The sequence below is a fragment of the Sorex fumeus genome, unplaced genomic scaffold (genome assembly GCF_029834395.1).
Source record: "Sorex fumeus unplaced genomic scaffold, SorFum_2.1 ptg000265l, whole genome shotgun sequence".
Taxonomy (NCBI): Eukaryota; Metazoa; Chordata; class Mammalia; order Eulipotyphla; family Soricidae; genus Sorex; species Sorex fumeus.
Window position 1 is genome coordinate 25,106,452 of NW_026606322.1, and position 144,179 is coordinate 25,250,630.

A 144,179-nucleotide genomic window follows, 5' to 3' on the forward strand; every position below is an offset into this window, starting at 1 on the left:
TGAGCTATTAGAGGGGGGACTAGTCATGAAAGGGGCCACTACAACTATAGAGGAAAAGTGGACATTCTGGACAAGGGCTGGGAGGTAAAGTTAAATACCTGACGCCCTATAAGCAATGTTATTGTTAAACACAGTGCCTAAAAAGAAGAAAAACAATACCTTCCATAGAGGCAGGCTATGAAAAACTGGGGACATTGGTGGAGGGGAATGAACACTGTTACTGCAGGAACTGGTGCTTGAAAATTGAACAACTGAAACTCGATCATGAATAACCTGGTAATTCAGCGATTCAATTAGGAAAAAAAAAAGTTGGTGGAGAGCAAAAGGAGGTGAGACTTGAGCAAGTTATTGAAGATATGAAACCTATACATTGGAATTTCTATTTGGGGTAGTGCAAAACAGTCATGCTAGTGGGAGAGTGGGTGGATCACAGAGCAGGGCAGTGTCTGGGAGCCCCAGAGAGAGCCAAGTGGGTTGGGGCGTGGCAGGGCTGGGGGGAAGATAAGGAGGTCGCCAAGACGTAAATACATAAAACAAAGCTGTAAGCTGATGGGAACTCTGGAGTTTCGTATTCCTACCAGCTCAATTCAAGACTCGCTGAACAATCAGCTTCCCTAACTAGAGCAGATGGTGAGCCCTGGGACCCAGTTCTAGCCTGGAGAATCAGAAGCCTCAATATTCCTGTCTTCCACTTAGACTGATTTCTGTTGTCTGCCTTTAACCACAATGAACCCAAATTCGTCCCACAGGAAATCTGGCCAAGGTGGAGATAGGAAAATCAGAGACACCCAATTGATCTCTTTAGCTGGGAGCTCTTCCCTGATACACCTTGACTAGTCCTCCCAAGCCCAGGGTTTCCGGGAGCACGCGGGGCCCACAACCAAAGAAGCTAATAGCCACCGGGCTTTTAAGCAGCGACAACGTGGCGGTAACTAGTTTACGAGAGGCCAGGATCCCGCCAATGAATGCGAGTGTTTGGGACTACGCCCCGCCCACCACCGCCGCCAGCCAATAACCTTCACTACTCCTCGGCCACTCCCTTCCATTCTTAAGACCGCTCGGGTCGCTTCCTCTAGGAGCATCCTAGCGGCTTAAACCCGTAAGACACCGCTGCTCCCCGATCCGCTCTACCGGAGGCCACTCTGCCTTTTTTTTCCTAGAAGGCAGAAGACACGACCTCGGCTACCACCGCAAGCTTAAGACCCCGCTCTCACCCACGAGAAGTTAGTTTAAAAAAAAAAAAACCAGCGGGCGAAAGAAAAAAAAGAGAAAGGACTCTCCCAGACGCCCACCTCCCGCCCACGTTCTTTGACCCGGAAGTGGTTGTCCGCTTCCTCCTTTCCCTCAGCGGTTGGGAAGGCGGAGAAGGACGGCCCGGTCTGGCCCAGCATGCCCTGGGCTTCCGGTGACCTCTGGCCCTTTTCTGTCGTCCGCTTTCGCTGCCTGGCGTGCTCGCTCCCTCGCTCGCAGCCTCCTCTCCTCGCCTTCCTCCCGTCCTCCCTTCCTCCCTCCCGTCTTCCTTCCTCACGCGGCCCGGTGACTGTGGCGACCCTCGGAGAGGCGGCGGCGGCGGAGGACGCTCGTCATGGCCGCCTCTAAACCCATGGAGGCGGCGGTGGTGGCGGCGGCCGTGGCGGCGCCGGGGTCGGCGGGGAGCGGGGTGGGCGGCGGCAGCGCGACGGCGGCGGGCCCGAGCGCGGGGGGCCTGCCGCGATGGCAGCTGGCGCTGGCGGTCGGGGCGCCCCTGCTGCTGGGCGCCGGGGCCATGTACCTGTGGAGCCGGCCGCGGCGGCGCCGGGAGGCGGGGGGCCGCGGCGACTGCGGCAGCCTGAAGCGCAACAGCGAGCGGAAGACCCCGGAGGGCCGAGCCAGCCCGGCGCCGGGCAGCGGACACCCCGAAGGCCCCGGTGCGCACCTGGAAATGGTGAGCGGCAGCCCCGGGCCGTGCCGGGGGCAGGGGACTCCCCATCGGACGGCGGGCGCCGAGCGGCGGCGGCACATGGCCGTAGGGAGGGAGACTTCGGAGGTGGCCGCCCCGGGTCGCCACTTCGCGACGTTCTTTGACAGTTTCCCCCTGTTTTCAGAGAAAGCTTTGCATCTCCGTGACACAGCAGTTAATCCTTGGCGTTTGTGGGGACGCGGGGTGATGCTGCACCGCGCGCATGTGTGTGCCTGTGTGTATGTGTGGTGACGGGAGCGTCATTTGTCAATTGCATCGTTGTGTTTAATTGAAGGAAGCTACATTCCAGCAATGAGGAGGCTGCAATAACGGGAATTGCCTTGATCTTTTCAAGGCCTCCACCGTCACCAGCGATAGCTTGGAATAACGTGCCACTCCCCTTGGCTGACGATTTTTTTTTGGGGGGGGGGCAGGGGAGGCAAAATAGAGTGCCCCTCGGTTGATTGATGAAATAGTGTTCATTGATGTGATATTTCCCCCCTTCGTTCCCTCTCCCCTCGCCTCCAGTCTTTGGGAGCATTTAAATGTTTTTGTTTGTTTGTTTGTTTCCCCTCCAAATCTGACTTGGAAATGTTGCTCGTCCTGGTCTGACATCAGTAATGGGGATTCTTCGACGTCTGGTCGGATTTAGTGTATTGATTGGATCTGATCGTGCGCTGCTTGTTAAATTCTTGGGGTGCCTGGCAGCAATGTAGAGCTTGTTGGCCAGGCAGCGTTCAGCAATGCCACGATGGAGTGAGGTGGAGGATTTTATATGCTTTTTGTCATTGTGCACTGGTAATTCTAGAGGAAGTCTAGATTCGAAAAACCTTTTTTGTCTTATACCTCCCAGTTACATTCCTTGGGCAGTTCTTTCTCAGTTAAGGATACTCAGATCGAAGGCAGTGTTCTCGAGTGCAGTTTGGGTGTGCAAATGAATTAATCTAGATTAATGCATACAGTATGTCAAGCCTTCCGCCTAAGCCAGGAGAGAGCCAGATAGCTTTTCTAATGGGTGAGTATTGTCTTTTTAATTTTCAGTTCAGAAAAGATATGTTATAGTGAGACATCCTGGTTTATATTGGGCCCTGCAGCATAGCTATCTTGGAAAAGCCTTTGTATCCCTAACCTTAGCATCATCCCAGTAGAACAAGTATACTAAAATACTAGATCTCATATTTCTTAAAACTCTGAAAATCGGTGTTTCAGAGAGCCACTAATGATAGTGGCAATCAGAGCTATTTGATTAGTCATCGCTTAACTTATGTCATTTTCATATATCTGAATTCCTTATTTTCTTTGTTGATCACAAAAAATAGATTAATTAAAAAAATAGCTCTCGATTGTAGTTTGCATGTATAATCTTTGTTATTACTATAATCACCAGAGCTACTGATAGTTTCTGTAAATGAAACTAAGCTTTGACATTTCAGTGCAGCTTCAAATGCTATCCTTCTCACCCATTTGCAACTCGATGGGACTTTTATGTGTTAGGGTTCTTAAATCCCTTTTTCAGTTTTCCAGCATGATGTTTGTCAACACTGATTTTTCTTAATTTCATAGTGTTTTGTAGTTTTATTAGAACAGTGTTTCATTCATGGCATGAACTTCCAAGATTAAATTATTTAGGTAATTTGAACAGTTATTTTTGATCCAAAATAGAATTTAGGAAAGCACTTGCATACACTGTTACTTGCCTTGTAGAATTTGTATTTTAACTGATAGGGTGAGGTTTTTTTGTTCTCTCTGATAATCTAATAACTCTTAAGGATAGAGGTAAGTGTAACTGACCACTAATTGCAGCTTGCTTTTTATCCAGTTGGAGAAATTGTCTATATTTTGAATAGCACCTTTAAATTGGAGAACTCAGTAGATTTTATAATTGAGGTTAATTTGTTTTAGTGGATAGAAAACTAGCAGAATCCTGAGGTTCAGGTTCTTTTTCCACCTGAGCAGTAACTAATTTTTAAGGGAATGAGAGGATGGACAAATACTGTTGATTCAGAATAAGCAAACTAAATGAAAAGCAAGTTCTTTTTTTGTCTGTTAGCTTGTTTGTTTTAATGTAAAAATGAACTAATATATTGGGTGTTTGAAATTTATGTACTGTGCAGACTGCATTTGGTTACCTTTTTTGTTGGGATAGCAAACATTTATAAAATGAGCAAAACTTGAAATTTTGTTTAATGCAAATTTTATAATTTCCCTAAAGAAAGGCATCTAGTTGCAGTTGATAGTATTAGAGATTAAATCCTGTTCCATTTGTGCCATTATAAAATCATATATCTACCATGTTAGATCATTTTGTTTCAGTAAATTTATTGTTCTTTTATTCTCTTTCTCTCTCTTTCTCTCTGTCTCTGTTTTCCGCCTTCTCCTCTCCCTCTCTCCCTCATTGATCCCAGTTCAGTAAATTTAAACTTGGAAGAGTTGATTTTCAAAGTAACAGTTGATTGAAGATTCCATCAATTTTATCTACCTGTAGGACTTCTGTTTCTGCTCTGAATTGTCTATCTTGAGGCTACCACATTCAGCAGCATTGATGTCTTGTTTACACAAATGTAGATACTGATTGGTCTTTAAAAAAAAAACAAACCAGCTTGTTATTTTAGGAGGAATCTGGGCCGCCTTGCTCAAGGCAAACGCTCAAGGCAAACACCCTTCTGCTGTGCTATCGCTAGCTACCCGCAAGCTACCCGCCTGCACAGCAAAGCCTAGCTACCTGCAAGCTACCCGCCTGCACAGCAAAGCCTGGCAAAACTACCTGTGACGTATTAGATATGCCAACACAGTAACAAGAAGTCTCACAATGGAAGACAGTACTGGGCCCGCTTGAGCAAATAGAAGAACAATGGGAGGACAGTGCTAGTTATTTTAGGACTGGAGAGAAGGCTCTTGAGTTTTGTGCACCCATCCTAAGTTAGATCCCCAGCATCCTAGGTGGTCCGCTGATCACACCAGGAGTAATTCCCTGAGTGCAGAGCCAGAAGTAACCCCTGAACACTGCCAGGTGTGACCCTAAAACTAAGGGGGGAAAAGTAGTTTTGGGCTGAGAGATAATACAGGAGGTTAAGGAGCTTGCCTTGCATGTGGGCAACCCTGGTATGAACCCCGGCATCATATATGTGCCCCCTCTTTGGATTTTTTTTTTAACCCTCTGACTAAACAATGGAAATGGGGAAGTGTACCTAAACCTTTTATAAAGGGATCAAAGATTGTGTTACTTGCTGTTGTCAGCTTATGCTTAAAAAGAAGTAACTTTATTCTCTTAAATGATCTGTTTCTGCTATTTTTCAAAAAACAGAGTTGGGGTCAGAATGTGGCTTTAAAGAAGTGATGTTTGCATGTGGGAGTCCCAGGTTGAATCCCAGCACCTCTTGTCTCCTGAGCACTATCAGGATCAGCGTCTCTAAAAGTAGATTCCCTAGCACTGCCAGGTTTGCCCCGGTCACAATAATTATAATCACCGATGACATTAAATGTTCTGTAAATAACCTTTAGAATTCTCTTTATGCTTGACATTTTGTATTGTCTCAAAATTACACTTTTTGTGTCGTTTTCAGATACCATATTCTGGGGGTGGTAGGGCAGTTTGCCTTGCATGCTGCTGTCCTGGATTCGATTCCTGGCTTCCCATATGGTACCCTGAGCATTGCCGGGTGTGACCCAAAAAAGCCTGAAGAACAAAAAAAATAAGATATCCGTGCTAAACTTCTTAATATCTTCCCTTGCTGATTCATTCAGGCCCTTTTCTCTGCCTCTTCCTTTTAATGACCTTCAAGCATTCTTACATTCCATAACATTACTGGAGTCTTGCTTTTCCTGAGGAAGTTGTACTTTATGCTTACATAGTAATGATTATTCTCAAAATTCATATCTTTAGCCAGATCTCTCAAGAAGCCCAGATTTAAAGGAAATCTTTGCTTTATTGCTCCCATGTATTTTACACCCAGATTCCTCCATCCTGAGAATAACCTTGTCAATTAATGTGCATTCACATAAGTTTTCCAAACCAGAAATTTTGATGTCACCCCTAACTTTTTGCTCCAGTTTGGGGGGGAGGGGAGCCAGAAAATCCTGTATTTTAAATATCTGAGTACTGTATTATATTATTTCATGATTAAATAACTGCTGCTCTTTTCCCCCTCAATCTATTATTTTTGTAAATTGTTTTTGATCCACACCCAGTGATGCTCAAGGGTTACTCCTGGCTCTGTACTGCTGGCGAGTTCGGGGGACCATATGAGATGCCAGGGATTGAATCCAGGTCAGTCTTACCTGCAGTCCTTTTTCTCCGGCCCCTCTTTACTACTAGTTTCACACCTTTAGATGTTCTGTAAACACTGCCCAGTACACGTAACATTTCATCCTTCTCTATATCCGTTATTTCAATCTTGAAATCCTACCAAAGCGTCTCACTCTACTTTTACATGAAATGGAACTTTTTATTCTGTAGCATTTGCACTTGGTACTAGCGTGCCTGTTGTCTACCCTATTGTCCTTAAATTTGTGAAAGCTGAACTATCTGTCTTGTATTCCCAGTTTAACCAGTGAAGTATCATTCTTGGATAACTGTTGTTTAATAACATTGCATTATAACATTTTATAAATCATTGAAAATGTGTTTATTAAGTCCATCTCTAAAAGTCCAATTCCAAGGGCTGGAGTGGTACTACAGGAACTAAGGCATTTGCCTTGCATGCAAGTCAATCCCAGTTTGAATCCTTGGCACCATATGATTTTCTGAGCATGGAGCCAGGAGGAGCTCCTGAGCATTGCCCAAAGACCTAAATGATAAAATAGAAGTCCAATATTTTTTTTGTTTGGGAGCCACACCCAGCATTGTTCAGGGCTTTTTTGTGACTGAGCTAAGAGATCAACTCCTCCAGGATTCCTCAAGGGGCTTGGGACCATCTGGGGGTACTGGGGATAAGGACTTTATTCCAAATTTTCTTCCTGATTTGATTCCTAGAAAAGTAACAGTTGCTCAATGGGTAAGATTGTTTCTTTTGCAGTGTTTCAAAGTTGATTGCTACTTCTGACAAAATCGGATTCAGGTTTATGATGCTTAAATTTGATAAAAATAAAACAGCTATTTAAGAGAAACAGCAACCCACCTCATGTGTATTTTAACTGATGTAAGTTACCTTTGATGGTGTCATTTTATTTCCTCACACGTAGATTAATAAAACTGATTTTAGCACATCCCACCCTATGACTGACTATATGTAACTATCAGATGCTATTTTATAAAACGTGCCAAGAAAATCATATCATTGGGAGTTTTGTGTGTGTGTGTGTAGATTCATTTTCAGTCTTTGTTAATACATTTTTGTTTTTGTGCTAGCCAATTTTTCACCTTTTGAAGTTTTTTTTGACCACTTATTTTCAATTTAGAAAAATAATATTTAACCTTCACAGACTGTCTTACACTGTGTGTGTGTGTCTGACTGCTCAAGGATTATGTGATTTGAAGGATCCAACCCCAAACCTTGGTTGGTGGCAAGTACCTAACCCACTGTACTATCTCTCCAGAGCCCTTTTGAATTTTATTTTTGACTGGATTATATGTTAATCTGAGCAAAATAACAAGTTAGATCTTTTGGGGCTGGCGATAGCATAGCAGGTAGGGCATTTGCCTTGCATGAGGCCCACCTGGGTTCGATTCCCAGCATCCCATATGGTTCCCTGAGCTACCACCGCCAGGAGTAATTCCTGAGGGCAGAGCCAGGAGTAACCACTGTGCATCACCAGGTGTGACCCAAAACGCCCAAAACAAAACAAAACTTTGATCTTTAAACATAACTTATTTTTCAGAGTAGATTTGCCTCTGCAGTAGTTGGGGGAGGGTAAGTTTCCTAGATTATACCACTTGTTGAGAAGTTTTAGTACAGTGTTGGTTGATGACAGGCATACATATTTTTCATTGTTCCCTTTTAGATTTACCTGAGTTAATGTTTCTAATCTTTGTGTGTTATCTACATTGTTATTCAGATTATTTTGTACCCATGTATGTATGTATGTATTTGTGTGTATGTATGTATTTGTATGTACTTGATACTTTTTAAATAAGTGTTTGGTTATTAGGTAGTTTACTAATCACCCAGTGTAAATTTTCTTGATGTTCAGCAGTTTTTAGTATTTTAAACAACAAAAGATTTTCTGAGATGCCAGTTTACTTATTTCTTGCATTTCCTATAGTGTTCTGGATAAAGAAAGAATGTCTTAGTGTACAGTGGAATTATACCAAATGCGTTTTTAACTCAAGTGTGAATTCAGTTACACTTTGTAAAAACAAAAAGATCCATTGTGTGCCAGGGATATAGTTTAGTGTCAGACTGTTCTCCTTACATGTATGAGACTGTGATTTCCATCCTGCCACCAGAACAACAGGAAAATCGTAGTTGTGCATTATTTTATTTCCTTTGTTCCAAGATTTAAGTTCGTTTATGATTCTAATGATGAAAGACTCATTCTTCTGAAACCTGAATGATAAATACGTAGCATGTAAGTAAAGTAGGTAGTATGGAGTCAGATTACCTTAAACAAGTTTTATTTTATTTTTTTTTATCCTTGAGTCTTCTTTGTTTTATATGTAAGAGGGATACAAATCTCCAGTTTAGTGCTGCTCTTCTAAAGAGTTTTCAGAATTAGTTTTGTCAGTGACCACTTCATGTATTAATTTCAGGCTTCCCTGTAGGATTTCACTCCAAATTTTACTGACTTAATATTGCAGAGTTACACAGTCATGGAGTTTATTCTGCTGTATTAGTATATCTATTATGGAGAAATAAAACTAATTCAGGTTTGGTGGGGAAAGCTATGTTTTCTAGGAGATTATGTTTTCTTCGACATAGTAGGCAGAATAGTCTTTATTTAAAAATAAATTCATCTGGACTTTCCAGTATTCACAAAGTTTATATTTACGTCCATGTATTGCTCTTGGAAATCGAATCCATAGTCCTAATCTTTTTCATACTCTTTTCTTAGGCCAGGGCAGTAGTTTGGCAGTTGAATACTTGCCTTGAATATGTAAGGCTCTGGTTTCAATTCCTGCCAATCTAAAAAATACACAAAAATCTTTGCTTTCAGGAAGAGATTTTTTTTTTCTTCTTAAACTGTGTTTCCATCTAGATGCCAGAGTGATAGTCATGAAGTAATTCTGAGTTGTGGGCAGTGGCAGTGGGAAGTTATTAGAAAATTTTGAGGAAATGGCCTTGAGTTGGCCATTTGTTATAAATAGCTTTAAGATCAGAAACTAATTGTTTCAAAGATATGTGGGAGAAAGATGGTTTTTATAGATTTTTTAGTATAAATTATTATGATATATTCAAACCTTGACAAAGACTACAAAATCAGAAAATGATGTCCAAATGGCTGTGTTCTTTTTAATCTTCTCAGCAGCTTTTAGATAGATTTGCAAATAGACCATTATAAAAGATACATTTCAGACTGTTCCCATTATGTTTTAAATCTATAAACCTTCATTTCTTATTTGTAAAAGATGCTTTCAGAAACTGTTTTAGGACCGATTTTCCAACTTTAATTCTTAAAGTGTTAATTTAAGTAGGTAGACTTGATGGGGTGGGGAAGGTTACAAAAGCAGTACAAAGAATTCCTATAAGATGGAACTGAAATCACTTCCATTTTAAGGATTGGTAGTTATTTTCAATTAAAACCTTTTTGTTCGGACTGGAGAGATAGATAGTACAGCAGGTCAGGCTCTTGCCTTGCATATAGCTGACCCAGGTCCCATCCCTGGCATTCCATATGGTTCCCTGAGCATTGCCAGGAATAACTCCTGAGGCTCACCAAATAAAATAAACTTTTTTTCTTATGTATTTGTATAAGTTATGTCCCTTTCTCAAAACTTGTGAAGATGGAGTTTAATTGCTGATGCAGCAAAATGGTGGCGTTGACGTGATAAGCTGACGTTATGGTTAACCAACTTTTGTGATGAATTTCATCTATGGTTAAATAATTAGGTGTTCTTTATTGTGATAAATGTTATTTTTTTTTCTCTGCATTTTTACTAAGGAAGCGAAACAGTTGCACAGAAAGTTAAAGGATGGAAGATAGGGAGCAGGTAATATAGTTGAGATCATACTGTCTACAAATATAGTTTGGCCACCTTCTATAGTGGCAGTGAAGTTGCAACAAATTTCTTTTTTTTTTTCCCAGTTTGAATTGCCTTATGTAAATAAACCCAGTGTCATTTAGTGCATCATTTTCCTACAGTATTATAAGAAAAGGAAATTAGGAAACTTAATCTTAGCTTTTGGAGATTAAGAATTGTCATAATTTCATTAAATTAAACTGAATAAAACTTAACTAAATGGAGGAAACTAGATAATAAATTAACTGACAACTTTGGATGTAATTTCCCATATTTCTAGGAGAGGAATCTATGATTCTTTTCACCTATCTGACTTAACTATTATTCTTTAGTATAATTAAGCCTAAACACCTAGCAGGAAAGAGTTCATTGCCAGTTTAGAAATGGTACTGAAACAAGCTCATATTTGGCCCCCCAAATTCTTTTTACTAAAGCTGCTAATTTTTAGTAAAAAAAAAGTATAAATAGATTATTGGTACTCTTTATAATCAAACATACTTGTCATGTGTATTGACTATGCCACATTATTTTCTGTCTGAATTTCCTAGTGTCTTAGGATGTATATTTGCCTAATATCTACAAGTCAGAAGTTGCAAACTTTTTACAAAAACCTTGGTGGTAATGGTGTTCTGTTGGCAGATTATATACCTTTTATAACTGAAATTACTTCCTGTTATCCATAGAAGGCTTTTGAATATAATGTTGGCTGGTACTTTTTAGTGTGCCTATTCTGACGTTCATTTCTGACCGTTTTTTGTGTGTATGAGGGTCCCCAACCATAACTGGGGAACCACTTTCAGCTCTCTGCTTGGGGTCACTCACTCCTGGCTGCTGGGAGAAAGGGGGAACATGTAGTGCCAGGGATCTTGCATACAAAGAATACACTCACCCAGTTGAAGCTATCTTTCTGATACCTCTGACCCCAGACTTTTGGATTGTGTCTTGTAGGTGGCATCACGATCATGATCATGATCATCCTGTTGTTTGTTGATTGCCTTGAGCAGGCATCAGTAACGTCTCCTTCGTCCTAGCCCTAGATTTTAAAAAGTGCCATATTCAAGGCTCTTTCAGGGTTAGGAGAATGAGACCCATCATTGTTGCTGGTATTTGGCATATTGGTTACCCCACGGGGAGTTTGCCAGACTCTACCTGTGGGCAGGTTACATTTGGTAGCCTGCCAGGTTGTCTAGTAAGAATGAGATAATAAGATATTGCACGCCGCAGGTGCGGCCGTGTGCTTCCGGGAGCTGGGTTTTATAGTCTCTGGGTCTTTGCTGTTGATGGGATTACACTGGCTCCAGGGGGCCATTTGGTGGGTGTGACCCCTGCCTTCTGCAAAATGGAGGATCTGGGTGGAGGATGCTCAGCCCCAATCCGAGCAGGCTTGGAGATCCCAGCCCCGGGACCCGCATGCCTTTGTTCCTTTGCCAGTACCTTCATGCATGTGGAGAGTGGTCTCAACATGGTTGTAGGTAGCATGTAGGGTTTTATTTGGAGGTGTGGGATGGGAGAGCACACCTGACTTGCTCAGGCTTATTCCTGACACCGTGCTCAGGTATCACTCCTGGTGGACTTGGGAGACCATAATGGGTGCCGGGATCAAATCTGGGTCTGCAGTGTGCAAGTCTAGCACCTTGCCCTTTGTACTAACCCTGTGGCTCCAACATGTAGTTATTTTTTATTTGGGCACTGGTTTACAGTACAATTAATGGTAGGGTTTCTTTGATAAATCATTCCTGCACCGCACCATACCCTCCACAAGTGTCAGCTACCATCTACCATTGATAATTGTAAGACCACTCGCTTCTACATCCAGGTTTCTACTGAAGACAAGTTCTGAGTTTCTGTTGCCTTTGTTATTCCCCTACTATGTTACTTTCCCATGTGTGAAAGAGCATTTCATTGCCTCTCTTGGCTAATTTTACTTGAACTCTAAATTCATGTGTGTAGCAGCAAACTTTGATACTACTGACATTTTGGATCTCATTCTTTTTCTTGGATGAACTCCTACATTATAGAATATTAATCGCATCCTGTTCTCTACCTATTAAATAAACCCGCTTTCCGGTTTCATTAATCAAAAATGTCTAGACATTATCAACGTAGCCTAGAGCAGGGCTTCCAAACTTTTCCACTTGAGACTTCCCCCCATTTTTCAGTTTAGTTTTTGGGCCATCCTCAGCTAACTCCGTGTTTTGGGGTTGCTCCTGGAGTAGTACTTGAGGGGAACCATGTAGTTTTGGGGATTGAGCTGGACCTCCGGAGCATGCAAAACTTGCACTCTGACCCTTTGAACTATCTCCTCAGCCTTGCTCAAGAAAGTTTTATGTGACCCTGGTATAAAGGTTTACAAATAAAAAGATTTACTTAATCATTAATAATTTATTTTAAAAACAAATTTTATTTTAAAGTTAAACCATATTGTATGGGGATGCAAAACCACAGTTAAGAAAGTGGTCCATGGGTAGGGCTCATGCTTTTTACACAGCCAATCCAACCAGAGGTTTGATATCTGGTATTCTATACGGTCTCTTGAGTACCACCTTAAGTAGTGCTTAACACAGAGCCAGGACTAACCCCTGAGTACTGCCAGGTGCGCGCCCCTCTTTCCAGAAAGGTAGACCTTAGAGGGTAAAAATATTCCAAATTGATAGCTGTTATATTATTCCTATTAGGTTGGCAAAAACGAAAGACTGCTGTTTTTGTTGCTAGAGAAATGGTCGCAAAGTGGTACTCGAGCAGTATTTCTAAGCCTTTCCCGACCAGGGTGCCCTTGCACCCTTGTTTCCTTTCTGTGCTCCCTGTCCTACGGTTGGTTTCCTAATCTTATGCCATGACCACCTCGTTTATGTGATTCTTTTTTTTTTAATCTGTGAATCCACTTTGGAATATCACGCCATTGAGAAACATTAATTTTTAAAGCCTTTTGGGGAAATTTCTGAGTATGTTTTAAGTTGAAAGTCTATAAGCATTTTTGTTAACAGCCTGTTGTCCTCCTTTTTTTCTTTGCCTCTTTGACTGTGACCTGCATCTTCCTGAGTTTTGGTGTTTAATAATTATTTCCTCTTATTTCAGAACTCTCTTGATAGAGCCCAAGCAGCCAAGAACAAAGGCAACAAATACTTTAAAGCAGGAAAGTATGAACAAGCTATTCAGTGCTACACTGAAGCTATCAGCTTATGTCCTACAGAGAAGAATGTTGACCTTTCTACATTTTATCAAAACAGAGCTGCTGCTTTTGAACAATTGGTATGTATACTAAGTTGTTTTTTTCTGTTCTTTTTTGTCTTTCCAATTCATGCCATCAGTCAAGTACATGTAACAAATATTTTGAAGTTACTTTTTTCAATAATATATTTTTCTTTAATTATATTTTTCCCTTTAATTATATATAATTGTTTTCTTCTTTGGGGGTCAGAGGGAGTAGGCCTTCCAAAGTTGTGTCCAGGAGAGCTGAGGTCACCTCCTGACAATTCTCACCCTGGGTTTAATGCAAGGACCTGAGGATGTGTTGCTGCTAAGGTCCTGGAGTGCCAGGGGATTATCCAGACTATTCTGGTGGTGTTTTGGGGACCTTCAGAGCTATAGCTGGAGATCCTTGTGGGGGATCTTGTGCCAGAGATCAAATGAGGATTGGCTACTAGTCAGGCATGTGCCTTAACCCCTGTACTAGCTCTGTGGCCATTAATTATATAACTTTAAAGAATAAATTTTAGTTGTTTTGGGGGCTACACCTGGTGGTGCTCAGGAGACCACCTGGGATGCTGGGGATTGAACCTGGGTCAGCCACTTGTAAGGCAAGAGCTGTACCCACTGTACTGTCTCTTAGCTTAACAATTTAGTGTTTTTGGTTTTTAGCAAAATCCAATTTAAATTTCACAAAACTATTAGAGAAAATTAAAGTTTTTTGTCATTGCAACATCCTCAGCAATTTAAAGCTATCTAACTTTTTGTCTCAATAGAGTAACTGGAGCTGGGGTGGGTTTATAATCTTAATATAAAGGTAAAGGTAAAGGCCCTCCCGTTGATCGTCGATTTGCTCGAGCGGGCCCAGTAACGTCTCCATTGGAGACTTTGTTGTTACTGTGTTTGGCATATCGAATACTCTCGGTAGCTTGCCGGGCTCTCCGAGAGGGGCGGAGGAATCGAACTCGGGTCGGCCATGTTGGCCGCGTGTAAGGCGAACGCCCTACCCGCTGTGCTATCGCTCCAGCCCTTCTTAATATGTGGCTTTCTTTTCTGGGGGAGAGAAATCCTCCCAAAGTTGTGCTCAGGAAGCCTGAGGTTCCCTTCCCTGCAGTTCTCACCCTGGGTTCAGTGCAAGAAGAACCTGATGAGTATGTGGAGCTGCTCGGGTTTGAGTTCCATACTACATACTGTTGGTGACTTTTTCTTGGTTTCACCATATTTTATACAGCTTTCCATAGCACATGCAGATCTGTTTCATTCTTTCTAAAGGATGTATGTGGTAGCTTACATATGTTTGTATAGAAACATCTCCCTGTTGAACATTTGGATTGCTTCCTATTTTTCCTGTTGTGTTCAGTGTTGCAACAAATTTTTGTATTTTTTGACATAAGTTTTAGAGGATAAAATTCTAGAATAAATTTCTAGAAATGAGAATACAAAGAAATAGCATCAGTGCCTACTCCCAATGATAATGTGAGCATGCTTGTAATAATACAGTCTCATTGACTGTATTATTAGTTTCAATTTTTGCTACTCTAGAAGTAGAAAGATATTGTCTTACTGATTTAATTTGCACTGTTTGAGATCTTAATCTTTTTCTCTGCTAATTGGGCAGGCAGTTCAGCATTTTTGGGTTCAAATTTTATTTCTTATATTTATATGGAAGGTTAATATGGTAGGGATTTGCTTTACAGAAGTGAACTATATTATTATTAGAACTTAAGGGTAGCTCAACTGAACTTTGATTTTATGGCATTTTGATAGTTATGACAGTCTGAAGAAACTGAAAATGAGGTTTCTGTGTAAAGCAGTGGTAAAAAGAGTACTATAAAATAGTAGGTGTGTATGTAGTTGCTCAGAGGCAGGTAAAAGCTCTGTGTGGTTAAAGGATCCTGGAAGGCGGCGGAGGGATAAAAGTGGAGATGACATATGCCATATCAGTCAAAATCTGCAATAGTAAGAAGTTTGAATTTGGTTCTGAGTGTAATAGAAAATATTTAAGTGTTTTAAGTAGGGCAGGACCACTGTCACTGTCCTCCCATTGTTCATCGATTTGCTCGAGCGGGCCCAGTAATGTCTCCATTGTGACAATTGTTACTGTGTTTGGCATATCGAATACGTCACGGATAGCTTGCCAGCTTTGCCGGGTGGGCGAGATACTCTTCGGTAGCTTGCCGGGCTCTCGGAAAGGGGCGGAGGATTCGAACTCAGGTCGGCCATGTTGGCCGCTTGCAAAGCAGATGCCTTACCCGCTGTGCTATCGCTCTAGCCTGTAGGGCAGGATACCATCTGAAATTAATCTCACTGCTTTATCAATAGTACATTGAAAGGAGACAAGATTCAGGTAGCAGAACCTGGTAAGGAAGCTGTAGTTACTTAGGTGAGGTATGAAGCTGAGGACCAAAAGAACTTGTTATTTTACTGGATGTGAGGAAGTTAAAGACAAGCATTAACTTCAATTATAGTGAATAATGTTAGGAGTTTAACAGCTCGGTAGACATTTGAATTAAGAAGTATCTTTTTTTAGGCTCGGAATGTGGCTCACTAGTAAACCATATGGGGGTGTGTGTGTGTGTGTGAGAGAGAGACAGACTTGCGTTCAATCCCCAGCACCACAAATAAACAAAGTAAGACAAAATGAAAGGGGCAAGAAATACCATCTAATGCCAGGATAAAGAGTGTGATCACCAAGAGGGAGAAATGAAATGGTGGAACTCAGTGAAGGAAATTGAGAAGGACCAGCCATTGAAGTCAGTGGAAATACAGTTTAGCACTTTGCTAGCAAAGCAAAAAAAGAATTTGAGAAAGGGGAGTGTAGGGACTTAGTGAATCAGTGAAGAGTGTTTTAAAATGGCAAATAGTAGATTAAGTGTTTTATGCTCATGTGAATGACTAAGTAGAAAAGAGATTGATGAGGGAGTGAAAAAGCTAACAATGAATTGCTTGAAATAGAAAAGCTTAGGTTCACATCACAAGTGGAGGGTTGGTCCAACTTTTGGGGGGGTGGGGAGTCACACCTTGCATTGTGTTTCTGCACTCAGTAATCAATTGTGGCAGTGCTCCGGGTACCATTTGGGATACCAGGATCGAACCCAGGTCGTGCAAGGCAAAAGCCCTACACTCTGTACTATTACTCGGGCCCTGGCCTGTATTGTTATATAAACTATGTTAAATTAGCTTCCTCGTGTTCAACAGAAAGGAAGACGGAGATGATATAAGCACATTGGTACAGGTAGGTTTGGAAATTTGAAGGTAGAAATGTGATTTAAGTATGTTCTTTGTTTTTTATATAAACCTTTATATAATGTATTATGGATATTATTTTGGGAATATTTGTTCTATTGTGGGATTTTTAATGCTTTGTCAAATTTGGAAAAATTATTTCTTGATGAACAAGTTTACTTTGATATTTTCTTCATACTTTCAATTACAGCAAAAATGGAAAGAGGTCGCACAAGATTGTACAAAGGCTGTTGAACTTAATCCCAAATATGTGAAAGCACTCTTTAGACGTGCAAAAGCCCATGAGAAGCTAGACAATAAGAAGGAATGTTTAGAAGGTGAGGGTATTTTTTATTTATGAAAATTACTAAAGACTTTGTAGTTATTGGTAAACTTTTACCTGTGAACAGAGGGGTCCGTTGTATTATGCCCCAATTGAGAGTGTCTTTTATTGTAAGTTAAAATTACTGGTACTCAATGCTGTTTCTTCTTAGTGATGGAATCAAATTAGTACTACGATTTATACCATATGTTTAAATTTGACAACTGAGCATCAGTTTATAATCTGAGTAGGAAATCAGAAAAGAGGTTTTAGTAAGTGAAAATATTTCTAAGATCCTATATGTTTCCAGTTATTATAACTTGGAGGTGAATTTGTTTTGTTGTGGGGCTATACCTTGAGTGCTCAGGGTTGGCTCTTGGCTTTGTGCTCAGGGATTAGCACAAGTCAGCCACATGAAAGGCAAGTACCTTACCCACTTTTTGAACTTTCTGCTTGTGGTGAAATTTTTTATAGGGGCCAATCTTGGCAGTACTTGGTTGCGAGCTTGACGTTTCAGGCTCAGATCTGGTACTAGGCTGCCATGTAGTGCCAGAGATAGAATTCAGGACTTCTTCACATGTGCTAGTCATGTGCTCCATTCTGAGATTGCTCTTGGCATTTGTAAACATTTTATACACAGTTAGAAATTAGAAATAATACCCCATCAGCAATTGGTACAAAGCATCGAGTAAATTTGCTATTCTCAATAAAAATAAATATAAATACTCTGTACCTTGTAATTTGCCAATCTATTGCCAAAGCTTAATTACACAATGGACCATTGACTTAATGCACATTTTTCTAGGTGATGTGAAGCTAAACCAAAGTATAATTTCTTCCATCTAAAAATTCTTTCTACTATGTATTTAAATCTTTAAAGCATCAATAATCAGAACATTTATGATTTTTATTTTCTTTTTCTTTTTTTTTTTTGCTTTTTGAGTCACACCTGGTGATGCACAGGGGTTACTCCTGATTCTGAACCCAGGAATCACTCCTGGCGGTGCTCAGGGGACCATATGGGGTGCTGGGAATCAAACCCGGGTCAGCCGCGTGCAAGGCAAACGCCCTACCCACTGTGTTATCACTCCAGCCCCTTTATTTTTATTTTATTTTATTTTTTTATGGTATTTTAAAGACAAATGCTGTTTAAGTCTCAGTTACCAAGGGATAGTGAGTGGTTTGCGGGGGAGAGGGAGAGTTTCTGGTTTTGTGCCACACCCAATAGTGCTTGGGTGGGGGGGCTATTCTGAATATATTGGTTGGGGATCTTGTGGTGCCAGGAATAAATCACTGTATGCAAAAAGAGAACCCCAAAGAGGCTACCAGATATATGCAAAGCATTTACTCCAGCCTTTTGAGTTATTTCCCTCCCCCAGGATAGTGTTTTAGAGAACATTAGAAAAATTAAGGTTTTTCTGATAGCACCTTAGTGTTGTGGTGGGAAAAAAGAATGTTGCTCCAGAAAAAAAAGAATTGAGTTATGTGCCAGACCTTGTAATTCCTTAACATGACATTTTTGTAGAGAGAAGTTATTAGATAGGGATAATGGAATTAAGAAAAAAAACATAGTAGCCAGATTATCAGGAATTTAACAGCATTTTGACTTGGAGAAATAATGATTTGAATTGTGAGAAACAGTTCAGACAGTTCAGAAAGACAGAACTATTTGAGTGCTTTGTATGAAAGGTTGAGAGGTTAAGGAAACACTAATCGCTACAATTTCACATCACTGTATCTTGAACTGTGGTGTAGCATGGTGAAATGGTGTTCTCTTGGGACCTTTTTTGTTTCTGTATTTTGGGGGGTTAAACACAGTGGTGCCCTGTGGCTACTCCTACTCTTAACTCTTGGTGCTTGGGACCATGTGATGTGGGGAATTGAACTTGGCCATCGGCCATCTAAACTTGAACTATCTTCCCTTACTGTTTTTAGGGGGGTGGGGAGGTGTTTGTTAGGGGGCCACGCCAAACAGTGCTCAGGATTTACTTCTGGCTCTGTGCTTAGGTATCAAACCTCTGTTGACTATGTACAAGGGAGATATTTGACCCACTGTGCTATCTCTTGAGCCCCTGATTTTAAAATAATGAGAACTTAGTAGCAACTTGGTTTAGAGACAACCAGTGACACTGAAGCCTGTTTAAGGAGAAAGGGAAAAAGAACAGGCATCAGGGAGCTACATGGTGGTTATTTGACCAATAGTTGTTGGCCAGAAAAGAGTATTCTTGTATGCCTAGTTTTATTTTCTTCATATAGAATGAATGGTGAGACACATTAACAAAAAATGCAGTATGGTACCTTTCACTTCACACATAAGAAAAGTGGATCGTGAAAAGTATGGTGACTTTCTTGAGTTTGGACATAGAGTATGAAAACCTACATGGTAAAAATAAGTCATCAGTTTGGCTTTCTGTAGTAACATTATGCCCATTTGGTGCTCCTATGTCTTTGCAGTAATTCTATTTTGTTTATTTCATTATTTCTAGATGTCACTGCTGTGTGTATATTAGAAGGGTTCCAAAATCAACAAAGTATGCTGTTAGCTGATAAAGTTCTTAAACTTCTTGGGAAAGAAAAAGCCAAAGAAAAATACAAGGTAAATGAATCTGAGTCGGATACTCAGGGGGTTCATTGTATATCCTGAAGGTCATTTCTAACTTAAACTTGCAATTTCTCCAGCCCCGGGAATCTTAAACTTGAAGTTGATGGAAATGATAATGCTAAAATCTCGTCTCACTTTCTTACACTCTTTTGTAGCTTATAAGAATGGAGACTCTGGCCAAAATGTAACTCATTTATAGAGTGTGTGTCTGTTTGTCTGAGACTCTTTGGTCTGTGACAAAGTATACATATGCACATCCAATATTGTACCAGGAAAATACTAGAAGAATTACTATATAAAAGATTGCCAGTTGCATGCCTTGTGAGCCAAATCATTATCTACTTGTTTTTAATGAATTTTTTTTTTACTGTAACAGCCATTTAAACATAGCTTTTGATTGTATTTAAGCTACAGCAACAGAATTGAATGGTTGTTGCATATACTGTATGACCTGCATAGTCTAAAATATTTATGATCTGGCCTTTAAAAATAATTGGTTTAGACTTTTATATCCATCTTAACTGTTTTTATGTGGGGGCCACACCTTGTAGTTCCAGACTAGTCTGGCATGTTCTTAGATTCATTTCATGAGATGCTAGGGAATACATGTGATATTAAGTATTAAACTAGACCTTTCATATTTTCACTTGGCATGTTTATAGCCCTTTGAGCCATTTCCCTGAACCTCTTTAAATTTTTGATAGCTTTGTATGATAAATGTTTGTTTGGGGGCCACATCTGGCAATATCTTCTCACTCCTGGCTCTGTTCAGGAGTTAGTCCTGGCAGTGCTCAGTAGACCACATGGGAAGCTGGGGATCAAACTCGGGTCAGTCATATGTAAGGCAAGCACCCTACTCGCTGTATTGTCTCTCTGGCCTGAGATAAATGATCAGTTTTATTGTCATTTTATTTTGTACCTTTGATAAAGTCTTTAAATTATTTCTTATGCCAGAGAGAAGTAGCATTCTTGCATGCATTTGACCTAGCACCACATATGATACCCCAAGCCCCACTAGGTGTGATCTGGTTCACAGAGCCTAGAGTAAACCCAGAGCATAGCCTAGAGCGGCCCAGGCTCCTCAGCCCCCCCAAAAAAAGCCTCAGACAGTTTTTCTAAACCTCTTTCTAGTTTTGTGGCCCCGTTTCTGACCTTGTTTCCTTCCTATGACTCCTCCAGGTTGGCCTCCTATTCTCATGCCATGACCCCTCACTTAGGCAAATTTCATTTTGTGACATATCTTGGGAGACCATCTGGACCATATAACTCCCAGTTGAGAAAACTGCACTAAAAGATAAAAGACATTTTGTGAGATCTTATCTTTTAGTAAGTGCATTTAAATACCTATTTTAGCCTTATCCTGAAGTGGTAAATTATTATCACTATTATTTTCCTACTCATTGTGTTCAGTGAGGTGTTGAAATAAGGCATATTTATTACTGGATGAGTGGCTAATTTAAAATACTTATTTGTGCAATTCTAAATTGAAAAATTCAATCTCTCCCAGAGCACAAAAATAAGAGATTTTCCCTTCTATTACTTTTTTCAGTCTTTGTGCCACTTGTCCATACTAAATTAATTTACTTAAAAAGACAGATTCCTGGAGAGAATGTATAGTGTGTAAGGTGTTTTCCTTGCATGCAGATACACGTCCTTCAATCCCTGACACCCTGTATGTTCCCTGAGGACTGCCAGGAACCATCCCTGAGTGCAGAGCCAGAATTAATTCCTGAACATAGCCAGGTGTGGCCCAAACAATGAAAAGATAAAAGATCTGAAATTAGGTGATATGGCACACTTGCCTGTGTGAGACCCTGAGTCCAGTTCCTGGCACTTAAACTCTCCCTGAGCACTGAGCCAAAAGTAACCCCTAAGCAGTGTGGTCCCAACCCCCCCCCCCCCCCATTTTTTAAACCTATATTTTGAATGCCTGTTTCCTGTGTCATTTCCTCTACCTTTGAAAGGATATCATCTTTCTTTTTTTTTTTTTTTTTTTTTTTTGCTTTTTGGGTCACACCTAGCAATGCACAGGGGTCCCTCCTGGCTCTGCGCTCAGGAATTACCCCTGGCGGTGCTCAGGGGACCATATGAGATGCTGGGAATCGAACCCCGTTTGGCCACGTGCAAGGCAAACGCCCTACCCGCTGTGCTATTGCTCCAGCCCCAGAAAGGACATCATCTTAATTGTGTTTTCAGGAGAAACAGAATGCTCCTATAATAGTGCATGCCAAGAATAATAAAAACAAGGAAACATTGTTTCCTTTTTGGTTTTGTTTGGGGGGGTGTTTTTTGGTTTTTGGGCACACTCAGCTGTGCTCTGGGTTAACTCTTGGCTTTGTGCTCAGGGATCACTCTTGGAGGGCTCAGGAGACCATACCAGGGATTGTGCCCAGGTTGGTTGCATTCAAGGCAAGTCACTGACCACTGTACTGTCTCTCCAGCCCCCTTTTGACTTTCAACATTTATTGTAATGAGGACCCTCAGATGTAGTGCAGTCAGAATATGGTTGAGAAAACGCTTGTGTAAGAAATGATCTTGAGGGGCCAGAGCGATAGTGCAGCAGATAGGGTGTTTGCCTTGCATGCAGCCGCTCTGAGTTCGATATTCAGTATTCCATATGGTTCCCGAGTATTGCCAGGTATGACCCAAAATGCAAAAAAAAAAAACCCAGAAAGGATCTTGAGTGGTAAAATTGAGATGTTGATCTTCCAGGACAGAGACCAGAAGTAAGGAGACTATTGAATCCCTGCGGCTGTTTCCTTCCTCTGTTCCAGATTTCACCTTCTTTATAATTTCAGTAGGAGTTCTAGTTTTGCATCTTTGGAGAGGGGAAGTACTCTCATTTTTAAACCCGCTTTGAGCAACTAAATTGATCCCTTTACCATTTATTTCCACTGTGACTTGTTTTGTAGCTTAATATTCTTCAGTTGCTTGAAAATTAGATTGCAGTTTTAATAGTTTCTCAGTGTTCTACAAATATACCTATTTCTTTTGATTACTGTTTCCTCATTGTGATATAAACATGATTAAATTTCAGAATCGTGAACCTCTGATGCCATCTCCACAGTTTATCAAATCATACTTCAGTTCCTTCACAGATGATATAATTTCTCAGCCCATGCTTAAAGGAGAGAAGTCTGATGAAGATAAAGATAAGGAAGGGGAGGCTTTAGAAGTAAAAGAAAAGTAAGTGTGTCGAGCATAGCATTAACCTAATGTCTTAGGTATCTTGGGTTGTGTGTTTTTGTTGCTAGAGTGTAGAAATAGAATGCTAAATTCTTTAGAAATTCTATCCATAAAAATAGAAACTTACCTTAAAGTAAAGTACCTTAAAAGTCATAATGACTTATTTGCGTGTGTCTGTTACACTCCAAGAGTTTCTTCTGGTGATTTAAGGTTTTACTGCCAGCAGTTTGCTGTTTTTTTCAGCCTTACATGATATTCTCAGGAGGATTCCAAAATGATGCAACTTGTTGGCTGTCTTAGAAGAGGGGAACTAACCTAAAAATTAGTATGCAACTCAACACCTTAATGTTTCATGTAGGGAAGTATACAATTTATAAACTGACTAAAGTACCAAGTGAGTGATTTTCTTCTTGAGACCTTCTTGTGTTTTTACCTGTAGTGAACAGAAACCAAAACAGAGAAGGATGTATTTGTAGCTGGACATAGTTATATGATGTAAATAAGCCATCTAACCAATCGATGTCAGTATTTGTGCTACAGTTAAGGCTAGCTCTTCTCTAATAGAAGGTATAATATACCAGCATGACTTAATTACCAACATGAGCATCAGCTCAGCTGGTTGAGCTATCTATAAATAAAGCTCAGCATGACAGTTTCCAGTTTTGGTTCATTTGTTTTGATCCATATCCACCTGACTTTGCTTAGGGCTTACTCCAAGTTCTGTGTTCAGGAATTACTCCTAGCAGTACTCAGGAAACCATATGTGGCCACAGGAATTGAACCTGGGTTGACTTCCAAACAAGACAAACTCCTAAGCTACTGTACTCTCTAACTCTGATGTGCCAGTAATTTCCTCTTTTCTTGAACCAGGATACTTCAATGAAGTTAATACCATTCTAAATGCTATATTGAGAAGGAATAGGTTATATCTCTCAGCAGGACACTAACTAGAATTGGATCTTAGTCTTTGAATTCTATTTTACTCTGAGTGCTAGTATCATTTTTTTAATAAGCTAGCTATCTACAGGGTTATTCTAAGGGTTAGAGATGTTTGTAAATATATAGCACTTAAATTCTCTTATAAGATCCATTATTTCCAGTCTGATTCAGTAGTTACCTTAGCCCTTAGCCTGTTCACCTAAGGAACAAAACTAGAGTATAGGGACCATTGGACGGTTACTAGGTGCTAGAGACACAGTACAGCAGGTAAGGCACTTGCCTTACATACGGCTGACATAGGAGTAAGCCCTGAGCACTGCCAGGTGTGGCCCCCAAAACTAAAAAAAGTAATTTGTAAATTAACAGAGTTTGAGATTTGGACACAAGAAAATTTAATCATTTGCAATTTTTTTCTGTTTAGAATATGCTAAAAAAATGTTCTTTTCAATGCTTTATAAAGAATTCTTTAAAAAATTTTTTCAGTTTACTATATCTTTTCGATGAAGTATCCCCAATAAAAGTGATAATCTTTGGATAATAGTGATAATGTGTTGTTTTCATCTTAAGTAGGGAAGAATAGTTTTGGTTTTGTTTTGGGCACGCCCGACTATGCTCAGGACTTGCTCCTGTCTCTGCGCTCAGGGACTCCTAGAAGGGTCAGGACACCATATATTGTGTCAGGATTGAACCTTGGTCAGGGATTAAATTTCCTCGATTGGCCATGTGCAAGGCAAGCACCTTATCCACTCTATTACCACTCTAGCACCCAGGGAGATTCTTGACTGAACAGCCCTCCTTAAATATGCTGTTCGGCATTTCTACCTGTTTATTCCAGGTCTGTCCTTCTATGTAAAGCAGCACTTCTGCATCAGAACCTTTCCTTCACATAGTTGGCTCTTCGCTCAGAGATCACTCCTGACAGGCTAAGTGGGGATCAAACCCAGATTCAGTAGCTTGCAAGACAAGCAGTCTCCCTGTTATACTAGCAGTCTGGCTTCCCACAGTGACCTTTAAAGGTGCATCTCAGATCACACCTTTACTCTTGGCATCAGGGGTCCTAAACTCAGTTATTTCCCTTTTCTTTGTTCTTTGTGTTTGTTGTAAAATAACTTAAATGCCATCATATGCTGTATTGATAGGAAACTGAACAGGATAGCATCCTTGCCCATGTTGTAAAATTTGTCTGTCATTTTCTCAGTGTTTCACATATCTAAATGTCAAAGCTTGACAGTAACTTTGTCATTTACTTTTTAAAACATGTTTTTCCAGGCATCATGAAAATTCCCTAATGTACAAAAATTCCTAATTTGGGGTCAGACATGGTATGTACAGTGGGAAGATGCTTTTGCTTTGCACATACCTGACCCACTTTTGATGCTTGACACCCCAAAGGTTCCCTCAAGCATTGCCAGGCGATCCTTGAACAGAGTTAGGAGGAAACCTTGAGCACAGCCAGGTGTGGCCCAAAAAACCCAAAAAGATAAAAGAAACAGCCCAATTTACACTCTACTCCTCTCTTGCTGCATCCTGACTTATAATTTGTTAAAGGGGATAGTTTAACTCAGTTGTACTAAATGTGGCAAGTTAGCATTTAATTTTTTTCTTAGTAATTTCCTGTGTTTGTTTTTATTTTCAGTTCTGGATATTTAAAGGCCAAACAGTACATGGACGAGGAAAACTACGATAAAATTATAAGTGAATGTTCGAAAGAGATAGATACTCAAGGCAAATATATGGCAGAAGCATTACTACTAAGAGCCACCTTCTACCTGCTTATTGGCAATGCTAATGCAGCCAAACCAGATTTAGATAAGGTCATCAGCTTGAAAGAAGCTAATGTGAAGGTACATTAAAAAAATGTGTGTGTGCATGCATGTGAAAAAAAAGGATATAATGAAGCTTCTGTATATATTCCCAATTTTTATGCATATTTACATGCCAAAATTACCAGTCTCTTAAATGCTGTTTTTGTCTTATAAGGAACTATATTTTGCAGTGTTGAGTGATACTGTGAAAATGAAATACAAATATTTAGTTATACTTCTCTTTAGTAATGAATTATAGTATCTGTTCACTTCAGGTTGTGCAAAGATCTGAATATTCTAAAAACAGGTAACAGATATATTTTCAAAGAGTTAGCTTTATGGTAATGCGAATTAATATGTAAGTTGTTGGCGGGGGGGCTGTGGTTTGTTTAACTGAATCAGAATAAAATGCAGTAATTTTGAACCATTCCTCATTTGGGTCCATAGCTTCGAGCCAATGCACTCATCAAGAGAGGCAGCATGTACATGCAGCAGCAGCAGCCCGTGCTGTCTACTCAGGATTTTAACATGGCTGCTGACATTGACCCTCAGAATGCAGATGTTTACCACCACCGAGGACAGGTGAATCTATTGTCTTTGTTTTGGGGGCATGTGTGGCAGTGCTCAGGGCTTAAACTTGGTTCTGACTCAGGGATCACTACTGATGGGACTCAGGAGACCATATGGGGTGACATGGATTGAACCTGCATCAAGGCAAATTCTCTACCTGCTATACCTATCTCTCTAGGCCCAGTAAATCTATTTTACTACCAAACCTTTGATTTTTGGATTGAGGGATTTGGTGCTTCTCCACCTCACCCCTTACTTCCCGATGTCTTAAAAGTTTTCTTTTATCACTTCTTAGAGCTGTAAACAAATTACTGTGATAGTTAAAATTTGAGTTAGTATTTCTTCAGCCACATCTTGATTATTTGCCCTTAGAATCCTGGTGTTTACCTGTTTAAAAAAAAAAAAAGGAAGGCTATAAATGTTAGCTAGAGAGTTCAGATTTGTCTTTTTTTTTTTTTTAGGTGTTTGGGGTTGATAGATTTTCAGTGAGTAAAACATTAAAAATATTTAGTGAGCATTTTGAGTTAATGTTAAAATGACATGTGGACTTTTTACTATAAGGAATATTATCCTGGACTATGCAGACAACACCAGAAACCCCAGTTTTGAATAAATTTTTAGACATATGTATATGTATTGTAATATGTCCTGCACTGTCCTCCCATTGTTCATCGATTTGCTCGAGCGGGTACAGTAATGTCTCCATTGTGAGACTTGTTACTGTGTTTGGCATATCAACTACGTCACGGGGAGCTTCCCAGGCTTTGCCATGCAGGCAAGATACTCTCGATAGCTTGCCGGGCTCTCTGAGAGGGGTGGAGGAATCGAACCCAAATCGGCAGGGTTGGCCACGTGCAAGGCAAACGCCCTATCCACTATGCTATCACTCCAGTCCATATCCTAATATATATTTAATAATAGTTGGAGCTAGATATACAGTACCAGGTGTAAGGCCTTGGATGGTACCATACCCTAGTTAAAACCCCATCCCTGCATATGGTACTTTGAACACTGCCAGAATGACCCGTTAGCAGCCCGGTTAGCACCTGAGCACCACCAGGTGTGGCCCCAAAATGTACTTGTGTGTGTGTGCGCACGCGCCAAAACGTGTGTATGAGAAAAAAGTCGATTTTAGATTTATTAGAGGAGAACATGGTTTTGTACTCTGCTTGCTTACCAGGGCTCTTGAAATGCATGATGGAAGGCAGTGCAGGCTCTTTTTGTGCCATTACCCAGCAGTGCTGGGGGTTACTCTTGCAATGCTCAGGGGACATCAAAGCATGCACATAGCCTATTGAGCTCTCTCTTCAGCCTGAAGTTCATTGTAAAATTTTATCTCTAAAGGGTAGTGCTGAGAAAACATAATACTTATCATTTTTGATCTTTTTGTTTCGGGGGGTGGGGGGAACCAAACAAAAGTGACACCAAACAAGGTACTCTGAGCTTGGTGCTGGGGGGTTGATTCCACTGGTGCTCTAGGGACTGTGCTATGGTCTGAACCTGTGCCTCCAGCATGCAACGCAAATGTACAGTCCAGTCCTTTGAGTTACCACCTAGTCTGATAACTAGGATCTTTATGGTAGTATTTGAAAGGGTGATGTCCAAAGTCTGATTTACTTTGAAATTGGAAAGCAGGGAAGTATTTAGTTTTCTGGAAAGGTTTATTTTGGTTTGGTTTTTGTTTTGCTTAGTAATGATAAAAACGTACTACATAACAGTAGGTCTAAAGTGCTTTTCCAAAAAAAAAAAAATGGACACTAGTTTTAAATTTTAAAAGCTTTCAAAATAAGATTTCCTAGTTTTTAGAATATTTCTATTAAATAATTTATGCTTGCTTAGTGTGCTGTTGAACTATGATAATAGAGACAAGGTGTTTTAAATTGGTGAACATCTTATTTGAAATTAAAATTATTCATATGTTTTCTCTTAGCTGAAAATACTGCTTGATCAAGTTGAAGAAGCAGTGGCAGATTTTGATGAATGTATTAGGTTAAGACCTGAGTCTGCTCTGGCACAAGCTCAGAAATGTTTTGCACTGGTAGGTTCTCTTTCTTTTGCATCTCCCTAAGTATCACTTATACTTCCTGCTCTTAAAAAAATATGAGTGCTTAATTTGAGTGAATGCTATATTTACTATGCTATATTCAACCCCAAGCCCCCACCCCAACCCCAGCAACACACAGAATGACTACCAGGGAATATAGGAAAATGGGACTGTATGTACAGTTGAAATACTGCTGCTTTTTCTCTGGATGTTTTATTTGAGTTCATCTTGATAGGTGATTGTATGCGTCCCTAAACTACTGTTTATCTGCTTTTCTCCCATAATCCAGTAGAAAGAATAAAAGCATTTTGAGGAAATGGTCCTACACTCTTGACCATAAAAGTTTCATCTTACCTTTATAGTTCTGTTAATTCTTAGAAACACAAAACTGATACCAGGTTAAAAATAAGTCTTTCTAGTAAAATGAGGTTACTTTAGTTAGCCCAATAGCTATACTACTAAAAAGATTTTCCTTTGTGGAAATGTTTTTGAGTTATAATTGACATACAGCAGCATAGTAGTTTCACGTGGATAATATAGGAATTAAGAGTTTTTCTCTTTAATATAAATGATAACAGACTTAAATGACCAGTTTACTTGTATAGGGCAATAAAGTGTGCCTTTGAATCTTGACTGCTAAAATATTTCCTTATAACCTTTCTTAAAGCAGCTAATTCTATTAGAAAGCCTGTTTTTCTAAAAACATTTATGTAGATTTGTGTGATTTTTGTAACATGTTAACATCCTTGTGTTTTTGAGTTCTTGACAGGCCTGATTTGATTTTTTTAAACAGTATCGCCAGGCGTACACAGGAAACAATTCTTCACAAATCCAAGCAGCTATGAAAGGTTTTGAAGAGGTCATAAAAAAATTTCCAAGGTGCGCTGAAGGCTATGCACTATATGCTCAGGTACATACGATTTTTCCTTATATTCATTTTCCACCCATTTCTCTGTAAAGATCTGCATTTGTATTCTGAACCCCAGAAAGTAATGTTACTCTGGTAGTAGATTCTGCAGAAACAGGCAGCCTTATTTCTACTTAGATTCTTCTGGTTCCCAAAATGCCTCTGAATCCCCTGGAGTGGTTTCTGTATTATAAAATTTGCATACAAGGGCCATAAACTCAGGCTGATGAAGCTTATTAAGGACATTTTCCTGTTTCAATTCATTTGGATTTGCAAAATTCAGTCATTCTTGGAAAATTTACTAAATGCAATGAGTGGGGGAAATGTCAGTGGAAAGAGGCTTCATTTCCTTTTATCACTGTCTTTTTAACTATTTTATTCTCCTCCCGACTTCCCTTTATAATTGATGTTGCTAATTTGATGACTGGGGTTTCACACCTGCCTGGATTGTGATGCTCAACCACTTCTAGCTGTGGGGATCACATAACAAGTTACAGTGGTTGCACTCCTTTCATTGCAGTATAAGGCTTATGTTCTTATTTGAGGCACATAAGTTATGGTTAGTGGTGGTCACTGTAATGCTCATCATGCACACGCCTTCCAGGGGTTACACTTCCTGGACATGGTACTGATATGTCTCTTCAGTTTTGGTCCTTATCAGGGGTTGCACTCTTTTTTGTGATGTTTGCACTGACCTCACTGTGTTGCAGCTGCAAGTTGCTGTGGTGCTGGGATCATAGATAGTAGCTGCCAAGTGCAAACATCTTAACTGCCCGTAGAGTAGTGCTAAGTGCATATGGGACACTGGATTTGAACTTGTGACCAGATGCTCTAAGCACCTGCTCCATAACACCAACATGGTTACACTGTCCTTTTATAAGGTTAGATAGCTACTATTTATATATGTTTAGTTTCTCTAAAATTCTTTTTGTTTTTGTCTATGCCTGACAGTGCTCAGAGGCTATAAAATCCTTCTTAGAGTTTTCCTTTGTTTAGTATTAAAACTATGGGGGAAAGGAATGAGTATAAACTTCTATAGCTACTAGAACTGGCACCAAGAATGGGGTTTTCAACATTTTGCCATATTGTCTTTTATTGTATAAACCTATCAAGCCATTTACCCAATAATACTTGAATAAGTTTGGTATAATTGGTGAATGGATGAATGAAGTGAATCTGTATACACAGTATATGTTGAAATGCTTAGGTTGATTATGTAACATAATTATAGTATCTGTTCATATAGGCATTAACAGACCAACAACAATTTGGTAAAGCCGATGAAATGTATGATAAATGCATTGATTTGGAACCAGATAATGCCACAACTTACGTTCATAAAGGGTATGTTTCTTTTGGTTTGTTTTGGGGTATTTTTGGTTCTATTGTAGTAAGAAACTAAATTTGTTCCACATTAATATTAAGATGAATTTCCTGTGCTTATTGACAAATAGGATGGTGGTCAACAAGTACAGTTAAACAATGAGATGGATTCTTCACTATTAGTTTTATACCACAATTAGTAAGCATGCTATTTTCATTCTAGCTTAAGGGTTTTCATTCTGAACATCTGTAAAATATTACTCTATCAAAATGGGAAATATATAAAATAATTTTGTCCTTGTGAATGTGAGTTAGAATTTTTAAAACTTAGTTTAAATTTGAACTAATTAAATCTACATGTAGTTAATTAGTAATAGAACCTATACTGTGTAAATTTTTTCACAATAAGGGATTTAAACTATAAAATCAGTATAAAATGGCAAAAAAATTATTTAACTGGTTGCTGATTATGTGCGCTTTGATTTTGTTTTTGTCAATTTTATTGTGAATTCATTCAGGGTGAAATTGAGTTGTGCATTTGCCTCTGGGTCTTGGTCACATCTGATTGGCTTTTTGTATTTGCAGTTTACTTCAACTTCAGTGGAAGCAAGATCTGGATAAAGGTTTGGAGCTGATCAGCAAAGCAATTGAAATTGACAATAAGTGTGATTTTGCATATGAAACCATGGGAACTATTGAAGTGCAAAGGTAAGTTACTGAATCAGTTCTTAGGAAGTTTAAGGTAGCCCCATAGATATTTTATTTGTAGATGCTATTGTTAGTCTGTGCTTAGAGAATCATGCAGTGGTGGGAGAGAGCAAACCTGGAGCAGTAGTATAGTAGGTAAGGCGTTTGTCTTGCACGTTTGATCTCTGGCACCCCATATGATCCCCTAGCCACTCAGGAGTAAGCCCTGAGTTCTGCTGGGTGTGGCCCCAAAACAGGCACAGAAAACCTGGTCCTCTTGGAGCTGAAGAGATAACAAGGGTTATATGCTTGCCTTGCACATGGCTGCCCTGGGTCCCCTGGGCACTGCCATCAGTGATTCCTGAGCACAGAGCCAAGAATTAAATCCTGAGTATTACCGGGTGTGGCCCAAAAAACAAAATAGTTTTTTTTAAAAAACTTGGCATTTAAAGTGTTAAAACCTGTGTTTAACAGGGTCTGATGCACTGGGTTTGATTTTTGGTCATGTGTTTGTTATGTAATCGTACTTTAAAATCTGGCTAGAGGGATAAGTATAGTGAATAGGGCATTTGCTTTGCATGTTCAGTCTCCCAGTATCCCATATTGTCACCTAAGCCCTATCAGGAGTGATCTCTGAGTTCAGAGCCAGGAATAACCCCTGAGCATCACTGGGTATGCCCCAAAACAAAACCAAAAGGTCCATTTTAGAACCAAAGAGATAGCCAGGGGTTAGGGTTCTTGCCTTGCGTGTGGCTAAACCCTTGCCTTGCATGTGGCTAAACCCTTTCAAATATCCCCGCAATGCAGTCCGTTGAGTAGCACAAGGAATAACACTTGGACACTGCCACAGTTTGTGGCCAAAAACCAACCACCAACCCCACTCCACTCTCCCAGCCCACTTTAAAATATATATAGATACTCTAAAACATAGGGCTGAAGATGTAGCTCAGAAGTAGATCATTAACTAGCTTTTGAGGCCCTGAGTTCAATCCCCACTACTATAGAAGAAGAAATCTACTCTGACTCCTTTCTTTCTTAATGTAAATAGTGAAGTTATCCTAGAATTTAGTCATTCTACTGCCTACTTTAAACATTTTTAATTTTTAAATTTTTGGGTTTTTAAAAATTCTTTCTAAAAAATTTATTGAATCATGTGAGATACAGTTATGAAGCTTTCATGGTTTTCAGTCATACAATGATTGGACACCCATCCTTTGTGTACATTTGTTTTTTTAAATTCTAAAAGGAATGAAAGACTATTGTAGCCCCCATATTGTAGTATGAGTTAAATAAGTCTGAAGAGATTTGTTGTTTTTCTTAAAGTCCAGGTGACATTCATGTGTGTATGCCTAACCACACTTGGCTTGTTAGAGGTAAATTAGTATTTTTTGTTCAAGAATATTAATCATTTCGTTTTGAAAATGGCATTAAGTTCTGAGGCTGGAGTGGTAGTACAGAAGGTAGGGAATTTGCCTTTCATGTGATTGAGTCAGATTTGATCCCTGGCATCCCATATGGTCCCCTGCGCATTACTAGGAATCCTGACTGCAGAGCCAAGAGTAACTCCTTGAGCATTGCCGGTTGTAGCCCAAAAAATCAGTAAAATAAAAATGGCATTAAGTTCTGGGAATTGAGATGTTTATTAAGGATCCAGCTAGGTTGTAACTAAATTATAGTGTAAATAAATAAATTTTCATATATCCGCGTGAAATTACAGAAATATAGGAACACAGGGAAGGACGGATGTAACCAATTCCCTGGGGTAAGAGAAGAGAAAAAATAACGGAATAATTTATTTGAACAGCGGCTTACAAAAGTAAGGATTTCACTTGAATCTGGCAGAAAGGCAATAAATAATTTGAGTATTATGTGTAGGTCTGAATGTGAGACATGATCAAACTGCTCAGGCACACCTGTGTTACTGGAATAGAGATACATAAGGTGAGGCAAAGATATGCTGGTTAAAGATGAGGAATAAAGAAGGTAGATTTACATAAATCTGTGATGACAAAGCCCCTAAGATGCCATTAATGTTTTCTGATGCTGTCTCTACTTCCTAGAGGAGCTTTGTGATATAGTAGAATACATAGATTTTTAGAAGCCAGGCACGACTGTAACTTTTTGATGGTGGTGGTCAATTTGAGCTTCACTTAGTGTGGTCAGGAAACCATGCGTTCCAAGGGATTTGAACCGGGGTCAGCATAATATAAGGCAAGAGCCTCTTAATGTTGTACTTAGCTCTCTAGCCCAGGAGTATAATTTTAAATGTTAATTTCTTCAGTTTTCCTGTTAGGTAATCAAAGAATATAAGAGCATGTAGCATTTGGAATACTAACAGTCACTTGGTATGTGCTCAGCACTGTTTTGTTGATCATAAAGAAGCATTTACTTGGAATCATAGTTGAAATTTCGTGGTCACACTCCATGTAGAATCACTCACAAACTTTGTTATATACTTGAAGTATTTGTTAGAATCTGAGACATTTAACTTTTTTTGTTTTTTATAGAGGAAACATGGAAAAAGCCATTGACATGTTTAACAAAGCTATTAACCTGGCCAAATCAGAGATGGAGATGGCTCATCTATACTCTCTCTGTGATGCTGCTCATGCCCAGACAGAAGTTGCAAAAAAATACGGATTAAAACCACCAACATTATAAAATAGGGAGAAGGAAAATTTCCCTATTTTTAGGAGTTTACCCTCTCTTCAACTGAACCCTAAAGACACTGTCATGAACTGTGTTGAATGGTGGGACTTAGTATTTCCGTTTTGTGCTGTTGTCATTCGTTACATCTGTTCTCATGTTTAGGTGTTGTGGGAGTGGCTGTTGAAGGAAGTTTGCAATTTTGCAGCTTTTATTCCTTGTGCAACAAAAGCTTAGAACTTGTTAAAGGGATATTAAAATAAAGTTGCAGAGTATAAATGATAATTGGCCATGCGAATAAAAACTTTGATTTGTTGATTTGGCTTATTATTTTGAGTGGGGGAGGAGGGAGATGTTCTACATAATAGTCTTTGTGAGTGTGTATATGTATAACATGTAAGTATTTTCAAGCAGATTGGTTTTTTAACATAGTGTTGTAAGATAGGCTCGTTAGATTAATCCCTGTTTAGTTTTTGTTTTTAAGAAAACAGGGTCAAGTGGGACTTTGTTTTTAAGTTGGCAAAATTGAGATATTTAAAGACCACCATGCACAATGCCTCTGATTCTACAGAACATTAGAAAGATCCCATTGCAACTTTTAAGCCTTTTGACCTCTTCCAATTCTAATAGATAATTTACACTTTTTAAATTCTACAACAGTTGGTTTTCATTTAAATTATGCAAATATAAAACATTCCATTCAATTTATATGCTAGAAAATTATATATAAGTGGAGAATGGACCAAGAGGGTAAGAAGGAAGTGTTTATAATTGCCTGTGACTGTTTCTGTAATAGGTACTATCTAATAGTGTACATTTTAAATAAAATGTAGGTTGGCTGTTGTATATACAGTTGGAGTAAGTATGATTTACAAGCATAATTTAATTAGCTTAAAATTTCTAATGAAGTAGTGGCTGAAGGTTCACAGGATCTAAGTATTGGAAGCAGAAGCACATTTTCTGAAGTGACAAGATCAGTGCTTCAACTCCACCTGTACATATGTCTAAGGAATTCTGAACCAGTGTTTTCTAAAATGGTAAGGACATAGCGTGGCTGTTTCTGTTTTGTATTTCCATGCCTAGGATTGAGTCCAAGGCATTACACATTTCAAAACCAGATCACTAGCCTTGTGTCCCACTGAGCCAGAGTCCCAGCTAGATTGCTTTCAATTTTGAAATTTTGAGCTAACTGGTCTCTATGACCTGACTGATTTCCCGTGTCTAGTTCTTCTCTAGAGACAAAGCAGAGTTTTTGTTTCATTTTCTTTTCCTCACCTTTTTTTGGGGGAGGGGGTAGGGATGGGGACTTGCAAGGGATATGGGCCTCGTTTATGTGAGGCATGCACTCTACCACAGAGCTAGTAGCTCTCTTGGCCCCACCTGACCTTCTCATCTAGAAATTACTTTTTTTCCAATTGTCACTTTTTTATAGACCATCTTTTGCATACTTATATGCTAGTTTTTTTTTTTTTTCTGGTGGGAAAGAGGTTTCTTAAGGAGTCTTTTGAGATATCCAGGGTAGGGAGGGGTTTACTTGAGTTTAACTATAATAAAAGTACAATCCTTTGTACTTTTTCCTTGAAGTGAAATACGGTTTACATTGTTGGGAGTAAAGGAACCTTTTTACCCCTCTTAAAAGGGTGCTTTATCCTATTGAAACCAAAAAGATTTTATGTACAACTGATCTTTTCCAAACTCAGCCTTGAAAATATTGAGGGTATCCCTAAATTAGTGGGATCAGTCAACATAAGATTACTTAGATACGGGAACGTTTAGAGCTCTGCATTGTAATTCTTAAATTATGCATCTAGTCCGATAACCCCTGAGTACAGAAATGTTCTACATCTCCAAATAACCTCTTTTTTTAAAAAAAATAAAAAGGTTTTTATTTGCATGGCTATATTTACATTAACACTGATACTTTCTTCTATTCTCCCTTTCTACCCAACCCTGGGGTTGGGTAGAAAAACACATTAAAAGAAACTAAAGCATGTGCCATTCAATATCATTCCAAATCTTCATGGGACTATTGCCTGTTCTGAAAACTATTTGCAACTGCACTGAAAGCTGCACTTGTCTGTATCTTTTCTTTTGTATAAATGACCTCACATGTAAATTCACCAAATAAATATTACATTCAAGCTTTTCTATCTATTCTTTAAATAGGTAGATTTTTTTTCATTTATTAGAGTATTGGGTTAATTCATAGTCACTTAATTTTTCGTTGTGGGTCTACACTCAGCAGTGCTCAGGGGCCCCTATTGTCCCAGGTACAATATAGGGGTCTCCTCCATAAAAAGCATTTATGCTCTAGCCTTTGAACACACCCTCATAACCACCTTTATGTACTCAAACGAAATTTGGAAATAGGACATACTAGACATGGCATGATGCAGTTTGGGACTTTGTAGATAGGACTCACTTATATAAAGGATTATGAGATGGGAAAATTGTCCTGGAATATCTGGCTGGATCCCTAATGTAATTACAAATTCCCTTGTAAGAGGGGGGGTTTCAGAAGAGCAGGCAGTATAATCACATTAAAGTGATGTGCCCACACCCCAAAGAATGGTTAATGAAATCATTTAGTCAGTAAACTTTATTTGTACAGCTACAATCTTTGGGAGTGAACTGAGCATTTACTAAGCAACGGTCAGGGTAAGAATATTACTCATACAAACTAAAATAACAGTTTTGGTTCCATAATCAAAATTAGGTGTAATGTGACTGATAAGAAGGCACAAGAGTAAGAAATTCTGGTAGGACATACATGCCGAACTTTTGTGTTTGCTTTTTGGTTTTTAAGTATTGAGGATCACATCCAGGGTCTCACAGGTGAGGCACATCCTTAGCCCCAGGAAAGTCTTTTTTTTCACTGATGAGATGTCAACAGTGAAACATTTGAGAATTCTCAGCATATATTTAATACCACAAATTAAATATTGAGATTATGTAAAAAGTACAAATAAAGCTCAGGAAATAAACCTAAGAATAAATAAAGGTGGTGAATTAAAAAGTATCAAAGTCCAAGAGAATCTCAATTAGGTTAGGTTTCAGAGGGCAAGGGCAAAGGCCAGGAATGGTGAGGATAGATTCTTGGGTGAAGGATCTGAAAAATGAAAGTGAGCAGAAGTAATTCCTTTAAAATACAGGGTAAAGGGGGGGCCTACCACCTGCCCAATAAGAGCCCAATAGCCGAAAACCCCCACACTCCACAATTTCTGTCATGCCCATTGCCATAGTCCATTCCTATACTCCATTCCTTGAGACATGTCTCATCCAGAAATTGATCTGTTGAAAAACTCAGGTATATGGTTTTGTGACTGAAATCTCCAGGCTCTCACAGAGTCTGGGATGGGCTACCCTCCCCTCCCCATGGCCCCCCTACCCGTCCCCATTCTCCAGGCAGTCATGCCCATGAACTGCCTCTGGCACCAAATAGCTCATTAACTGGCTATGACCCAGAGAATCATCAATAAACCTCGAAAGAAAATAAGTTGCAGAGATGCTTCCAGACCCTGTGCCATACTGAGTGTGGGGCACCCAAAGTCACATCTAGTTAACAATTTAACTTCAACTGAATTACCCTTTTTTAATCAAACTTTTTTTAATTCCTTAAGTGCTTGGCCACAGATGCTCAAACTACACCACTGATAAACCAGGAATAGCAGATCACATTGGATGGGATGTAAAGTAGAAAGCACCAATTTCGATTAAGAAAATATCAACACACCAAGGTTTAACTGGTAACACATGTTAATACAAGGGCTTAATGGCTCCATGGTGAGATACAGCAATATTCACACACTAAACTTTTTATCACTTAACAAATTATAACAGGCAATGTAAAATTAATTCAGGGCCTGCTATAGGGGCAGGCTTAAAGGGTGATTGGGAAAATTGGAAATAATGGTGGTGGGAAGGTGCACTGGTGATGGGATTGCTATTGAAATTTATACAAACAGCTTTTTTTAAAATAGGGTTAAATTTACCGTGAAACATGGTTTCGAATTTTTTTTTTTTTTTTTTTTTTTTTGCTTTTTGGGTCACACCCAGCGATGCACAGGGATTACTCCTGGCGGTGCTCGGGGGACCATATGGAATGCTGGGAATCGAACCCAGGTCGGCCGCGTGCAAGGCAAATGCCCTACCTGCTGTGCTATCATCGCTCCAGCCAGCCCCACATTTCAAAATATTTTGAGGTAGATACTCTGTGACTAAATCTTTAGGCAATAGTAATGGTTGAATACTCCCTTTCTGTCCTCACTCAAAAACGTTTTTCTTTCATAAAAGAAAGGGAAGGGAGGGGGGGGTCAGAGCGATAGTACAGCGGGTAGAGTGCTTGCCTTGCACCTGGCCAACTTGGGTTAGATCTCCAGCATGCCATATAGTTCCCTGAACACCACCAGGATTGATTACTGAGTGCAGAGCCAGGAGTAAGCCCTGGGCAATGCTGTGTGTGGTCTTAAAGAAAAAAAGAATTATTTTTTTTAAATAAGGGAATTCCTTCCACTTCTGTAAAAGGTGTTTCAGGCTCACTTGGGGATGGAGCAAGCGTGTGGATGTGGGCCTATGAAGACAGCACAGGTCTTGCGCGGAGGCTGCCAAGGACAACGTGAAGGAAAGGGCGTTTCTTCTTTCAAAGGCATTTAATTTTTCAACAGCTATGCTGAAAAGTTTTTAAATCATTAACACTTGAAATTATGAATTGCACTTTATTTTTTATAAAAACTTAAAAAGTTTTTCAAAACAATACTAGAAGGCATAGTTAAATTTACATGATCACAATGTCGTTTCTTTTTCTGGCCAAAATGAAATTTGTCTAGATAAAAATGAAACACCCATATACAATTAACAGCCTAACAGATAAAAAGTATGTGGGGGGCTGGAGTGGTAATACAGTGGGTAGAGCACTTGTCTTGCACACAGCAGACCCGGGTTTGATCTCTGGCATCCCATACAGTCCTCCGAGCCCAGTTAGCATGATTAAGCAAAACAGGTCGTCAGTTTATCTGATTCACACTATTAATATAGTTTCACACCTGAAGGGTTTGATAGACGTAGAATCCCAAATCATCTTTTCTAACCCAGAGAGTCACACATGCAGGGGAAAGGGGCAGCTTGGTTTAAACTAACCCTGGCTGTGTCCCAGTTAGATCTGTCAATGTTTATTTCAATTATGAATTCAACTCTGCAACAGATTACTGTATATTGACTTTTATTTTCTATTCTTAAGGTAATTCAAATCACGTAAGTATTAACGCTTATACTCTTGGCATAAAGTTACCATACCACCAGCATCATCAAAGAGCCCAAACCCATGAGTGTTCCTAGGTCAGTTCTAATTCTGTTGTAGGAGTCCCAGGGTTTGTTTTCATTGGACATTCTCTAGTCCCTCTATTCTTTTCACTTATTTTTTGGTTTTTGGGTCACACTTGACAATACTCATGGCTCTGCACTCAGAAATTACTCCTGCTGGTGCGGGGAGGACCACTTAGGATGCCAGAAGATTGAGCCAGAGTCAGCTGTATGCAAGGCAAATGCCTTACCTGCTGTACTATGCTCTGGCCCCATATTTTTAAAAATAACTGGTTTAGGTCTGTTTCTCAATCAGGAGTCATATGGTTCCACCAGTGGGTCCCCAGGACTTTTCAAAGGGGCAAGAACTGAAAATAACAAACGCGCAGTCATGGCATGAGACAAGAGGGGTGGTGCAGCAGATAGGGTGCTTGTTTTGCATGCAGCTGACCTGGGTTCAATCTTTGGCACATACAGTCCTCCAAGCCTGCAAGGAGTGATCACTGAGTAGAGCCAGGACTAAGCAGTGAGCACAGCTCGGTATGGCCCCAAAACCAAAATAAATTACATGTCAATGTTACTTGTAAAACAGTGGTAGTGAATCATAAACCTACTCCAACATGTTTAATAATTAAAAAGAAAAAAATGAACAACTTGTATAAAATATTTTTAGTCATTTTATTTTTAATAGCCCCAACTAGAAACAATTCAAACAGATGCATGGACAAATTATGGCATGTCCATTACAATAAAAAAAGGAATGAATTACTGACACACAGATGGATTAATATTAATTCATGAAAGAGACAGAAAGGATATAGATAGTATGATTCCCTTTTTAGGTAATTCTAGAAAATTAAAACTATAGTGACAAAGCTGATCAATGATTGCCTGGGATAAAGGAAGTGCTTAGAAAAGTATTACAAAAAGCACAAAGAAATTTCGGGGGGGGGGGGGGGTATGTTCATGCACTGATGTGGATGTGTCAAATCTTACCAAATTAATTTTGAAGTTGTTTGTCTTTCAATGTTTCTAGGATCCACTGCCAGTTCCAAAGGTTAATGACATACAATGCCACCACAAAACACCTAATGAGATGGGTGCTCACGAATTCTTTGCTTTAAAGTTCTGTCTTATTTTCCAATACTAACTCTCTACATGCAACAATGGCGAGCTGGGGCAGGACTGAGCCAACTGTGGCACTCTGTTCCTGTCTGCATTTAAATGTGTCATGCTCAGATCGCTTTAGCCACGGTCAAAGTATTTATCACATAAAAGTGACAAACACTACTGCAGAAACAGTCCTTCGTCTCAGACAGCTGGTAGTTTAATAGTTAATAGCCCACTACAAGCTATTAAACACATAAACAAGAGCTCACTAGAATTCTGTTTTTTAACAGCAAAGAAGCATGAGAACCAATAGGCTAAAAACTTGCCTTTTTTTGGGTCACACCTGGCGATGCACAGAAGATACTTCTGGCTCTGCACTCAGGAATTACTCCTGCTGGTGCTCGGGGAACCAGAAGGGATGCTGAGGATTGAACCCGGGTTGGCTGCGTGCAAGGCAAACGCCCCACCCGCTGTGCTATCACTCCAGCCCCCGAACTTGCCTTTAAAAAAAAAATTACTTATTTAGACTCTTTGAGCTACACCTGGCAGTGCTCAGGGCTTATTCCTAGATTTGCACTCAGGGATCACTCCTTGCGGACTGAGGGGGAACAATATGGGGGTACTGGGGATTGAACCTGGGTTGAACACAGGTAAGACAAGCACCATACCTGCTGTCCTGCCACTCTGGCCCTAAAAACTTGCCTTTACTAATACAGGAAATGAGACTTTCAGACACTCCCACCAAGGAAATCTCTTACAGAAACACAGTTGTCGTGGGCCAATGCCACCACTGCCATCCCCCACAGAACTACTTATATGCTAGGGATTGGGGGGAGAGGGGGCCTCGTTTCCTCTAAGTCATGGAAGGTCTGAGGTTAAATAATGAGCTCTTTCCTGAATGTGCAGAGCCCAGGGGTTGCTAGGGACAGTCGCACTGCCACCTCCCTACTGAGCCACCACCTCACTTCCCAGAGCTACTCACAGACCCCAAACCCTCACATTAAGACACAGCTCAAGTGTTCTAACACATGGATCCCAAATCTTACAAGGAGACAAGTTCAGCACAGAAATAGTCGTGTTAGGTAAAGCCACCAGCAAAATACCGAGAGCTGGTGCTTTTCATGAAGTGCTCTGAAGCAACCAAGAGTCTGCCCTCCCCCTGCTGCCCTTCAAGGCCTGCAGCTGCCAGCCTACGTCTTTTTCCACTGGACAATTCGGTTCATTGGAGTTTGACAACAGCCCCTCACGTCAATCCAGAGCGCTCAGGAAGGGGAAAGGCCACAATTTAATACAAAAAACATCTTCATTAAAAAACTCAGCAGGAAGTAGTTACACACCGGAATCATTTCCCAATTTAACGATTTGGTAGAGGCGTAAACCTTAGTGCTTTTTCTCCTCCACTGCATAGAGGTCTGAGCGCTTCTGGTTATAAATGGGGATTTGCTGGCGTATTTCAGCCAACTTCTTCAGGTCTGCAAAAAACCATAAAAGTATACTGTTACAAAGACCAAGACACAACTGAAGAATGCTTCTCTAACCCACAATTATTTACTTTCCCAAACAATAGCAAAACCACCGGGTATGAACCTCAGCAACACAAGCCCATCTGGAGCAGAGCCGCCTCCTTTCTCTTGGTTTCTTTCTGTCTGTCTTTTGGTTGCTGGTGTTTTGGGGCCACACCTGGTGGTGCTCAGGGTTTACTCCTGGGATCACTCCTGGCAGTGCTCAAGGGACCACATGGGGTACTGGGGATTGAACTGGGTCAGCCACATGCAAGGCAAGTGCCCTACCTGCTGCATTACTTCTCTAGCTCCTAGAACACAGCTTCTTAAACTCCCACTCATGAACCTTTCACCAAGAAACTTTTACGTGAGTCTGGGTATACAGGTATACAGAACAGACAACAAAGTCAAACATTTCCTGATAACAAATCGTAAACTTCACTGCAAACGCATTCTTTTTTTCCTTTCTTTTGGCTTTTTGGTCACACCTAGCAATGCTTAGAGGTTACTCCTGGCAGTGCTCAGGGGACCATAAGGGACGCTGGGGATCGAACCCTGGTTGGCCTTGTACAAGGCAAATGTGCTAACGCTCTGGTCCCTAACGCTTAAGAATCTTCGCCACCTTCACATTCGGTACACAACCACATATACCACAATCCCCAGGACCGAAAGTGAGGGATAGAGTACAGATGACCTGGTGCCTTGAACCAAACCAAGGGAACTCAAACTGCGCTGAAGCCTCTAAGGCTTGGCCAAAGAACCAAATCTAAAAGGGGCAGAGGTGAAAAAGGAAGCGTCTTCCCAGTGCCAGGGATGTCAAAGCTATAGATCCTGTTTTTGGAGCAAGGCGTGTGGAACATTCCTGGGAACCCTTACCTATGTCTGAGTACACGACCGTCTCTTCCGTACCGGCCTTCGCAAGGACCTCTCCCCTAAGGAAAGAGTCGAGAATAAGTGAATTCAAACATGTCTGCTGGGAATTATTCAAAACAAGCAATATACAAATAAATTATCCACGGCCTGCTAGAGAGGCAGGTCTGAGGGGTGGTTGGGAGAACTGGAAATAATGGTGGTGGGATTGGTGTCAGAATAGTGAATGTAACATGTCATCATGAACAACTTTAGAAAACAAAACAAAAAAATCTCTGCTGAGAGTGAAGATCTGTTCTTTTTAATTATTGTTTTAGGGCCAAACCTGGCAGAGCACAGGGTTCTGTGCCCCAAACTCTGTCCTCAGGGACCACTCTTGGTGGGGCTCAGAGGACTATATGGGTGCCATGGATCAAACCCATGTCCGCTGCATCCAAGGCAAGCGCAGTCTTATCACTCCAGCCCCTCATTGTTTTTCCTCTCCATCTTATGGGCCAAAGGGGAAGGAATGTGAGACTGAAACAAAGTAGAGGTATGACATTCCCATCCTACCTCTAAGGTCCTGTGGTCCCATTATAAGTCATCTGGACTCTCCATTTCCTAATGTCTCCAGTGGAAGGAAGGATTAGGAAAATCTGGACTATGCTTTGTCAACTGCCAACTCTCAAGAAATGGTAGTTATTCCTTGGCATGCTTATCTGAGAATGGAAGCTCCATGCCATTGGAGGGTCGGCTTTTACCTCTTGTCCAGCCTGGAACTGTTAGCTGGCCCTGAGGAGGGCACAGGGCTCAGCACCTCTCAGTTTGTGCTTGAAATCCTGTATCCCCCAGTTAATGGACTTCAGGTTTTGTTTGTTTTGTTTTGTTTTTCTTGAAGTTAAATAGTTTTGTTGAGGGGGATACTAAATTCTAAAAAAAAAAAAAACCACTAGAATCTTCAGAGAGAGGTCAAAAGTGGGTTGGACCAAAGTACCAAAAGCAGCATACTAGAGGCTGGAGCAATAGCACAGTGAGTAGGGCGTTTGCCTTGCACGTAGCTGACCCGGATTCAATTCCCAGCATCCCATATGGTCCCCTGAGCACTGCCCGGAGTAATTCCTGAGTGCAGAGCCAGGAGTAACCCCTGTGCATTGCTGGGTGTGACCCAAAAAGAAAAAAAAATAGCATACTACATTTGATGGGGTGTAAAGCAGAAGGAAACCCATCTCGGGGGGACAGAAAAAAATATATATGTATATATAAGCACACAAGGCTCAACCTTTAACAACATATTAGTTATCTCATATAAAGGCTAATGACTCTAGGATGAAATACACCAAGGAAATTTTCTTGGATCATTTTTAGTGGATTATTCATAACAAGCAACATGAAATAATTATTTAGGTCCTGCTTTAGGGGCAGGGTTTGGGAGTCGGGGTGGAAACATTTGAAATATGGTTCTGGGTAGGTGTAATGATGGTGGGATTGGGATGAAATACTAAATGCAACAAATTACTGTGAACAACTTTATAAAAATAAAAATTTTTAAAAAAGGTGGGTTGGGGGGCTGGAGCCATATATGCCTGAGTGGCATTAGATCCCTGACATCCCGTTATGATTCCCCTGGGCATTGCCAGGAATAATTCCTGAGTGCAAAGCCAGGAGTAACCCCTAAGCATTGCTGGGTATGACTCAAAAAGCCAAATAAAAGGGGTGGGGGGCAGGTGTGGCTCAAAAAGCTTATATATATATATATATATACATATATATGTGTGTGTGTGTGTGTGTGTGTATATATATATATTTTTTAAAGGCAAACAGTAAAGAAACTCTGTGTCCTAAGGAGGACACTGGTGGCCACAGGCCATGCAATGAAAGTCTGGGTTTTCTTTTTGTTCTGGGGTCACATCTAGTCTTACCAGTGCTGGAGACTGAATTCAGGCCCCCTACATGCAAAGCATGTACCCAGCAACTCAGAAACCTGCAGAAAGGTTGATCCAGTGCTAAGTCTCTTGGCTCAAAAGAGGGCTTAAAAACACATCAAGTTAAATGAGATGCTCCAAGGCACAGAACAAATATGAAAAAACTGAAATGGCAAAAGACCTGAAATAACTGGTTCCATTTCCTGTTTGAGCAGAGATAAATACTTTGGCATTAATGAGCTACAAACACCGTCACTTGTGCCACTTAACTGAACATTTTTCTATTCTCTTGGCTTTGTTTTGGAGCCACACCTCTAATGTTCAGGGGTTATTTACAGCACAGGGGACCATAGGGTTTTAAACCAGAGCTCCCGGGTGAGGAATCAGAGAGAGCGAATGGAACAGGGTATTTCCGTGTATGTGGCAGACCCCAATTCCATCCTCAGCACCACATATGGTTCCTTCAAGACTGAGCACAGACCCAGGAATAAGTCCTGAGCACTACTGGGTGTGGCGCAAATCCCTTCCCCCCAAAAAAGAACATAAACAAACAAAAAAAACACCTCCCAGAGATACCACATACATGCAAAGCATTCACTTCAGCCCTTCACGCAATCTCCCAAACCTCAATTTTCCTATTCCTTAACATGCCTGCCCCATTTATCAGAGCATTTAAAGGCCTTTCTTGATTAACTCCAGCTGGAGTGTGAGAACTCCGTTACATGAAATTCTAAAAAGAAAGAGTAAAGCCAAAGCTTATTCAGCTACTTTGTGTGGGGCAGCCAACATGGTCAAGAGCAGAATCCAGGAGGAAGTGAGGGAGCAGAACTTCAGGACAGCCAGGTGCCAAGTGTTACCACCTGAAGAGGAAGCTCCATCACGTCTATGCCTAGTTTCAAGCCAACTTGACCCTTCCAGTCAGTTTCTCCAGGCCCCTTTTCGGTCCTGCTACACCCTAACATACAGACTGCTCATTAGAACCCTTCACTGGTCAGATGCTCCAGAGTCTTACCTCGTCCCGAGGTCCCAGAAGAGAAGCTGAACCTTCAAAAACCTTGTGGTGGCATTGAACCCCTCTACGCCTTGTTACTAGCCTATCTGTCCTGTGACTGTGGACCTACACATCTGTGTGTGTGTGTGTGTGTTAGGAGATAAATCCGAGTTCTAAAGTTAAACATCTTGGATCAAATACCAGTTCTAGTCAACTGACCCTGAGAATTTCAATTTCACCATCTGCAGACTGGGCTTAAAATAAGTTAAGGCCCAGAGAGTTCAAACTTGAGATCACAGTGTGAAAGTTTGGTGTCAAGTATACAGCTACAGACACAGATATGCATGTTAATGTATGACAGCACCTGTATGACAGCACATGTACCTGGGCAGACATCTGTGCTGGTTTCACTCTGTAATATTGTTTTCCCTCTTACAGAGAATTAAATTCGTATTTTCCCAACTGCCTAATCTTAATGATGAACTAATCTGCCTCCCTCTGTTAATCATTATGTAGGGAGCTAAACCTTCACCCTGTAACTTACTCCTGTTCTAGGATCAGTCACCAAGCCTAAATGTCACTTTCCCCACCCCCCAGCTTTTTATTATCTGATTTGGCTTTGGGGGCCACACCTGGCTATGCTCAGGATTTTACTCCTGGCTCTGTGCTTAGGGGATTAACCATATGTGGTCCTGGAAATGAAAACCTGGTCAGCTGTGTTTAAGTTAAGCGCCTTACAGCTTACCTCCCCAGCCTCAATATTGTGTAACTGTAATTATTTTTTTCTGGTGCTCAGAATTGAACTCAGGTTCCCATATGTTTGAGGCACGAGCTCTACCACTTAATCATATCTCCAGTCGCTTACATTTTAGCCAGAGCTAGGAGCCTGGGAGCCCCTGCCCTTAAAAGCACACCATCCATCCCTGTTGCCTTACTTGCCCCATGGGATTCAAGTTGCAAAATAAAATTCACTTGGGAACTCAGGAGAGTGCTAGGACCAAGTCAGCAAAGCAGGACAGTTTCTTTTTCTCTGTGCATTTTTCGGGGTGGGGTGTCCCGAGAGTCCAGACACGTTTCCTGATTTGGTAGCCATGAGGGCTACATCCAGTGATGCTTGTGGTGGGCTGGGGTAAGGAGGTCCATGCCGTGCTCAGGATCAGGCGGGGGGTCCCTGCACACGTGAGGCATGGCACTTCGAGCTATTTTCCTGGCCCCAGAATGAATACTTTCTCTTGAGGTCTTATTTATTGTGCTTTTTGGATCACAGCTAGCGATGCACAGGGGTTAATCCTGGCTTTGCACTCAGGAATTACTTCTGGCAGTGCTCAGGGGACCATATGGGATGCTGGGAATCGAAGTCTGGTTGGCTGTGTGCAAGGCAAACGCCCTACCTGCTGTACTATCACTCCAGCCCCTCTCTTCATGTTTTAAATAAAAGCTTTTCTCGGGTCTGGAGATACAGTACAGTGGATAGGGCACATACCTTGCTTGCAGTAGACCCCAGTTCAATCCCCAGCCCCCCATCTAGTCCCCCAAGCCTGGGCAGGAGTCAGAGCCAGGAGCTAAGCCCTGAGCACTGCTGGGTGAGGCCCCAAATCAACAGAAGCTTTTCTTACAGAGAACTATGGAGACTTGATAGGCACGTGGGGACGAGTGTGGGGAAAGACGGTGAGACAAGAGCCATCTCTCCTGAGCACTTTCTGAGTCCTTCCAGGGTCACCAACTTACCAAGGAGACACCACGGTGCTGTGTCCCCAGGCAACGTAGGAGGCTCTGTCGTCCCGGGCAGGGGAAGCCGTGGCCACGTACACCTGGTTATCAACAGCCCTGGAGGCAGCCGGCAGGGAAAAGGAAAACCGTACATTACCGCAGGTTACTGTTTGACAGGATTTTTCTTTCCTGAATACTCAGACTTTCCTTTTATTTCACTCTTATTATTTAGTTTTGGTTTGGGAGCCCTATTCTGTGCTTGGGGTGCTGATCCTCCAGCATATGTGCTTAACTCCTTGAGCCATCTCTCTGGCTCAAGATCCTTTTCTTTTAAAAAGGGCAGAATATCCTGGCTTCAGCTGCAAAAACACTTTCCCAGGGCTGGGGAGACAGTACAGTGGGGAGCCTTGTGCTAGCCTTGCACACAGCCGACCCAGGTTCGATCCTCAGTGTCCCAAGCTCCCAGTCTGCCAGGAGTTTGAGTGCAGAGCCAAGAATAACCTCTGAGCATCGCTGGGTGTGGTCCAAAAACAGAGAAAAATAAATAAACAAAAAAAATACAAAGAAACTTTTAAAGTCAAGGAACCTTCTACTGCAGGCGGAAGAGATAGTACAGGGTTTAGGGGCCACCCCTGCACACAACTAACCCTGGCTTGATCTTTGGTACTGCACATGGTGCCCTGGATGCTTCCATGAGTGACCTCTGAGTCCGGAGCAAGAAGAATGTCCTGAGCATCTGGGGACCACTTGAAAGATTTCATCCCTCACAAAAAAACGAAGTCTAGCACTGCATAAATGAGTTCTCAGTCAGGGGTAATTTTTACAGAAGAAGGGCTCTGCAGGATCCACAGACTCTTCTAACTATTATTCCTATGGAGACACAGAAACCAGGGATGCAGCTAAACATCCTGCAATGCACAGGATGGACCCACATGAAGAAGGATCTGTTGGAAATGCCAAGAGCAGGACGGGCTGGCCCTACTGCAGGAACATGCCGTGCGCGGACACGCACTCTCCTGGCCACACATGCAGCTTCATCACCTCAAATCCCAAGATTCATACTAAAGATTCCTGTATCCCAATGCCTGGCAGCACACAGGGTGTGAGCAGAGCTTATAGTGTGCACCCTGGCAGAGCAGCCCCAGATGGGATGGAGAACGGAGTTAGGATAAGCACCCCAACCTCTGTAACGTAGCTGGGTGATTCCTTTTTCTAACTCCTCTTGATACGTTGGCGGTGGGGCACCGTTCCATGCCTGAGAGACTAGTATTTCTTTCCAAGTGGAAATCTTAAGAGAAGAAACAATGAAATGCTTGGGAGCATGCTTGGGGAGCTTCCTTACCGGCCTCTCTGGAGCAGCTCCCAGTGGGCTGGTCCCGTGGTCAAATTAAATGCTCCAGGATAGACCAACAGCTGGCAGTCTGGGGGAGAAAAGGTGAGAGGAGCACAGGAAGGCAAACAGAGACAGCTACCTTCTCTCCCACAGGAAAGCTTTTCCAAACAGGAAAAAGAAGCTGGTCAAGTCAGTCAGCATTCCATTCGAGTCATATGCGGAACACACACACACGCGTGCGTGCACACATTCACATACACACACACACACCCTCACTGATGCCCATGTGGAACACAACACACACACACACACACACACACACACACACACACACACGTGCTGACTGATGCACCAAACCACAGTATCTGACTTAATTTAACAAACAGCAGGAAACTGTTGTCCAGATTTCTCTTAATGCCATCAGCTCAGCTTCCCATGGCCAAGGACTGGGATTTATAATGTTTTTCTGCTGAATGTGGGGCAGAGTGGGTGCTCCAACCAACACCTACTGATGAGAGTCAGTGAAAACAGTTAGTTAACCCAGGGCCATGCACAGGGACCTTTCTTGGAGTGGTCAGTTGACCCATCTGACCCACTGTACTCTGAAAGTCAAATCAAGTCACATCAGAATCAGAGGGAGTTTTGCAAGCCTCCTCGGGATGCTAATACTAGGCTGAGTACAACTTTTAAAAGTGCTCTCTCCTAATTCTCACCATTTCTATTCTTATACCATTTTTCTGAGAAAGCTGTGATCCACACTGCTCTCAGACATGATTCTATTACAGGGTCAAAGGAAAGAGCTGGACCTAGCATTCATCTCCTTTAAACCGGCAGAACTTATCCAGGACAGGACACTTCTCTGGAACCAAATGTCACTGACTATGTTTCTACTGTACCTTATAGGTCACACTGACTGGTCAACTCCATGAGAATATAGACCCTGTCTTCATTGCTATGGAACTCCAAGAGACTCTTACCAAAGTACCAGGAAGGGGTTGACGGATAAAGCAGATATTTAATGCAAAGTTCCCATGTTAACTTCATGATGTGTTAAAACCACAACCCCTCAAATGACCTTCTGGTCCTTATGCAACAGCAGTCTGAGGAGACAGCTGGAAGTGGCCAGATTAAGACTTCTGTTCCAAAGGGAATGCCCTGCCATAGAGGTGGGGCAGGGTGGGGTGGATGGGGGATGGGAGGGATACTGGGTTCATTGGCACTGGTGGAGGGATGGGTACTTGATCATTGTATAACTGAAACCCAAACATGAAAGTATGTAAGTCTACAACTGTTCCTCATGGTGTTTCACTAATAAAAAAAAATAAAAAAATTTAAAGACTTCTATTCCAGTTTTTAATACCCTGTAAAGAGCAGCCCCCAAACGAACCTGCAAGTACTTTCACAATCAGCCATACTGCCTTACCTCTTTGCGCATAGATTTGTGCGAGTTCTGCAAAGCGGAGATCATAGCAGATGCCCAGGCCCACTCTGCAGTAAGCTGTTTCCGAACAAAAAAAGCACAAATCAAAAGTTAATCTCCTGCAGCACAGGGCTGGGAAGGGTCCAGCTTCCCTGACTGAATGATCACAAAACACTTAATGATCATACACGCACATGCACGCACACACACACACACACACACACACACACACACACACACATACACACACAATTACTGCAGGGTTCATGGATAGAGCATTCGTAAGAGCTGTACAGCTTGAACCTCATCTCATAATGGTATTGCTTACCTCAGTAGAGAGGAGGAGAAACTGATTCTAACTGAATGCTTATTTTCTAAGCAGGAAGTGTGCCATCACAACTTCACGGAAAAATTTTGGAAATTGTCATACTAATGAAAGGCCATGACTAAATGGAAAAGCAAAATCAGGCCAAATCCTGAGTTGTCTCTGCAGGCTGCCCCTTCCCAGATCTCCAACTATTCTCTTTATTTTTTTTTTCTTGTTTGGGTCATACCCAGCGATGCTCAGGGGTTGCTCCTGGCTTTGCACACAGGAATTACTCCTGGCGGTGATCGGAGGACCATGTGGGATGCTGGGAATCGAACCCAGGTTGGCCAGGTGCAAGGCAAACACCCTACCCACTGAACTATCGCTCCAGACCCTCTCCGACCATTCTGACTGACTCACTTCTGGTTTTCCAGAGAATGGAGAAAAATAAAAAGAAAACCTGATCCTCATCTCCCGGGCCTGCTAAATGAAGCAAACTTATCAGGTACGTACGAGTATCAAATGTGGAGAAACTATCACCAGGACTCAACGTTTTAGATTCTTGAAATGTAATTTTCCCAGGAACATCAATGTCAAACAGATGGATCTGCATTACAAATAATTGATTTGGTTATCTTTTTTTTTTCCAGGAGGGGTTCATGACATTTAAATACAGGTAATTTTCATGGGCAGATATGATAACTACTATCGACTGTATGAGCAGCTCCTCCAGTCTACCCACAAACCACCATACAATCTGACCAATACTGAATTCAAGTGAATCTAACAAAGGAGCCTGGAAAAATAATGCAGTATGTTTTATCACCCTTCTTTTCTACTTGTTCTGCAAGTCAATGACCAGGCTCCTTATGAGAAGTAATGAATATACTAGTTGCTTTTATTCAATACATTCCATGTTAAATGCTAAGTGAAGATTTCTCAGAACCAAAATCAAATTGACACACTGGCAGGAGAGAAGGGAAGTGATGGTTAAAAATAGTTAAAATCTTGCTATATATATATATGTGTGTGTGTGTGTGTGTATATATATATACATATATATATGTACACACATATATAAGAACAAATTACTTATCATCTTATTATTAAATTGAACCCGGATTGGATGCATGCAAGGCAAACGCCCTACCTGCTGTACGATTGCTCCAGCCCCTCAATCAATCACAATCACAACCATCCTGTTATTTGTCGATTGCCTCGAGCACGCTCCAGTAACATCTCTTTCGTCCTAGCCCTGACATTTTTTTTTAAAAGTGCCATATTCAAGGCTCTTTCAGAGTTAGGAGAATGAGACCCTTCATTGTTACTGGTATTTAGCATATTGGGTACGCCACGGGGAGCTTGCCAGACTCTGCCGTGTGGGCAGGTTACATTCCGTAGCCTGCCAGTTTGTCCAGCCCCCCATCTTTTTATTTTCTGTTTTTTTTGGGGGGGGCCATTGCCAGTGATGTACAGGGCTGATTCCTAGCTCTGCACTCAGGCAGGGATCACTCAGTGCCTGGGGAACCATATAGGATGCCAGTGGTTGAATCTGGTTTTGCTACATGCAAGGCAAGTGTCGTACCTGCTGGAGTGTAGCTCTGCCTCGCCCCCCACCCCCCAAATGATCATGTTAAGGGTACACAACGAGCACATGATAAAACATCTACTCTCACTTTAAAAACAAAATAAAATTCTTTTAGGAAGGGAGTTTAAGACTGTCAACCAAAAAAAAATCTAAATTAACAATATATTCATGGCGAAATACTGAAATTCTTCCCTGTAAGATCAGGAAAAGAATAAGATCCACATATGCTATTCCATATTATACCCGAGGTCCTAACCAAAGCCACAAAGCAAAATAAATAACTTTAAAAAAAGCTGTAAAAATTGGGAGGAAAGAAACTATTATTATTCACAGATACTATAAATGAGTGCCTTGAAACACCAAAGAACAGCAGGGAAGTTATTAGAGGGCTTGAGTTTGATGAGAAACTCGAGTTGCTATGCACAAGGTCATTATATTGAAAAACTCATTTACAATTCAATATATGGGCAAGAAACAGAAAATGAAAGAGTATCCGAAAGACACCACTTAGGAATAAATTCAGTGCTATAAATGGTATACGCCTCACCCTAAAGTTCGAGAGAAATCAAATTTAAAACAAATGCTGGGACAACCATGATATTGATGAACTGGAAATTAATAGTGAGAGAATTGGGTTAATAGCCCAACGCTGGCTCCACTTCCAACAAAAGTTAAATTAGCTCTTATCAGTCTGGCTTTCTCTTGGGGAACTATGAACTCTGCACAAAAAAATAAAGCACAAGTATCTAAGAGCACCAAAGAAATGGCAAATCAAGCGGAAACTGAAAGGAGATGTGCCCTTGAATGCATGGCATAGTACTGAGCACACCGTCTGTTTATGACTCTTGTCTGAATCACGCTGCTTCTATGAATGGTGGAGAAAACATTCTGCGTGCCAGACTGACTCAGTGGACTAAAGTTAACAGCTACCAGCACCTGAAAAGAGGAGAAAATCCTGAAAAGTAAAAAATCCCAAAAAAGGAAGAGCAAAACACTACAGAAAAAATATGTTTAGGGGCTGCAGCAATTGTAAAGCAGGTAGAGCCTTTTGCCTTGCGCCCCGCTGATCTTGGTTCAATCCCAGCACCCCAGATGGTCCCCTGAGCCCAGCCAGGAGTGATCCCTGAGGGCAGAGCCAGGAGTAAGCCCTGAGCTCGTTTTGTGGCACAAAAACGAGCAAACAAAAATCTTTCCCAACTTGGTCTGAATGATTAGTATGGTGTTAAGGTGTTTGCCTTGAAAGCGGCCAACCCCAGTTCGATTTCCAGCAACCCATAAGTTTAGTTACTCTGAACACCTCTAGAAGTGACCCTGAGCACAGAGCCAGCAGTAAGCTCTGAGCAATGCAGGATGTGGTCCAACACACCCTCCCAACGCCCTGTGTCAGAAACCCTGGCTAACAAATTAGAAAGGTGAAACAGAAGCCAAGCGATCCAGCAAAAACAAAATCATTTCATCTGATTTCTTTTCACCGAGGGCGATGGGGGTGCAACACCCAGAAATGTTCAGGAATCACCCCCAGCAGGACTGGGGAGACTTTCTGTGGTGCCAGGGATCAAATCCAGGTCACCCACACGCAAAGCCTACCCACTGTACTGTCTCTCCAGCACGAAGATAAACCCATTTCAGATGGAAGAGAGTGTGTTGTTAGTGGACAGCCTGGTTAACAGCTTTCTAAAACATACAGAAACAATTCATGTGGGGTGGGGTGGGCAGCCTCCCCCACGCTTCTGGAAGCCCCTGCAGCCTCACCCACTGCCCACACCCTCCACGTGTGATACCATAAGCCCAATTCTATAGATCCTGGAGTTCCTCCAAATTCCACAATACTGACATCCCAGTAAGAACCTAGCAAATTTGATGGTTAAGCAACACAGAAGCCAACTAAGCTCTGTAAACATAACAACACAAAAGGCTCACCTAGCAAGAGTAGCTGAGTAAACCCCCAGACAAGGACTTAATGACCCCATGGCGAGATTCAATAATTTTTACAAGTTGTCTTGGGTGTTTTGTTTGTTTGTCTTTTGGGCCAGACACCAGGTGATGCTCAGAGGTTACTCCTGGCTCTGCACTCAGAAATCACTCCTGGCTGTGCTCGAGAGACTATACAGGGTGCTGGGGGGTAAATCCAGGTCAACCGTAGGCAAGGTAAATGCCTTACCCACTGAACTATCTCTTGGTCCTCACAAACTTTCTTTTATTGAAGTATTTTTCAGTAATTCCATTAGTTATAACTGTCACTGTCACTGTCCTCCTGTTGTTCATCAATTTGCTCGAGCGGGCCCAGTAACGTCTCAATTTTGAGACTTGTTGTTACTGTGTTTGGCATAGTGAATACATCACGGGTAGCTTGCCAGGCTTTGCTGTGAGGGCGAGATACTCTCAGTAGCCTGCCAGGCTCTCGGAGAGGGGTAGAGGAATCGAACTCGGCTTGGCTGGTCTGGCTGCACACAAGGCAAACACCCTACCTGCTATGCTATTGTTCCAGCCCTTAGTTATAACAAGCAGTATAAATTTTGTGCCTGTTACGGTAACAGGCTTGCGGGGTGGGTGGGAAAATGGGGGCAATGGTGGAGAAAAGGTCACTCTGGTGGTGGGGTTGGTGCTAGAACACTGGATGCCCATAACAACTATCTTAGGTACAACACTGTAAACCAGTTACTTAAGTAAAAGAAAATTCCAGTGGAAAACAATAGAAGCTGGAATCTTAACAACATACATTCTAGTACACAATAGAAAACTACCAGACAGGGGCTGGAGCAATAGCACAGCAGGCAGTGTTTGCCTTGCACATGGCTGACCTGGGTTCGATTCCCAGCATCCCATATGATCCCCCAGCACCATCAGGAGTAATTTCTGAGTGCAGAGTCAAGAATAACCACTGAGCATCGCCGGATGTGACACACACACAAAAAGAAATTAAACTAAAACTACCAGACAGAAGGAGGTGACTCGAACCTCAAAGAAAATCAACAGAACAGACCATCACTTTACAGGATCCAATGTGATAAATGACTCCAGAGTAGTGGTTAAAACTCAGCTCCAGGTAAAGAAAAATACATGTCCATGACAAATGAGCCAATAGGAGATCTTAATAAAGAAATGCAAAATTGCTCGAGGCCCTCCCGTTGATCATTGATTTGCTCGAGTGGGCCCAGTAACGTCTCCATTGGAGACTTTGTTGTTACTGTGTTTGGCATATCGAATACGTCACGGGGAGCTTGCCAGGCTCTGCCGTGCGGGCGAGATACTCTCGGTAGCTTGCCGGGCTCTCTGAGAGGGGCAGAGGAATCGAACTCGGGTCGGCCACATTGGCTGCGTGCAAGGCAAACGCCCTACCGCTGTGCTATTGCTCCAGAAATTTTAGAACTGAAAGATTTAAGAGCTAAAAAAAAAATTTGATGGGCGAAAATTACCAAAGAGTAAGTTACTTTGAAAATAGATTATCAAAAAGTGCCCAGTACGAAGAAAAGAGAGAAATCAGAGCTGTGGTGACCCGTTTAGCACACACACAGAAGTCTCATAAGAAGAGAATGGGGGATAAGAGGGGTTAAGTTGCTTGCAAGCATGGGGGTCAACCAGATCCAGTCCCTGGCAGCCACTGTGGCCCCCAAGCACTTCCAGGTGTGCCCCCCAAACAAAGAGGAGAATAGAATAGAAAATATTGAACAGAAACAATGCCCCTACATTTTCCAAATATAATCAAAGACTTGACAGAGACTCGAGAAGTACTAAATAGAAGAAAAGAAAAAAAAAATCTAGGCACACGAGAGTCAAAATATTGGTAACTAAAGGTTATGGAAGTCATGAATCCAGCAGAGAAAAAAAAATGCATGCAAATTCTCATGGACTTTGGGGCTGGAGCAAGAGTACAGAGTAGGGTGCCTGCTTTGCATGCAGCCAACCTGAGTTCAATCCCTGGCACCATAGAAGGTGTCCGAAGCCCTACCAGGAGTGATTCCTGAGCAGAGTCAGGAGTAAGCCCTGAGCACCACTGAGTGTGGTTCCAAAAAAAAATAAAACAAACAAAAAGATTACCATCTGATAAGAAAACAAACAAACAAAACAAAAACAAAAACAAAAAACCATAAAAATGTCTCAAACTTTTCTCTTTTGTTTTTTTTTAGCTTTCTGGGTCACACCCAGCAATGCTCATAAACAAAAATATTTTTAAAATTTCTTCCTCCTCCCCGCCTTTTGAAATTTCTTTAAACTGCAGACTACTTAAAAAAAAAAAAAATTAGTGTCTGGAGCTGGAGAGATGGCGCAATGGGCCAGAGCACATGCTGTGCACGTAGGAGGCCTGAGTTCAATCCCTAGCACCACATACTGTCCCACACTGGATGTGGCCCTGAAAATAGAAAAGGAAAAAAAAAAAACCACAAAAGCAAAACCAAAAAAAAAAAACCCACACTCATGTTCTGTGGATTAAAATAATGCAGAAAGCAACCCGTAGGACAACTTTGGAATAAAAAAAAAATGGGAACAAGGGGCTCAAGGATGTGGCTCAGTGGCACATCTGACAGACATGGGGAGGAAAATTCAATCTGCTCTTCCCCAAAGTAACCCACATCATCAAGAGCAATTCCCAGGGAGCACCATAACCAAGTGTGTGACCCTCGGCTCACTATAAATACAACAAAGGGAAGGAGAAATGACAGGGAGACCAGCAGGATTTTAGATCCTGAACTGGCTGGCTGTCACGTAGGTTTATCTTTGCAAATGTCCCTAAATTGCTACTGACTGTAGCTGCGTCCCTGAAAGGCTCTAGAGTACGTGAGAAAGAATTGCAAGATGTTCCTGGCATTTCCTGGAACTATCTCACAAGGTTTAGAGGCTGGGGGCGTATCTCAGTGATGGAACAGATGCCTTGCAAATAGATGCCTTTCAATCCCCAGCACACACTAAAAGTAAGACGCGAGCTAGAGGGTTCAACAGGGACCATTTATGCAACTCAAAATGGGTAGATAGGGAACTGTTAGTTGGCCTTTGCTGGAACCCGAGAAAATGCAGATTCTGCGCAAGGTGTCCAACCGCAGTACTTGGAACCTTTCTCATGGCTCACGGTCTCGGTTGGGGAAGAGTCATTTATACTGCTGAAGAGGATTTGTGGGACACTACCAGTGACACAAAGATTTCATTATTATCACCAGTTTCCAGTACTTTGGCCAAAAGGTTTACAACTTGTAGGAGCCCTCATAATCAAAGAAAATGAGTGAACCCAGACATAAAGAAGGGAGATTAGCAGAACCTTGTCAACAATCAAGCTGATGATTTGGGGGGTTTGTTTTTGAGTCATACTTGGCAATGCTCAGGGGTCTCTCCTGGAGACCACATGGGATGCCAGAGATTGAACCTGGGTAGGCTGCATACAAGGCAAGCCTGCTACCTACTATGCTATCTCTCCAGCCCCTCAACAATCAAGCTAATGAAAGAAATTGTCACATCAATTTTTTGGGATATTTATTGCTAACTTATAGCTACCAAACTCCTGAATTCCTTGACTTTTATATGATTATTAGGACTTAGGGTACTAAAGCTCTAAATTTTATACGAACTATCTATCACATGCATTAAAATATATATAAATTACAATTTTTAAGAAGATACATCAAGTATGATTCAGAAAATGATTGAAGGGCTGGAGAAATATTATAGGATTGAGGTGCTTGCTAATCCTTCATGGGGTACATTGTATTAATTCTACGGAGACAGTGACATGGTTGAGAGTGTTATGTTGTAAACCATAGGGGAAGCAGGCCAGGGAGATAGTATGGTGGGCAGGGCAAGGCATGCAGCTAGCTCAGGTTCAATCCTTGGCACCCCATATGATCCCCCAAGCCTGACAGGAGTGACCCTGTGCACAGAACCAGAAGTAAGTTCTGAGCTCTTCCAGGTGTGACTGTAAAACAAAAACAAAAGAAAATATAATAAAATTCTAAAAAATATTTCATTTACTAAAAAGAAAAGAAGAAAACAAAAGCGACACACACACATGCTTAAATTCAACCTTATCATTAGCTGCATTTGATGTACATGGACAAACCACACCAGACAAAAGCTTAAGTATTGTTGGACTGAATAAAGAAGCGAGACCCAACTATATCCTGTCTACAAAGGAACCATTTTAAAATATAAAGACCATGTAGGTCGAAATCAAAAGATTAGAAAAAGATGTATCAAACAAATAAGTAAGCATAAGAAGTATAGAGTCACTGCAGAAAGTATCAGAGATAAAGTATGCTTCAGACAATGAGTACTACTAGAAAAAAGGGAAATTTGTAATAGGTCAGTTTACCCAAACAAAGCACCACCAGGAGTGATTCCTGAGTGCAGAGCCAGGAGTAACCTCTGAGCACTGCCAGGTGTAGCCCCCAAACAAACAAAACCATTAAAAACTGCTACAAATTTAGTCTTTACAAGGTTTTTCTTTACTAACACCAACAAGCTAAATTTAAAATGTCAACAGTTAAGAAGTGCTGCCTGTGTCAACTAGTCAAAGCTGAGTACCATGTGAGGGACTCTGGGACCTCACAGCAACAAGAATCCCACTTGCCTTACTTACCTTTCTGTGCTTTACCAGTAAAGTTCCATCTGGTCCAAACACAGCACAGGTGTTATATAATTTCCCAGCATCCTCTTCAGGAATGGAACCTTTCATTGAGGGAAAATATACTGTTACAGAAAATGTTCTGAATAAACCATCATTTTATACACTAAGACTCAACAAATTTTCACTTGAGTCCAACAATAAAGCTTATTACTGATATTGTTACTATATAGGTATACTATTTTCTAAGAGGGACTTAATCATGGGTATCTTTTTTTTTATTTTTTTCATTGTTGTTCCTGAAAATAATCATTCAGGAGTAAACTTCAGCATATAGATAAAACATAATTAGGAAAGACGTCATAAGCATGCTTCAGATTTGGTCCTTCCCCCCCCGCCCCTCCGCTTTTTGGGTTACATCAGCAATGCTCAGGGGTTATCCTGGCTCTGCACTCAGGAATTATTCCTGACAGTGCTTGGGGTACCAACATGGGATGCCGGGGATTGAACCTGGGTCAGCCACATGCAAGGCAAACGCCCTACCAGCTATACTATCATCCAGCTCCTCAAATTTGTCCTTAATCCAGTTCCAATACTGAGCACACTCACTTTATAACACTGTGGCACCATGGGAATTCACTGTTGTTCAAATTTAAACATACAGGTTCCACATAAGCATGGTATTAAAAAAAAGGCTAAAAGATGGGAATATAAACTACAGGTCTTTAAATCGCTGAATGGATCTCTTCTTGTTCTGCCTTCTTTTCTGTCTCTGGGGTATATACCATAATACAGAAGTAATTTCACTTGCTATATTTATGAAACCAACTTTACTACATTTTTTATTTAAGCAAATGGAAAATTTTTAAATATATTAAAAAATCATATAAAGTTCCCTTAATGTATGTTGTTACTATATGACAAAAAAAAAATGTAAACTTGTATTAGTATACCGAAAAATTCAGATGTGGTTTTTCTTTCCACTGTACTTTCACCCCTTCTCCAGGGAAAAATCCTATTACCACTTGATATGGGTTGTGTAATTTTTTTGTTTGTTTGGTTTTGGTTTTGGGGCCATACCCAATAATGCTCAGAGGTTACTCCTGATTCTGTACTCATGATTTCTCTTGACAGTGCTCAGGGGACCATACAGGATGGCAGGGATTGAACCTGGGTCAGCTGCATGCAAGACAAGTGCCCTACTTGCTGTAGTCTCTCTCCAGCCCTAGCTGTACAGTATTTACTATGTCTTTAGCAGGCAGGAGCCCTGCGTTCAATCTCCAGCACCACATGGAGCCCTAAACCCCACCCCAGAGTACTGAGCAGGGAGTAGCACCCTACCATCGACTTTTCCTTTCCAATGACTAAATTGTTTGGAAAACTGAAATGTGGAAACAAAAGTTATTGGATAGTTCTTAATGTTTCAGCCATTATACCTTGAGGGTAGGAAGTTACCTCCTATGAGATATATGCCGCATTCCTTTGCTACTTCTGAAAGCCTCTGTGTTGATTCACCAGGAATTTTTTCTGCATATTCAGCAAAATAGTTTGTACCGTATGGAGAATTAAAGCATTCCTAGAATAATGTCGACAGGGAAAAGGGTGAAAACAAACAAACAAACAAACAACAACAACAACAAACCCAACAAAATACCCAATCCATTTAAATTTTGCTATAAAAGGCAGCTGCTGCTTCTAATTTGCTCTCAAAGGGGTAAAGTAGAGCTGATTAAGAAAACTACTGACACCACCACACAGCTTAGGACACTGTGGCCACAAAGTGAGACTCCGCAGCTGGCACAGTCATACCCTGTTCCCTGGCTGAAGGCTAGGTCTACTTCAGCCTGGTGTCTGCAGGGCAATGAGCAAAAATCTTGCCCACACAGACTCCATCACAGCTGGGTTTACTTACAGGACTCAGGCTGTTAGGACGAATCCATTGGCCTCAAATGGTATTATAAATTAACATAAGCTCCCCCAAAAAGGGCCTGTGTATGAAAAAATCCAGGAGCTCTGAAAGCAACAGAAGTTGAGCTACTTCCTGAGCTGACAAGGAACTTTTTCTAAGCGCCATTCCAGCACTGCTCTTCCGATTCTGTCAAATCTCCACAAACCACGATGGGTTTTGCTCCAGCTCTGTGACTGATCATGAAACAAGTGACTACTGAACTGCTCTGCTACTTCACACACGCGCATCCAATGAAGTTCCCTGTGCACCAAGCATAATCAGTTGACACTGCCAGAGCTGGGAAATCCAACCCACGGACCACCGGTCTGCACAGGCCAATGGTTCTCAAAGTACTCACACCAAATTCACCTGAACAGATTGAAAACTTCTAATAATCTGTCACACCCAGAGATGCAGCTGTCAGCGAGTTTGTGGTCTGACTCTCAACCAAGTGATCAGAAAGAGCTTGGGAACAATCTAAGCACTTTAGATGATTCAAACAAGAAAACTTTGAGAACATCTGGTACAGAAAATACAGCAGACTTGGGGAGTGGAATTCTGGTGCCTTCAAATCAGGCTTCTGGACTCTGACTCCTGACATGTCCACGACCCTTCTCTGGGGCTACCCTCTACCTGCTGAGAAAGAAACGGAGCACAGCCTTCAGCTGGTTCTGTCCAGGACCAAACAGGATGCTGGGAATAGAACCTGGGTCGGCCCTGCCTGCTGTGCTATCGCTTCTAGTCCCAGTCCTACCACCTTTAAAATATCAAAGCTTGGGGCTGGAGCGATAGCACAGCAGGTAGGGCGTTTGCCTTGCACGCGGCCGACCCGGGTTCGATTCCCAGCATCCCATATGGTCCCCTGAGCACCACCAGGAGTAATTCCTGAGTGCAGAGCCAGGAGTAACCCCTGTGCATCTCTGGGTGTGACCCAAAAATCAAAAAAAAAAAAAAACAAACCAAAAACAAAACCAAAGCTTCCCTATATGTCCCTAACAATTTTTCGTTCAGTTAATTTTTTTCCTCCCCCAATGTTGGAGGTTTGGGATTAACGTGTGTATGACCTGGTCCTACAAACAATCAAAGAAAACTAAGTTTGGAAAGAACTGAGCATTTCAGTCCCTCAATCGATGAAGATTCTGAACAGGACAGAGGATTCTCAAGTTGACGATCTAGAGCCAAGTCTCCGGGCACATTTATTGCAAAGACCCACACTAGCGTCACCTTTCAGGCAAATAGGAAATAATTCTGGGGGTTTCCAGACCCTTTTCTGGTTCCTGGACCCCAAAGGACAACAGAGCTGGGACACACTGCTCAGCTAGGCCAGCAGGCCCGACAGCGGTGGCGGCCACCATACTCACCGGCAAAGAGACGATCTTGGCTCCCTGAGCTGCTGCCTCCCGGATGAGGTCACAAGCACGAATAAGGTTATTTGATTTTATGGAAGAAACCTGAAGTTGGATGAGGGCCAAGCGGAAAGCTTCAAAGAGAAAAGAAGATCCGATGGATGAATCTGATAGAGCTACGATTACTCCCGACCCCCTTGTTATCACGACCCCCACGCCCTTTGTTATCCCTGCTTGTTTGATTCTGTGTCACAGGCAAGTTTCTCCCTCAGAACATCTGGGAAGGTCTGAAGACATTTCTCTTTACGGTCTTTATTGAGGTACCGTCATTTGAAATATTGTCAGTTATACTTTTCATGCATGCAACACTCCAACTCGATACCCATTCATCACCACAGTGCCCTGCTTCACTTCACCAGCCTGACGACAGTTTTCCTTGTCATTACTGGTAGCCTGCAACTGGTATCTAGAGGGTGAAAGCTAAGGACGCTAATAAACATCCTACAGTGCACAGGACAGCCGCTGACAACAAAAAATTACCCCTCTCCGGAAGTCAATAATGCTGAAGTTGAAAAATAGTGCTTTACACTAATATCCCTCAGTAAAGCCCTATGAGAGGCCCAAGAATCTTAAGTGAAATAGGCAGGGCCAGCTTCTCACTTACGAATAAGAATAGGGTACAAACCAGAACACCCAAAAGGAGAGAGAGTAAGAGGGAATGTCTGCCACAGAGGCAGAGGGTGGGAAGGGGTGGGGTGGCGGGAGGGACACTGGGAACATTGGTGGTACAGAATGGGCACTGGTGGAGGGATGGGTACTCGAACATTGTTTGACTGAAGCATAATCAGAAAATCTCTAAGTCTGTAACTATCTCACGATGACTCATTAAAAAAAAATGAGAACATGGCTTGGCACACAAAAATTCTATCTAAACATGAAATGATCCCTTCCTGTTTGATCCTGGGCGTCTTGCCTAGCCCTTGTCCCATTACTGAGAAAGTTCCAGCATGGAAGGCAAAATTTCTCCTGGCGGTCACCCGCCCACCATGAACTGGGGCAGCAGGCCCATGGCGATGGGAGATGCGGGTTTCAACTTTCCCACCACCAGCTGGAGGGGGAGAAGGCAGGGCCCCTGGGAGGCTCTGCACAATGACCAAACACAAAGAGTCTGCCCACGAGAGAAACCAAACAAGGAAGAGCGTCTGCATCTATCCTGAACAAGGAGCTCCCCACTTCCAAGGACTGGGTCTCGCAAATGACGCAGTCTGCCAGTAAGACCCGTCCTCAGTCCTGGGTGAGGTATGGGACACTTCCAGCTTACACTGCATTTGGTTTTACTCTACTTTGAAGAGTCCTCTTCAAGCTCTTAGAGTGATCACGCTCTATCACTCTTTACATAAAAATTTCCATTTAGGGGCTGGAGCGATAGTACAGTGGGGAGGGCATTTGCCTTGCATGTGGCCAACCAGGGTTCAATTCCTGGCATCCCATATGGTCCCCCAAACACTGCCAGGAGTAATTCCTGAGTATAGAAACAGGAATAACTCTTAAGCACTGCCAGGTGTGACCCAAAAAGCCCCCCTAAAAATAATTTTCCATTTGAGGGGCTGGAGAGACAGTACAGTTAGTCCTTGCTTCGTTTGCAGCCAACTGGGGTTCAAGCCGAAATACCATATAAGATCCCCAGAGCACTGCCAGGAGTGATCTCTGAACAGAGCCAGGAATAATCCCTGAACACAAAAGGTCACAATCAAATAAACAAATTCCCTATTTATGTTACTGTTGTGAACCCGAGTTTCTGTTCATGGTCAGAAGAAAAGGTCATATTGAAGGATCCCAAACAGGCCACACCAACTCCAGGTCTAAGAAGAGCACAGCCCACCGCGGCTTCTCCATAGCATGTTGGATGGAGTCTGAACACGCTCCCATTAGAGTGCTCTCTCTGGGAGCCTCTTATCACAAGACAAATGTCCCAATGACAGCAACCAACAAATCCCAGCCTCTGATGAAAGGCTTGACTCAAGTGAAGGTTAAAAGCAGGAGCACTCAGGCACTCTATTCTTCCGTGTATCTAAATACAGTGAGAACAGGGCAGGAGGGATAGTACAATGAGTAGGGCTTGCATGCAGCTGACCCAGGTTTGACCTCAGGCATCCCATATACCATAAGGTTCCCCAAGCATTGCCAGGAGTAATTCCTAAGTGCAGAGTCAGGAGTAACCCCTGAGCATCATCAGGTGTGACCCCCAACAAAAGACACCCTCCCCCCCCCCCAAATACAGTGAGAAAAGCTCATTAGAGTCCTGAAGATAGCTTATGAAATAATTGTAGAATTTGGATGAAGAGAAAAAAGCAGTTAAAACTGGAAATAAAAGCCAGTATCACTTTGGGGTGCCCGCTCGAGCAAATCGATGAACAACAGGAGGACAGTGCTATAGTGCTAATATATCACTACATATAAAATATATAACAAATATAGTAAAGAACACGCCATTAAGACTGGATAGATCAGGTGTTAAGGTGATTGACCCTTGTTCATCCTGGGCACCCCATATGGTCTCCTGGCCCCTGCCCAGGAGTGATTCCTCAGTAGAGCCAAGGAGTAAGCCAAGAGCACTGCAAGATGAGACCCTAAAACAAAACAAAGAGAGATGGGCCAACGGTAGCACAGCAAGTAGGGTCGCTTGCCTTGCACACAGCAGACCTGGGTTCAATCCCAGACTCCCATATGTTCCCTGAGCACCGACAGGAGTGGTTTCTGAACTTAGAGAAAGGAGTAAACCTTGAGCACATCCAGATGTGGCCCCCAAACAACAAAAAGGTGAAATAAGAGAAAGTGCTAGGTCCCTTACAGAACTGTGAGTTTTGTTTTATGGGGGGCGGTGGGGGAAGGGCACTCCCAGCAGTGCTTGGAGACCGTGAGATGCTAGGGCTCCAACTCAGGGCTCCCACATGCAAATCATGTGTTTCAGTCCCTTGAACCATTTCCCCAGGCCTCTCTTTTGCGGGGCTGGAACAATAGCAAGACCGTAGGAGGTCTGCCTTGCCCATTGATTGATCCTGGTTCAATCCCCAGGACCCCACCAGGAGCGATCACTGAGTGCAGAGCCTGAGCACAGCTGGGTGTTACCCCCAAACAACAACAAACAAAACTACTCTCTTGCACAAGAAACAACAGGCTTGCAGCGGAAAGATGCCCCAGGTCAGTGAGGAGTTAGCACCAGCCAAGCCAACTGAGTCCTGCCCCTCCCCTTCCAGCCAGGCCCAGAAGGCAGCGAGTGAACGCATATTGACTGTACATAGCCAGATCCTGAAGACAGTCCTGGAGACTGTGACGTTCTGGGTTCCATTCCTGACAAAAAGATGTAGTGAACCCCTGAATTCACGGCTGAATTCATGGTGGCCCAGCTGGCATTCTAGTTGAACTGCACAGAGAAACAACACTTCACAAACCTCACCATCTCATGGAAATGCACATGCCCTTTAAAGCGGCGGGAGAGACAGGATGGGTGGGTGGGTGGGTGGGGGGGAGCAGTTTGTTTCTGCTTTTACACATCTCCGGAACTGGGCTCAGGAGTTAATGACCTACTGACCGGAGGGGGCTAAGTGCAGAGCCAAGACTGGAATAACTGCAACCCAAGAGTTCTATTTTGCATCGCCTCATGCAAAAAAATTTACAAATCGTGGAGTCCAGCGGAGGTCGAAACTCTGCCCTGGGATGATCCCGGATGGAAATGTAATGAAAAAATGAAATGAAAATAATACCTAACCTGAAAAGTTCAATGTCCGGAGGCAGAAACTACCTGCCCCGTTTGGTCCCTCCCTCCGCGCTCGAGGGTGGGGAGGTTGGCTCAGAAGTGGACATTCGCCAATGTCCTCTGGTCAATGGCGTGAAGGAGCAATTTTTTTTAATTCTCTCGCCTCGGCCTGAATTAAAGAGAACAAGGCTTTCGTTTTCACGTGGCAGGAATGAAATCACAAATTCGGTCCGACGCCTTTGCAAAAACTTATGCTCAGAAAAGAAAAATCAGAGGCCGGAGCTTTGATAGTACAGCGGGGAGGGCGTTTGCCTTGCACGCGGCCGACCCGGGTTCGACTCCCGGGATCCCATAGAGGTCTCCCCCCAGCCCCCCTAGCACCGCGAGGAGTGATTCCTGAGTGCAGAGCCAGGAGCAAGCCCTGAGCATTGCTGCATGTGACCCCAAAAGCAGAAACAAACAAACAAAAATCTTAGGGGAAGCGCGTGAAGTTTGGTCCCGCTGCTCCCCCCACGGCGTCCAGCGCACATGACCCTGCTGGCCCTCCCGGAAGCCTGGAATCGCCCCAGGCCGCGTCCGGTCCCCTCAGCCCCCCACTAATCCCCAATTCCCAGAGGCCACGGGCATGGCGGGACTCGAAACGCAGGCGGGGAGGTGCAATTGGAGAGACCGTCTTTCCTCCTCCAGCGTCGCCCCCGCAGCTTCCCCCTCGGGCCCGGAGTCCGGTGGCCGCGTCACTTACTGGCCATGGCTGTCCGGGGTAGGACCATGGGCACAGCGGACACTACACGGATTGCCGGGAGCGGCGCGGCGGGCGCACAGGCGCACAAGGGACCGGGCCGAGTCGCACGCGGGGGCGGGGCCAAAAAAAATGCACGCTGGGGGCGGGGCCGAGAGGCGCGTGAGGGGCGGGGCCGAGACGCACGCCGGGGGCGGGGCCGAGGTGCACGCGAGGAGCGGAACAGAGCAGCACGCCCCGCCTCCCAGCCTCTCTGCTCGGCGCCGCCTGAACTTCAGAGTTGTTCATTCCAGCTGACCTCACGCTGCCTAGCTAGATCGCCTGCCTTTCAGACCAAGGATAGGCCAACTAGAAATGACTAATTACAACACGGTCTTCGGGAGACAGAAACATTTTTTTTTTTTAAAATGTGGCCTAACTAGGAATGGTTTTACTGGCAAAGGTTTAACAAGCTTCATCTGAAAAAAGGTCTGAACCTTTTATTGGTTGAATCGCACCTGTGCAGAGAGAAAGACTATAGTATAACAAATTAAGCTTATTTTTTTTTTACTTAGTTGCTAAAAGTCAGGGTCAGAATGGCTAAAACAAAGAGATATCAGGGACTGGATCACCAGGGACTTGAAGATGTGGTCCAGGCTCAGATTCTTTCCAAGCTGAAGAATTCCCACTCAAAGTGTGTTCCTACACTCAGAACATGCCTCCTTAAAGTTGCCCTCTTCTTATCATACTCACCTTGACCATCAAGATGATAATATTGAGGGCCAGAGCAATAGCACAGTTGTAGGGCATTTGCCTTGCACGCAACCAACCTGGATTGAACCTCCGGCATCACATATGGTCCTCCAAGCACCGCCAGGATTAATTCCTGAGTGCAGAGCCTGGAGTAACCCCTGAGCATCACCAGGTGTGACCCAAAAAGCAAAAAAAAGAAAAAAGATTCTCTATTTTGTGTTTGAAATGAGTATCTCAGGAGCCAGAAAGATAGCTTGTTGGGCAGCAGGATATGTTTTGCATTCAGGAAGCCCAGAATTGACTCCTAGTATCTGAAGTGACCCTCAAGCACTGAGCTGGGAGCGACACCTGAGCACTACTGGTGAGGCCTCGAAAGAAAACAAATGTGTGCCCCCAGTAAATTAGACATAATTTTCCAGTGACCAAACTTTGAAAAAATATTACTCATGTTAGGATGCAGATCGTGATCTCCCAATAACAACAAAGAGACTCCAGAAACTGCAAACAGCAAGCAAGGTTTATTGTAAGACTGGCTATCCAGGGTCGAGCCACCTACGCAGACACGCAGGTCCTACAGGTTGGGCAAGACCCTGAGCTTCTTCAAAGGAGATCTTATATAGGCCTTCACGGGCCATTATAGCAGAGCCCGTGCATTTCATAGCCAATAGATTTGTAACAACATATACTTTCTTTTTTTTTTTTCCTTTTTTTTATTAGTGAAAAACCATGAGGTACAGTTATAGGCTTACAAATTTTGTGCTTGGGTTTCAGTTATACAATGATCAAGTCCCCATCCCTCCACCAGTGCCCGTCATCCATCCCCATGGGTCCCAGCATCCCCCCCACCCTCATCCCCCCCCCCTCCCATCCTGCCTCTGTGGCAGGGTATTCCCCCTTGTTCTCTCTCTCTTCTTTTGGGTACTGTGTTTTGCAAGAGAGGCTTTGAGTGGCAATCATGTTTGGTCTATTGACTACTTTTAGCATGCTTCTCCCACCCTGGGAGGGCCCTCACAACACCCTTCATTTGGTACTCTCTTCTCTATCTGAGCTTCCTTTTTACCTAGAGCCTGTGGCTGGCCTTCCATTCATGGAGCAAAATTCCTGGTACTAATCTCAGCCATTCCTGTGTGTCACTCTCCCTTTTTGTTGCTTTATGTTCCCCAGATGAATGCAATCTTTCTGTGTCTATCCCGCTCTTTCTGACTCATTTCGCTTACCATGATACTTTCCATGTAGTACCACTTGCATGTAAATTTCATAACTTCATCTTTTCTAACAGCTACATAGTACTCCATTGTGTAAATGTACCAAAGTTTCTTTAACCAGTCATCTGTTCTTGGGCACTCAGGTTTTTTCCAGATTCTGGCTATTGTAAAGAGTGCTGCAATGAACAAACAATTGCAGATGTCACTTCGACTATACCTTTTTGCCTCTCTGGGATATATTCCCAGGAGTGCTATAGCTGGGTCAAATGGCAGATCAAATTCTAATTTTTTGAGAGTCGTCCATACTGTTTTCCAAAAGGGTTGGACCAGCCGGCATTCCCACCAGCAGTGAAGGAGGGTCCCTTTCTCGCCACATCCGCGCCAGCACCGGTTGCTTTTGTTCTTGTGGATGTGGGCCAGTCTCTGTGGTGTGAAATGATATCTCATTGTGGTTTTGATCTGCATCTCTCTGATGATTAGTGATGTAGAGCATTTTCTCATGTGCCTTTTTGCCATTCGAATTTCTTCTTTGCGAAAGTTTCTGTTCATTTCCTCACCCCATTTTTTGATGGGGTTGGGTGATTTCTTCTTGTGGAGTTTAACCAGTACCTTGTATATCCTTGATATCAACCCCTTGTCGGATGTGTACTTGGTGAATATCCTTTCCCATTCTGTAGGCTGTCTTTGTATTTTGGTCACTGTTTCTTTTGAGGTGCAGAAGCTTCTTAGTTTAAGATAGTCCCATTTGTTTATCTCTGTTTTCACTTGCTCGGCCAGTGGCGTGACATCTTTGAAGATACCATTAGCTTCAATATCATGGAGAGTTTTGCCGACTTTGTCTTCAATAAACATTATGGATTCTGGTCTGATGTTGAGGTCATAAATCCATTTTGATCTTACTTTTGTGCATGGTGTTAGGCAGAGATCTGAGCCCACTTTTTTGCAACAACATATACTTTCTTAACCAATCCATTTAAAAGTACATCACTCCTCAGCCTATAGATTCAAAGATCAGCATTTATGTACACGGGCATTGTGGCTAGCGGGTATCTCATAACTCAGACATCTGGTTATCTTCTGTGTCTACCCAGCTGCCTGTGATTTACAGCTCAGGACACTGGAATTCCAGTGGAGGTGGATAAGGGAAGAGTTACTAGCCGAGGGGCAAATAAGGAAGAGTCAACAGTGGAGGCAGGATTTACATCTCAATTAAGAAGAGTCAACAGTGGAAGCAGGATTTCCAGCTTAGGGCTCTACTAGAGAGGAGGCAGGATTTACATATCAAGGCTTTACTTTACTAGGGCTGGAGCGATAGCACAGCTGTAGGGCACTTGCCTTACAAGCGGCCAACATGGCCGACCTGAGTTCGATTCCTCTGCCCCTCTCGGAGAGCCCAGCAAGCTACCGAGAGTATCTCACCCACACGGCAGAGCCTGGCAAGCTACCCGTGACGTATTCGATATGCCAAACACAGTAACAACAAGTCTCATGATGGAGACGTTACTGGGCCTGCTCAAGCAAATCGATGAACAACGGGAGGACCGTGACTTTACTAGGGAGGGGGCAGGTAAGGAAGAGTTACTAATTAGCAGAGTTTCACTTAACTTAATCACTTAACTTCCCGTTAGTCGTCGATTTGCTCGAGCGGGTAGGTGGGCGGCCACGCGGTCTTTTGACATCCCATGGAATCCAGTCGGTAATAGCTCTAGTCCAGCGGTTGTCTTTAAATCTCATTACATCACCAGCCCATTTGATTTTTGATGCCTTGGCAAACGAGACAGCGTCCCTGATTCTTGATCGTCGACGGAGGTCGGAACTCCGGATTCTTTCTCTCATTTGAGTGAAACGTGATATTCCAAGCATAGCTCTTTCAATTCCTCTTTGGGAGACCCGAATAGCATTCTCATTCTGTTTACGTAGGACCCAGGTCTCTGTTAATGCAGAAAGAACAGTGAAATCAAAGAGATGTGCTCGTAGCCGGAGGTTCTCGTCCTCTTAGTTATTTCTTTGACGTTTTTGAAGGCGTTCCAAACCGCTCTCTTCCTCCTGCGCAGCTCGGGTGCCAGGTCATTTGTCATGTTGACTTCTCGACCTAGGTACACATAGCTGTTGCATTCGGAGATGGTCGTTCCGTTGAGAGCTAATGGGGCATCAGGAACAAGGCTGTTTCTCATAAACATTGTCTTCGTAAGATTCAGCTGTAGTTCTACCTTTCCACACTCACGGTCAAAGTCGGCCAGCCTCAGGATTCCACTGGACCTTACAATCAGTGTGTGTGTGTGTGTGTGTGTGTGTGTGTGTGTGTGTGTTTGTGTATAGGACCATGGTGGAAGGAGCATGAAATACAAAATATGTATATGTATAATATAGCACTACACTTTCTTCCTGTTGTTCATCGATTAGCTTGAGCGGGCCCAGTAATGACTCCATTGTGAGACTTATGTTACTGTGTTTGGCATATAGAACACGGGAAGCATGCCAGGCTTTGCCGAGTGGGTGAGATGCTCTCAGTAGCTTGCCAGGAACTCTAAGAGGGGCGAAGGACTTGAACCCAGGTCTGACAGTTTGGCCGTGTGCAAAGCAAATGCCCTACTGGCTGGGCTATCAATCCAGCTCTGTATAATTAAGCTTAAAAAAAACTAAGCTTAATTTGTTATACTATATTCTTTCTCTCTTCATGCTCCTTCCACCATGGTCCTGTACGCAAACACACACACACACACTCACAAACACACACAACACACTGAGTAATATTTTATCAAACTTTGTTCCTACACTCAGAACATGCCTTCTTAAAGTTGCCTTCTTCTTATCATTCTCACCTTAACCATTAAGATGACAATATTGACGGTCAGATTGATAGCACAGCTGTAGGGCAATTGCCTTGCACACAGCTAACCTGGATTGAACCCCCGGCATTCCATATGGTCCCTCAGGCACCGCCAGGAGTAATTCCTGAGTGCAGAGCCTGGATTAAGGTTGTGCATCGCCGGGTGTCACCCAAAAAGAAAAAAAAAAGATTCTTTATTTTGTGTTTGAAATAAGTATCTCAGGAGCCAGAAAGATAGCTTGTCGGGCAGGAGGACATATTTTTGCATTCAGGAAGCCCAGAATTGATCCCTAGTACTTGAAGTGACCCTCAGCACTGTGCTGGGAGTGACGCAGGAGCCCTTGTGGTGAGGCTTCAAAGGAAAACAAATGAGTATCCCCAATAAATCAGACATAATTGGCCAGTGAACAAAGTTTGGTGGGATAATAGTGAAAAAAACTCAATGAAATAAATGCCTCACCAAAAATACTATACCCAGCGAGACTCTTATTCATAACAGAAGGAACAACACAGTTTCACAGACAAACAACAGCTCAGGAACTTCATAGACTCAAAACCATGGTTACAAGAACAACTAAATGGGCTACTTTAAGACAAGATGGGCCCCTCAAATACACCAAATTTCAACAGACAAAATGGGAAAAACCCCATAACAATAATCTCTCTCAACATCAGTGGGCTAAACACACCAATTAAAAGACACAGAGTGGCAGAATGGATTAGAAAATTGAACTCAACATTCTGCTGCCTCAAAGAAACACATCTCAATAGTCAAAGCAAACACAGACTTTGACTAGAATCAAAGACTGGATAACAATCCTACAGGCAAACAACTCCCATAAAAAAAGCTGGGGTAGCCATCCTAGTATCTGACCACATTGATTTCAGACTGAAGTAGGTCATAAGAGACAGTGAAGACCATTTCTTATTGATCAAGGGATCTGTACTACAGGAAGAGCTTGCAATACTAAATGTATATGCACCTAATGAGGGACCAGTAAAGTACTTAAAACAACTACTCATAGACTTGGATAAAGACATTGATAGCAACACAATACTAGTGGGAGACTTCAACACTACATTATCACCTCTTGATAGATCAATCAGACATACTTAGCAAGAATATACTTTATCTGAGGGAAAAAATGGAAGAAAAGGATTTAGTAGATATATACAGGACACTTTATCCTCAAAAGGCTGAATATACATTCTTCTCAAGTGTGCATGGAACAATCTTTAAGATAGACTACATGCTGAGCCACAAAACATAGCTCCGTAAAATTAAGAAGATAGAGTTTGTATCAACAATTCTCTCAGACTACAATGCACTGAAATTAGAAGTAAATCACACACACAATCAGAAAACTAAATCAAACACCTGGAAATTAAACAGTTCACTATTGAACAACGAGTGGCTTAGAAAGGAAAACAAAGAGGAAATCAAAAGATTCCTGGAAATGAACGAAAAGGAGGACACGAGTTTCCAAAACTTAGGGCACACAGCAAAAGCTGTGTTAAGATGAAAGTTTATACCTCTACAAGGATTGCTCAGGAAGGAGGAGCAAGCCCACATAAGTAACCTAACTTCACAGCTTAAGAGTTTGGAGACTGATCAACAAAAGGAGCCCAATCCAAACAGGAGGAAGGAAATAATAAAACTCAGAGCAGAGATTAATGAGATGGAACCCCCCCCCCAAAAAAAATCCAATCCTAAAGATCAATGAAGCCAAGAACTGTTTCTTCGAGAAAATAAATATCAATCAACATAATCTATCATATCAACAAATGAAAAGATAAAAAGCATATGATCATATCAATAGGTGAAGAGAAAGCATTTGACAAGATCCAGCACCGTTTATGATGAAAACCCTCGCCAAAATGGGGATAGAGGGGACTTTCCGCAATATAGTTGAAGCCATCTACCACAAGCCTACAACAAGCATCATCCTCAATGGGGAAAAACTGAGAGCCTTCCCCCTAAGATCAGGGATGAGACAAGGATGCCCACTCTCTCCACTACTGTTAAATATAGTACTGGAAGTACTTGCAATAGTGATTAGGCAAGAAAAAGATATTAAAGGCATCCAGGAAGGAAAGGAAGAAATCAAGCTCTCACTATTTGCAGATGATATGATACTATACTTAGAGAACCCTAAAACCTCTACCAAGAAACTCCTAGAAACAATAGATTTGTATAGTAAAGTTGCAGGCTATAAAATCAATACCCAAAAGTCCATGGCTTTCCTCTCTTTTGCAAACCACAACATTCAAAAAGAGAGAGAACAAAAGGGAAGACCCTGCCACAGAGGCAGGGTGGGATGGGGGGATGGGGGTGGGAGGGATACTGGGATCCGTGGTGGTGGGAAATGGGCACTGGTGGAGGGATGGGTGTTTGATCATTGTATAATTGAAACCCAAGCACAAAACTTTGTGAGTCTACAACTGTACCTCATGGTGTCTCACTAATAAAAATTTAAAAAATTTAAAAAAAAGTCCATGGCTTTCCTATATGCAAATAGTGAGAGAGAAGAAAGTGACATGAAAAAAACAGTCCTGTTCACAATTGTGCCCCAGAAAATCAACTAAGGAAGTAAATGACCTGTACAAAGAAAACTACAAAACGCTACTTCAGGAAATAAAAGAGGACACGAGGAAATGGAAAGATATCCCCTGCTTATGGATCAGGAGAATTAACATTATTAAAATGGCAATGCTTCCCAAAGCATTGTACAAATTCAAAGTGATCCCCATAACGATACCCAGGACATTCTTCAAAGAAATGGAGCAAACACTCCTGAAATTCATATGGAACAATAAGCACCCTCGAATAGCTAAAGCAATTTTTGGGAAAAAGAAAATGGGAGGAATCAACCTCCCTAACCTCAAACTCTACTACAAAGAGTAATAATTAAAACAGCATGGTACTGAAACAAAGGCAGAGCTGCAGACCAATGGGACAGGGTTGAATATACTGACACGCCAGAGAGAAAGAATATAGTATAACAAATTAAGCTTATTTTTTTTTTTAACGTAGAGGAGTGGGAATTCTTCAGCTGGGAAAGAATCTGAGCCTGGACCACATCTTCCAGTCCCTGGTGATCCAGTCCCTGAAATCTCTTTATTTTAGCCATACTGATATCTCCCCCCAAGCATATGATAATCTAATCTTTGATAAGGGAGCAAGAAATGTGAAGTGGAGCAAGGAAAGCCTCTTTAACAAATTGTGTTGGCAAAACTGGACAGCTACATCCAAAAAAATGAGCTCAGATCTTTGCCCAATACCATGTACAAAAGTAAGATCAAAATGAACAAAAGACCTCAACATCAGACCGGAATACATAAAGCTTTTTTTTTTTTAAGTTTAATTTTACACCCACCACCTGGCCCCCTGGCGCCGTGTAATCCCATCAACGGCCAAGACTCAGAGACTATAAAATCCAGCTCCCAGAACGCGTGGCCGCGCGACATCTTATCAGGACATCTTTTTATGACATCTTATTATCTCATTCCTACCTTGGACAAACTTGCAGGCTATCGAATGTAGCCTGCCCACAGGGCAGAGTCTGGCAAACTCCCCATGGCGTACCAAATATGCCAAATACCAGTAACAATGATGGGTCTCATTCTCCTAAAGAGCCTTGAATATAATCTCAGGGCTAGGATGAAAGAGACATTACTGAGGCCTGCTCGAGACAATCGATGAATAACAGGATGATGAAATGAAATGAAAAGTTTAATTTTATAGGACTGGAGCGATAGCCCAGCAGATAGGGCATTTGCATTGCACATGGCCAACCTGGCAGACTGGGTGTAAGAAGGCATGTTCTGAGTGTGGGAAAACACTTTGAGTGGGAATTCTTCAGCTTGGAAAGAATCTGAGCCTGGGACCACATCTTTGAGTCCCTGGTGATCCAATCCCTGAAATCTCTTTGTTTTAGCCATTCTGACCCTGATTTTTATCATCTAAGTAAAAAAAATAAGCTTAATTTGTTATACTATATTCTTTCTCTCTTCAGATAGAAAGCCAATAGTATAACAAATTAAGCTTAATTATACAGGGCTGGAGTCATAGCCCAGCAGGTAGGGCATTTGCCTTGCACATGACCAATCTGGCGAACTTGGGTTCAATTCCTCCGCCCCCTTAGAGCACATGGCAATCGGCTGAGAGTATCTCACCTGCACAGCAAAGCCTGGAAAGCTACCCATTGCGTATTCGATATTCCAAACACAGTGACGACAAGTCTCACAATGGAGACATTACTGGGCCAGCTCGAGAAAATTGATGAACAACGGGAGAACAGTGCAATGCTATATTATACATATACATATATATGCATATATACACACACACATATATATATATATATATATATATATATATATATATGCCTGTCTTTCTGTTTTTGGACTTTGGTGTTTCATGCTCCTTCCACCATGGTTCTGTACACAAACACACACACACACACACACACAAATATTTTATCAAAGTTTGGTCACTGGCCAATAATGTCTAATTTACTGGGGGCACTCATTTGTTTTCTTTTGAGGCCTCACCAGTAGTGCTCAGGCGTCTCTCCCAGCTCAGTGCTTGAGGGTCACTTCAGGCAGTAGGGATCAACTCTGTGCTTCCTGAATTCAAAACATATCCTGCTGCCCAACAAGCTATCTTTCTGGCTCCTGAGATACTCATTTCAAACATAAAATAGAGAATCTTTTTTTTTTTTTTTTGCCTTTTGGGTCACACCCGGTGATGCTCAGGGGTTACTCCAGGCTCTGCACTCAGGAATTACTCCAGGCAGATTTCGGGGGACCATATGGGATCCCGGGGGTTCAATCCAGGTTGGCTGCGTGCAAGGCAAATGCCCTACAGCTGTGCTGTCACTCTGGCGCTCAATATTGTCCTCTTAATGGTCAAAGTGAGAATGATAAGAACCCCTCTCTTGACATGGATGCCACTTCTTTGTAGAATGGTGAGATCCTGACAGTGATTCCATAATACAGCTCAAGGAGGATCCTGATGAATTGAGTTTAAATGCCCTGATTGGCTAGGGCTTCAATGACTGCTTCCGTCTCAACAGAATCAAAGGCCTTCTTTAAATCAATGAATGTTAGGGGCTAGAGCAATAGCACAGTGGGTAGGGCGTTTGCCTTGCACGCAGCCGACCAGGTTCAATTCCCAGCATCCCATATGGTCCTCTGAGCACCGCCAGGAGTAACTCCTGAGTGCAGAGCCAGGAGTAACCCCTGTGCTTCGCCAGTGTGACCCAAAAAGCAAAAAAAAAAAAAATCAATGAATGTTAGACAAAGTGGCATCTTGAACTCCTGAGAAACCTCAATGAGCTTGGTTATCGTGTCGATATGTTTGATTGTGCTGAATCTTTTGCAGAACCCGGCTTGCTCGCAGGGTTATCCTTCATCTAGTGTTCTGCCAATCCTATTCAGGATGACTCGAGTGAACAGCTTGTAGACGATAGACAATAGACAGATCGGGTGATAGTTGCCAATGTTGTGGATGTCTCTCTTCTTGTACAGCAGTACAGTCCTGCTGGTTTTCTATTGGGACAGAAACTTGCATTCAGACAGGTAGCATGTGAAGAGCCGAGCCAGTGTATTGATGAGTACTGACAGCAGGTTCTTCAGGTGTTCAGGTCTGACCTTGTCTGGGCCAGTGCTGTTTGTTTCTTTACCGACTACATGGTGTGTCAGATTTCAGAAGTGAGAACGTTGGGAATGACATATTCGTCCTGCAGAATTTGGTATGTGGGCAGGTGGACGTGGCTATCAAAGAGATCTGAGTAGAAGTCATGGATAATCTTCTCCATTGCCCTTCTGGGAGATGTGATAGACCCATCAGGACGTTGGAGGGAAGTCATCTTGGTCTTGTAGTTGGCGAAGGACAGGCGGGCGTAGCGAATTCTTTTCCCAGCGTCTGCCACATCTACCAGCACTGCTGCTCTTCACTCTTTGAGGTCTTCCTTCATCGCTTCTCTGCACTGCTTTGCAAACTCGGATTTCACTTGTGATTGCCTGAGGCATGTACCACGCCAAGTTGGCGAAAAAGCTCAAGAGTTTTCGAAGGCAGGTGTTTTTTTTGTGGCTATCTCTTGGCGTTCCTCGCACAATCATGGAGGTGCTGAACCAGTTGATCATATATATGTATGTATATTTATGCATATGTATAATGTATGATCGTATATATATGTATAATATAGCACTGCACTCATCCCATTGTTCATCGATTAGCTCAAGTGGGCCCAGTAACGTCTCCATTGTGAGACTTGTTGTTACTGTGTTTGGCATATTGAATACATAATGGGTAGCTTGCCAGGCTTTGCCCTGCGGACGAGATATGCTCGGTAGCTTGCCAGGCTCTCTAAGAGGGGTGGAGGAATTGAACCCGGGTCTGCCAGGTTGGCCGTGTGCAAGGCAAACGCCCTACACGCTGGGCTGTTGCTTCAGCCCTGTATAATTAAGCTTAAAAAAAAAACTAAGATTACTTTGTTATACCATATTCTTTCTCTCTGAAGAAAAATAAAAGAGTATCAGGGCTCACTCATGCCTGAGGATTGGTTTCTGCTAGGGATTGTTGATTCCCTTTGTTTCCTTTTACTTACCTCGACTCAGATCATCTTTCTGCCCCAGCAGTTCTGAACTGCCTCCAGTTCCAGCCAACTTGCAGCCAACCTCCCTATTTCTTCCTTTCTAATGACTTAGTATTCCACGTGCATCCACACCACGTATTCCCTGCACACGGGAATGTGGTTGGGCGCTTGGGAGGTTTCCAGATCTCAGCTATGCTAGAGTGCCCCCGTGACACGGTTTGTGAAGGTTTGAGATTAGTGTTTAGCAGCACGGGCTGCTTTTAACTTCTCTCAGCTGAAGCTGTCTTTGTGCAAGGCCAGCACGTATTTCCCGTGATGAAAGTTCATGGAGGCAGGCTAGGGCTAGGGCGCTGCCTGCGCCAGCACTGAGCAGAAGGAAATGCCCTAATGGGCTGCTAAAGACTCCAATCCACATTGAGGGTAGACATTCATCCTGAGCAGCTTACCTGAGCTTATCATCTTGCCCAGTGAATGATCAGAGGCTAGCCCTCAAATTTGGCACTCAGATTTGACTTCTTTACATGCGACTTCTAAACGTGTTGGTGTCTTAAGCATTTGAGTTGGGTACCCCCTGCCCTCAACACACCCAATGTCTGAGGGTCTTGAGACGCTGCCAGCTCTTTCCACTAGATGGCGGCAGAGTACCACGAAACGGCTAAGCTGACTCCATACACGCAAAAGCCCCGGCTGGCAGCCTGTGTGGGGAGGGGCTGTGGGTCTCACTGAAGGAGTGTGAATTGGGCCATCCACCAAAGAAAGGGCGTCCCCAGGTGTCTCCTCTTCTGCAGAACATTGCCTGTTTATTAAAAAATAACCTTTAATTTGGGGGCTGGAGGGATAGTATGTACATCGGGAGGGCGGTTGCCTTGCACACAGCTGACCCAGGTTTGATCCCTGACATCCCATAGGACCCCCGTGCATCACCAGGAGTGATCCCTTAGTGCAGAGTCAGGAGGATTGCAGGATGCAATCCAAAATTTAAAAATTACTGAACTAAGAATCATGATTTACAAAGCTATTGATCGCTGCATTGTAAGCATCTAACATTTCAACACCAAGCCCTCCGCCAGTGTCAACTTCCCCTTCACCAGTATCCCATACACCCCTCTCGCGACCCGCCACCTGGACAGGCAGGTTACTAGCAGGCGTTTCTCGGAGGAGGAAAGGGTGTGAAGCGCAGGAGAGAAACCATTCCTACCGGCCTCCTGGGCACCCGTGAGAAACGCATGCTGGGTCCCAAGACAGGTCGCCCTTGGAGTTAGACAGACCCTGGCACTTCCCTGAGTCCTGGGCAAGGCTGGGGTGAGGCCCTCACAGTAGCCTTGAATTTCCTCTTCCTCTCTCCTCATCAGGGGCCCACCGCTGGCCCCTTAGGTGCTTACAGGAGCCACCTGGGTGGCTGCCTGATTGGGTAGCAGATGTTGATTGCGTGTCCATGTGGGGCTCAGCAGCTGTTTTGGGCTGTGGTGGGTCTGAGTGGAGGGCAGGGCGCCATGGCCTGGCCCAGAGGGATGGGACCTGGCGTGGAAATCTTGTGAAAGCAAAGATTTTCCTGCTTCTTTGCTCAGAAGACAGTGTGCTGGACACTGGCAGTAGCAAAATTCCAGAGTGGGCTTGCTGAAGATAGTTTCTTCTCCTTGTTGGAGTTTACTCATGGGAGAAGTCCGGGCCCAAGGCTCTGTCAGTGAAAAAAAGTTCCACCAGAAGCTAAACACGGGCCACCAGCAGCATCTTGTGTGTGTGTGTGTGTGTGTGTGTGTGTACGGGGTGATGATGGTATGGGGGATGTGGGTCGCGTGCATCCAGGCCCCTTCAGGTCCCTGCACAAGCACAGCCAGCTTCCTGCACGGCCTCTTAGATGTGGTGTCCCTGGGGAGCAATGCTGCAGCACCCAGTTCCTTTCTGGTAGAAAAAAATCGTGCTTTCAGTCGAAATGACATCTGTACCTATATGTTCATTGCAGCACTGTTTACAGTAGCCAAAATCTGGAAACAACCCAAGTGCCCTAGAACAGATGACTGGTTAAAGATACTTTGGTATATCTACACAATAGAATACTATGCAGCTGTCAGGAGAGATAAAGTCATGAACTTTGCTTATAAATGGATAGACATGGAGAGTATCATGCTAAGTGAAAAGAGTCAGAAAGAGAGGGACAGACATAGAAGGACTGCATTCATTTGTGGAGTACAAAACAGTATAACATGAGGCTGACACTTGAGGTTAGAAGATACACGGGACAGATAGATTTCTGCATAGCTGGAAGCCTGCCTCATGAGCAAAGGGGAGAAGGCAGCCGGAATAGAGAAGGGATCACTAAGAAAAAGATGGCTGGAGCAATCGGTCGGGATGGGAGGTGTGTTCAGAAAGTAGATAAAGGACCAAACATGATAACCTCTCAGGGTCTGTATTGCAAACCATAATGCCCAAAAGTAGAGAGAGATTATGGGGAATCATATCTGCCATGGAGGCAGAGGGAGGTTGGGAAAGGGGGATTATAACGGGGATATAGGTGGTGGGGAATGTGCACTGGTGGAGAGAGGGTGTCTGATCATTGTGTGATTGTAACCCAAACATGAAAGCTTATAACTATTTCACGGTGATGCAATAAAATTAAAAAAAAAAGAAAAAAGAAAAAACTGTGCTTGGGGAGGGGGTGTTTTTAATACATTAATAAATAAAATTAATTACATCAACCCATTAATTAAAATTAATTACATAAATAAATTAAATTAATACATTAATTTTACTAATTAATGGTCTGCCCCCATTTTTGTAAATACATTAATTTTTTCCCCCTAGAAGTGAACTTATTACCTGACTGACTCCAGAAACTTTTCTTTAATTGACTTAAGCAACATAAGAGGGACCGTTTGAACCATTTTCCCAGTGTGCTCTTAGCATGCAGTGCATTCACAATGCTGCAAAAATTCTAGAACTTTCAGTACTCCTACAGAAACCCTGTATTTGTTAAGCTGTGGCCTCCTTATTTCCTTCTCCCTCAGAAACTCTCAATCTTTTCTGACTCTTACATTTTGCCCATTCTAGACTCTTGTTTGTTTGTGTTTGGGGTCACACCTGGAGGTGTTCAAGGCTTACTCCTGGCTCTGTGCCCAGGAATCACTCCTGGTGGAGATTGGGGGACCATATGAGCTGCTGGGGATCCAACCCAGGTTGGCTGCCTACACACTGTGCTATCTCTCCAGCCCCTCCCTGATGTCATTCTTATTGAAGATAAATGTCTCCAAGTGAAATTGAAAACAACAGAAAGCATGAAACCTCAGCTCCCAAGAAGCACACCTTCTGGTATCCACATCTGTTCATTAGTAGGGCAAGTGTCTTGTACTTAACTCTGCCCATCATTCTAACCCAGCTCTATTTTTCACACAAGAAAGTGCATTCGATATCTCCAGACTGCAGAGATAAACATTTAATCCGGTCCAAATTATTGAAAGAATGAATGATTCTTATTTTCTGGGGGAGTTGTACAATTTATTTTTCTTTTTTGATTTTTTTTTGGGGGAGTCACACCCAGTGATGCAATGCACAGGTATTACTCCTGGCTCTACACGGCTCTACACTCAGGAATTACTCCTGCTGTGCTCAGGGGACCATATAGGATACTGGGAATCGAACCCGGGTTGACCGTGTGCAAGGCAAACAAATGCCCTCCCCTCTGTGCTATCGCGCCAGCCCCCAGAAGTACAATTTCTACCCATAGCAAATGATTGGAGAGCACCCAGCGGCTGGTTAGGTGATGGCGAAAGTTGATGTCCAGTTACACGGTGAGGGCTTCTTAAGCTGGGCACGGCAGTGATACCCCGCGGTGGGGGAGAGGTGACAGTCACGGTGTGGGAAGAGAGCTTAGCGGGAAGCGCACACCCCAGAGGCCTTGAGGAGCAGCGGCAGAGTCAGTACGCGGAGTTTGGGGCATCACCTAGAGCTGAAGGTAAGGTCCACCCACCCAGTGTCTCTCAGGCCCCCAGGGAGCTGGTTCTTGTTTCAGGGATTTCTTTCTCTTCTATCTTCCCACTAGTTCCTGGGAAGACCTTTCCACATTTCTTTCTGGCCTCTGTCAAGTCTGGTTTCTTCTCATTGGTTCTCCTGAAACAATGGGATTTGCTTGCTCAGCCCACCCGCACAAACGTGTGCTCAGCCCTCTCACCCTCTCTCTCTCTCTCTCCCTGCCACGCCTCAACCTCTGGGAACACGCATTAAACTTCCAATTCTCCCTGGATCTAAGAACAAAATGGAAGAGTGACTCAGGTATCAAACCCACTCTTTCAAAGAGACCTTGTTAGTATTCTTAGGTCAAGTCACATAGCAGTGCGGCTGTCACTGGTCTAGCCAGAGTGACTTCGTCACCCCCAACATGGCACCTTCATTGGCAGTGACTTCTGCCCCCAGCTTCCAGGAACCAGTCTCCTCCAGTTCTGGTCTTTCCTGGATATCTCGTGTATGTGGAGTTGTACAATAGATGGCCTTTTGTGATAAACTTCTTTCATTTGGCATCAGGTCTTCAAAGTTCTGTCATGTTTGGGCATTTATCAGGACTTCATTTTGCTCAGGGCTTACTCTGGCTTCTGGCTCTGTGCTCAGGTATCATTCTTGGTAGTATTCTTGGTGCTTGGGTGTATAATATCTCTGGGGGTGTCCAGGGGGAGGCCCCGGTGGCTCTTCCCTTAGTCTCCTGGGTTCTGGGGAACCCGGGGGCAGATGGTGGACAAAATCTGGTTGATTGATCAGATGCCGTTTATTCAGTTCTCCCCATGCGCCTGCCCCAGTCTCTCTGAGCCCCCCATTCTAGTCTCACACTGCCCCTCATTCCCGTCTCCTCCTGTCTTTCCTGCTCATCTCTCTGTGTTCCATCTCGCAGCCTGGGCTCTCTCTCCATGTGCCTGCTCCTGTATTCTTCTACATTCTTCTCTTTCTGTTCCCCTTGCTAGTCTCTCCACGGTTCATCTTGCTGCCCTGCTCTCTCTCTCTCTCATCTCTCTCCAACTCCTGTCTCTCTCCCACTCCTCTTGTCTCTAATCACCCGCTCCCCAGCACTCTGGCACTACACCCAGTCTGTTAGTAAAATCAACACAATAAAGCCCTTCCTGAGGGCCCACAAGGTTCAAAGGAACACCACCTAAGAGGTATTCCAAAGCTCTTTCTGACTGTCAGAGGGCAAAATACCTCCTCAGGTGTTTTTCTCCTTTCCTCAGTTCAATAACTCTATCAACAGCTTAATACTAGTTATTTTTGTATGGACAAAGTAAGAGATACATTGAGGCTTGTAGGGCAGCTCTCCTGGGAACATCTTGCCACAGACTCAGACTACAACGCTCAGGCCAGATTAATCTTTTCTAACCCTAGCAGGGTCCGAATCTATTTATTACTTTTTAGATCATGACAGCATTTGTCCATGACCAAGCTCTTAACTTATAGTTAAGCATTATGGCACTTTGGCCAGGCCCATCTCGATGCTAGGGTAGCACATAGCTTACCGCTTGCCCTGGTTCCATCCAGTCCCTCATCAGGACCCTGCTTTGGGGGGGCTAGGAAGTAAGGGCAGCTGAGGCTTAGGTGAGAGAACAGATGCTCAGGAGGAAAATATCACTGAGAGTCAATAAACTCCCACATTACAAAAGTGTAGTATTTACTATCTTCTTGTGTCTATACAAAAAGGACATTGCTCTGAATACACTATGCAAAGGACTTAGGAAGAAGAGAAAAACAGTATTTACAAATCAATAGAGCACAAAGAAAGAAGTTACAAATAAACACAGAGGAATGGGAGCACTGTGATGGTAGAAACCCAATAAACCTAAACTACCTGAGGCTATGCAGGAAGGACAAATTAATGTTATCCTACATTTGGGGATTGAACTCAGGTCCATAAGTGTGCCAAGTAAGCATTGTGCTAGTTGCTATACTGTCTCTTCAGCCTTAGTATTTTGTTAGTTTCTATGTGGAATACCATTTTGATAAATAAATTTTTCCAAATAGTTTTTTTAAAAAAACTTCTCAGTGGGAGGGACCTATGATTGTTTTTATTTTGAGCTCTAATGAATAGTGCCACTGTGAACATTTGCACACAAGTTGATAGGAATGTGTTTTCAGTTCTCTTGGGCATATAGTGAGGAGTGAAATTTGGGAACAGCTGCCAACTCTTTTCCAGGGGGCTGCATCATTTTACATCCCTCTCAGCATTAGGTGAAGGTTCTGATTTCTCTACCCTCTCACCTGTGCTTGTTAGTGTCCCTTGTTGGCTATAAATGTTTCTGAGTCGGGAGTAGTATCTAAAATTGTGCTTTTGGTTTGCATTTTTCTGATGATTCCGTGTAGCTTTGTTGTATACATTGTGAAATCTATCTTCGTATGTACATTTTGAAATAGGAAAGTATTAGCCTTCTGAATTAGTTTTTATTTTTCAAGACTTTTTTGTTATTCTGGATTTTTTTGAATTTCCATAGGTTTTCTAGGATCTGCTTGTGAATCTCAAGAAACCAACTAGGATTTTGAAAGAATTGTACTGAATTTGTAGATTATTTGGAAAAATAACTTCTCTGTGTATCAGTACATCTGTTTCCTTGTTATACATCAGAGAGGAGAATTTTGGTGCCAAAAATGACTCACAATTATGGGGGGTTTTGGATCTGGAGCAATAGCACAGCAGGGAGGGCGTTTGTCTTGCATGTGGCTGACCTGGGTTTGATTTGCAGCATCCTATATGGTTCCCTGAACACCGCCAGGAGTAATTCCTGAGTGCATGAGCCAGGAATAACCCCTTGAGCATCACTGGGTGTGACCCAAAGAGCAAAAAAAAAAAAACCCAAAACAATTATGGGGGCTTTTAAAGCTACTATAAAATGTGTAGAATATAAGGCCTGAAAGGATTGACTAAAGCTGTGAAACAACAACAACAACAACAATAAAAAAATCCAGTCCAGGGGACCAGAGTGATACTAAAGTGGGTAGGATGCCTGCTTTGCAAGTGAGCATCATAGGTTCATTTCTGGGCATCCCATATGGTTTCCCGAGCTCACCAGGAGCGATTCCTGAGTGCAGAGTCAGGAGCACATGCTGAGCAGTCGGGTGTGACCTGCTCCCCTTGCTGTCCCTCACAAATTTCAGTTCACGGTAGAATTTCTCTTGGGAAACCTCAAATCATCTCTGAAGGTCTTTCAACTGATTATGAGGCCCTTTTCAAACATATTGGATAATCTTTATTTGACTCAACTATTTATAGACGTTAATCATCTGTACTTTCATGGCTACATCTAGATGGTATTTGATTGCTCCCTGGCAAAGATGTCTGGGTGAAGGTGACAAGTAAAACACGTTATTGAAACCATCTTGACTATATTAATCTTATAATTCATGAGCAAGGGAGACCACTTCATTTGTTTAAAGCTTTTAACAATTCCGTCCAATAATATAGTTCCCAATATATGCCTTATTCTTGTTTTGTTGAATTTATTCCCATGTATTTTATTCTTTTATGGATATCCATAAATGGAATAATCTTCTTTTATTCTCTGACTATTTATTGCTACATCGGCAGACCACCACTGCTTCCACTACCTCCACTACCCAGCCGCTGCCATGCTCCAGGACAAATTCCGGACCATGCGGCTGCGCAACATATCATAAAACACTTAATACCCATCTTCCAAGATTACTGAACCATATTTGATAGGGTTCAAATCTGGTTTGAACCATGGGAACACCTGCAAGGGCAATTAGAGGCCGCCCTAAAAGCCTCTATCCCTCTCGAAGAGTCTGGCAAGCTATCGAGAGTATCCAGTCTGCACAGCAGAGCCTGTCATGCTATCTGTGGCGTATTTGATATGCCAAAACCAGTAAATACAATGGGTCTCATTCCCCTGACCCTGAAAGAGTCACCAATATGGCAGTGTTAAGAAGGATGAGGAAGGAGAGGCTAATAAAATCTCAAGTCCGAACTAGGATGCCAAAACAAAGAAGAACAAAAATGACTGTCTGTCCTTTTTTTTTTTTTTGCTTTTTGGGTCACACCCAGCGATGCTCAGGGGTTACTCCTGGCTCTGCACTCAGGAATGACTCCTGGCAGTGCCTGGGGGACCATATGGGATGCTGGGAATCGAACCTGGGACAGACGCGTGCAAGGCAAACGCCCTTCCCGCTGTGCTATCACTCCAGCCCCAACTGTCTGTACTTTCAATGCACGTTATGTTAGCATTGGATGCATCCATTGAGGACCTGGTGGTACAAGTGCGAAAGATCAAGTACGACATCATTGGTCTGATAGAGACAAGAAGGCATCAATCACATCACACCATTTTCAACTCTGGAGAAGAAGTGTTCCTCAGAACATGCAACAAAAGAGGCATCGGTGGTGTCGACACAAACTTGGCCATGAGCATTGATTCATCTGAATGCCTAACAAACCAAATTGGACGACTACACTTGAATAGATGTGGCTCACTGCCGGAAGTTTCTATCTTCGTTGTCTATGCACCAACATCCAATTATGATGAAGGAGAAATTGAGAAGTTCTACATGGAGTTGGAGAAGTTCTATAAAGAAGACTACACTTCTACAAGTTCATTGTCAGTGATTTTAATGCCAAGATAGGACTGAGAAGATCAGCTGAAGAACTACACATCAGGACCCATGGCCTAGAATGGAATGAACAGGGTGAGAGACTGTCTGAGTTCATCATGTCGACCAAGACCATCCATGGCAACTCACAATTCCAGAAGGCCGAATCTAAACATTGGACATGGAAGTCTCCTGGTGGATGGTTCCACAATGAAATTGACCACATCGTATTCAATCGACAGTTTTGCCTGACAGTTGTCTCAAAATTCCAAATGAGATCGGACCACTGTCTCCTTTGTGCAAAATTCTACTTCACAGAGTGGGGAGAAAGGGCTGCAAAGTTTAAGAAGAGAACTCTCAGAATGACCACTAACTGGGAGCTCTTTGGCACTACTGTAGCAACATGGGAAGATGCCATCATTGACAACATTGACGAGGAATATGATTGACTGGTTCAGCACCTTCATGATTGTGCAAGGAATGCCGAGAGAGATATAGCCACAAAAAGATGCCTGTATTCGAAAAATCTTGAGCTCATTTGCCGATGTGGCTTGATGCAAGCCTCAGGCAACTGCAAGCGATAAAGGAAGACCTCAAAGAGAGAAGAGCACCAGTGCTGGCAGATGCGGCAGAAGCCAGGAAAAGCATTCATAATGCCCAACTACAAGACCAAGATGACTGCCCTCCCTCGTCCTGATGGATCTATCATATCTTCCAGAAGGGCAATGGAGAAGATTATCCATGACTTCTACTCGGATCTCTTCAATAGCCACATCCACCTGCCCACATACCAAATTCGGCAGGATGAATATGTCGTTCCCAACATTCTCCCTTCTGAAATCCGACACGTCATTTTGTTGGTAAAGAAGCAAACAGCACCTGACCCAGACAAGGTCAGACCCGAACACCTGAAGAACCTGCCATCACTACTCATCAATACACTGGCTCGGCTACCTGTCTGAATGCAAGGTTCTGTCTCAATGGAAAACCAGCAGGACTGTAGTACCGTAAAAGAAGGGAGATATCCACGACATTGACAACTATCGCCTAATCTGCCTGTTGTCTGTCGTCTACAAGCTGTTCACCCAAGTCATCCTGAATAGGATTGGCAGAACACTAGATGAAGGACAACCATGCGAGCAAGCCAGGTTCTGAAAAGGATTCAGCATGATCGACCATATCCATACAATAACCAAGCTCATTGAGGTTTCTCGGGAGTTCAAGATACTGCTCTGTCTAACATTCATTGATTTAAAGAAGGTCTTTGATTCTGTTGAGACTGAAGCGGTCATTGAAGCCTTTGTCAAACAGGGCTTTCAATCTCAATACATCAGGATCCTCCTTGAGCTGTATTACGGATTCACTACCAGGGTCTCACCACTCTACAAGGAAGTGATCATCCATGTCAAGAGAGGGGTTCGGCAGGGTGATACCATTTCACAGAAACTCTTCAGTGCCACCCTTGAGAACGTCATGCAATGACTAGAATGGAAAGGAATGGGAGTGAAGATAGATGGTTGGCAACTACACCACCTCTGCTTTGCTGATGAAATTGTTCTAATAACACTAAACATTAGCCAAGTGACACAAATGCTGGTCAACTTTGACCGTGAGTGTGGAAAGGTTGGACTACAGCTGAATCTCAGGAAGACAATGTTTATGAGAAAAGGTCTCGTTCTTGACGTTCCATTCACTCTCAATGGAACAAACTTCTCTGAATGCAATAGTTATGTGTACCTAGGTCAAGAAGTCAACATGATGAATGACCTGGCACCTAAGTTGCACAGGAGGAAGAGAGTGGCTTGGAAACCCTTCAAGAGCGTTGAAGAAATAGCTAAGAGGATGAAGAACCTCTGGCTCCAGGCACATATCTTTGATTCCAAAGTTCTTTCTACATTATCATACGCCTCAGAGACCTGGATTCTGTGGAAACAGGATGAGAATGCTATTCAGGTCTCCCAAAGAAGAATTGAAAGACCTATGCTTGGAGTATCACGCTTCCCTCTAATGGGAGAAAGAATCTGGAGTTCTAACCTCCATCAATGATCAAGAATCAGGGACGCTGTCTCATTTTCCAATCTGTTGAAAATCAGATGGGCTGGACACACAATAAGATTTGGAGATGGCCGCTGGACTAGAGCCATTACCAACTGGATTCCATGGGATGTCAAAAGATCGTGTCGCCGCCCACCTACAAGATGGTCAGATTTCTTCGTGAAGACCCTGAATGATTGGTTTGAGTCTCTTCGTGTTCCTAGAAAGAGCAGACACCATTGGGCTACACTAGCATGCGACAGGGACAAATGGAGACTTTACTGGAGCCCGTTTGAGCAAATTGATGAATAACGGGATGTCAAGTGATCAAGTGATCAAATGATGGAAATACACTTGGCTTTTGTATATTAATCTCTCTTGCAACTTTGCTGATCTCACTTATCTGCTCTAGTGGTTTGTTTTGTATATTGCTCAAGTTTTTTGTGTATGAGATCATGTCATCCAAAAATATAGTTTGACTTCTTTTTCATCTGGATGGCTTTTTCAAATTATTTTTGTCTAATTGCCCCTTCAAGAACTTACTGCACAGTACTGAACAGAAATAGTGAGAGGGTAATTCTTGTTTGTTCCTGATATTAGAGGGAACACTTGCAGTATTTTATCATAAAGTATGATATTTGCTATAGATTTTGTAGTTGCTCTTTATTTAGGTTGAGAAAGTTCTCTATTCCTACTTTATTGTGTGTTTGTGTGTGTATGCTTATCATGTAAGAGTATTGGAGTTTGTAACATTTTTTAAGTGTATAATCTTGTTGTTTTTGTACTTTGTTTTCTTAACAAGGTATCTTACAGAAATTGATTTTCATAATGATACACTTTGTTTTCCTGGAATAAATTCTACTTGGCTATGGAGCATAAATCTGTTTAGATGATGCTAAATTTGTCTTGCAAACATTTTGTCAAAGATCTTTGCACCAAGTCTTTTCCTCTCCAGAAAAGCAAGTATTCGCCCTCTCTTGAACAAAGTGCTCTCTCTCTCTCCTCTAAAACTACTCTCAGCAAATTTCTTTCAATAACACTATTTTATTTAAAAATCTTTGCATCAAACTGGACGACTACATGCAAAAAAGTGGGCTCAGATCTCTGCCTAACTCCATGTACAAAAGTAAGATCAAAGTGGATTAAAGACCTCAATATCAGACCGGAATCCATAAGGTAGATTGAGGAAAAAAGTTGGCAAAACCCTCCATGACATAGAAGCTAATGGTGTCTTCAAAGATGTCACACCGCTGGCCAAGCAAGTGAAAACAGAGATAGACAAATGGGACTATCTTAAACTAAGAATCTTCTGCACCTCAAAAGAAACAGTGACCAAAGTACAAAGACAGTCTACAGAATGGGAAAGGATATTCGCCAAATACACATTTGATAAGGGGTTGATATCAAGGATATACAAAGTACTGGTTGAACTCCACAAAAAGAAAACATCCAACCCCATCAAAAAATGGGAAGATGAAATGAATAGAAACTTTGACAAAGAAGAAATCTGAATGGCTAAAAGGCACGTGAGAAAATGCTCCACATCATTAATCATCAGGGAGATGCAGATCAAAACTACAATGAGATATCATTTCACACCACAGAGACTGGCCCATATCCACAAGAACAAAAGCAACTGGTGCTGGCAAGGATGTGGCGAGAAAGGGACACTCCTTCACTGTTGGTGGGAATGCCGACTGGTTCAGCCCTTTTGGAAAACAGTATGGATGATTCTCAAAAAATTAGAAATTAAGCTCCTATTTGATCCAGCAATACCACTCCTGGGAATATATTCCAGAGAGGCAAAAAAGTATAGTCGAAGTGACATCTGCAATTGTTTGTTCATTGCAGCACTCTTTACAATAGCCAGAATCTGGAAAAAACCTGAGTGCCTGAGTTAAAACCTGGTTAAAGAAACTTTGGTATATTTACACAATGGAGTACTATGTAGCTGTTAGAAAAGACGAAGTCATAAAATTTACATACAAGTGGTACTACATGGAAAGTATCATGTTAAGCGAAATGAGTCAGAAAGAAAGGAATAGACATAGAAAGATTGCATTCATCTGGGAAACATAAAGTTAACAAAATAGGAGACTAACGCCCAAGAATGGCCGATATTAGTACCAGAAATTTTACTCCATGGCTTGGAGGCCAACCACACATGCTAGGGGAAAAGGGAGCTCAGATAGAGAAGGGAACACCAAATAAAGGTCTTGGGATGATCCTCCCAGGATGGAAGAAGCATGCTGAAAGTAGACTGTAGACCAAACATGATTGTCACCCATTGCCTCTTTTGCAAACCACAACACCCAATAAGAGAGAGAGAGAACAAAAGGGAATGCCCTGCCACAGAGGCAGGATGGGATGGGGGGAATGGGGGCTGGGAAGGATACTGGGATCCGTGGTGGTGGGAAATGGGCACTGGTGAAGGGATGGGTATTTGATCATTGTATAATTGAAAACCAAGCACAAAAATTTGTAAGTTTACAACTGTACCTCATGATGTCTCACTAATAAAAATTAAAAAAAAATAAAAATGAAGATAGTCAGAATCTCAAAAAAATCTGCATCAATATACATAAAAAATATTGAATTTTCGTTTGCTTCTTGCAATATTTTGTTCTGATGTTGGTAACAATATAAGATTGACTTTGGACTGGAGCGATAGCACAGCAAGCAGGGCACTTGCCTTGCATGTGACTGACCTGGGTTCGATTCCCAGCATTCCATATCGTCCCCCAAGCACTGCTAAGAGTAATTCCTGAATGCAAAGTCAGGAGTAACCCCTTTGCATTGCCGGGTGTAACCCAAAAAGAAAAAAAAATTGTTCTCATAGAATAAACTTAGAAATGTCTTTTTTTCTGTGAAAGAGCTGATGAATTATTGATGTTTTTCACTGCTTTGCCATATAATATATCTCTCAGCCTCTATTCCAAAGTGCAAGTAAGAGGAAAGTCCTAGGTGCTTCTTGATGCTGTCATCTCTGTGTAATGGCTGGGTCTGTGGTTGCCTCCTGGGCACTCTGAGGTGAGTCATCAGGGTTCAATACCCTGATGAGGATGGTGGATCAGAACAAAGGCAAGAGCTCACATGTCTGAATGTGTAGTGAAATGATTAGCCTCTGTCCTCAGCCTCTTATTCTATGAAGTCATGCACATTTTTTATTATTGTTTCAGTCCCCTTTGGTTAGATTTTCTGTTACTTTTAGCTGGGAGAATTTGTCTGATGACAGTGACTGTGTCTTCGGCAAAAGGAGCGTTCTCTGTTTTGACACTGTTCCGAGTTCTGTCTCCCAGTGCCAAGGGAACACAAGCTGTCTCTGCAGAAAAGAATCTTTAGAGGGCATAGATAGACTTTGTTTGTGTGTAAAACCCAAAACCAGACTCAAGGTTGTGTGAAATAGAACTTTTATGAAGGGCTTGAGGCTACCCCGAGTATTTAAACATCATTAAGGGGTTAGCATTTCAGTGCATTGCATGAAAATGTGTATTGTGATGCATAGACTGGGGTTGGAGAGACGAACTGTAGATCCCAAAGAACTCACACAATGACCAGGCTGATTAGCCATGACTGTTCACAGGAGCAGTTGATTGATTTTTGTTTTGGCCTCAGTTTCCCACTCTCTGGGGTTCATACTCCGAATAATCCCACTCCCTCCTTAAGGGTGGGTGGATAGGTGAATACAGTGGTTCAGTGGTTCAGTTTTATTCTATCGCAAAAGTGAAAGGAGAAGTGAAAGTGGTCCCACATCAGTTGACTTTGAGTTAATAAAATCCCCAGTGGGCCCGACTGAATCAGTGAATCTTTTATTTTAAAAAATTTCTAATTAAAATTCTTTTTGAATCATAGTGATACAGTTATAAAGTTGTTCTTGATTGGGTTTCACTCATACAATGTTCCAACGTCAAGTGAATTTTTAAAATGTTCCGACTCCTCATTTGTGGGTTACAAGAAAGCATGCTATGGTACTAATACCCAAGGACAGTAGAAACACGGGGCCAAGGAGGATTGGTCCATGGTTGGAAGCCTGCCTCAAAGGCTGGGGTAGAGAGTATTTGGGATGGAGAAGGGACCACCATGACAAAGGTAGTTGGAAATGATCACTCTGAATAAGAACTGCATGCTGAAATTAGGTAAAAGAACAAACAGGGTAACCTTTCAGGGTCAGTATTGGAGATGGGGATGGAAGGGTCGGGGGGGCTATAGGGAATAGTGGGAGAGGAGCTGGAGGCATTGATGGTGGGAAATGTACATTGGTAGACCGATGGGTGTTGGAACACTGTATGACTGAAACCCAAACATGAACAGCTTTATAACTCTGTAGCTCATGGTGATTCAATTAAAAAGAAAAGTTTTGAGTCCTTCCTAAAGAGATAAGTGCAGTGTGAGGACTGTGAGGGGGGCTGTGTGGCAAACCTTGGGAAGCAGCTGTTAGAGTGTCCCCTGCTAACAGCTAGCGGGAATGGATGGATGGCACAGAACAGATGCAGAGACAAGTCCCAGATGAAAAGTAAAGAAAAGATTAGAAAAGAAAGACATTTAAAAAAAAGCCATAGAAGTTTCCAAAGAAAGCACAGGCAACACTTCTTTTTTTCATTTTTTTCTTTTGCTTTTTGGGTCACACTCTGCGATGCACAGTGGTTACTCCTGGCTCTGCACTAAGGAATTACTCCTGGTGGTGCTCGGGGGACCATATGGGATGCTGAGAATTGAACCGGTCGAACACAGACAAGGCAGACGCCCTACCCTCTGTACTATTGCTCCAGCCCCTGCCCCCCACCCCCGCAACACTTTAAGGTTGGGATAAGACTAGTGAGTTGTTCTAGATTTTTTTTACTATATTTATCTTAAAATTTTTAAAAAAAGATTTATAAATATCTGCTGAAGAGGGAAAGGATACCAGAGGTATAAAAAAATGAGTCACTTTAAAAAAATTATCTATTTAAATTTTTTCCCCATATTTGGAACACACCAGGTTGTGCTCAGGGGTTTCTCCTGACTCTGAACTCAGGAATTACTCCTCATGGTGCATGGGATCCTGTGGGATGTTGGGAATTGCGCCTGGGGCAACTGCATTCAAGGCAAGTGCTCTGCCTGCTCGGTTATCCCTTGGCCTCAAAGTGGGTTTCTCTAGAGAACAAAAAGGAAGCAAAAGATGAGACATCAAGTGGGAGAGGTTATTCCTTCAAGAGTGCCATCCAAGCAAGTTGGTGGCACAATTTTTATTGCCAACTGATAAGCTCTACATAAAGTTATTATAAATTTATTTGGTTTTGAGGCCACGGTTTCTTCATGCATGAGGCTTGTTCGGACGTGTGGAGAGTGGTCTCAGCATGGCTGTGGCTGGTTCTGGAGGTCTTCGGCTGCCTGGGCTCTGCTTGGGGTGGGGAGGGAAACTCAACTCGCTTCCCTCCAAGGGTCCCCAGTGAGGACAGCCAGGTGTGGGGGCAGGAAATTCTGGAAGGAACCCACAGAGGAATCCAGGCATATGGGTCCTGGGGCTGAGATCTCCAAGCCTGCTTAGATTGGGACTGGGACTTTTCCACCCAGATCCCCCCATCTTCCAGTAGGTAGGCATTACACCCACCAGCTGCTGCCGGTGCCAGGTGGTCCCATCAACGGCCAAGACCCAGAGACTATAAAACCCAGTTCCCGGAAGAGAACAGCGCAGTGTCTCCTGCCCCCGCACCTGGCTGTCCTCACCGGGGCCCCTTGGAGGGGGGGTGGGTTGAGTTTCCCTCCCCGCCCCAAGCAGAGCCCTGGCAGCCAAAGACCTCCAGAACCAACCACAGCCATGTTGAGACCATTCTCCACATGTCTGGACAAGCCTCATGCATGAAGGAACCGGCAGAGGAAACCAGGCATGCGGGTCCCGGGGCTGAGATCTCTAAGCCTGCTCAGATTGGGACTAATCTTCTCCACCCTGATCCCCCATCGTCCAGGCGGTAGGCGTTACACTCACCAGCTGCTGCCAGTGCCAGGTGGTTTCATCAATGGCCAAGACCCAGAGACTATAAAACTCAGCTCCTGGACATCTTATTATCTAGTTCTTACTCTGGAGAACCCGGCAGGCTACCGAAAGTATCCTGCCCACATGGCAGAGTTTAGCAAACTTCCCGTGTCGTACTCCATATGCCAAATACCAGTAACAATGATGGGTCTCATTCTCCTAGACCTGAAAAAGCATTGAATATGGCTCTTTTAAAATCTCAGGGCTAAGAAGAAGGAGACATTACTGGTGCCTGCTCGAGGCAATCTATGAACAGGATGATCGTGATTGTGATCATTGATGCCACACTCAGCGGTGCTCAGACTTCTTCTTGCTTAGTGCTCAGGAGTGACCCCTAGCATGCTCAAGAGACCAAGCGGTGTCTGGAATAGAACTGGACTGAAGCAAGGCAAGAGCCTCAAGCCCTGTGCTGTCTTTCCAGCCCAACAAAGTGATATTTTTTCTTTTTTCTTTTTGGGTAACAGTCGTTGATGCTCGGGGGTTAAGTCCTGGCTCAGCACTCAGCAATTACTCCTGGTGGTGCTCCGGGGACCATATGGGATGCCGGGGATCAAACCCAGGTTGGCCGCGTGCAAGGCAAATGTCCTACCCGAAGTGCTATAACTCCAGCCCCCCAACAAGGTGATTGTTACAAGAAAAATGATCTGCAATACTGCTGGCCTCTTTATGAATCTTAAGAAGTTTCCAGGATTTTAGTTTTTGATGTTACAGATTTATACAGAAAGCTTTCTTTTCTTTTTCTTTGGATTTGATGGGATCAAAAGTGAGCATGCCTTTCTAGCTACTTACCTTTTTAGCTTTCGAAACAATAACATAGAGGGGGTAGAGAAATGCCCTCTTTGCCGTCGTTAGATCGACAATGAAAAGAAAATTAGATGGAAGTTTTATTATTTTATTTGAAAATTATGAAAATGTCCAGTCATTTGTACAAATGGCTTGAAAGCCTTGAGATTTTAGGAATGTGTATTTGCAATTATTCTCTTTGAATAATTAATAACTGATACGTTTTAATCACTGAGAGCATTGTTTTGATCATTAAGAATTTACAACGTAAAGATTATTTCAATGTCAAATTTCAAATGTTAATCATTGTAACCTAATGCATGTAAATCTCTACTGAATTCAGTTTAAAAATAAAAAGTAAATCATTAATTTGAGCTAGCACACTTACTGGAAATTGTCCTTCATTATTCTTTGCTGTGGTTCAAGGTCATTTCTTTAATCACACCAGAGTTTGATCCAGAGTCACAGGGAAAAAAAAATCATTATTACCTCCTCTCTCTTCCTCTAAAATACAACTCTCACAGGAAACCCTCCAACTTTTTTTTTTCTCTTAATAGTTTCTAATCTCATCTTGAACGATTGTTACTGCCATAACAATTGTTACGGTTCTCATATTTATATTCTTTCTTTATACAAATGTATTCGGTCACGGTCGCGGTCCTCCCGTTCTTCATCGATTTGCTCGAGCGGGCCCAGTAACGTCTCCATCGTGAGACTCGTTACTGTGTTTGGCATATTGAATATGTCATGGGAAGCTTGCCAGGCTTTGCTGTGCGGGCGAGATACTCCCAGTAGCTTGCCAGGCTCTCCGAGAGGGGCAGAGGAATCGAACTCAGGTCGGCCATGTTGGCTGCATGCAAGGCAAATGCCCTACCCACTGTGCTATCGCTCCAGCCCTGAGTTCGATTATATAAATGTATAAAAATATATAAATGTATTTATGCATATAAAAGTGTGTGTGTGTATATATATATATATGTTTTGGGGCCACACCCAGGGGTACTCAGAGATTACTCCTGGCTCTGTGCTCAGGGATCACTTCTGACTGAGCTTTGGGGCACCATATGGGGTGCTGGGGATCAAACCCAGGTTGGCCACTTGCTACCTACTGGACTATGGCTCTGGCCCCTTTTTCTTAATCTTTTTAAATGAAACAGTGTGGGTTCTTCCAGCTCCCTCTCCCGTTTGTTGTAGTGATGACTGAGGAACACAGATAATAGACTTTGCGCCCATGCATTCTTAGCAGTAGTGCTTGCTAGGAGCCAGGGTTTGCAATCAGTTTGCAATGCATCAGTTTGCAATGCTTGCGCACTGGGTGGTGGTACTCCTGGTGGGATGTCTTCTTTACTCAAGGATTTGCATGTGTACTCAAATAAGCAATCTTGTTGCAGCACAGACTGTAGTTAGACACGTTGTGTCCGGGGTGAGGGGCACACTTCCTGGTCTAATGTTTGCTTGTCTGTTTAGTTGTGATGGCTCACACAGACATCAGACCCCCTTTTCCGGTGGTGGTGGTGGGGAGGTGTGCTTACATGCTCCTGACTACAGTATGGCTGTCAATCATGTAGAGAGCCAGGAATTTCAGAATGCAAGGCAATCAGGCTCCAGCAATCCCAGAACGTTTGGATTGTTCTCAAGACATGTGGGATGCCGGGGCTTTGGACTCATGACCATTGTATGGTCTAAGCCACTGCATGATATTTTCAGAGGCTAAAATTATTATTCAGTTTATATATATTTATTTATATATATATATATATATATATATATATATCACTGCACTGCACTGTCCCCCATTGTTAATCGATTTGTTCAAGCAGGCACCAATAACATCTCACAACAAATTGTGAGACTTGTTGTTACTGTTTTCGGCATATCCAATATGTCACGGGTAGCTTGCCAGGCTTTGCCATGTGGGCAAGATGCTCTCAGTAGCTTGCCAGGGTCTCCAAGAGTGGTGGAGGAATCGAACCCAGGTTGACTGCATGCAAGGCAAACACCCTACCCTCTGTGCTATCACTCTAGCCCATATAAATATTAAAAACTATACGTATTTACCTTTAGGACAGATTTTGGGAGACAAGATGCATTGAACTCATGTGCTTCACTCACTGCCTGCACACGCTTGCTTTGGTAATAATGCTTTGTGTGTTCCTTTCCTATGGTATCGAATGGAATGATGTGATAAGGCTACCATGTGGGTATCCTGATCACCTGAACTAGGATTTTACCAAGCTGTGATGTGCCCAGGGATTCTGTGGGGTATGGATTCTAGGCATGAGTTTTGGGGTGCAGATGAATTACACAGTCACATTGTCTGAGCCTGTGCTGAGGCTTCTGCCATTATTCCCAAGCCCCCTTCAAGTACCAAATCAGGTGTGGGGGCCTGAATTGATAAACAGAGAAGAGAGCTACTGTTCTGATGGTCTGCATACTGGGTGAAAAAGTTGGGAGGTAGAATTAGAGAGGAAAAATGTACAGGGTTGGTTCTGTTAGAGGAAGCACCTCAGATCTTGGGTACCAAGATGAAAAGAAGTTGACTGTGGTTTCTCCACTCCAGAATACCTGTTGGCAGAGCTTTTCCAATTCTGATACTGTTGTCAGCCATATCTATGCTGAACAAAATACCATTGGGTATAAAAGCAAGCTAAATATACAAATATCTTTACTAAAAAGAGGACTCTTCTATGGACTTTTCTTTTGAGGGGGAGGGACAATAGTAAACCTGGCTGTGCTCAGGGCTTATTCCTGGCTTTGTGCTCAGGGGTCAATCATGGCAGGGCTCAGGTGATTATACGACATGCCAGGAATCAAACCCGGGCCAGCCACGTGCAACACAAGAGCCCCACCTGCTGTAATAGCCTATGAACTTTCTTTCTTTCTTTCTTTCTTTCTTTCTTTCTTTCTTTCTTTCTTTCTTTCTTTCTTTCTGTCTGTCTGTCTGTCTGTCTGTCTTTCTTTCTTTCTGTCTTTCTTTCTTTTTCTTCTTTTTCTTTCTTTTGTTTTTTTGCTTTTTGGGTCACACCAGAGAGGCACAGGGTTTACTCCTGGCTCTGCATTCAGGAATTACTCTTGGTGGTGCTCAGGGAACGATATGGATGCTATCGCTCCAGCCCCTGGACTGTTCTTTCTGATGCTTTCCTCACCACTTAATCTTTCTTTCCCCGTCATTCCATCTGGATGATAATTGTTAGTAGCCATAAATCACCATTATACTTGAGATTTAGAGATAAAATCTTGGGGTCAGAGAGATTGCTCAGTAGGTTGAACACATGCTTTGCATGTAAGTAGGAGGTCTTCGATTGATTCCAGCACCTTGTGGTCCCCTAGCACTGCCGCTGTGGCCAAATCAAAGATCAAAAAGAATTAAGAAGAGGGAGGGGTGAAAACAACCTTCCTGAGTTACAGGAGGTGTTGGATAGAGATGTGGTGATACAAAGGAGCTTGGATTTGGGACCAATGTTGAAGTAAGGAGAAAATTATGATGAGTAAATATGAAAATGGGAAATGTATACAGATAGTATTGGTTGGATGAGAAAGTGTTGGCATATTTCTCTTTCTATCAGATGTGAGGCAGTTGATAGAAATGTTAAGAGCTTCCACTAAGGTTGGACACTCTGAGGTTCGGAAAAATTTACTGGTTGATCTTGGTTCAGTCCGTTTTAATAGTTAAATGCATCTGAGAACTTCAGTACTACCTACTAGTCCTTTAAATGAGCCCATGCTATCATTACCCCTTCACTAAATGACTCAATTTGTGGGACAGTTACTTGTCATTGCCCATGGACTTGCATCATTCTGTATCTGGATGAAGAGAAACTAAGAATGGGCAGTAGAGATGCTGTGCCACAGACAACAGCCCCCTCACTGGCTAGTACCATTGGATGATTTGCGTAGTTTTTTTTATATACCTTGAATTAAGTGCTTTCTGGATTGTGTCTCTTTGTTGATGAAAGTAGAAACTGCTATAAATTTTAACAGCAGCATGTTTCTAGATCTTAAGGCTATTGAGTGAAAAGTCTTCATCTCTTATTGTTTAAATGCTGTATCCATATTTTTGCCCATCAGAACTAAATGCACAGGATTTCTAGGACACATATTTTTTGACTCATTATTTATTTGCTAACTCAGAAACAGACTAGAGGCATTTTTCATGCTTTTCCTTTTTATTTATTTACTTTTTAATATCGAATACATATACGACATGCCAAACACAGTAACAACAAGTCTCACAATGTTACTGGGCCCACTCTAGCAAATCGATAAAAAACAGGACAGTGCAACAATGCTACTTCTTCCAATATTAATTTTTAAAAATTGAGTCACCGTGAGATTCAGAGTTACAAAGCTATTTATGATTTGGTTTCAGTCATACCATGTTCTAACACCCATCCCTCCACCGGTATACATTTCCCACAACCAGTGACTGTTTCTCTTCCACTCCTACCCCTCAGCCTGCTCTATGGCAGGCACATTCCTTCTCTCTATCTCCCCCCACCCCACTCTCCCCCTTTCTTTGGGCATTATGACTTGCAATACAGATACTGAGAGGTTATCATCTTTGTTCCTATCTACTTTCGGCATGCAGTTCTTATCCAGAGTGATCATTTCCAACTAACATTGCCATAGTGGTCCACTCTCTATCCCGACTACATTTTCCCCCAGCCCTTGAGGCAGGCTTCCAACCGGGGACCAGTCCTTCTGGCCCGTGTGTCTACTGTCCTTAGGTATAAGTCTCATACTATATCTTTTTATATCCCACAAATGAGTGGAATCATTCTATGTCTGTTACTTTCCTTCTGACTCGTTTCACTCAGCTTGATACTCTCCATGTCCATCTATTTATAAACTGTTGGATACTAATCCAAAATGTTTTAGGCTACATCTGTGAATTGCCCCTTTTCCTCCTCTCAGAGAAGCTTATTGTGCCCTTGCTAGCTTCTCTAATTTAGTTAAAGTTTATCTTTAACCTTTCCTTTGTAATTTTCCTCTCATTGTCTCAGTTCCCCAAGTCAGTCCTGATTACTTATAAGCCAAAACTTTCTGGTAATTCTGAACTTTGTATTTGTACTGCTTTGTATTTGAAGTGCTGTGTATTTGTACCTGCTTTTCTATTTCCCCTTTTGCCTTTTTATATTTCACTACAGAGCAGTGTTCTTTGGTTAAACACAGAAAGGCCATTAATGCTCGCTCCTAATATTTGGGAGTTGATTGTCTCTGAAATATATCTACTCCTGGGCATAATTACTTGATTATAATTTCTTGACTCAGGTTTCAGTTGCTATAGCTCCTAACACCCCAAAAGGAAGGTTCTGCCGTGGGACTGGGATGGACCCGGAGTGAGTGGCAAAGCTACCCTGGCATAGAAATTCTAGAAAGCATACATGCATGATCTTGATGCAAACTGTTATGACTTGAGAGACAGGACCCCCATGGGGAAGGTCAAGCTGAACTGGCCTGAGAACTTAGACTGGGATTTACGGTAAAAGCCTTGCTTGTTCTCAGGGCCCAGAGAACTGAGTTTTGGGATCCTTGTCTCTTACTGTGTTTATCCAAACAATTTATCAAAAGTACTGATAATATATACAACTAGAGGGAAAGATAAAAGCAATGTAGATGTTCCTGGGAGTGTCTCCTTGAGTTAGTCTCCCCAAGAGAATTTCCTCGCCAAATGTTTATGTAAATGATCAATCACACCTATGTCCTTACCTCAACCCCCCTTCAGATGTTCTATAAGTATTTTAGCAGCTCTACATTAAATGGGCCTTTTTCACCATCAGGCTGCAGTCCCCGGCTCCCTGTCTCTCTGTGCCTCTTCTGGGGAGGTCTGGGAGGAGCAGGAGGCAGCTCTGGGCCACCCAATGCACGTATCATTGCAGCAGCAACCCCCCATTTTATTTTGTGAATTCATAATAAACAAATTTCATGACTTCTTTTTAAGTATATGTATCTTGACATGCTTTATCATGCAGATCTGAAATGAAATGTCTATGGGGTTCTGGTTGGGTTGGAGTCCCTTTTAATTAATAAAAATAGAAACCAGTCTTATCTCCCAAATATAGTGTCTTAATCTATATATAATTGATTTTTCCCCATGGGTGTAGTTTACTTAATTCATAGTACTTGTATGTTTATGGTATCTAGCTGAGTCAAGCATAAACAGAGGGTAACCATTCTACAGAATTTAAACAATTGGTTTTTAAATATTTCTTGTATACCTTCTGTTATGGACCAAATGGTGCTTTCCCTGAATTCATATGTTGAAACTTCAACATGACTGTAGACAAAGAGGTCCTTAAGGAGAAGAATCAGTCTTAAAGGACTGTGATGCTTCATTTCATGCATGAACTTGACTGTAGTTAAAACGTTTCTGGGTGAACGTTTTTACATCACATTAACTTTTTACTGGTGAACTGCCTAAAACAGGTAGGTCTGCCAAGGTGGACTTGTGCTTGAAAGACCTGGGGGTCTAAAGCGTGAGGGAAGGGTGAGTTCACAGTCTTTGGTGAGACCAGCCATCTACCCTCAGCTGTGGTGCTCTTGGTTCTTAGTGTTTAAACTCCAAGCAGAACTGACATCATTGGTTTGCTGGGCTGAAAGATACCTTTGCTTTCCCGGTTCTCCACTTTCCCGTGGCAGATGGTTATACTTCCTAGCATCCCCAGACACAGAGTCAAGTCCGATGATGTCTCCACATGTGTGAATCTACGTATTCCACCACTTCTGTTTCTATGGACAGTCCTGGCTCAGACAATTGCATCATCAGCTCAGGGTCCTACTCCAGCAGGACTGATTTTCTCATGAGAAGAGGAAAGGACACAGGGGCAAAAGGCCACTTATGGACACTGGGAAGGTGGTCATCTGCAAGTCCTGCAAAAGTGGCTTCTGGAGAAACCAACCTTGATTTTGAACTTTCAGCCTCCAGGGCTGTAAGGAGATAAACATTCCTGTTCCAGACTATGGTCTTTTGTTATGGAAACCCTAACTGAGGATCAGTCTTCATTCTAAAGGGAAAAGTATTGGGCCAGAGTTTAAAAATCCAAGGACTCAGAAAATGCATACCCCTCTCTCTGCAGACCAAATCACAATGGAACTACTGAATTTCCTGTGCTGTTGAAAATGTCTTCCTTCAGTAATATGTTTCTAAATTGTCAAAAGTGCAAGAAATGATATTACTAAAGAGCCTTGGCGGGCAATTGAGAAGTACAGGGAAATTATATTTTTGTTAGGTAGATAAATATGCTCTAGATATCTGCCTCAGACTCTCCTAGCACCCCTGCAAGTTAGTAATGAGCTATGTTGATTTGGTGAAACCAGTGTTTCATAAATACCTTGAAATAGATTTCTCATATGCATAGAGAAAACATAAAAAGTGCACAAGATAATGTTTTTGAGTATTTTTTTGGGGCGGGGTCTTAGAAAAAGAATTCATCAATGTTAGATTCTTATGGAAAAATATTAATAGTCTGTTATTAACAAAATTGTTGAACCGGTCTGTGGCTATTTTGGTAGATGCAGTTATTCGTGGTACCGAAACATACTCTAAGGGACCAAAATAAAATGTACCCAGCCGTCTTGTGGATGGCCTGCAAATGCTTCAGCAGCATTTGCTAAGTAGACTCAGGAGCACATTAAGCAGCTCTGCCCTCTTCCCCCTGCTCGAATTGCTCAGAGGTTGAACAAAATGCCCCATATCCAGCTCCCTATGTGATGCTCTAAGAAAGATGGAATCTACCTCCCTCACCCCACCCCCAGTCCCTCAGGGTCTCCTGGACACTGCAGATCTACTGTGGGTCCATTTACCTGCAGCTCTGTGCAAATCTGATCCTATTCCCAAAACAACGTCACTTGATATTTAAGAAGCAACCGGAATTCTAATTTTTTACTTGAAACCTCAAGGCTTTTTTCCCTTTCCCCCCAATCTCCTCGGGCTATAAATTAATCTTAATCAAAACATGCTTTTAAGAGATGGGGACTCAAAGTAGGACAAGGACTTGTTCTTTCTGAAATTGCACATAATTTAACATGGCATAACCTTTGAAGGGGAAATACGATCTGTTCAGAGCATCGCACTGGTATTTTCGGAGGCTGTGTGTCTGAAAGCCCCATCGCAAAGAAGGCAGGTATTTGGTTTCAAATGATCAAAACAGCCTTGTACTCTTCTTGGAGTTATTTTGACATCTAAATAATAGTCCTGGCATTTCTTTCAGAGTGTAAATCAATAACATTGACTTGGTGCATTCTTTCTTCTTATTTTCTTACTCTTTTATAACATAGATCAAGTATTATTATTTTAAGCCTTATCTTAGGTTTGGTATTTTGCCATTAACAGAGGCAGGAGTGGTTATCTCCCATGTCTTTTCCCTGCAGAAGGGAACCTACATCTTCCAGAGCTTTCTTGTTTTCCTTTCTCTTTTTTACACCTGGTTGTGCTCAGGGCTTACTCCTAGCTCTGTGCTCAGGATCATTCCTGGAAGGGCTCAGGGGACCATCCAGGGATCACACCTGGGGCAGCTGCGAGCAAGGCAAGCTCCTTCTCTGCTGTTCTAGCTCTCTGGCCCTAGGACCTTTTCTTTCTGGGACAAAGACCACATCCAGGTTCAAATGCAGATATGTGGGTTTGGTGGTTACTATCCCCTGACTGTTTTGTTTTAGGTTACCATCTTATGAGAATATAGACATCCTTCTCCTACTTTTATTCACTGTTATTCATTCTCCAGACGTTTTCGAATGCCAGCGATCCACCTCAGGGTCAGGGGGCATTGTTGAAGCTACTGATTTGGGATTCAACCATACCCAAAGAAATGGACTATCTAGGAATGAGAATCCAGAGGGTATAGCTCTAGTCCACTCCATCAGGGATCAGCTTGTACTTCCTCTGGTCTCTTCAGAGGCTGGACAAATAATCAAGCATTAGATTGATAAGAGAAAATTAGGGAGAAATTTATTTTTTGGAAGACACGCCTTTGAAGCAGTGCTCAGGAACCTGGGAGTGCCACATTTGGTGATGCTCTGCCAACCAGACCAGATGGATTGGTGCTAGAGCCCAGAAATGCAGGGCCATCCTGGTGGTGCTTGGGGAGAGATCTATTAATAATAACATGGCACCTTCTTCATAGAGGAGGGAGACAGCAAAGTAGTCACTCATATGACTCGGGAAGCCATCTTTAAGTTAGTGCAGGGCACATTGGGAAGAAGAAAGAAAAGTCTACTGGGGAAGGTACCACAAAGTCTCGTGAATGAAGGAGTGCAGGCTTACATTCCGATGAGGATATTGGGTCAGTCAGAAAGATGTCCTTCAGAGACAAGTTTGCAGGTAAATCTTTTTTCTGGGTGTGGGAGGAGAAGGAAACCTGGCAGTGCTCAGTAGTGACCCCTGGTTGGTGCTCAGGGGATCATACATAGGGTGAGGATTCCATCCAGGGTTATGGCCACCCCAGCCTAATGCAAGGCAAGTGTGTCATCGCCTGTACTGATTAGAGATGTTAAATATCTCTGAAAAAGGTTAATGTTGACATCAGGATTCCTCCCATGAAATTGAGATTTTTCCAAGGACATAGTTTAAGCTGCTCTCTCATATATATATGGGCTGGAGCGATAGCACAGTGGTAGGGCGTTTCCCTTACAAGCGGTCAACATGGCTGACCTGAGTTCGATTCCTCCGCCCCTCTCAGAGAGCCTGGCAAGCTACTGAGATATCTCACCCGCACAGCAGAGCCTGGCAAGCTACCCATGATGTATTGCCAAACACAGTAACAACAAGTCTCATGATGGAGACGTTACTGGACCCACTTGAGCAAATCGATGAACAACGGGAGGACCGTGACCGTATATATATAAATATTTATCTATTATATATATATATATTTTTCCAGTGGTGGCCAGGGCATACTTGATGGTGCTCAGGGTTTACTACTCCTGGCTTTGCACCCAGGGATCACTCCTGGAGTGTGGATGCCAGAGATGGAGCTGTGTGCCAGGCAAATGCCCTCCCCACTATACTATTGCTCCTGTTCTCTTACTACCTTTTTTAGAGGTCGAACCACATACTACATGGCTCTATTTATTCTTAGAATCCTCCACAGTTCATCTAAATGTTTCATTTGTGTGTGTGTGTGTGGGGGGGGGTCACACCTGGAGATGCTCAGGGATTAATCCTGGCAGTACTCAGGGAGCACTGCTATGCTGAAGATCAAACTAGGATTTGCCATGGTGTGAAAGGCAAGTGCTCTACCCACTGTACTATCTCTCCAGTCCATTTATTGTTTTAAACTGTGTTTCAGGAAGCTTCAGGAGCAGTAGAAAGTGAACAATTGAGTTCCTAAATTTAAGAAAATTTCCTTTTACTTATTATTTGTAATTTCCCTTCTCTTTCATAACCTAATAGAACTTTCTGCCATACGGGAAATGGTTGTCATGGATCCAGCATGGTAGCCAATAGCGAGATATCAAGCAGTTCCAAAATGTGTGTAGCTGAATTTAATTTATTGTTATTATCATCGTCATCATCATTATTATTTTTGGACTCCAAGTGGTGCTCAGGAGGGCTGGGGGCCCTCCTAGCAATTCTTGGTCAGTAGGTCTGTGGTTCAATGTGAGGGCCCCAGGAAGTGGCACTACTCACGCTCTGGAATGTTGGCAATTTCCTGGGTCTCCTCAGCAGTACTTAGGACCACATTTAGCAGTGACTGGAGGCCTCCAGAACTGTACCTGGTGATGCTCAAGGGACCATGTGGTACCTGGTGTCAAATGGGGTTGAGGATGTGCAGAGCGTGCACTGAGGCCCTGTGATAACTCCTGTCCCAATGGATTTTACCTTTTATTATATTTGAATGAATTAGAAATAACATTTAAATTGTTAGATATAACTGGTGGCTACTGCATAGGTTGACGAGCAATTCATTCTGTGCTCTGTATTTTGGTGTGGTTGAGTCTCGTGATACCCAGCTGCCTCTTGTAGAGGTTCGAATTACCCGGCAGACACCCTCTTGCCCGCACCCCCCACTTCAGACAGCCCGGCAGTGGCCAGAGGCTGGCTCTACCATCTTTTATTTTATTTTATTTTTTTTTTTTTTGCTTTTTTTTTTTTTTCCCCTTTATTTTATTTTATTTTTTTTAAAGTTGTAGATTTACAATTTTTTGTGCTTTGGTTTCAATTATACAATGATCAGATACCCATCCCTCCACCAGTGCCCATTTTCCACCACCATGGATAATATCCCTCCCACCCCCATCCCCCCATCCCCCCGTCTCTGTGGCAGGGCAATCCCCTGTGTTCTCTCTCTCCTTTTGGGTGTTGTGGTCTGCAAAAGAGGCATTGAGTGGCAAACATGTTCAGTCCATAGTCTACTTTCGACATGCATCTCCCCTCCTGGGAGGATCCTCCAAACATCCTTTATTTGGTGCTCCCTTCTCTATCTGAATAGCCCTTTCCTCTAGGATACCCTCTACCATCTTTTAATCAAACTCAACTTTGTTCTTTGCTTGGGCTCCTCAGCCCCACTTCTGGTTTGTTCTGTTTGGGGGTTCTGTGGTTGAGTGTGGGTGGATTGTGGCTTTTTGTTATTCACAAAGCACCCTGGATGCTTAGGGCAGTCAAACAGAACCTGAGATAAAGGGTGTTTGCTGATCTCTCAGCTTGTTTGGAGACCAAACCGCAGCCATGTTGGGGTGAAACAGTCCTAGGGGATACCCCAAGAGCTCTAGGGAGACCTTCTCTTGGCTTACCACAAAACCTCAATGTTGTTGGTCCTCCCTTTTCTTCCTGGGGGTAAGTGACAGGCTTTCCTGTGTCTGAGCTGCAGTGAAGGGCTGTTGGAGATGGGAGCAGTATATCCACTACGGTTATGATGGCTGTAGCACCCTCGAGTTTCAAGTATGCAGCCTGCCTCCTTGAGCTCCAGAGATATGTGTGCTCAGCTGTGTGTTTCCACTCTCCCTGGGCCAACTTGGAGCATGCTGGATCCCAAGCACAGTCTCTTGAGCTGCAACTGAGCACACTGGTTCCAATGACAATAACTCCTCCTCGAGTGTAGACACAGGCACACTCAAAAACCATGTTGCTTTGACAATACTAAAACAGCGAACCTAAAACATGGGAGCTGGAGACATAGTACAGCATGCAGGGTGCTTGCTTTGCACGCAGCTGACTCAGATTCGATCTTTGGCACCCCCTGTAGTCCCCTGAACCCTGTCAGGAGTAACTCCAGAGCACTACCGGGTGTGTCCTTAAAAAGTAAAAAAGCCGAAAGAAAACCCAAAAACCAGCAGCAACAAAACCCCAAACAAATGCACAAGAGCAAATGACTAACTGCAGGTCTGAAATAGGGACCTCGAAGGGACATGGCCGAGAAGGTAGCTCTGCTCTACCTCAGATTAGGCCTCTTCACCAGAAGCTTCTTTGGTCATTTATTCTCCTTCCTTGGTCCCTGGCTGAGTAGTGGATCTGCCTCTGCTGGCCACTTCGCTGGGTTTTGGGCATCTGGTCAACATTTCCATTCTGGCAGCGAGTATAAGGAGGGCGGGTCCTTGGGAGGGTTTTTGAAAGGGAAGGAAAGGTTACTTCTCCCCACTTGGCCCATCGGTGGGTGGCTTGGACGCTTGAGTGGAAGGGCGAAGGGGAATTGTCTGCTGGTATGGAGAGTGTGTGTACACTTCCCAAGAGAGCAGGATCTTAGAAACAACACAGGGAGCTGGCTGATTTCAGTTTTGACTTGTCATGTGGCCACTGCTTAGAGGAGCTCTGAGCAGGCCCATGAGCTGAGGTTGTTGTCATCCAGGAGCTGACTGCCCCTGCACTTGCCACGGGTTTCTGAAAGCTTCCACTTATTTGTTTTTGGGCATCTCCCCAATTCCTGCATCTTCACTGGTGATGCTCAGGGGTTACTCCTGGCTCTGCACTCAGGAATCACTCCCAGCAGTACTTGGGGGGACCATATGGGATGGTGGAGATTGAACCCAGGTGAGCCTTATGCAAGGCAAGCACTCTAACCACTGTACTCTGGCCCCTGAAAGCTTCTTGAAGCAGCACCTTTTTTTTTTGCCCTGGCTAGTTTTGGGTGGGATGAACACTCAGGGGCTACCCTTTCTCGCCCTTTACCCTTCTGTGGACTTGGAACTCTCCTTCCTTCCTTCTTTGCTGGTGATTTATTGAGCACTACTTGGTGGCTGCAGTGGGAATAGGCACTAACAGCATGGGGAGGGGGATTTAAGCCACACCTGGTGGTGCTCAGAGGCTACTTATGACTCTGTCCTCTGGGGCCACTGCTGGTGATTTTGGGATCAGAATGGGGCTGGCACCCTATCTCCTGAACTATCTCTTTCATCCCCTTCAACTTTTCCTCTTCTGTCCCAGAATGGTTTTTTTTGGGGGGGGGGTGTTGTGGGCAGTGCTCAGGGCTTACTCCTGGCTCTCTGCTCAGGGATCACTCCTCATAGGGCTCAGGGGACCTATGGGTTCTAGGGATCCAACCCAGGTTGTGTATGTGCAAGGCAAGTACCTTCAAACTGTACTCTCTCTCTCTCTCTCCAACCCTAGACACATTTTTCTTTCCTTCAAAGCTCTCTTTCCTTCGAAGCTCTCTCCCTGTCCCTTCTTTATAATATTTCCTCAAGCCCTTCTTTCACTGCAGCAAAAAAGATAGAGTTTTCTAACAAGTTCCTCTTTTTTCGGAGGTAAAATAAACATAGGATCCAAAGGAAACAAAGGGGCGAGCTAGAAGTTATATAAGGACATTGGTGGAGGGCATTGGGTGCTTGTGTGGGGGGGAAAATCCTGTCAGGACCATAATTGTAAACATGTTTACACGTGACCAAGTTCCAACCTTAAACATGTGGCTTTAATTAACTAAACAGCAATAAAAATGAACTTAGAAAGGAGACCCAGAAGCCAACGTTAGAAAGTTCACAAAAGCGTTCTTTACTGAGCTTTCTCGCTGTAGTGCCAATGTGGAAGATCTGAGCATGACTTCATCTTGAATCTTTGATGATGTCCTCGTGTGCCTGTCAGAGGTGGGAGGCATTTTTTTTTCACAAGTATCCATGTTCCCACAGAGAGGATGGAGGCTGGGGCAGGAAGGGAAATGATGAAATGTGTGAATAAAACCCTGAGTGTATACAGCCGAAGAGAAGGGCCACATGGAGGGCTGGCTCTACAGCCCCCGGAGAAAAAACCAGGTTCCAAAAAGAGCCGAGATCATCGGGAAGTCCCAGATGGGGTAGGTGCTGCATCCCGCCTCCCCCAGATGGATCCCCGGTGACCAGAAGCCTCTACAAGCATAGCTCGAGTATGTGGGAACTAGGACTTTTCCTCCAAACCGCGCAACATCTCTCTATATACAAAGTGATCAATGGGAAGTAAATCACCCAACGTTTCTCCCTGAAAATCAGAGTTAAGTTTGGAGCACGGCCACAGCCCCAGAAACACAAGGACTTAATGCAGAACCCAGCAGCTTGGAGCAGAAAAGTGAACAGACTATGCGTTAATCCAGGCCATCATGTCTGCCCGGAGGGGAAAGGGTGTTGCCCCATTCGCCCTCTCCTCTCTGGAAAGAAAGATGGCGGCCGCATGGGAGCCTTGTGGACAGTAGGCATGAGCTGGGGGTGTGGGGGCGACTAAAACCTCATGGGAAGGGGGACGTCTCGGTCCGCCCTTCACGCCCTACCGAGGTCACCAGTTGCCCCCCACGAGCGGCTCTCCAGCACGGCCACGACTCCAGAGCACAGAAACCAATTTCTTAATTATCTGACTTTCAGTAGAAATACTTCCAGGATTAAAAAGTAAAATAGCAGAAATCCAAAACCAACATTTAATTCTTGAACCCAGCTGTAGAAAGCAAATCACTTCACAATGCTTTTTCAGCATGTCTAATTTGGGGGGGGGTAAACTCTAAATAATAGTGGTGAATCTTTTATTGAAACAATGAATCTAATCAAAGCAGATAGAGTGCTAACTAGAATTCATCTGCCTCACAGGGACTGGGAGGGGTGGGGGGTGGGGTTTTATTGGGGTTCTTCATGGTAAAAAATAAGTATTGGTAAAGGGAAATGTGTTTGATATTTGCATGACTGAGACCTAAACCTGAAAGCTTTGTAACGTTTCCCACAGTGATTCAATAAATAAATAAATAAATAAATTAAAAAAAAAAAACCCTGAGTGTGAGAGATGAAGTGTGTGTATGTGTTGGGCTGTGTGGGGACTTGGGATTTATTTGTTGCTGTGTGTGTGAAATGGAGTGTATGTGAGTTTGGGGGATATAGACAAATATTAGTTTATTACTGTTGGAGTAAGAGTGTTAGTGTGTGTTGGAGTTCAGTGAGAATTGGAGCATATGTGAGGTTTGGGGTATATTTATTATATAGTTTATTAGTAATGAGTGGTAATTGGGGTTTTCAAGTGTGTGAGAATTGTGTTGTCTTTGAGTTGGGGTGTATGAGAGATGATTGTGTGAGATTTGGAGATTTGGGCTGGGTGAGCATTGAAGTGTGGGAGCGAAGGGGTCTTTGAGAATTGGGTGTGTGAGTGTTGATATATGTGGGTTTTGAGGAATTTGAGAGTTGGGGTGTATGCAAGTTTGTGTCTGTCAGAGTGGGTCATGAGAGTTTTTGTGCGTGCGAATTGGGGTATGTGAGAATTGGGGTTATGAGTGTTGGGGTTGTGAATATTGAGCTGTATGAGAGGACATGTGAGGATTTGTGTGTGTGAGTTGGGTGTGTGTCAGTCAGGGTGTATGGTACTGATGTGTGTGAGAGTTGGGGTATGTGAGTCTTAAAGTATGTGAGAGTTGGGTTGTATATTGGTGTGTTTCAAAGTTGGCATGTACTGTTCACAATAGCCCAAATTTGGAAAGAACCTAAGTGCCCGAGAACAGATCATTGGTTAAAGAAACTTTTGTACATCTACACAATGGAATACTATGCAGCTATTAGGAGAGATGAAGTCATAAAATTTGCTTATAAGTGGATAGACATGAAGAATAGCATGCTAAGTGAAATGAGTCAGAAAGAGAGGGACAGATATAGAAGGACTGCACTCATTTGTGGAGAATTAAATAACATAACATGAAACTGACACCCAAGGACAGTAGACACATGGGACAGGAAGATTGCTCCATAGTTGGGAAGGGATCACTAAGAAAATGAAGGTTGGAGGGACAAGTTGGGATGGGGATATGTGTGCTGAAAGTAGATACCAAATGTGATAACTTCTCAGTATCTTTATTTAAAACCATAATGCCCCAAAGTAGAGAGAGAGTGTGGGGGAAATTGTCTGCTATGGAGGCAGTGGGAGGATGGGAAAGGGGGGGATACTGGGGATATTGGTAGTGGGGAATGTGCACTGGTGGAGGGATGGGTGTTTGATAATATGTGATTATAACTCAAACATGAAAGCTTGTAACTATATCTCACAATGATTCAATAAAATAAATAATAAAAAAAGAAAATTTCTTTGAATAAGAAAAAAAAGAAAGTTGGTATGTGAGTGTGTTTGTGTGTGTGAGCATGAGAGTTTGTGTGGGAGTTGGGGGTGTGAGAATTGGTGTGTGAGTTGGGGTGTATGAGGATGGAGATATATGAGAATTGGGGTGCGTGAGTATTGGGGTGTGTGCTGAGTGTTGAGTGATGATTTGGGTCTGGTGGTGGAGACTGGCTGTTATTTGGGAACTCACAGGAGGAAAGTCTCTTGAGTTCACTGAGGCAGGCTTCTGGGTTCAAGCTGTGCATGGTTTTGGCAGTAAAATTGTAAAAGATCCATTGGTCCTTTATGAGGCACTGTTAGTGATTTATCACAACTCTCTATTTTTATCTATTTTTTTTGAGGTAGCAGTAAGAAAGAACAGCAAGCATCAGCTGAAACGTGTAGATCCAGGTACAAAGCAGCTTATTCACAACAGCCACTAGGCAAAAGCAACCCAAGTGTCCGTGGATGAAAGGATGATCAAAATGTGGAGTTTCCATGCAGTGGCCGGTTGTTCAGTTTTCAAAGGAAGGAAGGGAATTCTGACATGGTTACAACTTGAACAAACCATGAGGTTACCTTGATTGTGATAAGTGAAAATGACAGTTGCAGCAGAGCAAACACTTTTCCAGCCCACTCTGAGGACTAGCTGGGCTAGAATGGTCAAGTTTAAGTTCATAGAGAAAGAGTATTTTTTTTTCCCTTTATTTTATTTTATTTTTTTTAAAGTTGTAGATTTACAATTTTTTGTGCTTTGGTTTCAATTATACAATGATCAGATAGATACCCATCCCTCCACCAGTGCCCATTTTCCACCACCATGGATAATATCCCTCCCACCCCCATCCCCCCATCCCCCCTGTCTCTGTGGCAGGGCAATCCCCTGTGTTCGATAGAGAAAGAGTATTTAATGGTGACTGCCAGGGTCTGGGAGGAAGAAGGAAATGAGAGTTATTATTTAATGAGTATAAAATTTCAGTTTGGCATGGTGGAAAAGTTCCAGATAAGGCTGGTGGGACGATTGCACAATGATATGAATATACTGAATGCCACAGATCTGCACACTTAAAAATGGTTCAAATATCATATCCCGTAGATTGTGCCACAATTTAAAACAGTGAAGGAACAACACAAGAGGCCCAACACATGACAGCTTTCTCAAAGAAAGCTCTTGAGATAAACCTCTTGAGGTGTGTACTTTCATATTTAATACTGGGATGTGTACTGGGGCTCCCTCCCAACTTTGGACGAGAGAAAGAGAGAGACAAAGAGAGAGAGAAGAAGGAAGAAGGAAGAAGAAGGAAGAAGAGAGAGACAGCAGAGAGAGAGAGAGAGAGAGAGAGGAGAGAGAAGAGAGAGAGGAGAGAGGAGGAGGAGAGAGAAAGATCAGAATACACCTTTGGAAGAATACACTTGGAAAACAGAGGATTGTTATGTCATTTAACAGAGCACCAAGTTATGAAAACTTTCAGGTGTTTTAAAATATAAGTAAGAAGGGAAACTTGGACTAGCTCAGTGGCAGATTTGCAAATTTGAGCTGTGAGTCCTGTCTCCAGTGCTACCCCACAGGGGCCAAGAGCAAACTGGTGGTGTCCACCCAGGTCCACGACAAAGCAAGCAATTTCTGGTGCGTTAAATCCAGTTGTGTGCCAGTCCTGCACGAAGCATGTGTAATCCCATGTACTAAGCACAACTGAAAGTGTTTGAGCGCTGCAAGCAGTGTGCACCCCTGGTGAGTACCACACCATCCTGAAGTGTGTGATTCCCCAGAGAGCCTCCAGCTAAGTGTGTGAGCACAAAGTGTGTTCAGCCTTTGGTCATTGAAATAAAACAACAACACCCCTTCAAAAGTGAGAAGGAAAGGGTGAGATGACATCAATAAATAAAATTGTCATTATAAAATATAAGAAATACTATCCTGTATCACCCTAATAGCAAAATCAGACAAGGATTCCATAAGAAAATTATAGAACAATGTCCCTGATAAACATAGATGCAAACTCCCCAACAAAATGTTAGTAAATTGAGTTCTGCATACATTCAAAGAATCCTACGGCAGGGCCAGAGGACAGTCCAGTGGGGAGATGTTTCTCTTGCACATAGCTGGCCAGAGTTTGATCCTTGATACCCCATATGGTCCCTTGAGCCCTCTCAGGAGTGATCCCTGGGCACAGAGCCAGGAATAAGTCTTGAGCATCGCAGGGTGTGGCCCCTAAAAAATACCAAAAAAATCATATACCACAATGTATCACTGTATCACTGTTATCCCACTGTTCATTGATTTACTTGAGTGGGTTCCAGTAACGTCTTCTTTTGTTCCAGCCCTGAGATTTTAGCAACCTCTCCTTACTCATCTTTCCCAATGCTGCCGTATTGGAGACTCCTTCAGGGTCAGGGGAATGAGACCCGTTATTGTTACTGTTTTTGACATATCGAATACATAATGGGTAGCTTGCCAGGCTCTGCCTGCGAGGGCGAGATACTCTTGGTAGCTTGCCAGGCTCTCTGAGAGGCATATATATATATATATATTTTAAATATATATTTTCCTCTATGCTTTGTTGCCTACTGTCTGAACCCCATCAAATATGGTTGTAGTAATTATGGAAAATGGGTAGGGAGTGTCTTATGATGTTTTTAGGCCATGTGGTCCAGGAATATGTTCACTCATTTGTGAGGCTCGGCGTAAGCATGTGGAAAGTGGCCTGGAGCATGGCGGTGGTGGGGTAGTGGAGGTCAGCTCCGGGGCTAGGACCCTTGGGGCGGGGAGGGCTCTCACACATTCCCCTCTGGGGCGCCCTGAGTGAAAACAGCCTGGTGTGTAGTATGGTGGCACGGTTATCAGGGCCTCATTTTTTGCTGACTTCTGGGAGAAGCAGCTGTGAGTTTACACAATGAAATGGGATTTATCCAGGGATGCAGTATTCAGGGATGGTTCAACAACTGTTAATCAGTGTGATAGGCCATGTTAAAACAAAGACTAAACATCATGGAAAACACTCAATGGATGGGAAGAGGTATTTAGTACAAAACACTGTCCTCCCGTTGTTCATCGAGTTGCTCGAGTGGACCCAGTAACGTCTCCATTGGAGACTTTGTTGTTACTGTGTTTGGCATATTGAATACATTACGGGTAGCTTGCCAGGCTCTGCCGTGTGGGCAAGATACTCTCGGTAGCTTGCCGGGCTCTCCGAGAGGGGCGGAGAAATCGAACTCTGGTCTGCCATGTTGGCTGTGTGCAAGGCAAACGCCGAGGGCGATCTGGCTGCGATATCTGTCACCCCATTGATCGCCAGGGTTGATTCGGCTGATCTGGTTGGCTAGGCGGGTGTCCCCTTCCTCCTTCACCGCTCCATGTGTGTCCCTCCCGAAGCTGTGTGCTCGGTCGAAGAGGACGGCTTTCCCCGAATAGAGACGGACCAGTCTTCGGTCGAGAGTATTTAGTACAATGTAACACAAAAAAGCAAGAACTCTGAACAAAGTAAGTGTAGAGGGATGTTTTACAACATAATAAAGGTAATATATGACAAGCCTGCAGCTACCATAATGTCAGAAAGCTGAATGCTTTTCTTCTAAGATCAAGAACAAGACAAGGATGTCTGCTCTGACCACTGCTATCCAAAGCAATCTGTCAATATAAAGAAAAAGGATACCCAAACCAGAAAGGTAGACATATAACTGTAACTTTCACAGATGACTTAACTGTAAAAATTTCACCAACAACTGTTAGCACTAATAAGTGAATTCAGTAAGATTGCAGGACTAAGAACCAACCCAGAAGACATTACCTTTCTATACATTAACAATAAGCTATCAGAGAAATTAAAAAAAGATCCCACTTAATAGTTTTATCAAAATAACAAAATAGAGTAATAAGTGTAACCAAGAGGTGAAAGACCAATTTTCTGTTAACTTTTAGGCACTGAATGCAAAAAATAAAAGATGACAAATAAATGGAAAAATATTTTGGTCATGGATCATAATTATTAGTATTGCAAAAATGTGCATATGATACCAAATAATTTGCATGGTGAAAAATGTAGAGTATTTGTGTTTCCAAAGGGGGTGTTCTCCAGAGGGCCTGCATTTTTTGGTTCACACCTGGTGGTGCTGAAGATTTACTCCTGGCTCTGGGTTCAGAGGTCAGCCCTGGCAGGGCTTGGGGGAACCATTGTGGGGCTGGGGATTGAGCCCAGGTTGACTGTGTGCAAAAGAAGCACCCTCCCTGCTGTACTCGGGCACCAGAGAGTGGCTGCCTTAGGGGACCCGGGCATATGGCTTCCCTTTCTGTGTGTGCTTTGTTGTTGTTGTTGCCTGTACTTCTTATTTTCTAAATTTTTCACAATAATTTATTACCTTCAACATTCCAACACAAATCCCCCCACCATTACACCTTCCCACCACCATTATTTCGAATTTTCCTGCCACCACCCAAGCCTGTCCCAAAGCAGGTCCTAAATAGTTTATTTTCTATCGCTTGTTAGTAATAATCCACTAAAAGTGTTCCCAAAAAAGTTCCTTAGAGGAAAGTGTGTAAAGATTGTTGTATCTTACTCTGGAGCCATTAAGCCCTTGTATAAGAGACTACTAACATAACATGTTGTTACAGGTTGAAACTTGTGTGCTAATATATATATTCTATATTCTATAATATAGCTCCCCATGACATATTTGATATGCCAAACACAGTAAAAGGTCTTACAATGTTACTGGCCCTCTCAAGCAAATCAATGAATGATAGGAGGACAGTGACAGTGACAGTGACAATCTATAATATATATTTTTATTATGTATTATGGGGGGTTTGGAGCAATAGCACAGCTGTAGTGCATTTGCCTTGCAGGTGGCCAACATGGCCGACCGGAGTTCGATTCCTCCGCCTCTCTTGGAGAGCCCGGCAAGCTACTGAGAGTATCTCACCCGCACGACAAAGCCTAGAAAGCTACCCATGACTTATTCGATATACCAAGCACAGTAACAACAAGTTTCACAATGTTATTAGGCCTGCTTGAGCAAATCAATGAACAATGGGAGGAGAGTGTATTATATATTATATTACTATCACGACGATCATGACCATCCTGTTGTTCGTCGATTGCCTCGAGCAGGCCCCAGTAACGTCTCCTTCATCCTAGCCCTGAGATTTTTTAAAAAGTGCCATATTCAAGGCTCTTTCAGGGTTAGGAGAATGAGATCCATCATTTTTACTGGTATTTGGCATATTGGGTATGCCACGGGGAGTTTGTCAGACTTTGTCGTGTGGGCAGGTTACATTCGGTAGCCTGCCAGTTTGTCCAAAGTAGGAATGAGATAATAAGATGTCGCGTTGAAGAAGTCGGAGTTGAAGAAGGAATCTGCCTCTGTCCTCAGATGGACTGAGAGGGAAGGGAAGGTTCAGGTAGGACTTTTTCTTTCTCCTGGACATGAGTGTCTACATTTGCGGCCATGTGCTTCCAGGAGCTGGGTTTTATAGTCTCTGAGTCTTGGCCGTTGATGGGATTACATGGCTCCAGGGGGCCAGTTGGTGGGTGTGATCCCTGCCTACTGGAAATATATAATATATGTAATATAATATAATATGTAATAATATATGATATATGTAATATGTAATATAATATATAATATAATATGTAATATATAATATATGTAATATATTATATATATTTGATTGAGATGAGATTGGTTGCCTTCTAGTTCACACTCCATCAATGTGATGTGTTACTTTTGGTACGCCAGTGGCAGTCCTGTGCTTTGAGTGGTGGACTTTACCTCCTGGCCTCGGGGATTAGGTTCCTCCGTGGGCGTCCTCTCTCAACCCCAGGTCATATTCCAGAGCCACTTCAAGTCAAGCTGCTCAGATAAAAAAAAAGCCTTTGATATCTTGACTTCAGCGGCTGTGCCATTTGAGGCCCTGGCCCGATTCAGGCTCCAGCTGGGCCTTTGTTTCTGGCTCTCTCATCACATTTCCAGGTGGGTTTCTGTTTTGGAGACAATGTTTTATGAATCACCTTTGAAAATGAGAACTTGTCAACTCAGAAACAATGCTCTTTGAACGGTCAAAAGACTAATACACACAGTTCCCTGAAGTTCTGCTCCCGTAGTTCTGGGCTCATGACAGAATGGTAATGAGCCTCTCCTGGTCCCCATCAGGGCCTCATTTCTTGCATTCCCCCCCCAAAAATAGCCTGATGAATTGCTTCATCTCTCTACCCAACTGATGTTGCTCCCCACTGCTGTCTGGGGTCTGTCCCTGAGAGCTGGGTGGGGTCTGTTTCGATCTCAGCTTTCTCATCTGTCAACTGGGCACATTAGCTCAGCTAAACCAATCCTGGAAGAGGGGACTGAACTTATACTATGGTATAAGTCTGGATGACTCTGGCATGATTGAAACATCAAATCACGGGGCTAATTTCTCTCTTTTCTCCCAGCCCTCTTCCCTGCCTCCCTCTTCCTGCCCCCAAGAAGTGTTAAAAACAGGTTTTATTTCTTTGGTTCCCCTGGAGCTTATGCTGCTGAATCTGCTTTTCTAAGCATTTGGGCAGGATGACATTTGGGTTCATGAAGGAGTTGAAGAAGGAATCTGCCTCTGTCCTCAGATGGACTGAGAGGGAAGGGAAGATTCAGGTAGGACTTTTTCTTTCTCCTGGACATGAATGTCTACTGGGGACATGAGTGTCTACATTCTGAGTAGACATTCTGAGTGTCTACTCAGAATGATAGAGAGAGCCAGCTCGGTGGGGGCAGTTGAGTCAGCGTGGGCAGCTAGTGGGCAGCTAGCTCGGTGTGGGCAGTGGGCTCAGTTAGTTCTTGGAGATTTCTGCAATCCTGACAGAACTTTGTCTTAATCACTGTTCCTGGCCAGCAGAGTCAGACTGTCCTCAGGTCCAGGGGATCCGTGGTCTGTGGGTCTGTTTGAATCTGAGGGCGTAACGGAGCCTGTGGCATCAACCCTCTGCCCAGGAAGGGTCTGGAAGGAGGTGAGACGTTACCCATATATTGTGACACAGAGCCATTCTGTTGCCTTCAGATAGTCAGTTTGGTGGGACTCTAAATAGCCGGGCGATGCCTGCTTCTTTGGGTACTAGAAAGCATCATGGATGTGACTCAGGAAAGATTGGGAGTAGTGTTCTTCAACAGGAAGGAACCTTCATATGTGGGTTCTGGGTTTTGCTGCCCATGCACCATCTGGAGGCCATCGCCGGCCCATAACAACAACAGGACTTGGGGTGCTCAGTGACTGCTGAAGATTCTTCCCACCTGGCAACTTTTTGTCTCTGTGTGGAATAGATGGAGAGAGACCCAAGGGAGGAAAATTTCACTCATGATGGGCATTTTCTCGGGAAGGACACTGGGAGCCCAGAAAAGTTCTGTTAGGTGTCAGAGGGCAAGGAAGAGGAGTTCTGGAAAACCCACGAAACCCAACATCTTTGTGTGTATGAAGGGATCAAAACAGAATTTTATTTTTGAAATCTGTTTTAAAAATATTTTTCTGAATCACCGTGAGATACAGTTACAGACTTACAAAGTTTTTGATTACCTATCAGTCATATAATGATTGAGTACCGATCCCTCAAACAGTGCCCATTCACCACCAATATTCCCAGTATCCCTCCTGCTACCCCCACCCTATCTCCTGCTCTCACCTCTGTGATGATAAAAGGATAAAATAGGGGCTGGAGCAATAGTACAGCGGGTAGGGCGTTTGTCTTGCACCTGGCCAACCCGGGTTCGATTCCCAGCATCCCATATGGTCCCCTGAGTACTGCCAGAAGTAATTCCTGAGTGCAGAGCTAGGAGTAACCCCTGTGCATTTCCGGGTGTGATCCAAAAAAGCAAACAACAACAACAACAACAACAACAACAACAAAAACCTTATGTGTAGGTGAAAGTCAAGAATTTGGTGATAAGTAAAATCCAACTTTGACTATTTTTTAAACTTTTTTTTTTAATCCTGAGAGAAATAATAGTTGATTTAGGGGACATTGCAGAGAAAATACAGAGGGAGATTCCATGCACCCTTTCCCCTACAGTATCTCACCTGACCGTTGAGAAATGCACAAGTAGGAAATATGCCGTAGAGCTCCTGAGGCTGTTGGTGATCCGTTGACGTGCTCTAGGATTTCTGGACTGTTGCAGAGCTAGTGGCAGCCTAAGTTTTCATCTCCCACTATGCCATCCTTTAGTTTCAGAAAGGTAAGAAAACCAGGGAGATGGATCAAGAATGATGGGTCAGGCAGTCCCTTTGTTGCCCTTTGTTGATAAGTGAATAAGTGAAATGAAAACAGAACCCAAAGGACAAAGGAGATGATTTCATGGAAAAATTCCCCTGTGGTTTAATCCATCTCAGTTTTAGACTCTTTCAAAGACTCTACATTGGTCACAATTTTCCATAAAGACGAGAGTAAACTATTGAACAGTTGGAACTATTCAAAAAATGGTGGTAATCTCAAGAGATGGAGAGGGTCCTGCTCCTGACACATTTGTGCCTCTTTCTCAGTCATGGAGAAACATAGGGAAATGTAAGGTTCTTTTAGGCTTCAAGTCGGGTTCTGTAGCAAGTGTCACAACACTAGAATTTACTCCTAATATTTAATTTATAGCTGTATTCTTTTCTAGGTTTATTTTCTTTTTTCCACCTTCCACTTTTTTTTTTTTAGATTTTTTGGTCGGGGAAGCCTGGGGATAGGGATGTAGAAGTCGGATGCTTCTGCCTACAAGTGGTTGGTTGTTGATCAGGCTGCTTTTTTTTTTTTGAGGGGGACACACCCAACAGTGCTCAGGGCTTACTCCCGGCTCTGTGCTCAGGGATCACTTCTGGCAGGGCTTGGAGACCCATATGGGATGCTGGGGATTAAACGTGGGCTGGCCACATGCTAGGCAAATGCCCTCCCTGCTGTATTATCACTCCAACCTACTAGGGGATTTTTCCTTTCCTTTGTTTTAAACAGAGCTCAGTGATTGGGCTTCAGAAAAGGAATAAGGACTCCAAAATCTGTCCATGGCCAGCAATTCAGAATGATAACACCCAAATAGACAGATCCTGCCAAGGTGAATGTTGGGTCTCCTCTCCCCCAACCCCCCCACCCAACACACACACACACACACACACACACACACACACACACACACACACACATCTCCTGGATTGTATAGCTGGCTATCTCTGCTCTCAGAGCACTGCTTTGGCAAATGCACGTGGGTCACACAGGTGATTCAGAGATATGATCTCATTTGGAATCCTTAGGGCTCAAGTGAAGAGAGGAACAATTAGATTTATGTTCTCCATTGAGTGGTATCCCGGCAACTCGAGCTGATTGCACACAAGCAAGCGACCCTCCCCACCTACTTCGTAAACTCAGCACAGGTGGCGGAAATAAAACCTGGATAAATACCACTGGTCACTTAGGACGTTTTCTTTATATCAACATTTGCTGATGGAGGTGCTCACGTCTCCTGGCTTTTGCCGAGCAAACAGTGTATTTCAGACAAGCGGTGGGAAACAAAGGGCTGACAGAAGTGGCTGGCAGGGGCCACGGAGAGGATGGAGCCAGCTTGGGCGTTGGGAGATGCGGTCTTGGATTCGGATACCTGCAGCTGGGGCGCACGGGCGTCAGAATGACTTCATGCCTCAGTGGGTGGTGTGTCTCTTGGCATTTTCCCTACTGCATCGTGGAGCATTTCCAAATGCTCCCTGGGTACAGAAGCAAGACCCTCACCCCCCAATTCAGAGCCTGAAGCTTGATCTCTGTCATCCCTCTAAATAATGGGGAGGGGGAACCTCACAAACCCCATGGCTTTTAGCCTAACTCTTCGGAATCCTTATAGAAGACAATCAGAGGCACTGTTTTATTTTTTAATTTTTTTTTAATGTTTTAAAATGGAATCACAGTGAGATACACAATTACAAAGTTGTTCATGATTGGGTTTCAGTCAGACAATGTTCAAACACCCGTCCCATCAGTCCCATCACCAGTGTACATTTCCCACCACCAATGTCCCCAGTTTCCTTCCCCTTACCCGCCACTGTGGCAGGCTCTCTCTGTCTCTCTCTGTCTCTGTGTCTGTGTCTCTGTCTCTCTCTCTCTCTCTTGCTCTCTCTCTCTCTCTTGCTCTCTCTCTCTCTCTCAGAGGCGCTGTTAATAATGCCTATGAGGCTAGTCTTATTGAACTTCAGTTTATGATAACTTAAAAAATTTTAAGGATGAGCCCTGCTATCACCTCAGGAACATTGAATGGAGTATGGGAGAATTCATTTTTTTCCTTTTAGGGTGAGGGCTGCTTGGGGCTACAACTGGTGGTACTCTGGAGATTACTCCTGGCTCTGTGCTTTGGGGACTCTACGGTGCCAGGGATCAAACTGTTGTATTCAAGGGAAGCACCTTAAGTCTGATATGATCTCTTGGCTGAGAATTGCTTATTTCTAATGAAGCTTGGTGGGAACCTGTGCCCTGACTCCCTATTAGCATAGGACTCCCATAGAAGAAGGGGTAGAGCAATGCACTGTGGTAGCCTGGTGCCTGCTATGTAACAGGTGCTCAATAAAATCCTTGTCAAATTAATAAAAGTGTATTATAATTTTTTGGGGGGACATTACTGCAAATAAGTGAACAGATTACAGATCTGTGGAATGAAGACACGAGTCAATTATACCACAAGCAAATAAAATGACTGGAGAAAGTTACTTTTATCAGCATTCACTGCCCAGGTTTTCCAATATCAGACACTGATTCTACCATTCTTAGCATTTTAGCTAAGAAGTCATCTTTAAAAAGGTCATAATTTTTCTCGATTTTTCCCCCTCAGAAATCCTAAAGGATGCTCATTCAGATAGTTAAAAAAATACACGATATATATTTTTCATAAACTTGCAGATTTTGGTCCAACATCATCTCCTCCCTCACATTCTTCCGCTCTTCTGACCTCCTTTCTTGTCCATCTGCCTTCAAGAGGAAACATGTAGTGGGGTCACTTAAAATATTTCTGAACATCTAACTATCAGCTCACTCACCCAAGCTTCTAAGTGAGGTTAACCTCCCAGTCGACATCCCTGGGGCCTTTTCTTGATGTTTGTTTTTATTTGATTTGGGGGCCACACTGGTAGTGCTCAGGGCTTTGTCCCTGGATTTGCACTCAGAGAGACTCTGGGGTATGGGATGATGGGGATTAAACTGTGTAGGCTGTGCAAGGCAAATGCCCTCCCTGCTGTGCTATTTCTCTGCCTTATCCCCCTCCCTGGGACCTTTTTGGAACTGGAACTGAATTCCCCTCCCTTCCAGTGGGGTCCCTGCAGGCTCCATGTTTGACTTCTGCCATGTCGGCAGGCCCAGCTCCACACCTTCTGGTATTTTTTTTTTTTTGCTTCTTTTTTGGACCACACCTGGTGATGCTCAGGGTTTACTCCTGACTCTGCACTCAGGAATCACTCCTGGCAATGATTCAGGGAACAATATGGGATGCCGGGGATCAAATTCGGATCGGCTGTGTGCAAGGCAAACACCCTACCCGCTGTGCTATTGCTCCGGCCCCAAGCTCCACACCTTCTGAAACAGTGTATGTGACTGCACAATGGCTTTACTCATCACCTCTCAGACTGTTTACACTTGTACCTCCTGTCACTGGTGAGGCAGGAAAGGAAAAGTATAACACCTAGACTAACCAACACCCACTCCCCAGAGACTCTCCAGGAGGCTGACTAACAGGGTTGACCCTCAACACATCAGGAGCCCAGCAAACACCATGGGGGATTTGTCTAGATGCTTTCCAAGCTCAGTGAGTGAAAATAATAACACTGAAATTTCCATGAATACCAATCAACTTGTGAACTCTCAGAGAAAATTTCTTTTGTTTTGTTTTTTGGGTCACACCTGGCAATGCACAGGGATTACTCCTGGCTCATGCACTCAGGAATTACTCCTTTCAGTGCTTGGGATACTTGGAATCAAACCCAGATCAGCCACATGCAAGGTAAACGCCCTACCCACTGTTCTATCACTCCAGCCCCTCAGAGAAAGTTTTTAGTGATATGTTGAGGATGTTTAATGAGCTCAAAGAAATGATGGCACATACAGTTAGCAAAACACAAGAAGGTAAGAGAGCTGAAATGAGAGAACTACTCTCAGAAGTGACAGAAACAGCATGGTGATTAAAAAAAAAACTCAATAGAAAATCTAAGAAGAATGAATAGCAGCTGAGAGTGAGATCACCGAGCTCCAATACCAGATGCAGAACATCTCCAGAGAACAAAAGAATATTGGAAAAGTCTGAAAAGAAGTGAATAGCACACCAGAAAACTATGGGATGAGTTCACGAGGAACAACATAAGAACATTGGAGTCCATTATGGCAATACTAGTTGGCAATGATCACTCTGGAGAAGAACTGAGTGTTGAAAGCAGGTAAAGGAATATACATCAAAACCTTTCAGCATCTGTATTGCAAACCATAATGGGGGGGGGGGGAGAGAGAGAGAGAGAGAGAGAGAGGGACAGGAGGAGAAGAGAGAAGAGGAGAGAGAGAGAGAAGAGGAGAGGTGTCTGCCATAGAGGCAGGCTGGAATGGGGGTGGCTTTGAAGGGGTGGGAGGGAAACTGGGTGCACTGGTGCTGAGAAATTATACTGGTGGAGGGATGGATGTTGGAACATTGTATGACTGAAACCCAATCATAAACAATTTTGTAATGCTCTGTCTCACGGTGATTCAATTAAAAAAACTTGCATAAACTAATAGTCCCTTTGTCTGTTAAAAAATAAAATTTGTATGTATGATTTTAAAGTAATTTTTAGGTCACGCAAGGCAAATGCCCTACCGCTGTGCTATTGTTCCAGCTAGAGCGATAGCACAGGGGTAGGGTGTTTGCCTTGCACGCAGCCAATATGGCCAACCGGAGTTTGATTCCTCCACCCCTCTCGGAGAGCCTGGCAAGCTACTGAGAGTATCTCGCCTGCACGACAGAGCCTGGCAAGCTCCCCGTGATGTATTGGATATGCTAAACACAGTAACAACAAGTCTCACGATGGAGACCTTACTGGGCCCGCTCGAGCAAATCGATGAACAACAGGAGGACCGTGATTTTAGGTCACACCTGACGGTGTGTAGTGCTATGTCAGGCTTGGTGTTAGAGCGTCATTCCTCACAAAGCATGGGGATCACACTCGGGGATCGAGCGCAGGGAGCCAGTGTGCAAAGCAGGCATCCTAGTCCTCTTAGTCCTCTTAGTCCCTGACCTTACATGTTTATGTTTCATATAAAACTTAATATTAAAAGTACTTTTTACTTTGTTTTATCATTTTTTATTATAAAATGTATTCAAGATTTCAAAAAAAAGGAATCACTGGAGTCCCCAAGAACAGGAGGGCAAATTCATTAAGAAGCCACAAGTTAAAGCAATTATAGATGAGAATTTCCCAGAGTTGAGGGGTGCAGGCATGCATATCTAAGGGCCTGGGAGGGTCTCAATGAAAATAGACCCAAATCAGAAAACTCTAAGAGACACATTATAATCTTAATCACTTAATCACTTAACTTCCCGTTAGTCGTCGATTTGCTCGAGCGGGCGCCAGTAACGTCTCCATTTGTCCCTGTCGCGTGCTAGTGTAGCCCAATGGCATCTCTTCGCTCCGGGAACATGGAGGGCCTCAAACCGATCGTTCATGATCTTGACAAAGAAGTCTGACCATCTGGTAGGTGGGCGGCCACGCGGTCTCTTGACATCCCGTGGAATCCAATCAGTAACAGCTCTAGTCCAACGGTCGTCTTTAAATCTCATTATGTGACCAGCCCATCTGATTTTCGACACCTTGGCATATGAGACAGCGTCCCTGATCCTTGATCGTCGACGGATGTCAGAACTCCGGATTCGTTCTCTCATTTGAGTGAAACGTGATATTCCAAGCATAGCTCTTTCTATTCTTCTTTGGGAGACCTGAATGGCGTTCTCATCTTGTTTGCATAGGGCCCAGGTCTCTGAGGCATATGTTAATGCAGGAAGAACAGTGGAATCAAAGAGATGTGCCCGGAGCCAGAGGTTCTTCGTCCTCTTAGCTATTTCTTCGACATTCTTGAAGGCGTTCCAAGCCGCTCTCTTCCTCCTGCGCAGCTCGGGTGCCAGGTCATTTCTCATGTTGACCTCTCGACCTAGGTATACATAGCTGTTGCATTCGGAGATGGTCGTTCCATTGAGAGCGAATGGGGCGTCAGGAACAAGGCTGTTTCTCATAAACATTGTCTTCGTAAGATTCAGCTGTAGTCCTACCTTTCCACACTCACGGTCAAAGTCGGCCAGCATTTGTGCCGCTTGGCTGATGTTTGGTGTTATTAAAACAATGTCATCAGCAAAGCGGAGGTGGTGTAGTTGCCGACCATCTATCAGAATTATAATATTAGACATTATAATATTAGACATTATAATCAGAATTGCAAAAGCCAAAGACAGATAAAGAATATTGAAAGCAGCAGCAAGTTTAAAAAAGGGAACTTAACTACAAAGGAAAGCCCATAAGATTCAGCGCGACTCTACAGGACAAAAGAGAATAGTGGGATATAGTTCAAAAAGTAAAGAAATGAACCCTTCCGGGAGAAGACTCTAGCTAGCTAGGTTATCATTCAGATTTGAGAAAACAATACAGGTTCACAGACAGGCAACAACTTAGGGAATTCACAGCCTTGAAACCAGTTTTGCAAAAAGTGTTAAAGGAACTTATCTAAAACACAAGACAAATTTCTTAGCACTTTGTCACTAAATGTGGCATCAACTCCTGGTACTTCTAGTTTCCTCTACTAAATTAAGAAAGGTCTGTTTATTCAGAGCTTGCTCAAGGATTTTATACTTTTTCAACAATGAATTAATATTTCATTTGTATTGAATATCCTACATCTTTTCAAGTGATTTAAAAAATCTATAGAGAATTTTCTTATAATCTTTCTCATTAATGAAGATATTTAAGCATTATCTATAATATAATGCATTTTCTGACACATAGCCAATAATCCTTTTTTAGGATAAAATGCATTTTTTAGGCTTTTTATAAGAAAATTCTTTTATATGAATTTCCCTTAAATTTTTCTTAAATCACCTCTCCTTACTCTGACTGAATTGCATCTTTGTCAGATTTATCTACTTCATGTGAATTAGAAATGGATTAATGTGAAATTATGGGGACAGGGGGACATTCATTCACAGTGCTCATTGCCACACACTCCACTGCTATGCTCTTGGGACAATTCTCAAACATGCCACCAGATGGAGACGGTGTCCCATGGAAGTCCAGCAGGAAGCTCGCTGTGCTCAAACAGGTTTGGGCGCTTTTCTTTCTGGACATTTTTTCCAGATGCAGGAAAGGAGCAACTCATGAGAGTTTGTATTTAAACATTGTCCCTAGGAATGAAAGCACACAGATGACAGTTACTGCCACTTTTGTGCCCATATAAAAAAATATAAAGGGTTATGCATTTTTAACCTTTAAGAGACAACTATGAGCTTGCTTATTTTTTTCTTAAGATAAACTTTGATTTTCTGTTTCACAATTTTCAGCCCCACAACTGTTTTAACCCTTTCTGGGTGGAATTGTTGGGCTAATTAATAATTAAGAACAAGTGTGTTGAATTCCATGGCCCTGGATTTAAGTCTAAGCTGTTGTATTGGGCAGGGGATATCTAATCTAAGGTACCTTTCAAATTCCCTGAATGCTGGAGAGTGTGAATGGGGCTCTAGCAGAAGGCCTCCCATGAGCCCTCTGCCAGATGGCCGCGGCAGGTGTGTTTACTGTCATCTGAAAGAGCAGGTGAGTGCAATATTGGATGTCTCTTGCCAATGCACTCAAGGCTCAGACAACACAGTCATAATCTGGTTAGGCTCTCTCTGCTGGCTCTCTCACCCTGCCCCTCCACAGACAGGACAAATCAGGGTTTCTCAGTGGTGGGGGAAAGGGTGCTAGTGTCTTCCCACGGGACACTTGGAAATACATGGAGGAAGCTTTGGTGGCAGAGTTGGGGAGTGTATATGACAATCATCTACTAGGTCAAAGCGAGAGGTGTCACCCTGCCCCTACTTTCTCCCTCTGATGGGGAGCACCAGCCCCAACTCCCTTGTCAAGGGCTTCTGAGAAGTGTCCTCAGACTCTAACCTCCCATGGTCAAGTGGAGGCAGAGAAGGGGGCTGGGCGGTGACAAATGTCCTAGATTTTTTTTTCTTTTTTGGTCACACCTGGTGATGTGCAGGGGTTACTCCTGGCTTATGTACTTAGGAATTACTCCTGGCAGTGCTCAGGGACCATATGGGATGCTGGGAATCGAACCCAGGTTGGCCGCATGCAAGGCAAACACCCTACCTGCTATACTATTGCTCCAGCCCCCTGTCCTAGATGTTTTATCATGACTGCAAAGTGATGAAACAACTCCTCCAAGATTATTGGGAGCAGGCCGTCCCTCCCCCCCTCCCTGGGGAGCTCTAAGCCATCAGGGATGTAGTAGGAACCTCAAAGACAATTGGAGGGGGGTGTTTTCTGTTTGTTCGTGTAAAGAAGCTACATTTTGGAGGAGGAGGGGCTTGAATGGTCTCTCTCTCTCTTTTTTTTTCTGAAATGGGGCAGTAGGCCAAATAATTTTGGGCATCTTCAACGCAGCCAACCTGGGTTCAATTCCCAGCATCCCATATGGTCCCCTGAGCACCGCCAGGAGTAATTCCTGAGTGCAGAGCCAGGAGAAACCCCTGTGCATTGCCAGGTGTGACCCAAAAAGAAAAAAAACTAAAAAAAGAAGGTATGTTTCTTGCATGTGATACCTTGGTTGTATTCCTAGCACTGTGATTCACATCACATCTCGGTCCTCCCGTTGTTCATTGATTTGCTCGAGTGGGCCCAGTAACATCTCCATCCTGAGACTTGTTGTTACTGTGTTTGGCATAGTGAATACGTCACAGGTAGCTTGCCAGGCTCTGCCATGCAGGCGAGATACTCTCGGTAGCTTGCCGGGCTCTCCGAGAGGGGAGGAGGAATCGAACTCGGGTCAGCCATGTTGGCTGCGTGCAAGGCAAACGCCCTACCGCTGTGCTATCGCTCCAGCCCTAGTACTGTGATTGGGCAGAGTTAAAAGGCCTAATAAGATCAAGTGCATTCTGGAACCAAGTGCGACCTCCAAAAACAGTGTTAGTAAAACCTTTTTGTTTATTTTCGTTTGAGGGCGACACCCCAGGATGCTTAGGAGTTATAACTCCTGGTGGTGCTCAGGGGAAGATGTGGTGGCGGGGATCAAACCCAGGTCATGCATGCAAGGCAAACATTCTGCCCACTGTACCATCTTTTTGGCCACTCAAGCATCTTTCAGCCAATAAGATCCTTGTGAACTTCAAGAATCACAGTGCACACCTCACTCTACAGTGCCAGGAGTGACCCCTTAGAGAAAAAAAAAAAGCGTGGTTTCTTTCCTGTTATTGTGCTGAGGCTAAAGAAAAAGGGATAAAGTTTTGGGTTTTGGGGAATTGCTTTTTTGTTTGTTTTATGAGTAAGCCCTAGCTCTGTGCCCAGGGATTAACACTTTGCCCCCCAAATTTTTGCTGGTTTTATTGTTGTTCATCTGGGCTTTGGATTATATATTAGCAACTTATCTCAGTATGTGTATACTCTTTATTTATGCACACACATGTGTGTACATAAGTTTGGGAGGAGAGTGTTTGGCCACCGGCACTTCCTCCTGGCTCTATGCTTCAGGATCAGTCCTGTGTGTGCTCACTTTCCATGTGTGGTCACGTGGAAGGCTGCAGTTTAACCCCGTACTAGCTCCAGCGTTATTTGACACTGTTTCAATAGCCTTCCCCCCCCCTTTGGCTTTTTGAGTCACCTGGCAATGCTCAGGGGTAAATCCTTGGCTCATGCACTCAGGAATTACTCCTAACGGTGCTCGGAGGACCATATGGGATGCTGGGGATCGAACCCGGGTCGGCTGCATGCAAGGCAAACGCTCTACCCGCTGTGCTATTGCTCCAGCCCCGGTTTCAATAACCTTTAGGTCTTACATTATTTTTATAAGTTACCTAGTCTTAATCCCATCAACGGCCAAGACTCAGAGACTATAAAAACCAGCTCCCGGACATCTTATTATAACATCTTATTATCTCATTCCTACTTTGGACAAACTGGCAGGCTACCGAATGTAGCCTGCCCACACGGCAGAGTCTGGCAAACTTCCCGTGGCGTACCCAATATACCAAATACCAGTAACAATGATGGGTCTCATTCTCCTAAAGAGCCTTGAATATAATCTCAGGGCTAGGATGAAGGAGACATTACTGAGGCCTGCTCGAGGCAATCGACGAATAACAGGATGATTTGTGATTTTTGTGATCAAGTTCTAGAGTATGGGACCATTTTTATAAAGAACCTGAGCAATGCATTGTCCAGGCACATACATATACCACGGTGTGTCTGAGGCTGAGGAGCTAGCTTGCGAGACCCAATCATTTAGTTTTCAGAAACTTTGCAAGCCAATGGGTAAGACAGCCATTATTAAAAAAAAAATTAAGCCTGTGGCTACAGAGATAGTATAATGGGTAAGGGCACATGCCTTGCACATGCATTGACTTGGGTTTGATCCCTGACATTTCAGATGGTTCCCCTTGAGCACCACCAGGAGTAATTCCTGAGTGCAGAGCCAGAAGTAAACCATGAGTATTCCTGGGTATGACCCCCTAAAAACAACCCCCATCCCCCAATTAAGTCATCTAAAGTCTTGATAAAATACAGTAGTGTGTAAACTCAAAAAAGACAGCAGCATTCTATCTCTCTCCCGCTGCCTGTGTTCGGTAGTCCCATGACAGTTCCCCCACCCTGCGGAGGTAGATGGCGATGGGCAGGTGAAGGAAGGAAATGAGGGCCAGGCTGTTTGGTCTTAGTTGCAGTTTATTCCATTCCCATCTCCATTCTCCTCTGATTCTCCTCCTGCTTCTTCCTCCCCCATGCTACTTCATTCTCCTCCTCGATCCCCCTTTATTCTCCTTCTCGTTCTGGAATCTGGATCCCCTTTCTTCTTCTCCTTCTGGAGTCTCGCTCCTGATCCTGATTCCCTTTCTCCTCTTGCTCTGGAGTCTGGATTCTGATTCCCCAGCCCACTATTACAGTCTAGTTAAATCCCAAAGCATGAGGGGTTGGGGTAACAATTACACATAAGTGTGGTCACAATCAATAGGGGTAAAGTTCTTTCTCTCAGGGAAAGCCTCTGCTTCTAGGACAGATACTCTCTCAGTAGGATGACCCACCATAGAAAGGAATACCCTGGATGTGTTTCTCCTCTCCTTGTCCAACAAACATATAAGCATACATAATATAAATCATTTTGTATGGGTACCATAAGAAATACTTAAGTTTATAGAATTGCTCTTCTAGGGCCATCTCAATCTCAGACTACAGTGCTCAGGCCAGATAGTCTTTCCTATCCCTAGCAGGGTCCTAGTCTCGCCGTTACTTCTGGATCATGACGGCATTTGTCTGTGATCAAGCTTTCAACTTATAGCTAAGAATCGTGGCACTTTGGCCTGGCCCATTTCAATGCCAGGGTAGCTCACAACTTGCCCTGGGTCCATTCAGTCCCTCGTCGGGACCCTGCTTTTGGGGTGCTAGGAACTAAGGGCAACTGAGGCTTAAGTCGAGAAAGCAGATGCCTGGGAGTGAATAATATTCAAAGCCAATTAAACCCTAAGTTACAAAGCATAATATTAACTGTCTTCCTGTATCTATACAAAAAGGACATTGCTTTAAAGTAAACTATTCATAAGACATAAGGAAAAGAGAAAGGCAATATTAACTGACAATACAATTTCAGTGTCCTAGAAGGATCTGACCTTACAAATTAACAGAGTCTGATTAGGGGGAAAAGCTGATTAACTGGTTGGGGAAGAGAGCATAGAGAAGTGGTTATAAATTAAAAAAAAAAGGAATGGAAGTGACTCGGGAGCACTGTGATGGGTGTAACCTGATAAACCTAAGCTCCTTGTGGCAAGGGAGAAAGGACAAAGCAATGTCATCCTACACAGTAGGTTCTGAAAGCCAGTACAGTGGTGGGGCACACTCCTGGCATCCATCTGACTTGGGTTTGATTCCCAGCATCATATGGTTACCCTGGGCATTGGTGGGTACAGCCCTCAAAGCCTATGAACACTGCCTGGGGCAGCTCTGGGGGCTCCTGGGACCTCAGGGTTTCTTGGGGTCTTCTTCAGCACCAGCACTGCAGGGCTGAAGCAGCACCATAACTCAGACTATTGTCTTGAACCACTAGCCTGGTTGACTAAGAATTGCTGGTGGAGTCCCTGGGTCTCTAAGGGAGGCTCCACAAAGGAAAAGGGTTATATATAACTTATTAATTTACAGACAAATTGCATTAAGGACAATGGCATTAACTGCATCACCTTCTAATTAGCTCACTGAATTTTGCTCTTATGCATGCCTTTGGGGTTACTTCTGTCTGGGGGATCTGCAGAGTGAAAATTGGCTTGCTACGATGGTTTCTTTCCAAGTCTGTCATCAGTGACATCCTCTTGGTAGCTTGAAATAGGCTGTGATGGTAGGACTCGAATGAAAGGAATTGGTCAATCAGGGCTTGTCTTGCTGATTGTCTAGACATGACAGATGATGAACTGAGCGTTAATAATGATGAACAGATTAAACATACAGAATTGCCACGTCAGACTGTTTCATAGTGATGAGTGCACAAACAGAGGAAACAGCTGCCCCCTGTTGGTAGATAATTATCAAGAAATTGCATCACATATTGACAAAAACTTGACTTTCTACCACAAATCTTGGTCGTTTTACTTTCTCTTGATTGATGTAAACAGAATTATCACCCAGCATTCCCCCTGGAATGCTGCCAGTTTGTGACCTGCCACCACAGATTGGCTGCAATGATGTAGGTTGGGAAAAATGAAGTGAAAACATTCTGTGAAATTGGTGGGCTGCACCAAAGACAATAGGGCCAGTCTGTGTTTCGTTGCTGGTGCACTGTGTGGGACAGCCATTGTACAAAATGTGATGAACAGACAGCAGCACGTAGACATTTGGTGCCAGGGATGGAGCCTCACTCTCTCCTGCCCTTGCCTCAAAGGTCTGTAAATATGTGACCAAGGTCGTATCATGCATGTCATGCATTTACAGCTTTTGGCCAGTCTTCCTTCCTTCCTTCCTTCCTTCCTTCCTTCCTTCCTTCCTTCCTTCCTTCCTTCCTTCCTTCCTTCCTCCCTCCCTCCCTTCTTCCCTCCCTCCCTCTCTCCCTTCCTCCCTCCCTTCCTTCCTTCCTTCCTTCCTTCCTTCCTTCCTTCCTTCCTTCCTTCCTTCCTTCCTTGCTTCCTTCCTCTCTTTTTGAGTCAAACCCCACAATGCTCAGGGATCACTCCTGGCTCTGCACTCAGAAATTACTCCTGGTGGTGCTCCAGGGACCATATGGGATGCCAGGGATCAAACCCAGGTTGGCTGCATGCAAAGTAGAGGGCACCCTCTTCCGCCATATTCTTTACACAATTATAAGTAAAAGGTACAAACTCAAAGGGGCTTTTCTTTGGGGAGAGGTGGTTTGGTGCCCTCACCAGACGGTGCTCAGGGTTTACTCTTTGTGTGTGTGTGTGTGTGTGTGTGTGTGTGTGTGTGTGTGTGTGTGTGGCTTTCTGGGTCACACCCAGGGATGCTCAGGTGTTCCTCCTGGCTCTGCACTCAGGAATCACTCCTGGCGGTGCTCAGGGAACCATTCGGGATGCCAAGGATTGAACCCAGGTCAGCCGTGTGCAAGGCAAAGTCCCTACCGGCTGTACTATCGCTCTCCCTGCGGTTGTTTATTTTTAAGATTTGGATCCAGTAGCCCCAACTTCACTAATGTTGGGTCCATGTTCCACAGTTAGGTAGTGGGCTAGCTCAGTCCACATGCAAGGTCACAATGTGTCCCAGCTGCCTCCGAGTGCATCCCAGGTTCTATGGAAAGTCAGGATGTAAATCAATCAAGTGAGTTTGGGAAATTGAAACTGAAAATAGGGAATGTAAAACATGTTTTTTTTAAAAAAAATTTTTGGGTCACACCCAGCGATGCTTAGGGATTACTCCTGGCTCTGCACTCAGGAATCACTCCTGGCGGTGCTTGGGGAACCATATGGGATGCCTGGGATTGAACCTGGGTCAGCTGTGTGCAAGGCAAATGGCCTATCTGCTGTACTGTCGCTTTGGCCCCTGTAAAATATGTTTAAGAAAAAAGTGTATTTCATCTAAAACTACCCTGATGACAAGTCCACCACCTCTAAAAGTATAAAAAAAATGCAATGGCCCCAGGGAAGGGAACTACCACTGCAGTTATGGATACAGAAGCAGGAAACTCTCAATGGGCAAATCACAAGAGAAGGCCTCAGGCTTCCTCCTAGGAGTGAACCCCAGCCAGCCATTCCACCCCCTAGCAGTTTTGTGGTCAGTGTGACCCTCCCTGGGGATTGGCCATGCCAGGATCAGAATGCACCTGGCTTTGACCTCAGTGACCCTGTTCTCTACTGTCCCTTCCTAGTTGCAGGGTTCCCTGGTGTGTTGAACTGGAAAAACTTATCCCAACTCTGCCTTCTCTGCCTTTGGTAAGAAAATGGTCAGCCCTGTTTCTTTAGAATATAAGGAGGCTAGGATTCCACCCCCCTCTCCCCCTACTAGAACATTCCTTAAAGGAAGATCACCTCCTGGTAATGCATCCATCTACTATCTTCATCAGGTTGCATTTTTTTCATCCCTATCTCCCCCACCTTAGCTCGTATCCAGGCTGGGCACATCTCCTGTTCCACGGCAGCTGGGAATGCATTCTTAGGAGAGAGATGATGGAAACCCTTGCTTCCTTGGAGGCTGAGTCTGGCTTTGCCTGTGTTGGAGACTGCCAACTGCTTTGGTTTTCCTCGGGCTGGTCATTAGAGACCAGCCCAGTGCCAGCAGTCCTGGGGAACAGGTTCTCCCGCTGGGTGCCAGGTACCAGTCATGGGCTGGTGGCCGGCTTGCTGGGTGCTGCTGGGTTCTACTCCTGGAAGGGAGACACCGGCCAGTTCTCAGGGACAGGTTCACTCTCCATCGTGTTAAGTGCAAGATGCAATGGAAGCTTTTCTGCTTGACTATAGGGAGGCGGCCTTGCATTGCTCTGGAGTTCTCTGTGCTGTCAACTCTACTGCTGTCTGTTTCGAGAGCTATTTAGATTCTCCATTCTCGGAGAAACCACAGTGATTAAGTACATATAAGAGAAAAGCATGCTGATACTAATCGGAACAAAATCAATGACCCTCTTTTTGCATTATGAATGATGAGGTTTCGCATCAACAGCTTTTCAAGGGAGAGTGCAGATGACTTTCGTGTGCGCGCGCACGTGTGTGTGTGTGTGTGTGTGTGTGTGTGTGTGTGTAGGCGTGTGGGTTGGGGGTGCCTAAGAGCAGACCCACATGGCACCCGACAGCAAGGGAAAGACCCAGAAATGTGATGCTTAGGGCACTAATTTAAAACCTGACCCCCGAAAAGGAGGGGCTGCAAGCTCCCTCTCGAGAAGGCAGCACCATTATTTAGATCTCCCACACAAATGTGTGACCCCAACCACAGCATAGAAAGGGTAGGGAGGGGGAAAAAGATAAATTAAAAAAAAACCGGTTCAGAAAATTCTTAGTGATGGTCAGAGGAGGAAAAAGCATTATAGAGGTTCAAGCATTTTGATGTCATTATAGTCATTGACTACAAGACTGATAAGTAACTATAAGTAACTATAAGACTTACTCATCATCACTGGAGGCCTCTCAACCTCACTTCTGTGTTTGGTTGGACACTTAACTACAGAACCTGGCTTGCAGCCCCAAAGAACCTCATGTTCCCCTATGTTTCTACATAACCAAGAAAGAGGCACAAATGCATCGGAGCGGGACACTCCCCTTCCTTTGGGATGACCGCAAATTAATTTAATTTAAGCTGCCGAGAGTATCTCACCCACATGGCAAAGCCTGGCAAGCTACCCGTGACGTATTCAATATGCCAAACACAGTTAACAACAAGTCTCAAAGCGGAGACATTACTGGGCCCACTTGAGCAAATCGATGAACAACAGGAGGACAGTGCTACAGTACTACAATTTATTTTTCATGGTGAAAATCTGAAAGTATTTTAGTTTGTTTAATCTGGGAATTCTTTTTTTTTTTTTTTTTTTTTTTTTTGGTTTTTGGGTCACACCCGGCAATGCAGAGGGGTTATTCCTGGCTCTGCACTCAGGAATCACTCCTGATTCCTGGCGGTGCTCTTGGGGGCCATATGGGATGCTGGGAATCGAACCCAGGTTGGCCTTGTGCAAGGCAAACACCCTACCCACTGTGCTATCACTCCAACCCCTAATCTGGGAATTCTTAAATTTTATTTTGTTTTTATAAAGTTGTTCACAATAATTCATTACATTTAGCATTCCAACACCAATCCCACCACCATATTTTGAATATTTCCACACCAACCCCAAAGCCTACCCCCAAAGCAGGACCTGTAGCACTGTAGCATTGTCATCCCAATGTTCATTGATTTGCTCAAGCAAGCACCAGTAACGTCTCCATTGTGAGACTTGTTATTGTTTTTGGCATATTGAATATGCCATGGGTAGCTTGCCAGACTCTGTCATGCGGGCGGGATACTCTTGGTAGCTTGCTTACTCTCCAAGAGGGATGGAGGAATCGAACCCAGGTCGGCCAGGTGCAAGGCAAATGCCCTACCTGCTGTGCTATCACTCCAGCCCAAAGTAGGACCTAAATAATTTATTAGTATTGCTTGTTATGAATAATCTACTAAAAAGGATCCAAAAAAGTTTCATTAGAGAAAAGTGAACAGTTTTTTTAATAATTTCAACTCTTCAATAGTTTAACCTCATCTTTGTGGAAATTGTGCCCTTTATCAGATTTTGAGGCCACACCTGGTGGTTGGGTCTTACTCCTGGGTTTGTGCTCAGGGTTCACTCCTGGAGGTGCTCAGGAGACCCTTTCTGGAGCTGGAGCTAGAGCTGTGTGTAAGGCAAGAGCCCTTCCTGTTGTACTATCTTTCCGACCCTCTCCCTGATGCCAAGGATGAATGCTTGAAATTACTCAGTCACCTCCTGTAGGAGATCCCCAAGGTTAGGATCTTGGGGAAAATTGTTGAAGTGTTGCCTCTTTTGTTCACAACACTATATTTCTACTAATGAATCCATCATAAGCTCTTTTAAAGTTCTGGGGCAGCTGTGTTGCACTATTGTCTTGTGTTGGCCTTCAAGTTTGAAGAGCAACCAACATTCTATTCCCTCAAATCTCCATGTCCCCAAGGGTTTGGAAATAAGCAAAACAAAACATCTGAGGAGTCGGAGAGCACAGTGGGTCATGCACTTACCTTGCACATGGCCAACAGACCTCCAGTAGTAATTCCTGGGTGCAGAGTCAGGACTAATCCCTGAACATGACTGGGTGTGGCCCCAAAATCAAAACAAACAAACAAAAAAAACAGAAAAAAAAAAACCAACCCTAAACCCTTTTGACCTCAATACTCTAGGATAATTTTGCTTTTGTCAAAGATTTGTGTATTTATTCTTGGAAATGTAGCAAGTGGACATATATGTTGATGCTTAATTTTGCATACTTTTACTTACATAAAGTTATGGGATCACATGAAAATCCATGTTCTCCTTCGGGAAATGATGACTGGATCTCTGATTGGGAAGGACCTGTGTGTTGTTCTCAGCAGAGGTGCTATTGAAGAACTGAATGGGTTTGAAAAGGAGCCTGCCTGGTTCCATCTAGAAGGGTGAGAGCATTTGTACTCAAGCTTTGGAAACCTCTTATTACAGTCCTTTAGAATCTGGACTTGCTGGTATTAGGTTCTAGCAAAGCGGTACCATGTATGATGTCAGCCTTCAATGTCAAAGAAGCCTATGTAGTTAAGGTCAGTCAAGGTCCTTCAGGGTCATAAGAATCTTCGCTACTCCCTTAACTACCTAGAAGAATGAAGATTTGAGTTATTACCCAAAATAAATTTTTTTAATGAAAAATAATGTTTCTATTGGAAAAAAACTACTTATACCAACAGGGTAATTATATTTTACAGTTATTAAAAAGAATTTGGTTTTCAACTTCCAAGTCTCCTCTCCTCTATGTGAATCCATTTAATCTCTCCTTGAAGTCCCAGACCCCTCTTGAAGTTCCAGACGTAGACCCTCATTTCGTTCTACTGACTTCAGATTACAAATCCATGTAAATTCTCTATATGTATGTAATGTTAGTTATTTTAAATTAGCTGTTTTTCTTCTACTAATTGGCTATTTTACATCAGCTATATTCTTCTACTCATCTCTCTATTGTGAATTGAATTAACCATCATGAGAAAAACCCAAAGGACTGGGGGAAGTGTCCTCTCCACCCCTACAGGATCGTGTCTGGAGAAAGATAGGAAAAAGACTAGACTGTAAGAACAAAGAGGTAAATAAATAAGACATGAAGGTAGGGCATAAAGGAGAGAAAGGAAGGAAAGTTGTGAATTCCTCCCAGACCTCTTTGAGGAGCAGCTTCAAACCCATTCAGTAGAGTGCAGTGTTCATCTATGAAGTAGCTTGTGCTCTATGAGAAGACATCCTCAGGTCATAGGTCATATTGGTCCCTTGCTCCCCAAAGGAGGAAGCAGTGTTTTAAGTTCTAGAAAAAAAGAATTTAAAAAACTTACCCATTTTTATTGATTTATCTAAATTTTTTTATTAAGGCATTGTGATTCACAAAGTTATTCATAATTGAGTTTTAGACATAGACTATTCCAGCATTATTCCTACCGCCCATGTCAACTTCCCTCCACCAGTGTCACCAGGTTCTCCCCAGAATTCCTCTTTGGCAGGCACATATTTAATATTTGTTGCTGTTGTTTGAATTTCATGTTTCTAATGTCCTTCGTGGTTTGTACAAATAGCTATACCACTTCTCTATACCACCAATGTACCCGAGTCTCTTGACCCCTGTCCACCCTCCCCATTACTTTCTGTCCATTTTTCCCCTTCCCTTTGATTTTTTATCTTTTATGTTCTTCCCCTCTCTGTGCTCTGGTTGGGAGTGATCTAACACTCCCCTCCCACACACCCCTCTTTATACATTTTATTCATTCGTCCTGTTTTCCCATTACCGCAGATACGTGAGATCACCCGGTGTTTGTCCTTCTCTGGCTCACTTCACTCAACATGATCTCTTCCAGTTCCATCCCTGTTGTAGCAAATTGCATGATTTCATCATAAAAGCAAGGATATTTCAATGGACTTTTATGGACAAGGACAAGTAGTAGGTTTCCTTGCAGCTAAATTGAGTAACTGGGTCCTCAATCATTGGGATCATGTTTGGAATCTTTATTAGTCGGCTTGGCACTGGGCTCTACTATGACAACAAACAAACCTTCAGAACTCAATGGTTCATACAATAAAGATTTATTTACTGCTCACAAAGGGTCCAATACTGATTGGGTGAGCCTTAGGACAATGCCTGCCCAACTCCTCCCATTCCCTCCACCCTCCCCATCCCAATCTGGTGATTTCTAAAAAAATTTAAAAATTTTTATTTATTTATTGGCTTTTGGGGTCACATCCAGCGATTCTCAGGGGTTACTCTTTGCTCTGCACTCAGTAATTATTCCTTGTAGTGCTCAGTGGACAGTATGGGATACTGGGGTTCGTACCCTGGTTGGCCAGGTACAAGGCAAGCTCCCTACCTGCTGAACTATTGACCCAGACCCTTATTTATTTTTAATTTATTGAATCACCATGAGCATTACAAAATTATTCATGATTGCATTTCAGACAATCTGGTGATTTAGTTACCAAGCTACTCCCATTTGGGGAATCAACCATCTGTCAGTCTGTGTAATCAGCATTGGACGGTCAGAAACCAGATTTTAATGGGTTCTACATGAAAATTGATCAGGTCCACCTATAAGCCATTGGCCAGAAATGGTCACATGGCTAGTTCATCAGGAAGATGGGAAATACTTGGGTCTTCCATAATATTCAGCATGACAGATGCACTTTTTTTTTCACTCTCTTCTTGAAACTCCTTTAAGGCAGCATATTGCTCTTGAAAAAAAAACACAGACTAATACAGCTTCTTGGGCCTCTAACCTGGTCATCATGTTTGGGTCATGTTTGACATTTGTCATGTCATTTAGCTCTATTAGCTTGTTCTTTTGTTTGCCTAAAATTCTTTCCTCCTCCTATTTCTTGGCTAACTCCTATGACCACTTAAGTTGAAGTTTAGCTATCCACCCTTATGATAACCTTTTCTGAAGCTCTAAATTTGGGTGAGGAGTCAAGTCTCTCAGGATTTGTCATATTTTATTTACCTCATCACATAAAACTGTGAAAATTTACTACATACTTCATAATCTGTTAGATGTCCTGGGGCATGGTAAGAACAGCCCTTAGTATCAATGGTCAGAGAAATGCCCAGTTAGTGTACTTCGGCTGGCAGAAGGAAAGAATTCTTCTGAAGTTGAATTTATATGATGGTGTGTCTACAAATTTGATTCTAAAGGCTAATCTAGAAAATGAATGCACTAGAATAGCCGAGGCTTTTTTTGGGGGGGGGACAGGGGGCATCTCCAGTAGTTTTCAGGGACTGCTCCTCACTCTGTGCTCAGAGGTCACTTCTGGCAGTGTTCAGGGCATCCTGTGTGCTGTTGTGAACATGAATCTGGGTTGGTCACAAGAAAAGCAAACTTCCTAACATCCTGTACTGTCTCTCCAGTTCCTTCAAAAAATTTTTGACCAAGAATAGTGGGGAATATTTAGACTTTCCTTGATGTGAAAATGAGCTGTAAAATCACAATAATTAAGAGAGATGCTGGCCCATGATTTAGGCCAAGAGATTAAGAGAATAAACAGTTGAGTGTGTAGTTTTGAGTCAAAATTCCAAAGCTAAGACGTGCAGGCTGGAAACTTAGGCAGGGTTACCTCTCAAAGTCTTGAGACAGAATTGCTTCTTCTGCAAATTTTTGTCTTTGCTCTTAAAGTCTTCAAGCATAGGTCTTGCTTATTAAAGGAGTATTTTAGGGCTGGGGAGATAGTTCAAAGGGCTAGTGTGCATATTTTGCATGCTGGAGGCTTGGATTTGATTTCCACTACTGTATAGCTGTATAGTTCCCTGAACACTGCTAGGAGCAATCGACCGCTTGAGCATTGTATCAGGAGTAGCCCCTGAACATTTCTGCCTATGTTCCCCAGCCAAACTAACAAAAAAGAGAAGCATTTTATTTCTTTTTCCCCCTCTTTTCCTTAAAAAATTTTATTCACCATGAAATTACAATTATCATGGTTGAATTTCAGGCATAAAATGTTTCAATATCACCCCTTTTACCAGTGTCTACTTCCTCCATCAATTAACCCACCAACCCCCATTACCTCCACCCACCAGTCTGCTAAAGAGAAACATTTTAAATCAGCAAAGAAGGGATAAATGGTTAACAAACATACTTGCATAATTCGTTTAGTTGGTAAAATTAAAAGTGAACCTTTAAGTTTGGAAGATAGAAATTAAAAAAGAAATTTATCTGTCTAACTTATACCACATACAAAGAAAACCAAATAATTATAGATTTAGATATAAAAAGTCTATAAAATATAGAAAATTAATGGGAAAGCATTTTGAAAATTACATATAATTCAGAAATCTTTATGGCTTAAATGATGTATTTGATAACATTTGAAGCAAAACCTCTGCGTATAACTATAAACAATATAATACCAACTAAAAAAGCACCAAGCTGGGGAAAATATTCATTAATATATAGTGCTGTAACACTGCACTGTTTATCTATTTGCTTGAGGGGGCTCCAGTAACGTCTCCATTGTGAGACTTGTTGTTACTGTTTTTGGCATATTGAATATGTCATGGGTAGCTTGCCAGGCTTTTCCGCATTAATATATAAAGTATAAAAAGTTTAAAATAAAAAGAGCTTAAGTACCTATAAGTCAGTAAGAAAGCAACTCATAATCTAGTTTAAAATATGAGGGGATGATCCAGCAAGCCACCAAATCATCCCACGTAGATCAGTCTCAATGGGAGGGGACAGATTTCTCTCCCTTCCAGAGAGGTCCAGCCCCAGAGCCCCCATACCTGGCCCCCTTTGACCTCCATATGGTCCCTCACCACAGCTCCTCCATGTTTTACAGCACTGACAGCCCCGTAAGAGGACAGCAAATTTGATGGGAAAGTTGCATACAAGTCCTCCAAGCTCAGTGGGGGAGCACAGCTCGAGAGGCTCAATCAGCATTAACCAGTTAACTAAATCCTCAGACAATGACTTTAGTAACACCATTGTGAGTTATGACAAGATCACAAATCGACTTTTACTCGTCTATTTTCTGATCATTCCATTTGCCTTTTTGTTGTAGCAAGCGATACAAAGTAAGTTTATTTGTGCCTCCTAAGGGGGCAGATTTGGGGGTGGAGGGGAAATTTGGGGACATAGGTGGAAAGAAGGGCACACTGGTGGTGGGGTTGGAGTTGGAACGTTGAGTGCCTGAAACCATTGGGATATGAATGACTTCATAAATCAGTGATTAAATAAAATTAAAAAATATATGGAGGGGTTTGGCCCTGTAGGGATAGTGAACTTATCAAAAACATAAATGTTAACACTATTATAATAATGTGAATACATCTTAAACAGAACAAGCAAGAGATCACGGTCACGGTCCTCCCGTTGTTCATCGATTTGCTCGAGCGGGCCCAGTAACGTCTCCATCATGAGACTTGTTGTTACTGTGTTTGGCGTATCAAATACGTCATGGGTAGCTTGCCAGGCTCTGCCGTGGGGGCGAGATACTCTCCGAGAGGGGCCAAGGAATCGAACTCAGGTTGGCCATGTTGGCCGCTGGTAAGGCAAACGCCCTACCTCTGTGCTATTGCTCCAGGCCAAGCAAGAGATATGAAAATACATTTCATAGAAATATAAATAACTTGTTGACAGAAGAGATCCTTATTTTACTGGTGATCAAGTTAATATAAATTAAAACCACAAAATAACATTTCTTCCATGAGAAATTATACACGAGAAGATAATAGTACTAAGCAATATGTATGGATAAGGTTGAAAGTATTCAGTATGGATGGTGTAATATTTTAGAGATTAATTTGACACCTATTTAAAAAAAAGCCTGTGTTTTTTCCCCTGACAATAAAACTATTTTATCTATAGGATATTGCCTACATGACCCAGGAATATTATTTAGTTCTTTAAGGAATGAAGTCCATCTACTCTATAATCTGACATGGAAAAATATCTGATAGATTTAAAAAAAGTGACTTACAGAGTGGTATGCATTATATGCTGCTATTTTGTTAAATATGTACATATCTTTCATACCTGCATGGACAAAAAGCCTGAAAAAATAGTAATCAACTATTAATAGAGGTAAGTTTTAAAAAGTAGAACTTTGTGAATGTCTGTCTTATATTCCATGTCTTTTTTATATTCCATGTCTTTATACTAATTTAAAATAAGTGTTATTCTTATTTGTATTACTTCACTTAAAATTTATTTTAAAATTATTCATTTATTTTTATAAAGTTGTTCTTTATTTGTTACATTCAATATTCCAATACCATTCCCACCACCATTATTTCCCATTTTCCCAACCACCATTCAATCTTGCCCCAACAGCAGGCCCTAAATATTCTATTTCATATTGCTTGTTATGAATAATTTGCTAAAAACAATGAAAAAAGTTTTTCTTAGAAGAAAGTGTGTGAAGATTGTTGTATCTCACCACGGAGCCAATAAGCCCTTCTAGAAGAGATTTCTAACTTGTTGTTACAGATTAAGCCTTGTGTGTTAATATTTTCTTAATTGAGATTGGTTGTCTTCTACTTCACATACTATCCAATGTGGTGTGCTACTTCTGGCATATCAGTGATGTAGAGTTTGAGACGTTGTGCAGTGTGAACATGATCATGTGCTTCAGGAATTCTAAAATTTTCAACGGGGTGATACAGCTGGAGTTAAATTTTTAAATTGGATGGTAACTTTGGGGACTGGGAGTATCACTGCAGCTTGTTGATCTTTCAGGATTTATTTATGAGTCTCTGGATTGTGGCTGGTTAATGAGCTATTTGGTGCCAGCCGGAGGCAGTTCATGGACATGACTACCAGGCTCCCAAAAGAACAGGGGGATGCGGGGAGGTAGACCATCCCTGACTCCGTGAGAGCCTGGAGATTTTGGTCACAAAACCCACATACCTGAGGTTTTCAACAGATGAATTTATGGATGAGGGTCCTTTCAATTGATGGTGGAGTCTGGTCTTGAGCATGAGAGTCATTGTGGAGTGTGGAGGTTTTCAGCTGCTGAGGCTCTGTTGGGGTGGGTGGTGGGCTAACCTGACCCCCTCTGGGGTGCCCAGGATAAGACTCAGCCTAGTTCAGGAAGGCCTGGTAGAATCTCTGCCTATTATTTATATTACTTTAAAAGAGAAATGAAAAAAAAAAAGACGTTCTTCAGTTCATTATGCCAGAACTTTGACTAGTCAGGTCCAGAAAAATGCATTCCCTGTCATGCCATGTATTAATGAATTTATCCAACATTTAGTGGATATCTTTGCTGTGGAGTGATTTTTTCCCCCCTTGGTGGTTCTCATGTATGTAATTTTATTTCTCCCATTTCTCCAAAAAATAAACAAATTGAAAAGAAGTGAAGCACATAAAACATACTGGAGAGATTGCATAATGGGCATGGGTGCATGCTTTGTTTGTGAGAGGCCCGGGTTTGTTCCCTGGTACTGCATTGTCCCTTGAACACTGGTAGGAGTGACACTTCCCTATCCCCCACATTGCCAGATATATTCAAAAGACCCAGCAACAAGAAAAAGAACCCAAAGCAGAGTATGTTTTTTTGCAGGGCACTGTGGAGTCTGACTTGTATTTGTTGGGATATCTAAGAAAACCCCTTTCTAACTCAGTCTGAAAGAAATGATGTTAAAGATAGAACATTATCAGTTAAAAAAAAAAGTACCCTACCATCTCCATATTCCTGTTATGGGTTAATGTAGCTTTTATGGTGTCTATTTTAAAACTGTCAAGTTTGTTTCTCTCT

The 144,179-nt window shown here is 42.9% G+C and overlaps 2 protein-coding genes across 2 annotated transcripts; one reads left to right on the forward strand and one right to left on the reverse strand.

The window, feature by feature from the left end:
- The first annotated feature begins 1,283 nt into the window (after positions 1–1,283).
- TOMM70 (translocase of outer mitochondrial membrane 70) lies at positions 1,284–33,813 on the forward strand. Its single transcript, XM_056109345.1, has 12 exons — positions 1,284–1,924; positions 13,131–13,304; positions 16,678–16,804; positions 19,275–19,384; positions 22,428–22,576; positions 25,152–25,359; positions 25,768–25,902; positions 27,821–27,928; positions 28,728–28,844; positions 30,088–30,185; positions 30,750–30,872; positions 33,359–33,813. The coding sequence occupies exons 1-12, from the start codon at positions 1,586–1,588 to the stop codon at positions 33,510–33,512; spliced, it is 1,842 nt and encodes a 613-aa protein (XP_055965320.1). The 5' UTR covers positions 1,284–1,585; the 3' UTR covers positions 33,513–33,813.
- Positions 33,814–39,460: 5,647 nt separating this feature from the next.
- On the reverse strand, positions 39,461–65,955 carry NIT2 (nitrilase family member 2). The gene is made up of 10 exons (XM_056109324.1): positions 65,871–65,955; positions 61,387–61,505; positions 59,533–59,653; positions 58,093–58,181; positions 50,453–50,546; positions 49,636–49,710; positions 48,222–48,300; positions 46,898–46,996; positions 42,284–42,339; positions 39,461–41,377 (listed from the first exon to the last, which is right to left on the reverse strand). Exons 1-10 carry the CDS (start codon positions 65,896–65,898, stop codon positions 41,286–41,288), a joined length of 852 nt encoding a protein of 283 aa, XP_055965299.1. The 5' UTR covers positions 65,899–65,955; the 3' UTR covers positions 39,461–41,285.
- Between the last annotated feature and the right edge of the window lie 78,224 nt (positions 65,956–144,179).

Bases quoted from the DNA above. Each gene is read 5' to 3' on its own strand.
- TOMM70 (XM_056109345.1), top strand. From the start codon at position 1,586: ATGGCCGCCTCTAAACCCATGGAGGCGGCGGTGGTGGCGGCGGCCGTG. The intron at 16,805-19,274 runs GTGAGGGTATTT...CATTATTTCTAG, and splicing joins TAAGAAGGAATGTTTAGAAG to ATGTCACTGCTGTGTGTATA. The intron at 25,903-27,820 runs GTGAATCTATTG...GTTTTCTCTTAG, and splicing joins TTTACCACCACCGAGGACAG to CTGAAAATACTGCTTGATCA.
- NIT2 (XM_056109324.1), bottom strand. From the start codon at position 65,898: ATGGTCCTACCCCGGACAGCCATGGCCA. The intron at 61,506-65,870 runs GTAAGTGACGCG...TTCTCTTTGAAG, and splicing joins ACCCCGGACAGCCATGGCCA to CTTTCCGCTTGGCCCTCATC. The intron at 41,378-42,283 runs GTAAGGGTTCCC...GGTTTTTTGCAG, and splicing joins GGTCGTGTACTCAGACATAG to ACCTGAAGAAGTTGGCTGAA.